Raw genomic sequence first — 125,001 nt, 5'->3', positions numbered from 1 at the left:
GTAAAAAATAACTTTTGAAACCTTGATGGCTCCTGAAAGAATATCGTGTCTCTTTGATTACTTGTAACTTTTGCCAGATCCAGCTGAGCAGGTACACCCAGGAAGCTCTCTAAGGGCCTGGGCCCACTAACGCAGTTGTGTCCGCTTCTGTCTGCTTTTCAGCATCTGTAACATTGATGTGTAATTGAAAAGCGGACACAGCTGCATCAGTGGGCTCTGGTGCTAAGGCCTTGTTCACATTATAAATCGCCAGCGCTATCACAAGCGCTGAGCGATTTACTGAGCTTTTTTAAAAGTGCTTTTCCCTGCATTTTGTGCTTATAAAAGCGCTTTTGCTGAGCGATTTGTTTTTTTTTATTTCCTGATGTCAGTCAGGAAGTGAACTCTTTGACTCAGAAATTAATAAATTAAATGTATTTTTTCATAAAAGCACTCGGGAAATTGCTATACATTGAGTCAAAGTGCTCAGAAAATGGCACATGTAGCGCGTTTGCAATCTCAAAGAAATCGAAATGCTCACACGTGAACACTCTCATAGAAAAAAACATTGCACTAGTGCTTTTAGGGCAATTTCTATAATCGCTCATAGGGCTCGATTCACTAAAGTGTGATAACTGCTATCATATCAGTTGTCACGCGAGCTGCCGCGCACAAAGCCTAGCATTACTTCATGTGATAAGCAAAGGTTTGTGCGTGATCACGTGTGCTTTTTATGTGAAAAGAACACGTGATCGCAGGCAAACCTCCACTTATCACGCGAAGTAATGCTGTTTGCGCGCGGCAGCTCACGTGATAACTGATATGATGGCAGTTATCACACTTTAGTGCATCGAGCCCATAGTGTGAACAAGCCCTTAGGCCTCTTTCTATCTGTGAACCTTGTTGCATTGTGGAAAATAGCTGTTTACAGCTGTTTCAAACTGCCAAAAACCATGCAGCAGCTACATCACCTGCCAACACTAAAATGTTCACTGGAGTTCCTATATAAGTATGAAAGGTGCCATAGGAAAACCTGTGCATTACTTTGAAAATCAGTTTTCTTTCCGTTTTAGCTGAGAGCAACTGATTAAGTGTAAAAGGGTCCTTAATGTTGCATTTGAAAACTGCCATGAACCTGGCATTGTTTCTGGGCCAAGGCTGCTGCAGTGGTGTTGTGAACACTTGTGCACACCATTTCCTTTCATCCATGAGCAGGCTTCCTAACCCATATGCCTAGTCCAGCAGCATGCCCAGTGATGGAAGGAGCATGAGATCATGAGAAGGTGAATGGCCTCTGAGGTAATGCACTCTTTTGAACTAGTCTTAATTGCAAATGTTAGCTTACCTACTCCAGCAGGGCTCATAACCTTTGGCACTTCCCAATAGGATAGTGAGTTGCCGGAGTCCCCTGCCTGTGTAACTTCATTCTTGCCTTTGCAGTAGGATGTGCCAGCTTTTTCACATTGTGGTAGTAAAGGGACACCAAGGGAATGGCACTGCTTAGATTGCAGCTTGAAGATCCATACACACATCCAATTTTTATCTGCCAAAGACTGGCCAATTTCACCACTTCCATTTAGTATGAGAACATGCCTAAACAGTCTGTTCATAGTATTAAAAATTTGTTGGCCCTCATAGTACATGGCAATGGTAAAATTAGCCAGTAATATGCATAATTAAAATTGAAAGTATGTACAGAGCCTTAAAGGGAATGTCTAAGGAAGACAAAAAAAAATCTACTTACCCAGGGCTTCCTCCAGCCTGTCAGCCGCAGCTCCGCTTCCTGCTGGTGGCCCGGGGTTCCCTCAGGTGCAAGATGCCGACCTCGGCAGGTCGGCATCCACTGTGCCTGCGTGAGAGCCGCTGGCGGTGGTGCTGACGTCATCTGGATTGTACTGCGCAGGTGCAGAACTACTGCACAGTACACTACAGATGATATCAGCGCCACCACGATCGACTCTCACGCAGGCACAGTGGATGCAGACCTGCTGAGGTTGGCATCTTGCACCGGAGGGGACGCCGGACCACTGGCAGGATACCTTAACCCAAAAGCAGATTTAATACCGGGGCAGCAGGCATGTGTAGTGGGCTTTCCTGATGCCCACCGCCCCCCACACACGCAATCTCCATTATCTGTATCGACCATCTGAAGCTACTTCCTAGTTGGGAGGGACGGTGAAGACTGCTCAGTCGCTGCCTGGCGACACACGTCCTAGATCACGTGCCCGCAGCTGGGAGTGCTCTGCGCATGTGCATTGCTTTCGTAGAGTCAATACAGGGTAATTTGTATTTGTAATAAAAGTATCCTTTGGCTAGTCATAATTAAAAGTGTGTGCTAGACTTAATCACTGATCGATTTCACCATCACCATGTAGTATCAGCAGTTACCTACGCTATATGCCCATGTGGTAAATATCTGTTGACCCTCATGCTACAGGGAGGTGGTAAAATTGGTCAGTGATTGGCCAATCATAATTAAAATTTACACTTATTTTCCTCGTAAACCCAAAATCAAGTCCACATTTAAACTGAAGGTAATTTCAGGTCATGACAGTACATGTCAAAAGTATAATTCATTACTTTAGAGCAGTCTGTGAAACCACACAAATCACCATTTATATCCTGGGAGGCCAAGCAAGTATCCTCCATTATTCTGTGATGGACAATGAACCTGTGCACAGTAAAGCAAAAAACAAAAACGCATATTCTTCAATGAACTTGCACACAAGAAAACTTTTTAGAAAAAAAAAATCTTTTATTTAACATCGAGGCTGAAAATATTATTTATGAGGCAATATAAATATAAAGAATGTTATAGTTTCCCTGCAAATATCCAGTGAGTCTTCTAAATCTTACTTGTCACATAGCAGTACAAAATTCAAGGTTTACTTGTGCTGTTTTTAAACAAATAGCATGTATACAAAATCACTAAAGTAATAAAAAATAATCTTGTAACATCAATAGCAAACACTGGATGAAAATACAATAAGGCACACAGCATCCTGAAACATGTTCAGTCCTTGTTCATAAATATATTCTGCCAGTACAGTTTTATGGATTATATGAGGCTTAAAATATGTACACACACTAAAATTTTATTGCCGAGATGATTGTTCATGATTGTCTTAGGTGAAAATTAGGTGTGTCCAATGTCACTTACCATGTCATTAGTGATACAGCACATTGGATCTCTTTTCTAAAAGCTATTCAGACCAATCCAATTCTCTTTTTCTTTTAAGTTTTCTCTCTGGTGATATTTTAACATCTTTTCAAGAAAATGCAGTTTAAGCCACCAGCAAGCAAGAAAATACTCAAAATAATTTTGACGGTACAATTTCACCTACTTTTTGTACCGTTTCAATTTCAGAGTGCTGAAAAGTATTTTAAACATAAGATTAAAAATTATCTTCTAGGAGAAAACGTGGGATACAAAGTTAATTGGATCGGGTCCATTGTTGCTGTGTAGTCACCACAGTGGATGCCTGCCACCACTCTCCACAGAACAGAATAGGCTGCTTGACAGATAGCTCGGCAGTAGTCATTCCTAAATTGTCAAAAGGATCACAGTCAATCGTTTCAAGCAACATAAATAAGTATCCATATGATGCTTTAGGGGCCAGTTTCTAAAAGGCTAGATGATGGTTTTATAGAACATGCATTATTAAATCAGATTTAGATTTTAGCCTGGCATACCTCAATGAATGTGTCATTGAGCAAAAACAATAAAACAGTTAACGCTTAAAAAGTAGATTTAAACGTAAAATAAAACTGGGGAATAACTTAAAAAGTCATTTTTAGGAGACGTAGGATAGATACAATCGTTTATTTTATTAGTTTATTTTCGCCTCGGGTGTCCTTTAAGCCTGGTGCACACCTTCAATTTTGATTGGCCGATTACCACCTCCATGTACAAGGAGGGCCAACAGATTTTGAATACTGTGGCCCATATGCAATTCCCTTTTTCTCCTGAGTTTTCTCCTAGGTGACATTTTCACAACTTGTCATAAAATGCCTTTTAAGCCATCAGCATGCAAAAAAAAAATACTCAAAATAAATTTAATAGCACTTTTTCACTAACTTTGGGGTTCTTTTTTCATTGTAAAATGCTAAAAATGTAGTTTAACGAGAAGATGAAAATCCTCTCCAAGGAGATAACACAGGTGAAAAAGTTAATTGCATATGGGCCTATGAGCAGATTGTGTAAGTAAACTCTCTTACCACCTGGAGGTGGTAAAAATGGTCAGTGATTGGCCAATCGAAATAGAAAGGTGTATACCAAGCTTTACAACTGTACAACGGATGTCACCGGTACAATAATCACGTAAACAATCAAACCTGACAGTTTTTACTGTTGCATGCTGTTGTCACTGTAAGGTACACAGATAACAGTTCATCCACCCATTGTGGATACCAACAGCAAAAAAAAATATGAAAAGATTTTCTAACTCTATCCCATTCAAAACTAAAATCTCTGTGTAGAGCCGTACTTTAGCTGAAACGCCTCCTTTTATAACTGGGTCAGAAACATGATACATGAAGCCTGCTAGGTCCATGGTGGACTAAAATGGTGTGGCTACACAGACAGATGTGACAAAAATGCTGAAATTTACAAAATGTTGTCATTTCATTGGACCTAAAATACAAAAATATACACACAAACAGTACATTTTGTTCCTTAACAGTCAGTGAATAATTCTTAATGCTGGTAAATAAGTTAGAACATGTTGTGGACAGCGCATGGTTCAGAAAGGCGGATCAGTACCAACATGTATGAGCACCATAATATGTGAGATAATGTTTTTATATTTTGTTACACCTCTGAGCTGTCACTGCTGCTGTGTCCAGTGGTTACAGTTTCACGACTGTTGCTGTGACTGTTAGAGTCGGACTTTTTCTCCGCATGTAAGCGTCCTCTGTGCTTCATAAGCACAACAACTATGACTGTAGTGCAGATTAGGAGCAGTAGGGCAACTACCCCTCCTACAACTGGCAATGTGGTGCTCTGAGGATCCTGGCCCGAGATTTCCAAGGCTGGCTTGTCATACTGCCCACCTCCAGGTAAGTGCTCCCTCCCAGAGGCCCTACGAGAATGTCTGAGAGCAATGTGCTGAATGTTGGTCCCTCTGTTTTTATCAGTTCCAATGTCTTGGAAGGCTGCATCATCTCGATCTGCTCTTCGACTCCTCTTTAAAAGATGTTCATTATGAAGTAAAGTGTTACCATTCAGTGCATGGTGATACTCCACACTTCGTTTTCCAATGCCTCTGTTAGCATTTTCTCTAGAGCGCACCGTGTAGATGGTATGGATAAACCATTCACGTCCAGCAGACACCTAAACCAGAACAATACCATAGTTAACAAAAGAGCTCATTTTTGAATATTTGCTGTCATTGTTGACTGACCAGTGACTAACTATCTAATGTGTAAGACTCAAATTGAAATTAACTTAAAATGAGGCCCTGACCAATTAAGCAGTGTACTTGCATTTATTTTACATAATTTCTAAGATACAAGACAAAGACAAGACAAATAACATTTATATCGCGTTTTTCTCCTGGCGGACTCAAAGCGCCAGAGCTGCAGCCACTAGGACGCGCTCTATAGGCAGTAGCAGTGTTAGGGAGACTTGCCTAAGGTCCCCTACTGAATACAAGCATGTGAGGCCTTGTTCATATTATAGGCGTTTTAAGCGCGGGCGATTTTCAAAATCGACCTGAAAGCGCTTGTGCAATGATTGTCTATAGGCTAGTGCACACCAAAAACCGCTAGTAGATGCGCAAAACACTAGCGTTTTTTTAAGCGTTTTTTTCTTCTTCTTATGAAGCGTTTTGCTAGCGTTTTGCGGTTTTGTGTAGCTTTTTTTTATGTAGCAGATTACAGATATTGTTACAGTAAAGCTGTTACTGAACAGCTGCTGTAACAAAAATGCCTGGAAAACTGCTGATCTGGCATTTTATCAAGCGTTTTGCGTTTTCCCTATACTTAACATTGGAGGCAGAAACGCCTCCGAAATCCAAAAAATGCTGCAGCCCGGGAGTATGCATTTCTGCAAAATGCCTACCGCTCTGGTGTGCACCAGCCCATTGAAATACATTACCCAAGCGTTTCCACATTCCACATTCTAAAAACGCTACCAAAACCGCTCGGTGTGCACTAGGCCTAAGAGAGAGTTCATATCAGAGCGGCTTATTTGCGATCTGCTTTGAAAAGCGGTGCTTGAGCCATTTTTGAGGCGATTTGCCTCAATGGAAGGAATAGGGAAAACGCAAAACGCTCACAAAATCGCTTTGGCAAGCAATTGCATGATCGTTTAAAAAAAAAAAAATACATTGTATTTATTGTTTCTGGATTTTTTTCCAGAACAAAAGACAGAAGCTCTCTGCAAAAGCGCTTACAAAAACGCCCACAAAAAATGAGTAAACACGCAGAAAATTACGGAAAACACTCTAAAAAACGTGGAGAAAAAAGCCCACCACGGACGGACACGCAAGCCGAACGCAGTGTGAACAAGGCCTCAGTCTGTGATGAGCAGTAATCGCCATCACTTCAACAGCATTAATCACTTCCTGCAAATTCGGATCACACCTCTTGTGTTCTGTTGCGATGCAACTGTTCTTCAGTCACACTGCAACAGTTACAAAAAGTGGCATCTCTTCTTAATTGTGTGACACGAGTATACAGCGAGGCTTACATTACCATGACAGTAAGCCTCCCTTGTGATATGATGCAACGATGTAGGTGTGAAAGAAGCCTCAAAAATGCCCCATTTGTGCACCTTTATGGCTCTTTCACACTTCAAAACACATGCCTGAATGCGATGTTGTGCATCTGCTCCCAACAAACAGCAGGCACGCCATGGTGCATCATAGCGCAGATGTTGTTAGCTATAACACAATAAGATGGTGTTTTAGAGCAAAAGCAAAATCAGTAATGCAAATACATTACATTGCAGTGATCTGTGCCTCAACAGGTGTGTTTTAGCACCTCCTGCTGCAGTAACAATGATGTAGTCTTCCTAGACTGAGCTAAGCCATTCTCTTGTGTTTAAAGTGAACTCGAGGCAAGAGCGATATGGAGGCTGTCCTATTTATTTCCTTTTAAACGATACCAGTTGCCTGGCAGTCCTGTTGATCTTCTGTCACAGACCTGAAACAAGCATGTGGCGCATCCAATCCGACTTGAGTCAGAGCATCTGATCTGCATGCTTGTTCACAGTCTATGGCTAAAGTATTAGAGACACGGGATCAGGGGGACAGTTAGGCAACTTGTGTTGTTTAAAATGGAATAAATAAGGCAGCACATCACATCACACACTCATTTCTGAATAGGTGCCTTTTTTTCTCTGGCAAGATTCAGATAGCATAAGTCTGAAACGTGGCTAAAATCGCCAAGGAAAATTAAAGCTTTTGCAGCGGATAGATTTTGAAGAATAGTATTTATTTAAAAGGGTTGTTTCTTTTATGCGCAACACCGAATCCCATTACCCTTCACGGAGTTCTCCTTTAATACAGTGCAGCCCTTCTTAAAGTTGGCTTGTTAACCTGAATCCAACTTACACTGAACAGTAAGGCTGCATCTGAAAGGCCTTACTCTCTGTAAATCACCATGTCCCACGATTTCTACTTGTGAGAGTGCTGTTCCGTGACGCCATCTTTTCCCACCCTGACTCTCGGGCATGCATACCAGGCTGTTCCAGCATGTTCCACCTCACCCTCTGCACCAGTCAGAAGGGAGGAGTGTGAGGTACATGGGGAGTGATTGGACAGTGCCTGGTACCTAGGTCTTGGTGTCGAGTGACACTTCTGTACCATTTATACCATGGGATATATAATATATTGCAAAGTACTGTATATGTACTCAATGTGAACACCTGATTGGACCCATTTGTTGCAGGGCTCCATGACACATGACCTGCTTTGCCATAGTTAAATATTTAAGATATGTACATACATTAGATGACTACCATCTGATATGATGATTTATTGTCAGATCATGCAGCTATTTCATGTTTCTATCAGCCTCTGGTCTCAGGGACCAAATGTGCTCCAGAGAATACTGAGCCAATGGCTGTAATGATTTTTTTTTAGGCTGACCACTACTGTATCTATTCACAGCAAGGGATGCTCCGCCTCTCCTCCATGCATTTTCATCTGTGCAGAATCCCTTGTTTATATTCAGATCTTTGAAGATTGGTGCCCTGTACATCCTGCAATCATCCAATGTCTGTTCCAGGGCCGGTTCTCTCATGAAGCAAGGCGAAACATTTGCATCAGGTGCATAGATTACAGGGGAGCAGTTTTGTAACAGCATGCAGTCAGAGTAGGAGGAGAAGCGAGAGGAGAGCAGAGTGAAGAGGTAATTATTGGGGAAAAGCAGCTTATTGTGCTGTGTGAGGAGTCTGACAGTGAGTGAAAGGGGGGGGGGGGGGGAGGCAGGAGCAGCATTGTTTAATTTCACTTGCACAGCAGAAGGGAGGAGGTAGCACTGTTGTCCTGAATGAGGAGGCCCCCTCAGACAGCAAAAAGTCTAGTACCGGCCCTGGTCTGTTCACAGCCTTAGTTTGAACTTAGTAGCACGCCAAATTATTTCTTGCAATCCTTCCATAATATTCCATAAATTCTAGGCTACATACCTGAAACAGCGCATCTGAGGAAAGGTGGAAGCCATCTGATCCCGGCTGTTTCACCAGTGGCAGAGCTTCTGGACTGTCAGCTGCTAGATTGGCATGAAATGGAACGTTCCCAAACAATCTAGCCTGAGTTTCTGGCTGAGCTTTGTCCTTTGTCATAGAAAAAAACAAACATTAGGATCACTTAAATTCTTTTAATAGTTTTACATCAAAGTTCAGAATAAAATAATTGAGTACGGTATATATTATTCCTAATAACATTTAGACTAGGAGCACATTGGTTTGAACTGTGTGTGTGTCTTGCCATGCACACGGCAAATCGGGCATGATTCCATTGGCCATTGAAGTGAAAGGCCCACTGGGAAACCCCACATCATATTGTATGTGTTCATTTGTGTTTTTTTCGTTTTTGGTTTCTTTTAGCAATTGCCTAACATTTTTCTTATTGCCATCAATTTCTCAATTACATACATTGCACCGCCACCTGAACAATCGTGAACATTAGTGGCCATTAAAGTCAATGAGACATGACACCCTGGCTGCAGTGCAACGCCATGTGATAGAAGTGCTCCGGGTGCTGCAGAAGTAACACACAAGCATTACCGTGCAACTTCCGCAGTAATCCTGGAAATGCACCAGAAGTCGCATGTTAATTTTTTTTCCTCCTTTGGACGCTCCAAGGTTATAATGTGCGGTGCGACTTTTTGGCTGCAGTGCGATTGTTCTAAATGCACCGCACCAATACAGAAGGGGCCTTAAAGTGAACCCGAGGTGAGAGTGATATGGAGGCTGTTAAATGTATTTACTTTTAAATGCAAAACTGGTTACCTGGAAGTCCTGTTGATCTTCTGACATCAGTAGTGTCTATGTCACAACCCTGAAATAAGCATGCAGCTAATCCAGTTAGGCTAGAGTCAGAACACCTGATCTGCATGCTTGTTCAGGGTCTATGCCTAAAAGTATTAGAGACTTGCATTGTTTAAAAAGAAATAAATATGGCAGCCTCCATATCCCTCTCACCTCAAGTTCCCTTTAACTATGCTGAAGGGGTAAACTCTGCATTGTGCTCAAAGCGTGTGCAGCAGTGCATTGTGACAACACACTGCTGTGCAGGACATCAGTGTTTCCATCAGGTTGTGCTTCTGTGCACTGTCTGATGTACTCGCATATAGCATGTCAAACTAGATTGCTGAAATCCAATAAGCAAAGAGGCAGTGTGCTCAGGCTCCTAGAGCAGTGATCTGCAAACTTGGCTCTCCAGCTGTTAAGGAACTACAAATCCCACAATTCATTTCAGGAGTCTGACAGCTACAGACATGGTTCATAAAGGCAAATGCATTGTGGGACTTGTAGTTCCTTAACAGCTAGAGAGCCGGGTTTGCAGATCACTGTCCTAGAGCATCAAAAACCTGCATGGCTTTCATACAAGTATAACATGTAAACACAATGCAAATATTCTGTAACCTAAACAAGCGTCAAAGTGGAATAGTGAGTATAAATACGGTACTCAAACAAATACATGAACTGTGATCCCAAAGAAACTCCAGTCTGTAATTGTCCACAATATGTCTAATAACTAGGTGAATCCATCATCCCAAATAAAATCTGAATAGGTACATGTCTGTAATAGCAATATAAATACAATATAAAGCCAAAGCATCACCCTATATTCCAGTGCTAAGAGTGCAGCGGGGGCTTGAATTCAGCCCTCTATAGGTTTATTCATTTAATTTCCATAAAACAATGTGGCATCCTTAAAGGGAATGTCCGAGGATTCATTAAAAAAAATATCTACTGATCTGGAGCTTCCTCCAGCCCCTGGCAGCAGTCCTTTGCCCTCGCCGCAGCTCCGATTCCAGCTGGTGGCCAAGGGTCCTGTTCTGCACCTGTGGAGAATGCTCCAGACCACGTGAGTGCGATCACCAGCGGCGCTCGCGCAGGTGCAGTAGATACTAACCTGACACCTGCACCGAAGGGGACCCTGGGCCACAGTCTGGAAGCAGAGCTGCGATGAGGGCACAGGACGGCTGCCACGGGCTGGAGGAAGCCCCAGGTAAGTAGATCTTTTTTTTTTTTTTTTTTTATGAATCCTCAAATGTTTCCTTTAAGCTCCACATTTCCCAGTTTATTATCAGTACAGGTACCCAGCATAGTTTCTTTTTTGTCACAGTGAGATCTGATGTGTTTTCAATGTTTTCCTTTAATTTTATCGAGTGTAATAAAGATATTTTGAGATAGGTTTTAAATAACATACCAGTATTTTAAATCTATATAGCAGGGTAGGGGAGTCTGCAAGGCATCCATATTCCCTGTTGTCTGGGTTGTATTTAGGTACATAGCCATCGGCGCCAGTGCATAAAAAGACCTTCTCAATGTTGCAAATGAAAGAGTCTCCAAGGTTTTGAACAGGATCCACCATGACTCTGCCATAAATGTTAGACCCTGTAGAGTAAATATAAGCAATTCTGATTAACTTAGCATTACAATTTAAGACAACACAGACTTTACCACTATACTGAAGGAGGACAAAAGGCACCTAATACCGCTATATTGTGGGGAGGGGGTTGGCTGCATGGCACCTACTGCTATATTAGGGGGTTAGTAGGGCCCCATGAGAATCTTCGCCTAGGGCCCCATTATATCTAGAACCAGCCCTCACGCCACTGCCTCACCCATACTCTGACCCCTCACACACATATCATATTTTCTCACCTTCAGTAAAGGCAACATCTGTTCCTTCACCGAATCCCATTGAGCCATCTGATAACCAAAGCTCCTTCTTGGACAATAAGTACATTTGAGTGTTCAGGCTGAATTCTGCTGATACTGGGTCGCTCACCTACAATGCATAAGTAGTTTTGGTTTCTAGGCACATAAAGTCATATAAATGTCTCTGACAAAGAAGAGAATCAGTGTTTCTTACCTGCTGAAACCTAATATCAATGTCAAATGTGATTGGTTCACGAGGATTGCATATGGGTGGCACTGTGTACTCCTGGTTAGGTGGTGCGCCACATGGGATAAGCTTTACTGTGTAAGTACCAGAGTAATCACGTACCTGGGAAAATATACAGTATACATATAAGCTTACATCCAGGCATAAAAAATACATCTACAGATGGAATGAAAAGTTTGGCATAATGGATAAAATATAATGGGTATAGAAATGAAGTCATGATTTTATGGTACTTATGAAATTGAAAAATAGCAATAACTATAGTAAGGAACATTAAAAGTACTGCAACCCAAATACACAGATTTAACCCATTATCCCCTTTGCCCAGTTGGCATCTCAATATAATCTTCCTGCACCATGTGCAACTTAGTCATGCTCTTAATACCCAATTTCCCTCCATCCCTACCTGAATGAATCCTCTATACTTAATTTAATTACAGGTCCATCATCCAAACAACTAATATCTGCGCTATACAACACCATCATCACTGAGGTCTCCTCGCGTAGAGCCTATGCGAAGAAATCTACCTGGGAACAGGACCCGGTTAAGCTCTGCAATGAAGATTGGGAAGAGACTCTCAAAGGTTCTTCCAAAGTCTTTCCCACATCCACAATAGACTCCTCAGTTTATATATACTTCATAGGGCTTAACTCACTCCTGTCCGCTGGCCTAGATTTCGTCAGGGTTATTCACCTCTATGCCCCAAGTGTGGCTATCCCCAGTTACCTTTTACTACATGATCTGGTCTTGTCTTGAGGTTAACATTTATTGGCAAAAAGCCATTACACTTCACATGACAAGATGGGTTGTACATTGGATATAGATCCTAAATTATGCTTGTTAAATATTGTACCTCCTGGTTCTCGTAGTAAGAAACTCTTCCTTACCCACTCTCTCCACTTTGCAAGAAAAGTGTTGACACTTCATTGGATTCAACCTACGGTATCCACCTTGCCCGATTGGATTAATACTGTAAATACCGCCCTCCCTTTCCATGAGGCCATTTACTAGAGGCGAGGAGCTGATAACAAATACACCGTTATCTGGGATGCCTGGGTTCAATCACCCCACACTTTGTATGCCCCCCCCCCCCCCCCCCCAATTTTCCCACTGTTATATGGTATTTTTACTAGACATACATCATTATCCATTCTATACTCTTTCTACATAATGGCCTGGGGGGCTTGGAGGTATTTTACACCCCATTACTCCTAGTTACTAGTTCCACGGATTATTTTAACAGTCTATTCTAGACAGCAAGCAACTTATCAGTTGCACATTTACCCTTGTCTTTTAGGATTTTACCTCATTGGACATTAGTCATTATATCATATGACATTGCCTAATTACACTGCCTATTGCTCTGTGCCTCTCCTGTCTGTGTGCAGTGCTGATTATTTCCTTACTTTTCCAATAAAGTTGACTTGGTGAGTCAAAAAAAAAAAAATAGAGACGTTATTTATCATCAAATTTTGAACATAAATTATAACTCAGCATCTGCTTCTTTCTTCAAGTAGTTGATGTAGTGATAGTAGATCTATGACCATTAGTCATTATGAATGTCTGGAAAAGAATGATTCACACAAAGCTTTGAACACTTACAGCGAAATCTGAGACAAAACTCCACTGCTGTACGGGCTGTCTGAAGCTCGGCTCGCTGCGTATAAGGCTCAATGTAAAGGTGAGCTCAGGGTGGTCAGCTGACATAACCATAGATGACAGAGAGGTACCTGAGGCAGAACAAAAAGTGTTATCATTCACTGAGGAAATCAGCTTTCATCTGAACTGTGATTAGCCATTCACAATAGCAGGCATGTATTTCCAGCAGCCTTATGTAACAGTAGTGTGTGTGTTAAATGATAATCTGTAAGAATAAAGGATCCTAACCTGAATCCCTTCCCGTATTCCTGCATTGGTACATAGGCCAGAGTATAACATTGGAGGGGGAGGGGCCTGTACTTCCACAGCTCGGGTGCATCGCAGAAATTAGAAAAGCTCAAGCTAATTGTAGAGTCATATTTTGCACCAAACACCATGGAATGGCAAGAAAAGCCTTCCGGAATGCAGCTTTTGGCTACATACATGCTATGAACGTTTGCCACCTGGAACGATCGTCAGGCAGCAGTTCAAGAGTGAACATTGTACAGACACGCAGCTCCGTCCTGAACAGCGGTTCTATGGGGGAAGATAAGCATTCTTTGCTCCACTGCAGCAACAATATTCATCAATTATTTGTGATCTGACATGATGGATCAGTGATGACCTTGTCAGCAATGTCTGGGACACCTGAACACACTCTAGAATTCTGTCTAAGGTGATCACAAATGATTGTTTGACTAAGGAACATCAAAAGTGTGAGGGCTCACCACTAGTGACAAATACTGCGTACATGACACTTATTGTGAATGGCTGGATAGTGTACTGGGCTTTGCCTCTGACACAGGAGACCAGGGTTCAAATCTTCCAATCTTGGCTCTTCGTGTTCAGTAAGCCAGCACCTATTCAGTAAGGAGACCTTGGGCATGACTCCCTAACACTGCTACTGCCTATTAAGTGCACCCTGTGGCTGAAGCTCTACTGCTTTTAGTCCTCCAGGAGAAAAAAATTGAATGTTCTTTGTCTTATATTGTCTTATTTCACTGACTCAATAATCTGCTGCCAAGGCGCAGTGTAAATTGTTTAGAAACAGATTTAAAAATATCATGTTATTGATTTCAGGGAAATCTGTCAACACTCAAAACTCTCAATGTGAAAAGCTGTTACTCCCAGGCTACATCCATGCATAGGTCACTCCCCTGACAGGACCTTAATAAATTCAGAGTGATTGCTCCACAGCCAGTATGCAGCCCAGAATGCCAGCTTCTACTGTAGCTAAGGCTTCTTCTCTGGTATGTAAGTTCATTTGGCCAAGGGTTAACATAGCTTGGTGTAGCCATATATATGTTTTCCTATACTACCGTTTTGTACATCATGATATGGCATCAGAAGATAAAAGATCAGCAGGCGTATGAATGGTTTTCATTGACTGCACTACCATTCATTTCCTCCGCTGCATCATAGAAAAACTCCATATTTGACCTTAGACACATGCATGTTATTTTTTCTTCTAGGCATTTTCATTAACTGTCATTTATTAACAAACAAAAGAAACACCTCACCAAAAATTCTTAAAATAAGAAAAACGCTGTGATCTTACCTGCATGAGACAGGACAAACTGTCCACGGAAACGGATATCAGTCTTAAAGTTCACAACTAGACGTCCCTCATCATTTATGCGCATGCTGGTTGGATACAGGGATCCTGAAAGGGACAGGATAATGCTGAGTAAATTGCAATTCATCTCCAAGCCTCACTATTAAGACTTTTAAACATAAAATGCAATGGGGTATTACGCCACTCCAAGAGCATTTCTTGTCCTAAGATTATATAACAGCAAATATAGTAAGAAAAGTGTTAAAGAGTAATGTTTGTCTCAATACTAAGGCAACTATTAACATGCTTGAAATTCAGGGCCACATGACTACTTAGCCCATAACACAGTTGTGTCCGCATCTGTCTGCTTTTCAGCATCTGTAAGTGTTGCTGAAGAGTGGACACAACTGTGGCAACAAGTGGCATACCTACAATAAGGTTGCAGGTGTTCACAGCACCGGATGTAGCCATGGCTAGGGGTACCGCCTTGGTGCTCAGCCACTGTGTTCTTCCACCTGGGACCGTTTTTCATAGTTTGGGCAACATTCGAGAAAATAGCAGCAGGCAGTGCAGAGGACTGTACTACCTCCTGCACTAGATGTAGCACCCCTCCCTCTTCCTGTCCCATGGGCCTTGTGTTTCCTTGCTCTCTACACACAGCTTGCAGTGAATAAATGTGCAGAACAGCAGGGTGAGTAGAGAGAATGATTGCTGTGCTGCAGCTGGGACATTAGCAGGGAGAGGTGCCAGGACGTGTTTAGTGCTTCAGAAGTTGCCTTTCTTTAGTAGCCATGTGCAACTGCATTGCGAAATATGTTGGCGCTTTATAAATACAATACATAAATAATAAATCTGCACTGGCTGTTGTAATACCAGAGTGCCCTAGACTATTGATTATTTATCCTGATCAGAGTAATTAATCAATATTGCAGGGCAGTCTACTGTTGCAGAAGCCAGTGATAAAGGTACTGACAGCTGACTTCTGTAGTGAGCAGAAAAGCAAGCTCCAGGCAATTTAGATTAACCTGATTGCAGTTAATCGTATCTCTTTTCCCAGCTCCCCCTCCCACCCTGTTGTCTTCCCCATGACCCTTTCCTCTTTTCAGATTTTAGTGGCTTCTTTTAACAGCATGCCCCTGCCAAACAGCACTGGTGATGTCTACAGTCCTGGTGAGAGGTCTTCCTGCCATTTCTCCTCTCCCACCAGGCTCTCTGTCTTGTGCCTCTACCTCTTTACCCCCTTCCACCTCATGAAAAATATTGGTAAAATTACAGATATTCTACTATTTACTGATATTTTACTATCAGAATTATCTCTGCCCAGAAGTAGAACATCAGTAATTTTACCGCTGTTCTACTAGCGGATATTATCGGCGCCCACTGTACGTCTCAAAAGAGCTCACAGTATCACTAAACCTAACCCCATTCTAACACAAGCCCTCCCTCCCACCAATGCCTAACCGACCCCCCACAATGCCTAGCACTAATCAACCCACCGTCTAATCCGAACTGACTTTCCGCTCTTAACCTTAACCCCCCACTAACCCTGCCAATATCTGCTCCACCTTTGCCGCTATATAGGATAAATATCATAAATATTGGACTTTTGAGGGACTGACATGAATTCATGAGATGTGTATGTAAGGCTGATGTCATACCTTGCAGCTCAGATTCTGGTGGGCTGCCTATCCCTTCATTCCATAGGATGGCCGTGTCATACACGAATGTCAACCTCAGCTCTGACTGAAGGTCAAAGTGCTGCCAGCCACCGACAGCAGCTGGTGAATGAAACACGTAGGACACATACAGAGGCACCCGCAGGGTCACATAGGACTGTACCAAGTTCAGTACCTGAAAACACAGAGTTGTATCTCAATAGTCTGATTTTTAGATAGAATTTGTGTGCTGAAATATGAAATAAAACTTTTTTATGTAGCTGCATGGTACAAACCACATGGTTAGTTAGGTGGAAAAAAGACAAGTTCATCAAGTTCACATAAACCAGGTACTGCTATGTGGAGATCTTATTAACATTTTCATCCATAAAATTACAGTTGTTGGGGAAATCTGAAAGTTTATGGGACAGCTCATGCAATATACAGTCTACAGTACATATATATATATATATATATATACCGTATGCACGCACGCACGCACGCACGCACACACACACACACACCACACACGCACGCACGCACGCACGCACGCACGCACGCACGCACGCACGCACGCACACACACACACACACACACACACACACACACACACACACACACACACACACACATATACACTAAAGGGGCACTATAGTGAAACATTTTAAAATTTCAAATATGTGCGTAAACAAAAAAGTATGTTTTTTCCCAATTAAAATGAGCCATAAATTACTTTTCTATGTTGCTGTCACTTACAGTAGGCAGTAGACATTTGACAGAAGCGACAGGTTTTGGACTAGTCCATCTCTTAATAGGGGTTTTAGATTTTCAGGGATTTATTTATTTTCAAAAGCACTTAGTAAATGGCAGTTGCTCTGTCCGACTGGCAAAAACTGTGTAGCGAGCAGGGAAGCTGGCCAGCATCATTGTTTAAATCCTTTTTAGGGAATATCTTCATAAAGAATAAAAGCCTTGCTGAGAATCCCCTATGAAGAGATGGACTAGTCCAAAACCTGTCACTTCTGTCAGATTTCTACTACCTACTGAAAGTGACAACATTATAAGAGAAAAGTAATTTGTGGCTCATTTTACTCTGGAAAAAAAACGTACTTCTTATTTGTCTATGTTTGCACATATTTTAAATTGTACAATTTTTGCCATGTTGCCCCTTTAAGTATGGATTCACAACTATTCACCTAATAACTTAGTCAGAAATGGATTTGAATATTTTACCGCCCAAGGCCCACTGTTACCAAAAGCCCCCCTCCCCCTTCCTGTGCTCCCCCTGTCCTGTGCTCCCTCCTCCTGTGCTCCCTCAGTCCAGTATATACAGTAGAGTATATGTGCTACAGTAGCTGTGCTTTTCTATCACCTCCTCTGGGCATTCACTGCCCATCCTCTCACCTCTTGCTCTTCTGCCTGGCATCTCCTCCTGTGTCGCTGGATTACATACAATGTGAGGAGATGGCGATGCCAGGCACTAGAGCATCATAGGAGCACCCGGAGGAGGAGATAGAAGCATGGCTGCCACTCTACCTACTACTCTCCATACTGGGCTGAGGAGGCACAAGACAGGGAGAGCGCTTCAGAGGGTGGGGGTGCTACTGCCGAGATGTACCCTGGGCAGCCACAGACCATGTGTATATGTCTGCTGCATTTTACATGTTTTGCAGTTTAACCCTCCTGGCGGTATGAAAAATTCCGCCAGGAGGCAGCGCAGCAGTTGTTTTTTTTTTAAATCATGTAGCGAGCCCAGGGCCTTTGGCGATCTCCGATCAGGAAATCCCGTTCAAAGAACGGGATTTCCTGGAGGGCTTCCCCCGTCGCCATGGCGACGGGGCGGGATCTCGTCACCGACGTCGGGACGTCATTGGGAGTCCCGATCCACCCCTCGGCGCTGCCTGGCACTGATTGGCCAGGCAGCGCACGGGGTCTGGGGGGGGGGCGCGTCGCAACGGATAGCGGCGATCGGGCGCGGGGCGCGGCGATCGGTGTGCTGGCGCAACTAGCAAAGTGCTAGCTGCGTCCAGCAAAAAAAAAATTATGTAAATCGGCCCAGCAGGGCCTGAGCGGCACCCTCCGGCGGCTTACCCCGTGTCACACACGGGGTTACCGCTAAGGAGGTTAACTGCCTAAGTGTGCCAGCCTGATGCCCGCCTATTGCTTCCTGGTACCCTAGGCCATGGCCTTTGTGGCCTTGCCATGAACTTAGTACTGAGTGAAATATAATTGTAATACTACACATGATTCTGAAACACAAATACTGTCCATGTTTGGTGAATATGGAAACCATAAACAGTGTAAACAGCAGAAAAGATGCTCCTGGGATTTAATAAAACTGTGTTAAAAGCAAAAAAGGAGAAAAAGGAGGTGGCTTACATCATGGATGACACAAAATTAATTAAAAAATTACCAATTTTTATTTGCACACAAGCCAGAGTGCAAATAAAAATGTTTTTTTTTTATTGATTTCATGTCATTCCTTAGGTAATCCACCTCCTTTTTGTCCTTTATTGCTTTTAACACAGTTTTATATAATCTGGGCATCTGTTTCCCGCTTTATATTGTCTACCCTCCCTTGGAGGGAGGCTTGCAGCTACACGCACCTGCACTGGTGGCCATTTTGTCATCCAACAGAGCGACCACAACAAGATGGGAGCTCTCCACTTGCCTAATTGGTTGGTTGCTAAGAAACCTAATTTAGTGAGAACCATTTACCTACTCTTGCTCCATTTCCAGTACACACTACACTATCTGGGATACCGATGTTTCTGTGTTTATTTTTCAAGGTACATCCTATCTCTCAAGTTGTCACCCTAAACAGTGGATGTTGCCCATAAAGACAGTACTTATCCAGAGTGATATTTTGAACAGCTCGCTTTCCATTGTATTTATATATAAATAAATGCTTACTTGTCCATCTGTTCCTATAGAGCCACTGCAGTCAGTCAGGAGCTCGGACATATCATAGTAGCTGTTGAACTCCCACAGACAGGCCTCCAGATTGAGATTACGGTAGAAGCGTAGTGTTTTTGCTGATCTCAGAGCAGAGCTATACTGATATGGGGAGGTTTCACCTATAACTTCATCATTCTTGGTGTTGTTTGTGATAAAACCATGCTTGGTAGGAATTTCATTGAAGTCCAAGAGGTTAGAACACTTGTGGTTGCCAACTCGAGTGCCGTCTGGACTAAGTGTCAGTTCAAAGTTGGACATGTGTCTGGTAGATATAACAGGAAGCATACCTGAAATGTAAAATATTGTACATTTACTATACATTTGTATACAGTATTGCCACAATATAGCACCTTTATGACAGTACCAAATAGGTAATTTTTTTTCCTCATGTCCATTTTTTACATCATTTTTTTCCTTAACATAATGAGACATGCATGTTTTCAGTCTAATTATGATGAGGTTAGGTATACAAAGATGATGCATATATCTTCTTATGACTCAGGATTCAGCATGAAAAATAGTTGTTTTACCGAAAGCATGCTTAATTGCAGAATGTTTGGTTGAAAAAAGACATCTGCCCATCAAATTCAACCAGAAAATATGGTACAACACCAACCTCCACCTTACATATCTCAGTTGATCCAAAGGACGGCAAAAAGACTCTTACAAGACTTGGAGACTTACAACCCTTACAAAACTCAAATTTCCTTTTTGTAGTGTGGTGTCTAGAATTGTATGTCTAATGTTGTTGGAGAAACTATAACTTTGGGAAGTGTCACATGACCAGCTCAGCAGCCACTGAAAACATTGAGGGACAAGGGGGTGGGACCTTTACACCAGAAAGTAAAAGCTGATTGGTGGATACTCATGGACAAATTACCTATAAATAGCTGCTGATTTTACGGTAAGTAAGAAGCACATTGATAGTATATTTTAAGCCTACAACACAGAGGCAGGTTATTATTAACTGGTGAGATTTACTGTAACTCAGAGAACATAAACATTCCTACCATCCATGTGTGGCATTGTCACTGTCAGCTTTATCAGATTTGGATAGTCAGGATCCTCTGGACCCGTGTAACGGATTTTTGCAGAAAAAGGCTCAGCACCCACCGTCCCTGGAACACGTGGTTGGCACAGACCTGAATGTAATAAAGCAATAATGTTACATAAAAACAGATCTATTTCCTAATAACAGTTTCTTAAGGGACCTTTGTCACGAAAATCTTAAAATGTAAAATATATGTAAACTTATACAATTAAGAAGTACATTTCTTCCATAGTAAAATGAGTCATAAATTACTTTGCTCCTATATTGCTGTCACTTACAGTAGGCAGTAGAAATCTGAGAAAACCGACAGGTTTTGGACTAGCCCATCTCCTCATGGAAGTTCACAGGAATTTCTATATTTTCAAAATGCACTTAGTGAATGGCAGTTGCTCCGTTCAACTGCCAAAAAAGTGTACAGTGAGCAGGGAGGCTGGTAAGCTTCTTTTTATAAATCTTTTTCAGGGAGTGTCTTTATAAAGAATAAAGGGCATGCTGAGAATCCCCTGTGAAGAGATGGACTAGCCCAAAACCTGTCGGAAATATCAGATTTCTACTACTTCCTGTAAGTGACAGCAACATAAGAGAGAAGTAATTTATGGCTGATTTTAGTCAGGAAGAAACGTACTTCTTACTTGTATGTGTTTTACATTTTAAGATTTTCACAACAGTTCCTCTTTAAGTAAAAGTGGATAAAACGATCTCAAACTTCTTTTGAAAAATGGCAATTGTAATTATTTTCTTTTAGTTTTAGCATTTAGTCGACCTGTAGAAAAGCGCGCAGTTAGTAGAATCGGAGTCACATCTGATCTACATAATAATTTTGGATTGATACAGAAAGTATTATAGAAAATGAATGACCTTAACAATCAGGCATGAATAACTTTTTAAGAATGTTATGTCAGCAATAGCAGCTCATGGTTTTCCAACTTCTGGTTGGCTTTAAACTAGTTCTAATATTATTTGCATAACGGCTCCCCTACTTCCTGCACATTGATATTTAGTGTTTGCCAACTGTAATTAATCTAAAACAAATGTTTCCTAGCGCAGCAGAATATTAGTAAAGTGAGTATTGGCCAGTGTTTTTTTTTAGCTCAGTGTATGCTGTGATAGGAGTTTTAGCAGAATGCAGATTGCCCCTCCTCTTCCTCAGGGTCCTATTATGTGGTACAACTCCATACCCCAGCTGCTGTATCAATCCACCTGTGTACCGTAAATGTTGCTTGATGAATCAGAGAAGGTGAAAAAAAAGCTCAACTCTTCACAAGGGGCTTCTGTATACACGCCCCAATACAATTATATAAGATATGGCTTTAATGTATACCCTGACCTACTCATTCAAAAATTATGATATAATCAGGTTTATTCCCTGATTAATTGACCGACAAACATGAACTGAATTATTTGAATAATTGTTTTGTTAAAGAAAACCTGAGACAAAGTATATAGAAAAATGTATACTTACCTGGGCTTCCTCCAACTCCATGAACTCCACTGGCTCCCTTGCCATCCTCCTGTGTGGGCCCTTTCATTGCAATCCTTCCCTTTAGGAAGGCTTCAGTCGCATCAGGTGGGCTGCACTGTGAATGCACATGCATGCCCACACACAAGATTATTTCGCTGGGAGCATTCTGTGCCTGCGTAGGCGCAGAACACTCCTGGCGAGTGTGATGAGAAGGTGTGCTCAGCCGTACAGAGCATGCACAGGGCAGCCCGACTGACGCCTTCCTAACAGGAAGAATTGCAGATAAACGGAACAGCCTGGGAGGATGGCGAGGGAGCCCACAAAGTTCATGGGGCTGGAGGAAGCCCCAGGTAAGTAAAAATTCTTCTATATACTTTGTCTCAGGTACACTTTAAGTGTGAAAAGTTTGAAACTCTTGCCTGTATCATAACAGATCATAGTGAGGATTATAAAAAGATCATAGTTTAGCTATCCTTGCTAAGATCTAAGGTACAAACTTAAAATTTATGTCAATAGCAGACAGTATGTAAAATAATCCCATTTGTGATACTGGATCGCACAGGCTCTCCACTGTTCTCCAGCCTATGTAGATCAATCAATCAGCCAGGCCTCACTGGAAGCTGAATGAGCTCTTTACTGTCTGTGACTATATCTGGAGCTTCCTAAATTACATTTACAGCAGGTGCTGCAGGTGATTGCAAATACATTGAAGAGAATGGACTATGGGAGGTGTAGTAATATTATATGAACAGTTGATGGCACTGCTCTGCAAATTTTGAATCCCTGTGGCTATTGGCGAGAGGAGAAGCTCTTTTGTTTCCTTGCCTGTTTAGGCTTTGTTATAGAGCACATCTTACTTCTGGGGTCCCCTATGATATAGGGCCCTATTTGTGAGTTTTCCTATTCTTTTATTCATTTTACTTTGGATGTATTTATGGTATATTAAACAGTCTACACTTAGATTGTTTTATTTACCCTTTATTAATGAACTGGATTGAATAACATCGATTGGGCTATTTTTATGGAACAATAATGATTTGGTTACCAGAGACTGCACTACAGAATCTGATTGATGACCGTGGACACCAGAGAAGAGGCTGGGATTGATCACAAAGCCATTTGTAGCCATGTAATGCGGGCTCTTATGGGCTGGTAAGCCTCTATTTTACTTGTTGATGGTGATTGGTTACTGAAGTTTTGATGACACCAGGGTGCCCTATCACTGCCTGATGAACTGTTTAAGCATTGATTGATTATTTGCTAATATTAAATGAACAGTTTATGGCACTACTCTGCAAATTTTGAAGCCTGTGGCCTTTAGAGAGAATCTGTAACTAAAAACAATGCCCTGGGGGGTACTCACCTCGGGTGGGGGAAGCCTCTAGACCCGATCAAGGCTTCCCCCGTCCTCCTGTGTCCCACGGCGGTCTTGCGGTGCCCCTCCGAACAGCGGGGATGTAAATATTTACCTTCTCGGCTCCAGCGCAGGCGTAGTAATCGCTCTCCGCTCGGAAATAGGCGGAAATAGCCAATCTCTGTTGGTCCGTTCTACTGCGCAGGTGCAAGTCTCCTGCGGACCTGACAGAGACCGGCTATTTCCGCCTATTTCCGAGCGGAGAGCCGCAACAGCACCCCCGCTGGAGCCAGAAAAGGTAAATATTGCACAGCCTGACAAATTGTTGGCTGTGTGTTCCGTGGGCTGCAGCGAGACCACTGTGGGACACAGGAGGTCGGGGGAAGTCTCGATAGGATCCAGAGGCTTCCTCCTACCAAGGTGAGTACCCCCAGGGGAACTTTTTTATTTACAGAGTCTCTTTAACAAGAATTGTCTGTTGGCATTAAGTGAAATGTGAAAATCTTGATAAAAATATTGAAGATTTTTTTACTGCTGTCTTCAATACTGAATTGACCGATGACTGATACACTGATGCATTTGTGTGTAAATGTGGACGTGGCATGCATGTTTTGTGTGTGAGACAGAGTACAATGCCTATTTATGTCTTATTTTAATCATTCATATTGTAGCCGAATAAACCAATGTTAAAGAGGAACCGTAACAACATATTATAGAATACAGTAAATTATTCAAAATACACACTTTTATGATAAATATCCTGGTTTCAGCATCAGGAACACTTGTTATAGCTACTGTATATATTCTGTATATTGGTATGTAGCACCACCCTTCCACTGAGGCTTAGCCTGGGCTGTTTATTATGGAAAATTCTCTCCCCACTCCCCTCAGGGCATTCTTGGAGACTAGAGATCTTTTTTACTGGCTTTAGAACGCTCAGCAAGCGAACATTCTGCAGACATCCCCTGCCACTACTAAAGATGTTGCTGGCTGTGGTAAATTTCGGAAAATAAATCAGGGAGAGGAAAGATTTTACAATGAGAAAACGCTTATGAATGAATATTGTGAAAAATAAGCAATATTATGTAAGATGTTATTTTAACTACAGTTCCTCTTTAACACCTTACAATAGTCTGCATTGCAGCAATTCATAAAAATGTAGCAACTGATTACTGAAGCTGAAAACAGTTAAGTGAACCTATTGCTATTTGCAGCTATCAACAAGGTGGTATGTTCTATTTTCCAGAAATATCATGAGACACTGACCTTCTTCTCTGCTGAGAGTGACTATCGGACTCATCAGTTCCAGGCCAGGATCCCCACTAGCAGTGACAGCCCTGGCAGCACATTGTACTCTAGAGCCAGCATGGAAGTAGATGGAATCTAAAGTGATGGATTTGGTATCAGTGAAGAATGTATTGGAGTCTACTTCTCGCATAGGGCTGGTCACCCCATCACTGCCACTAGGGGCGCTGACCAGCCAGCGGTACTGAGTGAGGGTGTCATTGATGTTCTCAGCTGAGCAGATGGATCCCGTTTTTTCAAACTCTGCATATTTGGGGTTGCATGCCTGAAAAACAGGACAATGTATCAATACAAGTCAATAGAAAATACAACTTTGCATTATTAGAGTACAGTCCACATAGCAAGATAAAAAAAATCTATAATTAGTGGTGCATATAAATGAAGTGTGACACAGTATTTACGCTTAAGGTGAATAACTATAGCAGTAAGTTTCTTACCGTCACACACACTACAGGGTAACCAGTCATAGGCTGGGGGTTCTCTTTGGATTTGGAAGTATCATCATACAACAACAGAGATACAACTTGGGGAATGGCTGGGAAGGTCACATCAGCAACACTGTCCATTTCTTCAATGTAAACAATCGCTTTGTTCATCTGAAGACATATATATATAAAAAGCATGTTATTATATATGCTCCTGTCTTTTAAACTGGTACATACTGTAGTATACTGCAGCTGAACTGTAAAGCAGGAACAACAAATCACATACTAAGGTATCTAGGCATGATAACCCAAGAACAAAATATATTATGTAATGTGCTTAAAGTGGACCTGAACTCTGTCACAGGACACGGGGAAAGTACAGAGAAATCCGCCCTGTTTGTGTTTAGAGAGAAGTGCTTGTCTAATTCCCCTTCATCTGCAAGTAATCACAAGTGTAATTTGAGCTCTCAGCTGTGTTAGCTCAGAAATTCGGTAGACGCAGCTATTATGTTAACATGGGAGGTTAACTCTTTCTCTGCTTCCATGAAAACAGGAAGTAGACACACTATTAAAGTTTTTCCAACCCATACAAAACCTTACTAAAGTTTTACTTTAAACCAGACATCCCCAGTTGTGTTCAGCACACCAGACCAGGAAGATACAAGATACTGCTGTTTTTTAGACAGGGCTATAAAATTTGCCGGTGTCATTGGATTTAAACTTTGCTGCTGATATAATTAATTTTCACTGATATTTAAAACTTAATTGTGATTACATTGCACAGTATAATTTCTTTGTTTACATAGATCATACCTGGGTTTCAGCTACCATGTTGTCATCAGGCTTCAGATGAACAGTGAATGCTTCACGCATTTCCCTTTTGCCATCATACAATATTTCTACTTCTACAAAGTGATCTGTATCTCCTTCTTTAAATTCAATATCTGTAAACGTAAAAAAAAAAAAAAGGTGTTTGAAGACATGGTATTGCATTAAAAAGAGAGTGAATTCCACTTTTACTGATAAAAATGCAATTAATCCAATAAGATTTGCACATAACAAGGATTAATGGGAAGCCTGATAATAGCTTGCTTACATTATTGTAATATTTCAGAATCAGAATTAATTTATTTTCGCCAAGTAAGTTTGCACCTACAAGGAATTTGTCTTGGCAGTTGCTTAACAAACACAAACAAAAACAATACAAGGACAGACAGTGTGAATATTACAAGTTAAGGACATTATAAGTATAGTGGCAGTAAGCAATGTGAGAATTGCTCATGTTTAGTTCTGTGCTGATTACTTTCCAGTCCTAGCAGCTCTAACGTGGTTCAGCATTAAGTATGGCTACCGCTTGAGGAAAAAAGCTGTTCCTGTGTCTGGAGGTTTTGGTAGCAAATGACCGGAATCTTACTCCTGAAGGCATGCACTGGAAGATGGAGTGAGCTGGGTGAGAGGGGTCATAGGCAATTTTGGTTGCTCTCTTTCTGCACCTGCTAGCGTAAAGATCCTGCAGGGAAGGTAAGCTACAGCCAATTATCCTTTCCGCTGATCGGATGATGCGCTGCAGCCTCCCCTTTTCTAATGCTGAGCAGGAGCCGAACCATACAGTCATAAATGATGTTATGGTGGATTCGATGATTGCAGTGTAGAACTGCACCATTAGATTTTGAGGTAGGCCAAACTTTTTCAGCTGCCGTAGATGGTACATTCTCTGTTGTGCTTTCTTGACAATAGTGGCAGTGTTGTTGTCCCATTTTAAGTTGTTTGAGATCGTGGACCCAAGAAACTTGAATGACTCTACTTGGGTTATTGTGGATCCATTTATGGTTAAGGGGAGGTGCTGGGGGGGAGATCTCCTAAAGTCTATTATCATCTCCATAGTTTTGAGAGCATTTAGTTCCAAGTTGTTGCTGCTGCACCAGGAGGAAAGCTGTCCCACCACATGCCTGTATGCAGACTCATCTCTGTTTTGTACGAGGCCAACAACTGTTGTGTCGTCTGCAAACTTCAGAAGCTTAACAGATGGATCTGTGGAGGTGCAGTCATTGGTGTAAAGTGAGTACAGCAGTGGGGAAAGCACACAGCCCTGGGGTGCACCAGTACTGACTGTCAGAGAGCTTGATGTGAGTTTACCAAGTCTAACACGCTGTCTTCTGTCGGTTAAGAAGTCGGTTATCCATTTGCAGATGGATTCAGGTATGTGTAGTTGGGAGAGCTTGCTGTGCAGCAGTGATGGAATTATGGTATTAAATGCAGAGCTGAAATCTATAAATAAAATCCTGGTGTAGGTTCCTGGGGTGTCTAGATCCTGTAGTACATAATGCATACACATGTTCACGGCGTCGTCTGCGGATCTATTAGGCCTGTAGGCAAATTGCAAAGAGTCCAGCAGGGGATCTGTGATAGATTTCAGATAAGTCATTATCAGTTTTTCAAATGCTTTCATGACCAGTGATGTTAGGGCAACGGGCCTGTAATCATTTAAACATGTAGGTTTTTTTTTTTTTTTGGAATTGGTACAATAGTTGAGCTTCACATGCATTCATACAGTGTTTGTTACAAAAACTAGCAGGCATGAGTGTCCAAAATTGTTGCCAATGATCAGATTAGAGCAGGTGTTGAAAATTGGGTTCTTCTCTGTGCAGCAGTTGGAGTTGTCAGCTTGGCAGATTGCTTTGGCTGAGCACAGAACGAGACCATTGTTCTCCCCACTTATCTGGCACCTGCGTGATGTCACTCCCCTCACTGCTGCTTCGGCCCTCCACCCGGAATGGCAACAGAACAAGTGGCTAGCCTACAGGTTAGCGATGAATCTGTAAAGCTTTGACCCTGCAATGTTACCACAGGGATCTGTTACCAAACCCCGCTGGGTGACATGCCTCGTACATGGCTGAGCATCTCTTTTGAATTCAATGTGCTGTTCAGTTTTGTCACTTGCTGATAAACTGTGTCAAGCTATGCTGCTCTAGAAATATCTCATTTAATTGTTTGTAAACACTCTGTTTACATTCCCCCAGTAAATCTGTTATGATAAAGCAACAAAAAAGGTTGTCCTTATAATTACAAGCTGATAACTCTGTGTGTTTAGGAATCAGTATAGAGGGTTGTTTTGAAAAGAGAAGGAAAACTAAACACAATTTTATCTTGTTTTAAAAAATGGATTTACCTCATAGTATGACGAAACGCGAGATTCACTTTAGCCCCCATTCAGAGATCTGATAGGAAACATAGGTGAATTTGAGAATGCTGTGCTTCATTAGAAGTAGGTAAGTAGAAGGGCTTCCACTATCATCATATATGTGCCAGGAAGAGGATACCAAGCAGTAAAGCAGACCTGTGACCTGCTGCTATTTATCTTACTTGAGTTGAAATTATTAGAGCTAGACTCTACACAGTTATTATGGGGCCTGTTCCAGGTTTCCTTAATCATTTTCAAGTATCAACTATATTATTGCCATTCAAACGAATCCACAGGACATTTAGTGACAGAAACACAAGCATACCATACCTTCCGAGAGTGGGTTGTAGTCCTCGCCAGACGTGGCGGAACCATCTTTAGTGTGGATCCTTACAATGGACACTTTAGAACTATCGCCCAGGCGCAGCACAGGAATCTTCACCATAGTGACCTCCCCAGCCTCCTGCGGCTCCTTCACGCTATATTTCACTTCCGAAAATCTGATGATCGGTTCTGTGGAAATAAGTGATGTCATGCAAACAATGTCATTATTGCTTATATTAGTGAACACACACAGCTTGCTATACTGTGCCTAATTACTTTGTTCATGAAAATTGTTTGTAATGTAAACACATTTTCAAATTTAAAGCAGTCAGTTGTTACATGGGTTGCCTTTTATTATCTGAATATACACAGATATGTGTGTGTGTGTATGTGTGCGTGTGTGTGTGTGTGTGTGTGTGTGTGTGTGTGTGTGTGTGTGTGTGTGTGTGTGTGTGTGTAATTAGATGTAGCACATATGATTTTAAACCCACCAACGTGAAACTAGTGGGAGACAGATATGCAAACTGTTGTAATTCCTGCACCGTTTACCTGATTTGGATGTAAATACCCTCAAATTAAAGCTGACAGCCTGCAGTTATAGCACATAGGGCTTGATTCACAAAGCGGTGCAAACTGTTTAGCATGGGTGTGCTAAACAGTTAGCACGTGAAGTGCCGTTCGCAGACTTTTGCGAAAAAGACAAAGTGCCGCAATAAATTGCGCGCGCAAAAGTCAGCGAACAGCACTTCACGTGCTAACTGTTTAGCACACCCATGCTAAACAGTTTGCACCGCTTTGTGAATCAAGCCCATAGTGTTTGTTTCATTTCAAATCCATTGTGGTTGTGTATAGAGCCAAAAATATTAGAATTGTCCCATTAATTATGGACATACAGTAATTAAAGCGGATCCGAGATGAAAAACTAACTATAACAAGTAACTTGTCTGTATATCTTATCTAAAGTTTAGATAGTTTACACAGCAAATCTAGCTGCAAACAGCTTCAAAAGTTTATGATTATTTATTCCTGTGATACAATGAGGGCAGCCATGTTCTGTTTGTCACAGGTTGAGGGCTGGAGATGCTATCAGCTTGCCTGTGTGTAAATTCAGTCCCCTCTCCTCCTCCCCTCTGCCTCTGAAATCAATGGCTAGTAACACCTCCCCCTCCTCCTACCCAGGCTGAGCACCCATAAGTCCTTGCTACAGTGCCAAGGCACTCTGAAAAGTTGTGGGCGAGGCTTGTTTAGTTTATAAGGAATTAGAGTATTAAAACAAAAACAAAAAAAGGATTTGGCTTGAGGAATGCCCTATAAACTATATGAAAGGAACACAATTATGCAATGAGTAAAAGTTTATTTTGGATCCACTTTAAGCATAAATAAGCAGAAGTCAGAGCCGGGCCGAGGCAGAGACTGGAGAGGCTCCAGCCTCAGGGCACAGTGTAGGAGGGGGTGCACAACTCACTCAGCTATCATTTCCCTATTGTGTTTGAAGCAGAAAGAAATAAGAAAAGGGGATAAATGACAGTGACTGCAAGCCAGATAACTAGAGATTAAGGTGTTGGGGAGGTTGGGTGCCCTGGGGCACCTATTAGTCTAATAGCAATCAGTGTGTGATGGCTTGGGTGGGAGGGATGGAGGGGCGCACTTTGCTGTCTCAGCCTTGGGTGCTGAAGGACCTTGTCCCGGCTCTGGCAAAAGTCCACTGTTATTGTCGCACACTGCCCCCTAGTGACAAGTGCCCATAAATACACATTACAGCAGTACTGTTTAGAAGGGAGAATGTACCAAATAAAAATAAAAAATGTGCTAAAATCAATTGTCCTGGAGCACTTGCAAGCCTCTAAATAAATTGTCTGCTAAAGAGTTAATAAGTAACCTGATGATTACACATTTTGGAAAGTGGTATATATTTACAGAACTGGTTAATATGACTATTTAGGTCTCCTTCATTAGCATATTTAGAACAAAGAACTGCAAACCCTTGCTTCATTTGTATCACCTTTCATATAATTACAAGGATACAAGACTGACCTTCATAGGTGAGACCTAGATGAGTTTTTAGAGCTGTCTTTGCTTCCATTCTGCTTCTGACCGACAGACAGTAATACAAACTCAAAGATGTTCTAGTGTTTCCTCGCTCTGCCACAAACTCAAATGTCCACTTTAAAGCATGTTTTGTATTAGGTAGTAGAATAATATTGTATTCCTATTACTCACTGTCTTCCAGATCCTTTATTTTCATAAGTGTTTCCTTCTGTTCTCCAATGGATGCTCCAAACCGTGAGTCGCTCTTTGGTGTCCCAAGAAGCAATCTGAATTCCTCTTCTTCCTCATAAATGGTATCATCCACTAGGACCACTACACAGGGCTTCTCAATCTCACCTGAAGTTACAAAACACGCTTATAACATATTCTCAATGGCAAATACATTATATTGCATACAAATGATACCTGCTCCATGGAACTCATTTCAGAACTACTTGAGATTTTAAGCCAGACAGAGTCATTTAATGATAACTTTATATGCTAAGTAACTTTATTATAATTTAAGCAGATTGCAGTGCGCAACATGGTAAAATGGTCATAAAATAGTGTTGTTAGCTGATTCTAACAACCTATAGACAGAAGAGATGATAACTGCCCTGGCCCATACACACCAGCTACAAATGTAGCTGGTGGCTAGCACACGGGAACGTGTGCGCAACAGTTCAGCGACAACTCGTCGCCAGGTCCCTCCGCATACACACTGCGGAAGAGGGACGAGTGATGTGACGGAAGCTGTCGCCGACGTTCCTCCCCCCCGCCGGAAGCTCCGTGTATCGGCTATGAGGTTGCTGTCGCTAGTCCGCATACACACGCGGACTAGCGACAGTTGCGGCGAAGTTGCGGCGGCACTGTCGCCAGGCGATTGACCGCGCCAATCGCCTGGCGACGGCAGCGACGAGCGACGGTTGGGGGCGCGCGCCCCATACTCACGGGCGACTTGTCGCCGCAACACGCGCGTGCCACGTGGTTGCGGCAACAATTGTAGCCCGTGAGTATGGGCCATTAGATGTGGGACATTGAAAGAGTTGCCAGTGGCTAGCAATGCTGTTTCTGTTATAGCAATATTAGGATCTTGGCTGAGGGGGAGGCTAGTTCCTGGACCTCTGAATTCCTCAGTGGGTGTGACTGCTGAGAAAGGATCATCACTAAGAAAGAAACATGACCTGGGGGAGAGGTCTGTACGTTTCTGGTGCATTACAGACTTGAAATGGAGGTTGCCCACTAACAACACTATACTCACGAATAAAGATTTACATTCTGGCCCGCAAAAATTGTTTAGTGAAACAGCCAGGGTAGAGGAGGCTGGAAGACTTGTAGATCCCATAAGAGAAAAATATGTTTTTGGAAGGAAGACTGTTAGTAAGGTAGATGCCTGCTTTACACCTTAATTCAGTAAGAAGGCCACAGCACACAACTTTGCATAATTTCCTAGAAGAGATTTTTCCCTGGCAGAAAATATGGTCAGGGGAGTATTAGAGGATAGAGATGGGCCGAACCTCCGATTTTAGTTTCGCGAACCGGGTTCGCGAACTTTCGCGTAACGTTTGGTTCGCGTTAAAGTTCGCGAACCGCAATAGACTTCAATGGGGATGCGAACTTTGAAAAAAAAAATAATTATGCTGGCCACAAAACTGATGGAAAAGATGTTTCAAGGGGTCTAACACCTGGAGGGGGGCATGGCGGAGTGGGATACATGCCAAAAGTCCCGGGGAAAAATCTGGATTTGACGCAAAGCAGCGTTTTAAGGGCAGAAATCACATTGAATGCTAAATGACAGGCCTAAAGTGCTTTAAAACATCTTGCATGTGTATACATCAATCAGGTAGTGTAATTAAGGTACTGCTTCACACTGACACACCAAACTCACCGTGTAACGCACCGCAAACAGCTGTTTGTGTAGTGATGGCCGTGCTGGACTGGTGCGCACCATGGCGAGAGTGCAGGTTTTGGTGGCTTTACAGCCCATATGGTCGCCTGGCTGATGTAGCTGAATGACAGAACAGTGACTGTCCAGCTGATCAAATTTGGTCTGACCACAATGAAGCAACGACCTTATTATCTTTTGTGTGCCCCCCGAGACACTCATCTAGGCGCCGGTCATTGCTTCATTGTGATACGCAAGCCCCTTCACCACGGCAAGGTAATGATCACGAAGGGGAATGGGCGCATGTACATGCCTTTTCTTTTGTTGTTGCAGCTGCCCGCAGTGCAGCCAGAAAAATTAGGCAGTCATGTACACGCACCAGAAAAATTATTACAGCGGCCGCTGCTAGCAGCGGCCTAAAAAATTCAGCAATCCGCCTGGAGTCCCGGACCCTGTTGGTGGTGGCGGAGAAGGTAGTCAAGCGGCCTGCAGGTAGACATGCTGTGTGGAGGGACTGGGAGCGACTTAGTCTTCTTGGGGCAGCCCAGGCAGCCAGTCACACGGCGTGCAGGCAGAGATGCTGTGTGTGCGGGGACTGACTTAGTCTTGGGGCAGGCAGCAGCCCTCCGGGATCCATGCCTCATTCATTTTGATAAAGGTGAGATACTTAACACTTTTGTGATTTAGGCGACTTCTCTTCTCTGTGACAATGCCTCCAGCTGCGCTGAAGGTCCTTTCTTGACAGGACGCTTGCGGCAGGGCAGGAGAGAAGTTGGATGGCAAATTGGGACAGCTCTGGCCACAGGTCAAGCCTGCGCACCCAGTAGTTCAAGGGTTCCTCATCGCTGTTCACAGCAGTGTCTACATCCACACTTAAGGCCAGGTAGTCGGCTACCTGCCGGTCGAGGCGTTGGTGGAGGGTGGATCCGGAAGGGCTACGGCGAGGCGTTGGACTAAAGAACGTCCGCATGTCCGACATCACCATGAGATCGCTGGAGCGTCCTGTCTTTGACTGCGTGGACACGGGAGGAGGATTAGTGGCAGTGGTACCTTGCTGGCGTTGTGCTGTCACATCACCCTTAAAGGCATTGTAAAGCATAGTTGACAGCTGGTTCTGCATGTGCTGCATCCTTTCCACCTTCCGGTGAGTTGGTAACAGGTCCGCCACTTTGTGCCTGTACCGAGGGTCTAGTAGTGTGGCCACCCAGTACAGCTCATTCCCCTTGAGGTTTTTTATACGGGGGTCCCTCAACAGGCAGGACAGCATAAAAGACGACATCTGCACAAAGTCGGATCCAGTACCCTCCATCTCCTCTTGCTCTTCCTCAGTGACGTCACGTAAGTCAACCTCCTCCCCCCAGCCGCGAACAATACCACGGGAAGGTTGAGCAGCACAAGCCCCCTGCGACGCCTGCTGCGGGTGTTCTCCTGCCGCCGTCCCCTCCTCCTCCTCCTCCTCCCCCAAAGAAACACCTTGCTCATCATCCTCTGAGTCTGACTCGTCTTCTGCACACGACTTCTCTTCTTCCTCCTCCTCCCCCCTCTGTGCTGCCGCAGGTGTTGAGGAAACAGCTGGGTCTGATGAAAATTGGTCCCATGCCTGTTCCTGCCGTAACGGTTCCTGGTCACGCTCATTCACAGCTTCATCCGCCACTCTACGCACAGCACGCTCCAAGAAGTAAGCGTAGGGAATTAAGTCGCTGATGGTGCCCTCACTGCGGCTCACCAGGTTGGTCACCTCCTCAAACGGCCGCATGAGCCTGCATGCATTTTTCATCAGTGTCCAGTTGTCGGGCCAGAACATCCCCATCTTCCCAGACGGTTTCATTCTACTGTAGTTGTAGAGGTAGTGGGTGACGGCTTTCTTCTGTTCTAGCAGGCGGGAGAACATGAGCAGGGTCGAATTCCAGCGAGTCGGGCTATCGCAAATGAGGCGTCTCACCGGCATGTTGTTTTTCCGCTGAATTTCTGCAAATCGTGCCATGGCTGTGTAAGACCGCCTCAAATGCCCACAGAACTTCCTGGCCTGCTTCAGGACATCCGCTAAGCCAGGGTACTTTGCCACAAATCTTTGAACAACTAGATTCATGACATGTGCCATGCAGGGTATGTGTGTCAGCTTCCCCATATGCAAAGCGGCAAGCAGATTGCTGCCGTTGTTGCACACCACGTTGCCTATCTCCAGGTGGTGCGGGGTCAGCCACTCATCCACCTGTTTCTTAAGAGCAGCCAGGAGAGCTGCTCCAGTGTGACTCTCCGCTTTGAGACAAGACATGTCTAAGATGGCGTGACAGCGTCGTACCTGGCATGCAGCATAGGCCCTGCAGAGCTGGGGCTGTGTAGCTGGAGAGGAGAACTGCCACTCAGCCAAGGAGGAGGAGGACAGCGAAGAGCATGTAGCAGGAGGAGAGGAGGTGGCAGGAGGCCTGCCTGCAAGCCGTGGAGGTGTCACAATTTGGTCCGCTGCGCCCTGCTTGCCATCGTTCACCACCAGGTTCACCCAATGGGCTGTGTACGTAATGTAGCGGCCCTGCCCGTGCTTGGCAGACCAGGCATCCGTGGTCAGGTGTACCCTTGACCCAACGCTCTTCGCAAGAGATGACACCACTTGCCTCTCAACTTCATGGTGCAGTTGGGGTATGGCCTTTCTCGAAAAATAAGTGCGGCCTGGCATCTTCCACTGCGGTGTTCCGATGGCCACAAATTTACGGAAGGCCTCAGAGTCCACCAGCTGGTATGGTAACAGCTGCCGAGCTAACAGTTCCGCCACGCCAGCTGTCAGACGCCGGGCAAGGGGGTGACTGGCCGAAATTGGCTTCTTCCGCTCAAACATTTCCTTCACGGACACCTGACTGCTGCTGTGGGCAGAGGAGCAGGAACCGCTCAAGGGCAGAGGCGGAGTGGAGGAGGGTGCCTGTGAAGGTGCAAGGGAGAAAGCGGCAGAAGCAGATGATGCACCTGAAGGAGGAAGAGGAGAAGGAGGGTGACTTTTCTTTTGTGTGCTGCTGCTGCTTTTGCTCAGGTGGCCATCCCATTGCTGTTTGTGCCTTTTCTCCAGGTGCTTTCGTAAGGCACTTGTCCCTACGTGAGTGTTGGCCTTTCCACGGCTCAATTTTTGTTGGCAGAGCGAACAGATGGCTTTGGTCCGATCTGAGGCACACACATTAAAAAATTTCCACACCGCTGAGCCACCCTGGGATGTGGGCACTATGGGGACCTCAGCAGCTGATGCTGAAGGGCAAGTTGGCTGGCTGTACATAGGTGGCGATACATGGTGTCGGACACTAAGTAAAAAATAGTCAAACCAGCTGCTCTAGGGTTTCCCACTTCATTTGTATACCTTTATTGAGTACAATCTCCAAAAATGCAAAAAGATCCCTGAACACATTAAAACCACTTAAAAACAGCCTGTGGAGCGCTCCTCACCCATGACCCAGCAAACTGTCACCCATTCACATCCACACTGGTACCGGTACCACACAATCCGGATTTTCTTCAGAGTGGTGGAGAGGGATTTAAACAATTGCTGTAGTCAATTAGATGGTACGCCGACATGACAATGCTGTTAGTCCCAGTTCAAGCAGACACAAGCAGCCAAAGCAAGCCTTGTAAGCACGGTTGGCAGCGCTGCCAGTCAAGTATCTCACCAGTCCCTGGGCGCCCAGTGCTATTCTTCCAGCTCTTGATCACGGCTGAGTCTCCAGACTGCTGTTTCCTCTCGCAGCGCTCAACCACGCTGTATCAGGCAGCGGGGAGCGGCGATTCAGCGTCCACTCGGTCCTCCCAGCCCTTGTCAGCTTGGTAGTGAGGTGCTCAGTACACAGGAAGGGACGTGACCCCGCCCATCAATACATGGTGTCGGACACTGCCACCAGCTGTTTCTGACGAAGAGCTGCCCCAGCTTCTTTCAGCAACTTCTCTCCTCCTACTACTCTCTGACTCCCCCTCTGAACTGTCCCCCTCTTCATCTCCTCTATTGGGAACATACAGAGGATCCCTATCATCGTCATCATCGTAATCATCCTGCCCAGCTTCGCTTGCCTCAGACAAATCCAAACATGCACCATCAGTAGGTCCTTCATCCTCCTTACACGTTACATCCATAGTGTTGCCGGTTAACTCAAATATATGAGCTGGTGAAAATTCATCTGGCTGTAACAACAATGGCTGTGCATCAGTGATTTCAACACTAAATAATTCTTGCGTCAAATGCAGCGGAAGTGTCAAATGCAGCGGAAGTGGTGCTAGTAGTAGCGCTGGTGGCTGAGCAAGATGAGGTGTTCTGTGTCGCTAAATACTCAACCACGTCCTGACAATCTTGGGAGGTGATGGGACGTGCCTTCTTCCGAGCACTGTACTGTGGGCCAGGTCCACACGAAATTACATTTACACGACCTCGCGCAGACCTGCCGGGTGGCCTTCCTCTGGCACTACCTCTTCCTCTACCTGTTTTGTCCATATCGGGTATGCACGGAGTGGTATATCACACTGCGTGCACTCACGTAGGTAGGTGGGTTCACTTAACTGCACAGGTATGCGCACTGATGCGGTGGGTTCACTGAACACAACAGGTATGCAGTGGCGGGTTCACTGGACACAACAGGTATACAGTGGCGGGTTCACTGAACACAACAGGTATGCAGTGGCGGGTTCACTGTACAGGTATACAGTGGCGGGTTCACTGAACAGAACAGGTATACAGTGGCGGGTTCACAGAACAGGTATGCAGTGGCAGGTTCACTGAACACAACAGGTATGCAGTGGCGGGTTCACTAAACAGGTATACAGTGGCGGGTCCACTGAACAGAACAGGTATGCAGTGGCGGGTTCACTGAACACAACAGGTATGCAGTGGCGGGTTCACTGAACACAACAGGTATGCAGTGGCGGGTTCACTGAACAGGTATGCAGTGGCGGGTTCACTGAACAGTACAGGTATACAGTGGCGGGTTCACTGAACACAACAGGTATGCAGTGGCGGGTTCACTGAACAGGTATACAGTGGCGGGTTCACTGAACAGAACAGGTATACAGTGGCGGGTTCACTGAACACAACAGGTATGCAGTGGCGGGTTCACTGAACAGGTATGCAGTGGCGGGTTCACTGAACAGTACAGGTATACAGTGGCGGGTTCACTGAACAGTACAGGTATACAGTGGCGGGTTCACTGAACACAACAGGTATGCAGTGGCGGGTTCACTGAACAGGTATACAGTGGCGGGTTCACTGAACACAACAGGTATGCAGTGGCGGGTTCACTGAACAGGTATGCAGTGGCGGGTTCACTGAACAGTACAGGTATACAGTGGCGGGTTCACTGAACACAACAGGTATGCAGTAGCGGGTTCACTGAACAGGTATACAGTGGCGGGTTCACTGAACAGAACAGGTATACAGTGGCGGGTTCACTGAACACAACAGGTATGCAGTGGCGGGTTCACTGAACAGGTATACAGTGGCGGGTTCACTGAACAGAACAGGTATACAGTGGCGGGTTCACTGAACACAACAGGTATGCAGTGGCGGGTTCACTGAACAGGTATGCAGTGGCGGGTTCACTGAACAGTACAGGTATACAGTGGCGGGTTCACTGAACACAACAGGTATGCAGTGGCGGGTTCACTGAACAGGTATACAGTGGCGGGTTCACTGAACAGAACAGGTATACAGTGGCGGGTTCACAGAACAGGTATGCAGTGGCAGGTTCACTGAACACAATTGGTATGCAGTGGCGGGTTCACTAAACAGGTATACAGTGGCGGGTCCACTGAACAGAACAGGTATGCAGTGGCGGGTTCACTGAACACAACAGGTATGCAGTGGCGGGTTCACTGAACACAACAGGTATGCAGTGGCGGGTTCACTGAACAGGTATACAGTGGCGGGTTCACTGAACAGAACAGGTATACAGTGGCGGGTTCACTGAACACAACAGGTATGCAGTGGCGGGTTCACTGAACAGGTATACAGTGGCGGGTTAACTGAACAGAACAGGTATACAGTGGCGGGTTCACTGAACACAACAGGTATGCAGTGGCGGGTTCACTGAACAGGTATGCAGTGGCGGGTTCACTGAACACAACAGGTATGCAGTAGCGGGTTCACTGAACAGGTATACAGTGGCGGGTTCACTGAACAGAACAGGTATACAGTGGCGGGTTCACTGAACACAACAGGTATGCAGTGGCGGGTTCACTGAACAGGTATACAGTGGCGGGTTAACTGAACAGAACAGGTATACAGTGGCGGGTTCACTGAACACAACAGGTATGCAGTGGTGGGTTCACTAAACAGGTATGCAGTGGCGGGTTCACTGAACAGTACAGGTATACAGTGGCGGGTTCACTGAACACAACAGGTATGCAGTGGCGGGTTCACTGAACAGGTATACAGTGGCAGGTTCACTGAACAGAACAGGTATACAGTGGCGGGTTCACAGAACAGGTATGCAGTGGTGAGTTCACAGCACAGGTATGCAGTGGCAGGTTCACTGAAAAGGTATGCAGTGATGGGTTCACAGCACAGGTATGCAGTGGCAGGTTCACTGAACAGGTATGCAGTGATGGGTTCACAGAACAGGTATGCAGTGGTGGGTTCACAGCACAGGTATGCAGTGGCAGGTTCACTGAACAGGTATGCAGTGATGGGTTCACAGAACAGGTATGCAGTGGCAGGTTCACTGAACAGGTATGCAGTGGTGGGTTCACAGTACAGGTATGCAGTGGTGGGTTCACAGAACAGGTATGCAGCCAGCCAGGAACAAGTTAAGCCTAACTAATCTTTCCCTGAGAGACAGTCTGCAGCAGCTCGCCCTACTCTCACTAACGCAGGCAGCACACGAGTGACCGTAATGGCCGCCGCTGCCTGCCTTATATAAGGGGGGGTGGGGCTCCAGGGGCTAGTGTAGCCTAATTGGCTACACTGGGCCTGCTGACTGTGATGTAGAGGGTCAAAGTTGACCCTCAAGGTGCATTATGGGGCAAACCGAACTTCCGCAAAGGTTCGCCAGCGGGACGCGAACGCGAACCACCGAAGTTCGCGTGGAACCGTTCGCCGGCGAACCGTTCGGCCCATCTCTATTAGAGGATGGACTAGGCCTTTACTCACACAGGGAATATGGATTTATGTCTCTGCTTGTAGTGCTGGTGAGTGTCAGTGCACATCTGATCACTGAAAAATGAAAAATCTTTTAGCCCCTACAATTGTCTGCAGCAGAGCAGTAGTCTATTAGTATTCAAACATATAATCTGGCCTTGGGAGTCTTTTTGGTATTTCTCCCATTCCTGAACATTGTGTGAGATAGAAGGTTGGATGGGAGTCGCAAACTGAAAGGAATCTAATAATCACTAATTATCTCTTAACTAGCTGACCCGCGGCGTAGCATACGCCGCATAAGAGGGTAGAGGGTAAAAAGGGGGTATTGGGCACAGCGGTGGGGAGGGGGGTTGTACCCCCCCCTCAACTGGGTCCCCCATGTGTGCTCTACCTCCAGCTTAAGCTCAGCAGGAACCCCCCTCACCTGTGTCCCCCATGTGCACTCCCCCTCCTGCTTAAGCACAGTAGAAGCCGCCACTATTAGTAAGAAGCAGCGGGGATGACTCACCTCCTCTGTGTTCCATCGTGCGTTCCACTGTCGTCACTTCCTGCAATGCCGCACACTGTATTGGTGTAATTTGACTTTTTAAAAAAAATCTGCAATAATTCATCTATAATGCACTGCTACTAAGTATGAAAATTACCCCTTTTCCCCCTTGATAAGCTAAGCAAGCATCCAGAGCTGCTGGTGTATAGCAAGCATACAGCTTTAAATTTTACACAGCCATATCAAACCCACATGTGATAGCCTGTTTACAGACTTTTGTTCCTCATCAGTACATGGCAGGGATTGAGACAGCTGTATGAGATAGGGCTTGGACCAGTACAACAGAGTAACCAAGCAGCTCAGGGTGACCCAAACCACTTGAAATGTATAGGTGGATAAAAAAATCAAAGCTTGGTGTAATTTGCCTTCTTAAAGGACTTCCGAGGCCAAAATCTGCCCCCAAATATTAAAAAAAGTTAACTACCTGCATGACTTTGTAAGGCAAGGAGGACGCCGTCCACGCTCTCCGTGCCATTCCGCCTGGTCCCCTCTGCTCAATAGCCCCCCGAAAGGCTGCGACCCCACGGTCTGGGTCGGTATCTGCAGCCTGCATAAAGATGGCCGCAGGAGCTGGCCACGGCTGCGCAGTCCGCATATCCGCTACTGCGGCTGCGCGGTCCGCATAGCCGCTACTGCGGCTGCGCAGCTCTAGGGCCAACCATCGATCCACGTAACAGGCAGCGTGGATTGGAGGGTTGGCCCTAGAGCTGCGCAGCCGTGGCCAGCTCCGGCAGCCATCTTTATGCAGGCTGCAGATACCGACCCGGACCGTGGGGTCACAGTCTTTCGGGGGGCTATTGAGCAGAGGGGACCAGGCGGAACAGCACGGAGGGTGCGGACGGCGTCCTCCATGCCTTCAAAAATTCATGCAGGTAGATAACTTTTTTTACATTTTGGGGGCAGATTTTAGCCTCGGAAGTCCTTTGAAACAGAAGATTCCACAATAATTCAGCTGTAAGTGAACATTTGTGATTACCCACAATGCACCACTACTAAATATGCAAACTGTTCTTTTTCACCCTTAGTAAGCCAAGCAAGCCTATAGCTTTAAGTCTTACACAGACATATCAAACCCACATGTGACAGCCTATTTCAGACCTTTGCTTCTCATCAGTAAATAGCAGGGATTGATATGGCTGTATGAGATTGGCCTTGGACCAGTACAACAGAGTACCCAAGCAGCTCAGGGTGACCAAAACTAATAAGAATGTATAGGTGGATAAAATAGACCAAAAATCCCTCCTACTAAAAAAAAAGCAAAGCTTGGTGTAATTTTCCTTCTTAAAACAGAAGCAAATCTGCAATAATTACGCTATAAGTGAACATTTGTGTTTACCCACAATGCACTGCTACTGAATATGCAAATTATCCCTCTTTGCCCTTGGTTTGATATGACCCTACTTCTTCTTCTTGCTTGGACCATCCCCTTCTTCTTGCTTGGACCGGCCCTGGGGGCAGGGCGCTACTTCTTCTTCTTGTTCTAAGGTTGAGGCACTTACTCTATTATATATATAGATGGCCAGAATGGGCGACATTATCTGAATGTTTATAGGTAGCTTCAGTTTACTCTCTATATTTAAGAGTGCCAACAAAAGAAAAACAAGTAGTACTCTGCAGTTGTAGCAAATAATGAAGTACATGCTTGTAATCCAAAGCACTCTTATATCAAAGCAAATTTCCCCGCAAGGATTATTGGAAACGCGGATGATTAGTTCCACAATCCAAAAACAGTTATCAACAAATGTTTAATGCAAAGTGCTGTACTGTATAAAGTAAAATCTAAAAAAAAAAATACTTTCACTATAACTAAAAGAATCATTGTTATCTGGTAGCTCACCACAACAGTTTTTTGTATGGCTTTAACAAGAACTTATCCAATGACAGTTGCTTTTGCCTACTTTTTAAAATGTCATTGAATTGTGACATTGTACAGTCTCTAAACTCTGCTTGTCTTGCAAAGTGCTCTTAAACCGAGTTACTTGCAATTCAAGGTTTTACTGTACATGTTCACATGTAATTCTGTCCCCAAGCAAAGCAACCAGAGCCAGCTCACTGGCTACAAACATTTTCAGTGATGATAATACCTGGCAGGAACACAACAGTGGCTTCATCAGTATTTGGTCTTTCTTCGTAATCCATGGTGACTTGTGCAGAGCCTTGGCGAGTGTAGCATCGCACTGTGGACTTATGGCTGACATCACCACTGCGGTATATCACTGCAGAAACATGCTTGTCCTTCTCATTCACAATGTACACAGGCTCCTTGAACTGCACCTTGGGTACTGCAAAAAAAAAAGAAAAGAGAGATTCACTAACAGAACCTTGAACATTACCTTTACTCACAGTTGTGAGTAATTATGTTCTTTTGTGACCAAAGTTATGATCTTCTAAGCACGTCATGAAATATTTGTGAAGACCCAGATCCATAGCTGTCTGTATGTACTGGAACTTGGTACTTGGAATTCTGGGGAACTCATTCATCACAACATTCTCCTTCTCAGACCTACATGTCAGATTGGCCACTGGACTTTTGTACTGCATTCTGTATAGTGTGATATTTGGTGACAGGATCACATGATGCAGACCTGGATACTGGTAATCAGTGAACATCAGTAAGAAAGGAGGTGTAAAGCAATTGCAAAACCTGCATGTAGGGCTGATGTTGCAATAATTCTAGATCTGTCCATAGCAGCCATTGTGGAGCTCAGTCTCTGCAGAGGCTGAACCAGATTGTGGTGCCTCTCAGTAAAGTAGAAATAGGGGATGCAGAAGTTTCCCCTGGACCAGAAGGGCCCAACAGGGCCCCTCCTTCAACTGCTTTATTAGCCCTTCATTAGTGTTATTATGGTAATGATCACATCTATCTGCATTGAATATTCATTATCAATAACAAACTATTCCATTCCAGTGCTTCCCACCTCTCTCTGACAGTGTGGCTTTCCTTAGCAGGTTTTGATGTTATATGTGAACAGTGTTTTAGTTTGGCCAATGTAAAGTTTGCTTTGAGGTCCATGGGCTTGATTCACAAAGCGGTGCAAAGTGTTTGCACGCCAGTGAAAAGCCCCTTATCACGCCTAAACTCACTTTAGGCGTGATAAGAAGAAACTCGCGCGAAGTTACCGCGCGTACGCGCGTACGCGCGTAAGTGCGCACGCAGCACCCGACACTTCGCGCGAAGCTCCCATTAAACCCTATGGGACTTTGCGCGCGCGCTCACGCGCGTACGCGCGGTAACTTCGCGCGAAGAGCAGGAAAAAGCGGTGATAACTCAGTGGTAAAAAAGGTCATCACGCCTAAAGTCTTTTAGGCGTGATAACTGGGTTATCACCGCTTTGTGAATCAAGCCCCATGGCTGTGGCACTGGTGCCCCTGCATTGATGGCAGCTATCTCCAGCTTAAAAGGAACTCACATACTAATGTTTAGTGGTCATGCTGAAGAATTCAAGTTGAATAAGTTAGACGAATCTCTATGTGTGAGCTTAGGCAATGGGAAAGTTGTATCAAGACACACACTCACTGCAGTGTTGGTCAGCCTATCTTGCAGCGGGGAACCCTCTCTCACTATGTACAACTAGCCCATTGTGAACGACCACCCTTTGCTACTGCTGAAGTCATCCCTTACAGAAAATGTGAGTTTAGACAGACATACACTTTCCTAGTAGGAATCTACATGTCTGCTTTGCAATAAACCTTCCCACCTTCTCCCCAGCTTCATGCTACAGGCACTCTTCATATAAGGCTCTGCTCACTGAACATTGTTGGGTTACCAACAGATTGTGTCTGGGGGTTCCTTCTGGGCATCTCTACTCAGCTGCTTACTTTTAAGCTATCCCCTCCCTCTTTCCTAACTTCTTTGTGTTTCCAGATTAGCCAAAATTAAAAGTATTATGCCTTCTGTTCTTGGGGTATGAAGTATACTTTTTGTTTGCCTTTAGAATGTTATACATCTTGTACAAAACAGTTTTAGGTGACTTACAGTCAGAGATGGTATCATTGATGGTAACAGTGGTTTTGCTTGGCTCTCCCAGAACAGCATTGACAGGCATACGAAGCACCAGTTCAAACTTTTCCAGACCCTCCAAAGCTGGTTGGCCCAAGTCATCAAGGATAGTCACTCGGAAGCTCTGCATATTCACCCCAGGAGCAAAATCCAGGTTTCTGCTAATTCCAACATAATCTGTGCCCGCTAGATGAAAGCAGAAATAAACAGCATTTAATAACTGGGAAAGAACTCTTTCTTCATGCCAAAATTTACCGAGTTTCTTAGCCTGAAATTGAACTTCAAGCAGACATTACAGAACTGGAATACCGTTACCTGCCAAACAAAGTACAGTACCATATAGCCTAACATGTGCTGCAGATAGTGCAAGAGAATAGCACAGATAGTATAAAAAGCTCTAGTCTCTCACCCTTCTTCCAGTTTTTGAACACATAATGGACTTCCCCAAGGTGGTCCCGTTTCTACCCACATCCCAAAAGCATACTGGTAGGTTATTGGGTTCCCTCTAGAGTTTGGTTGAGAAATTAGATTGCAAGTCCCCCCAGTATGAATGGGTCTAGGTACGTCATGTACTTTTTAGAACACTGTAAAATATGTAATTGTCTATAAATACTGGAAATAAATACCAAATTTTTTGCTTCATAAGACGCACACCCCGCAAATAAAAGTGTGTGGGGGGAGACTCCTCTCTTTTTATGGGCATGTGCATCTTATGGGCGTGAGTAATACATATTAGGGCCAGCACCAGGTCTCCCCCCAAGCTGTCTCTCTGCCACCCCCAAGCTTATAGCATGTGCGTCGCCAGATCAAAGTGAGGGGATGCCGGCGACAATGAAGATAGAACAAAAGACAGTGAGGAGTGCCAGCTGGAGAGGAGAGGACACTCCACTGACGTTACACTCTTAAAGGGCCGTAGGCTTGCCTATAGCTTGGAGGTGGTGGAGAGATAGCTTAGGAGAGGGCGATAGCTTTGGGGGAGACTCCCCTGCACCATGAAGACGCACAAGGTTTACAATATTTTTTTCCTGGTTTTCCTCTAAGCCGCATCCTATGGTCAAGTGTGTCTTATGATGTGAAAAATACAGTAACTCAATTTCTCATTGTGAGTATGACAACAGTATGTTCATTGCAGTACACTCTAACTAGCCCACATCCTTTCCCCAGGCTCTTAGTGCTGATATGCATAAATTATTGCACTTTTTTTTAACAAAAAAGAGGATATGCAACTTCTAATTGAGCACATTATTAGATTAAACAGTGAAATTGTTCATTTGTTCATGGAGTCTGGGTGCATAGGAGCCGGGCTTAGTGTTTCCTCACCATCGTATGCATTTCACACTTACCATCTGCAGACAGTGGTTCAGTTTTCCTGGAGCGGACTGTGACTGTGGCTGTTTTGGAGAGATCCGTCCCCGTTCTCCAAACCTGAACTTCCACATATCCGGCACTTTCATCCACTTGGTAGTCCATGCTGGCAAAGTAGAAGGCTGGCTCTGTAGACAACACAGGACAAACTCTCATACTTTAAAATGCACATTAGTTAATGTACACAAAGTATTTCTTACTTGATATATTAGAATTGAATCCACCTAATAGATTGTATCTCAGTGATTCTCAAACTTTATGTATGTTCCGGCCCCCCAACTGTCTGAAGTATGTTGACCCGGCCCTTGACCGAAAAAGTTTGGGGGCCCCTGCTGTATCCATTTAACGACCTTTCGTATTCAGCAAGAAAGAAGAACTAAAAATGATTTGAGAAAATAAATAATTATGTTAAAATGTACCCGTGGCGTATAAAAATAGGAAAAAATAGATACTTACCTAAGAAGTAAGTGGCCCCCACAAGAGCTTGTCTTGTTATGTCTTGCTTGTCTTGGCATGTTATTGTGGCCGCGCTCCTCTTCATGTCACTGCATGCCTGCGCAGTAAGCCAAAACCGCTCGTACATGAGTGGTTCTGTGCTACTGCGGAGGCGCAGCTATACTTGCACAGGTGCAGTATACTGAAAAATTGTGTGACTTTCATGCACTTAATTGGATTAAATTGGATCAGTATACACAAATTGACTATGAGAATGGCTTCATGGCCAAAAAAAACTTACTCCTTTTCTTCAAAATTAGCCAATAGATGGTCTCATCTTAATGCAAAACTGCATTCTTTACTTTAATTGGATTAAAAAGACTTTGGCCATTGATAACTATCTGAATCCCAACTCAAACTGTTATAGCAGTAATCATATTTTATTAGTGAGGAACAGCTGTTTCCCTTCATTTTGCCCATTTGCAATTAACCTTTTCGCCTGAGTTTTCTCCTACGTGATATTTTCACAACTTGTCATAAATGCCTTTCAAGTCACCAGCAAGCAAGCAAATACGCAAAATAAATTAGATAGCGCTTTTTTTTACCAACTTTTGGGTACTTTTTCAATTGTAAAATGTTGAGTTAGTTTTAAGGAGATTAATTGCATATGGGCCATTATGTTTTCATTCTTAAAATACAGAGGCCCATATGCAATTCACTTTTTCTCCTGAGTTTTCTCCTAGGTGATATTTTTAATCTTGTCAATAAAATGTTTTTTAAGCCAACCGAAAGCAAAAAAATACTCGGTGCTGGAAAGTTATTTTAGATCGGAAATGAAAAATTATCTCACAGGAGAATACTCAGGGGAAAAAGGGAATTGCATATGGCCCTGAGGCTCACATGCAATTAACTTTTTATCCCCCTTTTTCTCCTAGGAGATATTTTTCATTTTTTATTTAAAATAGCTTTTCAGCACTTTACAATTGAAAAAGTACCAAAAAGAAGATGAAAAAAGCACTGTCAAAATTATTTAGAGTATTTTTTGTTTGCTGTTGGTTTAAAATACATTTTATTAACAAGTTTGAAAGGCCCATATGCAATTCACTTTTTCTCCTGAGTGTTTTCCTAGGTGATAATTTCAGAACTTGTCAATGAAATGTCTTTTAAGCCACGAGCAAGCAAGAAAATACTCAAAATGATTATAATAGTATGTTTTCACCTACTTTTTGGTGCTCTTTCAATTGCAAAGTACTGAAAAAATGATTCTAAAGAGAACATGAAAAATTCTCTCCTAGGAGAAAACGCAGGAGAAAAAGTGAATTGCATTTCATCCATCCATGAGCTCTTCCTCTCTAAATCCCTCACCTTCCTCGCCCTCACAGAGACATGGCTCACCCCCTCTGACTGTACCGCAGCCGCTGCTCTCTCCTATGGGGGACTGCATCTCAGTCACACCCCCAGACCTGACAACAGGTCTGGAGGAGGAGTGGGTCTGCTTCTCTCCGCACCCTGCACCTTCCGGGTCCTATCACCGCCCCCTTCCCTGCACTTCTCATCCTTCGAGGCCCATGTAATCCGCCTGTACCAACCTCTCCCAGCCATCATTGCGGTCCTATATCACCCCCCCATCTGCTCCAACTTCACTCTTCCTGGACAACCTGGCCTCCTGGCTCCCCCACATCCTGTCATCTGACCTCCCCACCATCATACTCGGGGATTTCAACTTACCTATCGATGAGCCTATCTCCACTGCTGCCAAGCAGCTACTCTCCCTCACCAAATCCCTTGGTCTCTCTCAGCACACAAATTCCACCACCCACCGCGCTGGTCATACTCTTGACCTCATATTCTCAAAGTCCACCTCCCTCAGCAACCTGGACATCGCACCTTTCCCTATCTCTGACCATCACCTCCTCACCTTCACTATCTCCCCACCAACAACTTCTCTCCCCACCCCTCAGCCTGGTCGATGGCAGAGAGACCTACGTAATCTCAGCCCAAATGTCCTAGCAAGTCCCCTTCTCTCCCTCTCCTCCCACCTACCCACCCTAACATGCCCCAATGAAGCGGCTGCACAATATAACCTTGCCCTCTCATCTGCTTTAGATCAAGCTGCCCCCTCAATCTTCCGCCCTATCAAGCCCCCCAACCCCCAACCCTGGCACAACACCCACACACGTAACCTCAGGAAAGAAACTCGAGCAGCCGAACGGAAATGGAGGAAATCACATCTCAATGCTGACTTCCTAGATTACAAGGCCGAACTGTTACTCTTCCACACTGCCCTCTCTGAGGCTAAACAAAGGTACTTTGCAGCACTGATTGTAACCCAAGCTTCCAACCCTCGACAGCTTTTTGCTACCTTCAATTCCCTCCTCAACCCCACTCCTCCCCCTCCCAGCTCCTCCCTCTCAGCCAATGACCTTGCCAACCACTTCACCACTAAAATTGCAACAATACGCAATGAAATTTCCCTCCTCCATCCCTCCCTTACCAATGCGTCTCAGGTTGTCCCCTTGCCTTCCCTCCCAGCGGCTCCCTTGTCTCATCCACCCCTCGCCTCTTTTGCTCCTGCCACCATTGATGAAGTCAGCCTGCTGCTAGTGGCTTCCCCTCCCACATCCTCTCCCTGTGATCCGGTACCCGCGAATACTCTTCGTCCCCACTTCCCTGACCTGGCCCCAGTCCTCACCTCCTTGTTCAATCTCTCCCTTTCCACAGGCATCTTCCCCAAAGCATTCAAACAGGCCACTGTGCTTCCCCTGCTGAAAAAACCCTCACTCGACCCATCCCTACCCTCAAACTACCGCCCAATCTCCCTCCTTCCCTATGCTTCTAAACTCCTCGAACCCCTAGTCCACCAGCGCATTACCCAATACATCAACACCAATACCCTACTTGACCCCCTACAGTCTGGATTCCGACCTGCGCACTCAACTGAAACAGCCCTCGCCAAGGTGGTCAACGACCTTACCCTTGCCAAGGCCAAAGGCAGTTATTCTATCCTGCTCCTCCTTGACTTCTCTGCAGCATTTGACACTGTTGACCACTCCCTCCTCCTCCAATCACTACAGTCCATGGGCATCCATGGGCTTGCCTTGGCCTGGATCTCCTCCTACCTATCCAATCGCTCCTTCACCACTTCCTTCAATGGCTCCTCCTCAACTCCTGCCCCCCTTTCAGTTGGGGTCCCCCAGGGCTCTGTTCTAGGCCCCCTTCTTTTCTCCATATACACTTCCTCAATTGGCAAGCTTATCTCCTCCCTGGGCTTCAATTACCACCTTTATGCAGATGACACTCAGATTTACCTCCATACCCCCGATCTCTCAGCCACCACCATAAACAAGGTCTCCTCGTGTCTCTCAGCAATTTCCTCCTGGATGTCAGCTAGGTTCCTAAAGCTTAACCTAGACAAAACTGAGCTCCTGATCTTTCCACCCCATGCTGCTGCACCCATCCCAGGTTTCCACCTCACAATCGACAACACAACCATTCTCCCTACCTCCCAGGCCCGCTGCCTGGGTGTCACCTTGGACTCTGACCTCTCGTTCATCCCACACATCCAAAACATCACAAGAGCCTGCAATTTCCACCTCCGTAATATCTCCAAGATCCGCCCATTCTTAACCCCGGACACGACCAAACTGCTCATCCATGCCCTCATCATCTCCCGCCTTGATTACTGTAACTCACTCCTTTCTGGCCTCCCCCTGAAACGCACTGCACCCCTTCTATCAGTGATGAACGCGGCTGCAAGACTCATCCATTCTTCGCACCGCTCTGCATCCACATCTCCCCTTTGTGAATCCCTGCACTGGCTCCCTATCCGTCTCAGGATAAGTTTCAAGATTCTATGCCTGGCGTATAAATCTGTGCACAAAACATGCCCTACCTACATCTCGGAGCTTGTTCACAAGTATACACCAGGTCGCCCCCTCCGTTCCTCCAACGACCTTCGCCTCACCACCCCGCGCATTTCACACTCCCATGCCCGCCTGCAGGATTTCTCAAGAGCTGCCCCCACCCTCTGGAATGCCCTTCCACCACCCATCAGACTTGCTCCCTCTTTCAACACATTCAAGCAAGCCCTCAAAACCCACCTCTTTATGATGGCCTACCCACCTCCTACCACACAGTAACTCTCTAAGGAATATTTAACAGCCCCCCCTAGTGTTTCCACCCCTCCCTTTAGATTGTAAGCCTCTGGCAGGGTCCTCCACTCCCTAGTGTAATCTACAGGATCATGTGCTCCTGTCCTATGACAGCCTGTACTTGTATTACTGGGCCTACCTAACCAGCCCATATTGCATGATCATGTATTTTGTACAATTTGTATGTATAACTTTGTTCTATGTGTATAACCCTATGTATGTCATCCTTGTATCATTGTATATATTTATTGTCCAGCGCTGCGTAATATGTTGGCGCTTTATAAATACAATAAATAATAATAATAATAATTTGGGTCAGGGTGTCATGGCCCTCCTCACAATCGGCCATATGCCTGAGTTTTCTCCTAGGTGATATTCTTAAACTTCTCAATAAAATGCCTTTTAAAGAGAACCCGAGGTGGGTTTGAAGAATATTATCTGCATACAGAGGCTGGATCTGCCTATACAGCCCAGCCTCTGTTGCTTTCCCAAACCCCCCTAAGGTCCCCCTGCACTCTGCAATCCCTCATAAATCACAGCCACGCTGCTGACAAACAGCTTGTCAGAGCTGGCTGTGTTTATCTCTATAGTGTCAGGCTGCTGCTCTCCCCGCCTCCTGCAGAACTCCGGTCCCCGCCTGCATCCCTTCCCTCCCTGCTGATTGGAGGAAAGGGACAGGGGCAGGGACCGGAGCTATGCAGGAGGCGGGGGAGCAGCTGAGATTGACACTACAGATGTAAACACAGCCTCACAGCAATGCTGTGATTTATGAGGGATTGCAGAGTGCAGGGGGACCTTAGTGGGGTTTGGGATAGCAACAGAGGCTGGGCTGTATAGGCAGATCCAGCCTCTGTATGCAGATAACATTCTTTAAACACACCTCGGGTTCTCTTTAAGCCACCAGAAAGCAAGAAAATACTCAACATAATTTTTATAGTACTATTTCACCTACTTTTTGGTACATTTTTAGTTGAAAAGTGCTGAGAAGTTACTTTAAATTGGATGTGAAAAGTTATCTCCTGGGAGAAAAGTCAGGTAAAAAAGTGAATTGCATATGGCCCCGTGTATTGTATTGAGACTTGTCCTAATCAGCATTCATAAACCACATTTCAAAAATTCCCACTGAATGATACAATCTTGATTGTACCATCTTATCACTTCTATGTAATATGAGTGACTACCTAAAGTAGCCATTCAGAGCATACATGTCACCTTTCCATTCTGAGTACATATGTCACTTTCTCCAGTCACATTATACTTGGCTTAATGTGTGGGAAACCTCTGTGGTTGTAAATTTCTATGTCATTTGCAAGCTAGCATTGTAAAATGAAAGTTGGAAGCAGGACAAATAATTCAGGGAAACTAACAGTCCTTCTCACATACACTGAGGTACACAAATGTAGAGCACAGAGCCACTAAAAACATTAATTAAAAAAATGTACAGACCACTGATAAGAAAACAAATAGCAGACAGGTCCTTATTATACCTAATTTATTCATACATAATTTCAACTCATTAACGTATTTAACTCTCTCTTCTGGCAAGTAGTTAGTAGGTAGTTAACAGATCTGTAATTAGAAAGAGCTTCTCACTTCAAATATGGGAAAAGGTCATAGCAAGGTGCAGATCAGGGAAGGTCAGTCTTTGTTTTTTAAAAATCCATTATACCGGTAAATCACAAGACTGCTAGTCAAACATGCTAATTGCCATAAGGCATAGTATTAATGGTTTAAAAAAAATCAATAAAAAGAGCATTTACATAACAAATACAAAAAGTGTTCACATCTAGATTAGCTTTTTCTGGTATCTAATATAATAAAAGCTTGAAGAATAGATTATAGAAAATATAAAGGAATATCACTGCCTCTACGTTATATATTTTACTATAAAGGTTAATATTTCATTGGCACACCATGTGGTATTTCAGAGCAAAACCCATTCTGTTAAAGCAGATGGCCAGGATTCATCTTACGGGGCACTGCCTCAGGGTCCTGCCTCCCCAATAAATTCCTGCTCACTTTCCCTAAAATAATCCCTCAACTTACCTAACTGGTGGTGACCATCTAGTGATGATATCAGATCACATCTTCTGGTTAGGTTTCCTGCATCTTCTGGAAGCAGACTATAGTAGCCTGGCCTCCGGCAGTGACTTTGGGAAGGAAGGTGGAGAACATGGTACTAACCACCCAGTCACTTGCTATTCACTGTTCAATGATAGCCACTCACTCAGTCACTCACTAAAGGGGCATGACCAAGCCAAGGGTGATGGGGCAGAGGGAGGCACACCATTGAAGGATGTGGTGGGGGCTTTCTGGAATGTGGCATTGAGGTTGTGGGAGGGATGAGGCCTGCCTGCCACTCATCTTCCCTCCTGTTCATCTTTGGGAGAAAGGGTGGATCAGGGATGGAGGTGGTGTGCAGACACCCTAAAGCTAGCTCTGGTGTAGAAAGGAGCAGTGTGGTCCACTGGGATTGAAGATGAGGACTAGCCTTTGACATTGCTTATTGACTGTGTAGTGGTGAGTTACTTAGAGATGGGTTGCCATGGTTACATAAAACTACTCCAATGCTCAGCCAAAAATAATCCATTATGATGTCCAGGTCTGTGGCTGAGAAAGGTTTTTATTCTAATAAAAGAGATCTTTCGTATACCAGATGGTCAGTAGAGTTGGGCCGAACCTCCGATTTTAGGTTCGCGAACCGGGTTCGCGAACTTTCGTGGAAGGTTCGGTTCGCGTTAAAGTTCGCGAACCGCAATAGACTTCAATGGGGATGCGAACTTTGAAAAAAAAAAAAAATTATGCTGGCCACAAAAGTGATGGAAAAGATGTTTCAAGGGGTCTAACACCTGGAGGGGGGCATGGCGGAGTGGGATAGATGCCAAAAGTCCCCGGGAAAAATCTGGATTTGACGCAAAGCAGCGTTTTAAGGGCAGAAATCACATTGAATGCTAAATGACAGGCCTAAAGTGCTTTAAAACATCTTGCATGTGTATACATCAATCAGGTAGTGTAATTAAGGTACTGCTTCACACTGACACACCAAACTGTTCACTGAACAGAACAGGTATGCAGTGGCGGGTTCACTGAACAGGTATGCAGTGGCAGGATCAATGAACAGGTATGCAGTGGCAGGATCACTGAACAGGTACGCAGTGGCAGGATCACTGAACAGGTATGCAGTGGCAGGATCAATGAACAGGTATGCACTGGCAGGATCACTGAACAGGTATGCAGTGGCAGGATCAATGAACAGGTATGCAGTGGCAGGATCAATGAACAGGTATGCAGTGGCAGGATCAATGAACAGGTATGCACTGGCAGGATCACTGAACAGGTATGCAGTGGCAGGATCAATGAACAGGTATGCACTGGCAGGATCACTGAACAGGTATGCAGTGGCAGGATCAATGAACAGGTATGCACTGGCAGGATCACTGAACAGGTATGCAGTGGCAGGATCAATGAACAGGTATGCACTGGCAGGATCACTGAACAGGTATGCTGTGGCAGGATCACAGTACAGGTATGCAGTGGGCTGAGGGCTCACTGAACAGAACAGGTATGCAGCCAGGAAGAAGTTAAGCCTAACTAATCTTTCCCTATGAGAGACTGCAGCAGCTCGCCCTACTCTCACTAATGCAGGCACACGAGTGGCCATAACGGCCGCCCGCTGCCTGCCTTATATAAGGGGGGGTGGGGCTCCAGGGGCTAGTGTAGCCTAATTGGCTACACTGGGCCTGCTGACTGTGATGTAGAGGGTCAAAGTTGACCCTCAGGTGCATTATGGGGCGAACCGATTTTTTGCGAACTTTTGCCGCAAAACGTTCGCGTGCGACACCCGCACGCGAACCACCTAAGTTCGCGCGAACCACGTTCGCCGGCGAACCGTTCGGCCCAACTCTAATGGTCAGCAGAAAATGACAATATTTACTCTTCAGTCAACTTATCTGTCAAGTTTGTGTGTACCTTTACTAACACCGAACAGTTGATTAGAACAGTCGCAACATTTGTCTAAGATCTATGTCGTTAGATCTTTCTGGTATGATCAATGTTGGTTTTTGAAAGTGAAAACAAATAGAAAAGTTCTTCAATTATTAATAACAGCAGCGGCAAATACAAAAACACCTTATATAAAATAAAAATACTGTATGTTACATTTATCCAGCAGTTCAATAGTTAATCTTCAACTCAAAAACTCCTGGGCACTTCACACAAAGAGGAGGAAATTGCATTTCCCAATTATTGGTTCTATGTCCCACTTTCCTTTTTTCTTTCTGCCAATACACGCATCTAATAGCAATGCTCTTCTAGCCCTTACCTTGCTTTCACTGCTGTAATCTGTACTTATCCAAACAGCCAGCGCACATAAAAGCTTCTCTCATGAGGAAGGATCATTTTGTAAAGATAACAAAGAAGATGCACCTGCAAATGTGTTTCCTACACAAGAACCCACTATATTATCTCAGAGGGCTGCTATTTTCTATGTGGAACAGAAGAAAATGAAAGGAGGAAGGATTCCCGAGAAAAAATACATATGCTGGTGATTGAGTGACAAGCAGAGTAAGAATGCAAGTGGTTTCCTAGAAGATGTACAGTATAATAACACAAGTCTTATGGCCCATACACACTAAGTGATTTTCCCAAACAGTTTTACGCAACAAACTTTTTCTTTACCATATCGTGCAACACCATTTACAGAAAGTTTGTTAATCGATGTTCAGCAATGGCCAATTACGCATGATAATCGTTCACTCTGAACAACCGCTATGATGGATTCGATTGTGGGCTGTCCTTATGATCACCAGTGATCCCTTCGCTAATTATCCCAATCGTTCAACATCACATTTGTGCCCATCATATGTCGCTGCGGTACGCGATTGCAGAAGATGGATCGGCGAACGATCATTCGTCACATCGTTCAACGCCACATTTACCTTGATCTATCTTCCACTGTCTTTGTGGTGAGTATTTAGCCTAAGGGCTTTCAGTGCCTGATGTTAACAAAATAAAATAATTTTGAAGTGTTTTACAATGAACAGATTTTGGAGGGGATCTACAGCTTTGAGCCCATAATAACCTTCTCTTCTAAATCATCAATCTTTAGGTGAAGTATAGAAGGATAAATAGTGCACCAAATCTATGTATGTTTGAGATGGTTTCTGGTGCATAACTACGCTATATCAGAGAAAAGACCGAGGCCTTTTTCTTCAAGGGAACCCAGCTCAAAAAGGGCTCTGGTGAGCTCTATTGCTAACATGATATACCGAGGCCTCTTAACTTTACTTTATTAGCGTACCTATATGTTTCTTATTTTCACTGTATTAATTAAGTTGCAATTACATTTTTCAGGAAAATAAGTTTTACAAAAAGAATTGTAGGGGGATATGACATCATGCAAGCACCACACAAATACTATATACATCTACCAGACACTCAGTCCACACCCATCACCATCCACATGCTTCCTCCACACAGACATCATGTGCAGCTAAAATCTTCTGCCCTGAGCCCCTCCCCTCACACAAACATGCATAAACTGCTTTCTCTGTCATGTTTGTAGCAGCCATCATTAATGTTCTCCATTTTCTGGTGTGTGAAGTCCTATTCCCACCAGCCGCGCAGTATTCTTGTCAGCGCAGCAGCAGTATGGCATGTCAGTCATCATTGTTATCAGCTGCTGGCTGTTGTCTTTCCACACACTTACAGTAAATATCCAGACTTTAGGCCAGCTGGATACACTTTAAGTGCTGCAGGTGGTGGGAATGCTGTGGCAGGCAGCTGATAATGATGATAACCAATGCACCAAGCCCTGTGTACCACAAGGAACTTTTTTTTTACTTTTCTTATGTTGAACAAAGGCTTTATTAGAACATAACATATTTTTTGTATCTGGAAACAGCATACATTACACATCTTGTAAGGCACCTTAAAATGACAAACAATAATGACTGTGTATCAAAAGGAAAATATGAACTGACTGTGTCACACTTACCATTATTCAGTGTGATCTACCACAGCCTGCCCCTTGGAGTACATGTAAGAAAAGGCGTCGGAGATATAATGGCTAGTAAAGTATGGGTAAACTACTGATATTCTATTATGAAATTATGAATCAGTGGGTAATTCTTACAGATATTTTACTATGGCCTAACGCAGTGGTTCCCAACCCATGTGCCGCGACACATACATGTGTCGCGGCAGCTTCAGGTATGTGTCGCAGTGTCAGCTCTCGGAGGAGAGCAGTGCAGTGGAGGGAGAGCTGTGGGCAGTGGCGGAGAAGGGGGCCATCTCCCCCCCCTTCTCTCACCTTAGGGTGCTCTCCCTCCCTCGCTCTCTCCTCCGGAACTAACTGCGGTCAGGCGTTTGCAGCGGGCGGGACTTACCTTCCGTGTCGCTCCAAGCGCCGGAAGTTCTGGTGCCGCAGCCGCTGCTCTGGTCTGGATCAGACCAGAGTAGTGGCAAATCATCCCGCGCCTGCGACGACGAGACCAGATGGAGACACGGAAGGTAAGTTCCGCCCCTCTGCCAGCCACCGCACTTCGTTCCCGGAGGAGAGAGCGAGGGAGGGAGAGCACTCTGAGGTGCCGCTCTCCTTCCCTCGCTCTCTCCTCCTGGGGGGGGGGGGGGGGGGGCGCCTGGCTACATATACTGAGCACATATACCCCTGGCTACATTTACTGGGCACATATACCCCTGGCTACATATACTGTGCACATTACATTTACTGGGCACATATACCCCTGGCTACATATACTGTGCACATATACCCCTGGCTACATATACTGGGCACATATACCCCTGGCTACATATACTGGGCACATATACCCCTGGCTACATATACTGAGCACATATAACCCTGGCTACATATACTGGGCACATATACCCCTGGCTACATATACTGGGCACATATACCTCTGGCTACAAATACTGAGCACATATACCCCTGGCTACATATACTGGGCACATATACCCCTGGCTACATATACTGGGCACATATACCCCTGGCTACATATACTGGGTACATATACCCCTGGCTACATATACTGGGCACATATACACCTGACTACATATACTGGGCACATATACCCCTGGCTACATATACTGGGCACATATACCCCTGGCTACATATACTGGGCACATATACCTCTGGCTACATATACTGGGCACATATACTGGGCTCATATACACCTGCCTACATATACTGGCCACATATACACCTGCCTACATATACTGGGGACATATACCTCTGGCTACATATACTGGGCATATATATCCCTGGCTACATATACTGGGGACAACTGGCTGTTTGTCATTATGTGCATTTACTGGTGAAAAGCTGTCTCTTATTATGTGCATTTACTGGTGAAAAGCTGTCTCTTATTATGTGCATTTACTGGTGAAAAGCTGTCTCTTATGTACATTTACTGGTGAAAAGCTGTCTCTTATTATGTGCATTTACTGGTGAAAAGCTGTCTCTTATTATGTGCATTTACTGGTGAAAAGCTGTCTCTTATTATGTGCATTTACTGGTGAAAAGAGGTCTCTTATTATGTACATTTACTGGCGAAAAGCTGTCTTTTATTATGTGCATTTACTGGTGAAAAGCTGTCTCTTATTATGTGCATTTACTGGTGAAAAGCTGTCTCTTATTATGTGCATTTACTGATGAAAAGCTGTCTCTTATTATGTGCATTTACTGGGGAAACGCTGTTTCTCATTACGTGCATTTACTGGTGAAAGGCTGTCTGTCATTACCTGCATTTACTGGTGAAACGCTGTCTCTTATGTGCATTTAGTGGGAAAACGCTGTCTCTCATTACATGCATTTAGTCTACGTGTCACGGAGATCTGAACGTTTGGTTTGATGTGTCACGACTCCAAAAAGGTTGGGAACCACTGGCCTAACGTAAACTTACTCTCATCTGAGCCTTTCCTTTACCAATGCCTACCCCTAACCAACTCCCCTCCCCCCTGCGCACACTTCCCCGCTGATGCCTAGCCCTAACAGACCAGTCCCCCCCATGCCGATGCCTAACACTAACCTTGTCGTCCCCTCGGATGGCTGAGTGCCACCATAAGTGCCCATGTCTATAGCCATGATTTACCACTATTTGTAGCTATAGTTTGTATCACAGGCAGCCAAATTTCCTGCTATAGCCGTAAGTCATGGCTATAAACATTGGCAGCACCCAAACTTCCCTGGTGCCTTCGTCACCCACATTACCTGCTTTGGGTGTGATAGGCAGTTTTACTCATGAAAAACAAGTATTAATTTATATTTCCATTTTATGAGTATATCTTTTTTGTCTTCCTACCCTGCAAATTTTCACTTAAAACACACTTATTCTTGGAAAACATTTACCATAATATAATGCCTGATTCTGTCTATTTGCATTCATATTTCGGGATGGACTGTTGGACACTAGTTCCTTTGCAGTCAAATGTATGAGGTCAATTTTATCTCTCTCACTGTTGAATGAAGTGGACTATTTTATTTTCTTAATCTACCTCTGACTTATCCACCATCTACGCACGCTCTCGTTTTACCTTGTTGTTTCTGAAAAAGGGTCATTTACACTAATCCTCAAAGGAGTCTGTGAAAGAGGCCTAAGAAAGCTTACCTTTGTTGTCTGTCTACAGGGGATGCAAACCTTTTCTTTTTACCCTGCCCTTCAAGTAAGTCTTTGTACACTGATTGAGTGTGTGGTATACAGCATGAGCAGGAAATTTATGATTAGGCCCACAATTCATAAGATCATGTTCCCAGACACAGGTGCTTCTTACACTGCCTTTAAAGATATGAATAGGCTGAGACCTTGCATACCCCAAATATATAATAGTTGTGCTGCAGCAGTGTAACCCCCACCATAAAACTGTCATTTTACAAGAGGCCCATTCATGCAGAAATGGCAGAGTAGCTAAGTGCATTTTGGGTGAGTTGTTTTTAGACTACAAGGAATCACATTTAAGCCAATGTGACAAACTGCGTGTACACCACATTATTTCATTTTGAATCACTGACGAGAAAAGCTCATGAAACTAATGTGTTAAAATAAATAAGTTGCATGTAAAATATTCAACATTTCTAATCATGGCAAAGTTTGGTATTCTAGAGAGTTTGGCATTTCAAGAGAAACTATACTGGTTTTCCTTCAGTTTTCCATGATCTTTTAACATTTCAGTTCAGAGTGAGATCTTATTTTTCTATTACGGGTATTTGTGTTAATACTTCCTTAAGGCTCGTACACACGCTTGATAGTCTGGAACGACGGGTCCGTTGGACCCTCCCGCTGGGCGGGCATTCCAGCGATAGCAGAGCGTGAGCGTGACAGCTACTACTGCGAGTGAAATGTCTATGTACTCTGTAAAGCACTGTAGAGAATAAATACATAATAATGAGCTCTTCTGAGCACGGCCAGTGACATGACTATGTATTCTGTAAAGTGCTGCAGAAGATGTCAGAGCCATATAAATACATAATAATAATATGGTAGCACATTAGATTATGACTATATAAATACATAATAATAATATGGTAGGACATTAGACTAGGACTATGGTAGGATTAGATTGTGAGCTCCTCTGAGGACAGCCAGTGACAGGACTATACACTCTGTAAAGTGCTGCAGAAGATGTCAGTGCTATAAAAATAAATAATAACAATATGGTAGGACACGAAACTGTGGCTATGGTAGGTCTAGATTATGAGCTCCTCTGAGATGGGATGGGATCACTAGAGATGGGAAGTTCAGATCTTTTCAATGATCCGGATGATTCGAATCGGATCATTGAAAAGATCCGGATCTTTGATCCGAATCTCGGATCATTTTACAAGGGAAGCATTCGGAGTTGAAATGACTAGCAGGGCAGGAGAAGGGGAGGGGGGTGGACACACAGAGAAGGGGAGGGGGGTGGACACACAGAGAAGGGGAGAAGATGCACAGAGGGCAGGGAGTGGACAGAGAAGGGAGGAGGGACGAGCAGAGAGCAGAAATGTTTGCTTGCACAAAATACCCACATGCTGCAATCATATGCTTTACATATATTTCACCTACATGTTCATCTGTATACCTTGAATGGAAACGTCGCACAGTGAAAGAAAGCATTCCCCAAAGATAAGTGCAGCTGTGCCGAGTGCAGGAAGATCATATTACGCTGCAATCACAGTGCCTGCAAAGTTACTGAGCTGTGCTGAGCTGAGCCAAAAGTTTCCAATGTGTTCACTGTGCACAACTACGGAACAGACAGCCTGTAATGAGCAGCACGTTATAGCCAGTATGTGTGCTCTACTACACATATCTGGCAGTGGTACCCATGTCCCCTCTACCTGTCCCTGTGCAAGGCTGGCTCCCCTGAGTCCCCTCCAACAGAGCGATCCATCCCTGCTCTGCTTCCAGGACCCCGCTGCCCGCTGAGAGGGGGCGTGTCACTCATGGCCCCGCCCCTTTTGCGATCTGAATCACTCATTTTGATGATTCGGATGATTCGACTCACAAAATAGATTCGGATCAAAGATCCGAATCGTTCATGATCCGGACAACACTAGAGGGAAGGAGAAATGGAGTTGGCCTCTCCTCCCTGCGTCCTCAATACATTTCCGTGCAATCACTGGACTTCTGCCCGGGTGTCACCCCCTTCCCATGATGACACCCGGAGCGCCCTGCCCCCTGCGCCCGCCCCTAGAGACGCCACTCTAAGGAAAGTCCTGAGTAGAGATGGTCAATGAGATGACAATAATTTTGACTTTCATGCAATTTACTGTAAATTGTACACAGATTGCAACTGGTTTACATGCAGTTCCTGTTGATTTTGCCTGGCCCAGTTGCAAGTTATACAAGAAAAGGAACAGATCAGCGCTCCAATAGCATGACTCAGTTTTATGAAAAGTATAAATGCAATAAAATTACATTTACTAGTAGTGAACAGGAAACATTAGTGTCATTTTATTGCGTCTATCCTTTTGAATAGAGTCTGAAGTGTTGTTTTTTTCTCTCTCTTTTTATTAATCAGTCATCTTCAGCATTAAGTTACAAGTTGATTTGCAGCATCCCCGCGGCAGGACTGAAATACCAGGGCAAAATTCCACAACTTTTAAGTCGCAGATTTTGCTGCCCGGGAGAGGCAGAGCTGTGCGCAGTAGCTCTGCCTCTTATTCCAGTCAATCTCTACTGATCTCCGCCTCTCGGCGCCCTTCTCAGTGAAAGAAGACTGAGAGGGGCGGGGAGAGGCGGAGATCGGCGGAGATTGACTGGAGAGGAGGCAGAGCTACAGCACAAAGTTCTGCCTCTACCAGGAAGGGTATTACAGGAGGACAAATACCTTGTTCTGCCGCGGGATGCGGTGAATCAGCTTGTATCTTAAAGCTGAAGATGACAACTTAATAAAAAGAGAGATTAAAAAACACTCCAGACTCTCTTTAACCACTTGCCGACCGCACACTCATAACGTGCGTCGGCAAAGTGGCAGCTGCAGGACCAGCGACGCAGTACTGCGTCGCCAGCTGCAGCCTAATTAATCAGGAAGCAGCCGCTCGTACGAGCGGCTGCTTCCTGTCAAATCACGGCGGGGGGCTCCGTGAATAGCCTGCGGGCCGCCGATGGCGGCTCGCAGGCTAGATGTAAACACAAGCGGAAATAATCCGCTTTGTTTACATTTGTACGGCGCTGCTGCGCAGCAGCGCCGTAAGGCAGATCGGCGATCCCCGGCCAATCAGCGGCCGGGGATCGCCGCCATGTGACAGGAGACAGCCTGTCACTGGCTGCACAGGACGGATAGCGTCCTGTGCAGCCCGGCTTACCAAAGGGGGCCAGGTAGGAGAGGGAGGGGGAGCATTTCGCCGCGGAGGGGGGCTTTGAGGTGCCCCCCCCCGCCAGCCACTCGCAGGCAGCAGAGATCAGACCCCCCCAGCACATCATCCCCATAGGGGGGAAAAAAGGGGGGCAATCTGATCTCCCTGCCTGCACCCTGATCTGTGCTGGGGGCTGCAGAGCCCACCCAGCACAGATCAATCAAACCAGCGCTGGTCCTTAAGGGGGGGTAAAGGGTGGGTCCTCAAGTGGTTAATAAAGGCGTGGCCTGTTATTGGAGCGCTGCTCCATTCTTTTTTTTGTATACCATCTAAAAGCCACCTCACAGCCGGGTTGGAGGAGCTGCACAAGGAATGAAACATCATTCCAAGGCTTCTGCTGAATCAGCACAGGGCTCTTCCACTTCTCAGTTGCATACAATTTGTATTAAAGGGGAACTCTAACCAAGGATTGAACTTCCTTCCAATCAGTAGCTGATATACCCTTTCTCACAATAAATCTTTACCTTTTTTCAAATAGATCATCCCCCCCCTGAACTGTGTGACTGATATTGTGGTGAAACCCCTCCCACAGTGTGATGTCATGACCACGGTCCTGACAATTTACTGTCTTGGAACCTCATTGCATTGTGGGAAATGACAGCTTTTTCCAACTGCCAAACAAGCAATTTCTCCCTCTATGCGTAAAACTCTTAGCAATAAACATTCTGCACAATTCACCTGGCAGAACTAAAGATGTCACCGCCAGTGATACATTTCAGAATGTATATCAGGAAGAGGAAAGATTTTACAATGAGCAAACACTGACTAAATAATCTGTAAATGAATATTGTGAATAATAAGCAATTATATTGATTATTATTTTCACTACAGTTCCTCTATAAATATGCATTGCAAATTGGAATTGTTTGCATCTCACAGACCTTCTTCATCCCTGAGCCAGTCAGAAAAGTGGCAGCATTTTGTATTATAAGTATGTATATAGTGCTAACATATAAAGTTTTGTAACTTTTAAAAGGCTAGCAACGTCAGCCATTTCTCCAGCTTGCAGTGGATTGCTAACTCTAGATACTAGACTGATAAGCAAATAGAAGCTGCATGACTGCAAATGTATCATCAGCATCCTGTTTGGATTTGATGCTTGTAGCAATCACAATGCAGAATAGATAAACAGATTTCTAATAAAATGCAGCTCTGGGATGCACATCAGAGCACAGCGGTAATTCTGTGATCTCATTTCTCACAATAAATAACACAGAGGTGGACTGGCCATGGGAAGCTGACTCTGAAACAACTGATCTCCTAAGTGGATTTCTCATCTCAACTAGGTAACACAAAATCAAACTTAGGAGGAAAATGGTCCTTTTATCCTATTAAATCCTCTTTTATTCCTCTATCCTCCTACCTATCACAGGAGATCGCAAAGGCCGCCAACAGACCAGCCCAACTATTCCGCACAGTTGATAGACTATGTAATCCATCCTGTCTAAAACCCACTATAACTCCCTCAAAGGAGCTATGTGAGAAATTTGCCTGCTACTTTGCTGACAAAGTATCTTCTATTCGGTCTCTCATTCAGTCCACAGCACCCAAGACTCATGCAACTAATGGAAATAGCTGCAAAAACAACCTAACACCCTGGACTGATTTCAAAAGTATTAGTGAGGAAGAGATCTCAGACACCCTCTGTCGTCTCCACCAGACAACCTGCGACCTGGACCCTGGACCAACTAAACATATGCTGAAATGCCTTGACCTGCTTGGTCCAGCATTTCACAAAATAGTAAATTGCTCTCTGCAAGCAGGGAGGTTTCCTACCTCTCTAAAAGAAGGAATCATCAAGCCCCTTCTCAAAAAACCTTCCATGGATCCAGATGCTATGAGCAGCTACAGACCTGTCTCCAACCTCCCCTTCTTAGGTAAAGTTATTGAAAAGGCTGTCTATCTGCAACTTGAAACCAGGCTGTCAGTAAACAACATCCTGGACCCTCTACAATCTGGCTTTAAGAAACACCACAGCTGTGAAACAGCCCTCATCCAAGTCTGCAACGATCTGCTCATGGCAAGGGACAGAGGGGAATGCTCCATCCTAATCCTGTTGGATCTCTCAGCTGCTTTTGATACAGTTGACCATGAAATCCTGCTTAACAGACTGCAGGAGTACTGTGGCATCAGTGGATCAGTCCTCCAGTGGTTCAGATCATTCCTGACTGACAGAACACAGAGAGTATCCCTAGGACCTATAATGTCCAAACCTGCACCTCTACAATTCGGAGTGCCACAAGGATCAATCCTATCCCCTCTGCTGTTTGCAATCTACATGTTGCCACTCGGTACACTTATCCAACGACATGGCCTGACGTACCACTGCTACGCCGATGACACACAGCTATACCTGTCCTTCAAACCTGGTGGAACAGACCCTACCCCAAAAATAAACTCTTGCTTAGCTGAGCTTCAGGCATGGATGAATGATAACTGGTTGAAACTGAATGCTGACAAAACTGAGGTCCTGTTTGTCCAAAGCCAGCACTCGCCATCAAAACAGCTCTATCCTAAAGCAACACCAATCAGGATTGGGAATTCAGACATAAACAGCTCCAACCTTGTGCGCAGCCTTGGCGTACTAATCGATGGGGAATTGAGTTTCAGAAACCAAATTTCATCTGTAGTTAAATCTTCCTTCTTTCATCTGAAGAACATTGCAAAGATTAAACATCTGATTCCCCCAGAGGATCTTCAAACCCTAGTCCACGCCTTCATCACATCACGGCTGGACTACTGCAATGCCCTTTATGCTGGCCTCCCCAAAAAAGACTTGCGTCGCCTGCAATTAGTGCAGAATGCTGCTGCCAGATTGCTAACAAACCAGCCTCGCCACTGTCACATTACACCGATCCTTCGCTCACTGCACTGGCTACCAGTAGAATGGAGAATACTCTTCAAGATTGGACTGCTGACATTCAAATCCCTGCACAATCTGGGCCCTGGATACATGAAGGACTTGCTGAAGCTGCACCACACCTCTCACAACCTCAGATCAGCAAGTTCTATAAACTTGGTCACTCCCAGAGTGCACCTCAAAAAATCTGGAGACAGAGCCTTCTGTCATGCTGCCCCTACTCTTTGGAACTCCCTACCACACCCAGTAAAGACAGCACCATCCCTGGAGCTATTCAAATCCAGACTGAAAAGCCACCTGTTTAGCCTGGCATTTCCAGATTTATAAAATTCTTCCCCTGTACCACGATGGTCGGAGCCATGCTTATGCGCTTTGAGTCCCACGGGAGAAAAGCGCTTTACAAATGTTATTTGTTGTTGTTGTTGTTGTTTCCTGCTCTTCTTAGCTTCTTAGAACATTAGCTGCACGGAGAAGTATGTTTAATGAGGGGCTAGCTCTTCTCCAGTATAATACATTTCATTAGCTATTGAAAGATTCATGAGTTTGAGATATATATATATATATATATATATATATATATATATACTGTATATATAAATATAATCTCACAAAAGTGAGTATACCTCTCCATTTTTGTACATAAAAATTTGTGCTATGAGAAACAGCTTTATCAGTCCGCCTACAGCGCTTACACAAGCACTACTGTCGGCTGAACGTCCGCCCAGCGGGAGGGTCCGGCGGACCCGTCGTTGCTGGCGGTAGTGCATGTGTGTACGCACCTTTAACCACTTAAGGACCGCATGATTTATCTACTGTCTGTGCTGGGTGGGCTCTTCAGCCCCCAGCACAGATCAGATTTCAGGCAGGGTGACCAGACTTCCCCCTTTTTTCCCTACTAGGGGGATGTCCTGCTGGGGAGGTCTGATCGCCGCCGCGCTGTGTGGCCTAGCGGGGGGGGGGGCTCCTCAAAAAGCCCCCCTCCGCAGCGCTATTCTCCCGTCCCTCTCCTTCCCTCCCCTTCTCTGTATGGGCGGTACAGGACGGTGATCCGTCCTGTACCACCTCTGATAGGCTTCAGCCTATCAGACGGCGGCGATCCCCGGCCAATCAGAGGCCGGGGATCGCCGATCTCCTTTACGGCGCTGCTGCGACAGCAGCGCCGTACGAGGTAAACACCGGGATTTCTTCCCCGCGTGTTTACATTTCGCCTGCGAGCCGCGATCAGAGGCTCGCAGGCTGTTCACGGAGACTCCCTCTGTGAACTGACATGGAACGGCCGCTCGAACAAGAGCCCGTTTCCATGGAAACACCACTGCGACCAGCTGCCGTTGGCTGGTCGTTAAGTGGTTAAACACTATGCAGTCAAGCTAAATGACAACATGTCTGCATTCAGAAACAATAAAGTTGTTCAAAAGACTTGTAAACACGTCCTAACCTGCACAATACTTGGTCAGATTGATCCACCGGTTGGATCTGGCAAACAACCTGTTTTCAGTTGGTCATCTGGTTGTTTGTCGACTTATCTTCCAACATACAAGCTTGGCAGATAGTTGAAGAGATTGTTGGTGTGTATGAAACTTAATAGAGAAATGGACAACAACATGACTATTTATTGAAATCATTGGGCCCAATCTAATTCACTTTTTCTCATAAGTTTTCTCCTAGGTGATATTTTCACATCTTATCAATAAAATTATTTTTAAGCCACCTAGAAGAAAGAAAATACTCAGAATAATTTTGGCATTTCTTTTTCACCTACTTTTTGGTACTTTTCCGATTGCAGAGTGCTGAAAAGTTATTTTAAAAAGAAGATGAAAAATGATCTCCTAGGTGAAAACTGAATTGGATCAGGCCCCATGTGTGAAAGGTCTAGAATGTCAGGTTTTTATTGCGGTTTATAGTGTGGCTAAAGTCTACCTTGAATGAGAGAAAATTGTTACAGAGGAGCCACGGATAGCAGAAAAAAAGGTATCACCTCTAATCCTACCTAATAATTTCTACTACTTGCGCTCGTGTCAGCAACCGAGTGTGCAGGCGCGGAACCTCAGCCGTTGCCATGCGCTCGGGCAGACACTGGCGCACAGAAGCAGACATGGACTAGGCGTAGGGGTCCGCCCTTGCAGATGGAGGGGTCCGCACTTGCGGTATGCACATTTTAGCGCCCGTTTTTTAAATGGACTTAATTGCCTAATTTGAGTATAAGCTTAAGAGGGTCATAAGAAAAGAGAATCATTTTTATTAGGCCCATTTCACACTGGCATGGATGGAAAACTGATCCATGTAAAAATCTGATTCGCGTCTGCTAAACCTTCCATTTTTTTAGGTCACTGTGAAACAGGCCTAAAACTATCCTTCCTCTAACCATGAAATCCAGCTCTTCCAGGGAGTTTCTAAAGCCATCAAAAAAGTGTAATTAACTAGTGTCTGACAAGAGTGGCAATACATTGCAGAAAACTACCATGTGACATTTTTGTGTGATGCATCGACCATCTCAACAGGTAAGAAGATGGAGAAACTCTACTCCAAACTCTACCCCAAGAAGAACTACAACACTCTTCACCCATCATGAGTTAGTATACCTCATCTGAACACAAGTATGTGAAGTAAGCACAGAGGTAAGATGTATGTTAAAAGAGCCGGTATATACCTCTGTGTGCTGTCTATTGCTCTGCGAGCTCCATTCGGTGCCCGTAATCATTGCTGGCTTACAGCACAAGGTTGTCCTACTCATGCCCCCCTCCTGGCCCCATCTATGTCCCTTGACTACCCATTGTACATGCTTCCATATTTCCCCGTTCCCTACGCATGCTCAGTACAGCCTATCACTTGTGGACAAGTGTTCATATGTACACAGTACACAGAAGGCATGCTGACCCGAAACTGGGCACTGTTATAGAGCTAGTACTATAATATGCAAGGGTAATTCCAGGTTCCAGTGTAATTTTCCCTTGAACCCAAAATTGGGTTCACTTCAGGTCAGGTGTGCATTAATTGAGAAGCCTCGTTTCTCTAAGAACTCATCAACAAAGATGGACTGTAAACCATAAATTAATCCAAACACTCATATTAACAAAACCGTAAAGTAATGTGCTATGAATTGTCCATTGTTTACTTACCATCATCAGTATCTGCTAGAATAATTATCTTGGCACTGGAGAATTCAGACCCTATTTGGCCTCCCATAGGCATGCTTAAAGTCACATTGAACACCTCCTCCTCTTCATAAAGGGAGTCATCTATTATGATGATACGACAGAATTTCTCTGTTTCACCCTTGTCAAAGTTGATAATGCTGGTGTGGTCATCAGGGCGACTGATGTAGTCAGAATAAGACAGAACGGAGGTGGGGATGGTGCCAGTAGCTGAACCTGTGTGATAGAAAGTCAATATTATCTAAAATTATAGGGATACCTTTGAAATCGCAAATTAAATAAGGAGACTCAGTACTCAGCTTTTATAACAAATCCAATGCTGTTAGCTTGTGCAGAGGAATAATAAACCTTTATAGCTGTTTGGTGTCCAGTGGCTTGATGGTGTAATGGTTAAGGGCTTTGCCTCTGACGCAGGAGACCAGGGTTTGAATCTCGGCTCTGCCTGTTCAGTAAGCCAGCACCTATTCAGTAGGAGACCTTAGGCAAGTCTCCCTAACACTGCTACTGCCTATAGAGCGCGTCTTAGTAACTGCAGCTCTGGAGCTTTGAGTCCGCCAGGAGAAAAGCGCGATATAAATGTTATTTGTCTTGTCTACTGCAGAGTGACTCCATCACTATTTGTTCTATTTTTGATTGAGCTTAATTGATTGAGCTTTGGAATCTCTGCCATAGCTTTTATAAATAAAACAGACACAACCATGTACTGATGCGGTCCTTCAGATTCCTTACACGTTAAAAACATGGTAAAACTCACCTTTGGGAAACCATTAGGAAATTTACTGTTCCTCTGTGCCTGCTCACCTCTGAACATTGGCTGGGAATACTTTAGTCATTGGTACAAGTTTATATGAGGGCTTGGAAAATGCTTGGGAATTGCTATCTTATTATAATATATTTACATTACAGATTTATGTGACTAAAGCTGGACATACACTTAGATTGCCACCGAAAACAGCAAGGCGATCCATTCCTCTCTAAAAGGAATTGATTCAAGAGGAATTACAGTCAGGTCCATAAATATTGGGACATCTACACAATTCTAACATTTTTGGCTCTATACACAGCCACAATGGATTTGAAATGAAATGAACATGATGTGCTTTAACTGCAGACTGTCAGCTTTAATTTGAGTGTATTTACAACCAAATCACGTGAACGGTGTAGCAACAGTTTGCACATGTTCCTCCCACTTGTTAAGGGACCAAAAGTAATGGGACAGAATAAAAATCATAAACATAACTTTCACTTTTTAACTTGGTTGCAAATCCTTTGCAGTCCCATTACTTTTGGTCCCTTAACAAGTGACAGGCACATATGCAAACTGTTGTAATTCCTACACCGTCCACCTGATTTGGAAGTAAATACCCTCAAATTAAAGCTGACAGATTGCAGTTAAAGCACATCATATTCGTTTCATTTGAAATCCATTGTGGTTGTGTATAGGGCCAAAAATGTTAGAATTGTGTCAATGTCCCAATATTTACAGACATGACTGTATGCATGTACTGTATTGTACAAGAGCACGTAAATCAGTAATTCAAGTACGTGACATTTTGAATCAGAACAATCATGTATAAGTACAATAATATTTTAAGAACAGTCTCTGTTATCTTATTTACCGTAATGTTAGTTTTGGGGTAAGTGGCCATCGGGAAGACTAGATAAAGTTTAAAAAAAAAGTCCTGAGCTGAAGCTTTACATAAATGATGGGACACTACAGGCTTATTTTATCTCCTCAAATGGACAATGTATAAAATGCAATACATTTAAAATATCTTTGGTACTGATATGTGGATAGTATTAAAGTCTTCTATTGGCTAGGCTTGCACCATCTGTAAGCACCCTGACCTGGGTTGTTGCTAATGTTCCTAGCTGCAGAGCCCTAGATAGGTGGGTGAAGTCCCAGCCAGCTGACCGAATTAAGGTACATGCAAGCAGGAGTACCAGTGTAATCTTAATTTGTAACACATATGGGATCGGATTCAATAAACTTTTCTCCTGAGCAGAGCAGGGACAAGGTCCTCCAGCACCCAAGGCTGAGACACCAAAGTGCGCCCCTCCATCCCTCCCACCTCAGCTGTCACACACTGATTGCTATTAAACTAAGAGGGTCACAATGCCCACAACCTCCCCAACACCTTAATATCTAGTTATCTGGCTTGCAGTCACTGCTATGTATCCCCTTTTCTTATTTCTTTCTGCTTCATACACAATTAGGAATGACAGCTGAATGAATTGTGCGCCCCCTCCTACACTGCACCCTGAGGCTGGAGCCTCTCCAGCCTATGCCTCGGCCCGGCCCTGCTCCTGAGTTTTTAGGGGATATTTTCTATAATATTATCTACTGCTGAGGTCAGTGACTACAGAGGTGGACTGGATAACTAAATCCATTACTGCTTGTGCCTCCTGTGGCTTTATGGGCCTGGAAGTATGTGAACAAAAGCAGGGCCATTTTTACACATAGGCAAACCAAGCAGATGCCTGGGGTGGAACCTACATTTTTATACAAAACTGCTAGTTCCATTGGGATGGGTGGCCATTTTAACACCTGAGTATTGCAGATTATCATAACAAATTAGCCCTGAACATCTTAAAAATTATATGACAGGTGATATTAATGTGCTAATTAAGCTGTAATTGTTATAAATTATTGTAGAGTTGGTAAAAAGTCAGGCTGTACATAAAAAGTATAATGTTTTTATGAAGTAGCTACACACTGCTCATAACAATTATAGGACATTGTAAAGTTCAAAAGAAATTTACCGAAGTTCATTGTTTAAAATAAAGTGCTTCACTATCCATTTCAAGTGTGAGGAATGGTAGAGATTATTTACATTTTCCCCATGTCAGATAGGCTGGGGTCTCATTCTCTGTTTAATCCTTAATAAGACACTCTTGGAGGTATTTCCAGAATACACAGCTACAGCGAGTTCAGGAAGAGAACATTTGTAGAGCAATCTGATCTCTTATACTGTGGAATGGCCTTCATGAATGGGGTGTTAGGCTGTACAAGACATATTTAAACAGAAGCGTTATTTACTCAATAACATGAGCTGGTGAAGGTCTAGGGCAGCTGCTTGGTTGGTGTCAGTCAGCAGAAGACATCTTGGCATTCTGCAACATTTTACTTGTATTTAATACAAATGTTTACTAATAGATATACCTCAGTCCAGAGCATCTTGTTAAAATCTAATTCACCTTTTGCAGATTTCTGCTACTTTCTCTATTCCTGATAAGGAGATTTCCCTTATCTTCCCAATATTAAAGGAAATCCTACCTTTAAATGTTTATAAAAAAAATATATATATAAAAAAGGGGCGCTCTGAGACTCCCAGCAAAACAAGAAAACACTCCAGCAGGAGAGGTCTCACCTGGTTCTCCTGTGGCCGGCACAGCGTACACAGCCACGATGAGCTTGTGTCCCTCTATGCCTAGCCGGGGTCCGGGCTCTCTGCTGCGGCGTGGCGGACGTGACGTCACTTGTCTCGGCTCTCCTCCCAGGTGTTACTATGGGAACCAAGACGCTTCCACTAGCACACGCTGGGACTGCGTGGTAGGATGCGCCTATCTCTTCGTATGAGGAAATGTAGTGGAAATATAAAACCGCCGTAAATGCGGTATATGCAGGCCAGACTAAAAGGTCAAATCAATATAAAATGTATTTAAAATAGACAACGCGTTTCGCGGAGGAGCATCCTCCGCTTTTTCAAGTCATTGACGTCACTTCCGCCACGCCGCAGCAGAGAGCCCGGTCCCCGGCTAGGCATAGAGGGACACAAGCTCATCGTGGCTGTGTACGCTGTGCCGGCCACAGGAGAACCAGGTGAGACCTCTCCTGCTGGAGTGTTTTCTTGTTTTGCTGGGAGTCTCAGAGCGCCCCCTTTTTTTAAATATGTTTTTACAGTGAATATCTTCAGGGAGCAGCCGAGTGAATATTAGGTGGTCAGATCGCACCCTCTGCGGGGTTTCACTACCCCAAACGTTTCCTTTTACCTTTAAATGTTGGCACCGAAACAGCTGCCACGCCTAGTGTTTTATCCCCAGTTCCTATTTTGCTGTGGAAATTAAGAGACAACTGTAGCAAGAGTTATATGGAGGCTGCCATATTTATTTTCTTTTAAACAATACCAGTTGCCTGGCAGCCCTGCTGATCTCTTTGGCTGCAGTGGTGTCTGAATAACACCAGAAACAGGCATGCAGCCAATCTTGAAGTTGCAGATCTGACAATAATGTCAGAAACCCCTGATCTGCTGCATACTTGATCAGGGTCTATGGCTAAATGTATTAGACGCAGAGGATTAACTAGATAGCCAGGCAACTGGTATTGCTTAAAAGGAAATAAAAATGGCAGCCTCCACATACCTTTTGCTACAGTTGTCCTTTAAGATGAAGAATAGGAAATAATATTTTCCCTTACAGGGCTAATTGGTCCAAGCCTTGTAAGGAATTTTCCCCATCCTATGGATCAACTTCTGGTTGAACTCGATGGACGCATGTCTTTTTTTAACAATAATAACTATATAATGTGTGCCCCCATAGCCCGGGAAATTATGAAGTATGAACTTTCAAACCTCCCTAGTTCCTGGGTCACATGACCTTTTAGGTCTCTTAGCTCCAGGTAGCCTAACCTTGACCTCTGTCCTGACTATTACTCTCTGATGTTCTTTAACATTCTATGTTTAAATGTTACATTTTCACATTTCATTGTAAGCTAATATTGCTAGAGAGGTGCAATGTTACCATTTACAATAAAAAAAAGTATTTAAACTAAATGTTCCATTTTTAGTATAGCTATAAGTGAAAAAAGCACCATTTATTTACATTGTTTACAGATACAATGAATATTTTCCTGATCAAAAATAATTCTCGAAATATCAATCATCTTAACTTTACCTTGTGTAACCCTTTCCTCCACCAAATGCCTAACCCGAATTTATCCATCCACCTAAGCCTAATCAGTACAGATGAGACTATGAAATCTGTAAAATAGTTTTGCAGCGAGAGTGCATTTTTTCAGCAGCGGAAGAACATATTAGATTGAATTTATGTAAAATATAATCCTAACCCCACACCCCAACATTAACCTCCCCTCACCTTCTGCACCAAAAATATGACTAAGGCTTGGTTAACTGTTGTCAGAGTGGCAGTGTATCTGTATAGCAGGAATATGCTGTAACACACTGGTTTATACTGCATGTGGGAGTGGATGCATGATGAGTGGTAACATATTCACTAAGCAAAAAATCATGCATCATCTCTCAATCATTGCGTTCTCTAGGGAATCTCAGAGTTATACAAAATATGTTTCTAGAACTGCAGGCCACTGATTATGAAAAAAACAGAGCATTTAATGAGTGCTTAAACAAAAATCACACAATTTTGACAATGTACCTTGTTGAGTCGAACAAACAACCATAAGTTCTTGATTAACATCTCCAGATCTTTTAACAGGTATTAGTAATTCACCGATATCTTCTTCTATCTTGTACTCTGCCTGTGGAAGGTATACTGTAGATTCTGAAAAGAGTAGACATAAGTTTGTGTTAAGCAGTCATCAGATGCAGACGTTGGTAGTCATGTCACTTGTGACTTACAGTCCTGGGGATATGAAACTTTATGTACCACAGACATAGATGACACAGGCAAGATGTGAAGTATAATGGATGAAATGTAAGGTTTTTATGCCAACCTCCGCTGACCTATAAGGTCTCCTTATCCAGCACGTCATGTGATCAGAGGAATGTATCATTACAACAATATGAAACATGCTGGAGCAGCTATACTAGAATACTGTGATAATACAGTTTTCTATAGCATTTCAATCTATATAGCTCACATTTTACAAATAACACATGGCATTAAAATAATTACTATTCTGTGTTAAGATGTTTTCATTTATTAACAATATTTATATTTTTAATAATTATTGCAGGTACATTTTTCTTTATAATACAAAGTCATCGTGGCATTTGTACATACCGTCTCCAGGGTCCACAATCTCCACGGTTGCCTCATGTGGAGACTCCAGTGCAGCCATGACAGGCTCGGACAGAAGAATTTGGAAAGTTTCAGATTCCTCATATTCCTCATCTGCTATTATCCTGACCTTCCATGAGGCGGTTGTTTGCCCAGGGTTAAACTGCACTTGCTTCTGTGCCTTTCCTTTAAAGTCTTTATCTTTAATTGCTGCTCCATCCTTTGTACTGATACCTTAATGAGGAAAATGAAAGGGTCACCCTTTTTAAAAGAAACAAAGGATAAAGGCCTTTCTGTGTGGCCTCTCTGTGTGAAAGCATTTAGGATGTGTAACATTTGTAGCAGCCACTCAACAATCCAGCTTACCAGAAATGTAAAAAGGTACTCCTACTCTGCAGCTTATATATAAACACTGTTCCAGGTCTAAATGTGACTGAAAATGTTGTAATAGTTGATCCAGAAATAGTGCGAGAACGTATATTGGCTACAATAGGATTATCTAGAAGCTCTGTAAATAACATGTGATACCGAATCTTTGCTGTACAAAACAATGTTCTTTTTTGCTTTCCTGCTGTATGCTAACTGAGGGATGCAATGTACTTTCTGTATTTATTGGTGACCTCAATAAAGCTTTTTTGTTGAACAAAAAAGAAAATGTTGTAATAAAGTTATCAGTGATCAAAAGTGTTTAACAAAATGTACATAAAATAGAATTCATAAATTTAATGTAGTACCTCACATTACTAAAATTAATATTGCGAACATGAATGTAAATACATGTAGACGAAAAAAAACGCCTGTCCTTGCTGTAATGCTAATCCACTGGCTACAAGGACAGATTTCCTCTAATTCTTCTAGGCAAGAGCCTCTTGATGGCTCTGTTAGAGGCTCTTGTCCAGATCTGTGACTACTGGAATGCTGCGCATTTCTGTACCCTGTTAAAGTGTATATCCCATATTGAATTAATTCCTGGTGGCAACTTATGGCGCAACTGAACCAGTACTAGGAAATGTGCGATATGTCCAATGAGTTCCAGCAAAACTGCTGGAAAGAAAGAACATTGAGAGGACATCATGCTTTCTTGTACTAGCCCTACAGCAGTGTACTGACCTGATGAAGGGAGCTTGCACTCACAAAACAAATTGTCCTCTTTTGTGCAAATATTTTTGGTAATTTTCAGGTGTGACTTCATTGGAAGTATGCCAAGTATGCTCACCTCCAGTTTTAAATGGTTTTCAGTCCTTTTATTATGCCTTAAGTGCTTCTTAGAGCTATCCTTTACAATACCAGCCAAGTCAACTGTGATGAGCAGTGCACTTTCACAGCATCAGTTAAAAAGTTTCTGCCACTTTTAAGTTGTGGGTTGTTTGTATACTTAAAGGGCCCATACACTCAGCCAATTTTCTGGCCGACCGATCGATCAAAATCGATCGATTGCAAATCGGTTGGGCAATCGACCGATCGATGGCCGATTTCGATGGATTTCCATCGAACTGGCAGGGTGGAAAATCTAGGTCGATCTGATGAGATTGCTTATCATTTTGCATTGGCCCTAATGGAAATCTGATGGCAAAAAAATGCCATCAGATCGAATTTCAATAGATTTCAAACTGAAATCTATTGGAATTCTATCCTAGTAAAAAATGTTCAAAAAACACATTAGATAGATCATTAGATGGATTTCTTATCAATCTGCTGCTAATCTGACGAGTGTATGGGCACCTTAAGTCAGACATGGTACAAAATCTTATGTTTTTTTTTACTGCATTTAGCAATGCAAAGAAATGGTTCTGATCAAGTTCAATTAGATGTCACCAAAAGTGGTCAGATAGGACCTTTAGGGCCTGTACACACTGAAAAACGCAGGCAAAAACGCAAGCGCATGCGTTTTTAAAGTGCCTGTAGTTTTAAAAACGCATGCGCTTTTGCCTGCGTTTTTTGTGCGCTTGCGTTTTTCTTGTAATTGCTGATTGGCTAAAGAATCCTTTGTTTTTTTTCTAGTTTACATTTCAACAGGAATCAGGACATTGCAGAGTCTTCTGGGATACTGACTTCTGAAAAACGCAGGCAAAAACGCAAGCGCATGCATTTTTAATGCGTTTTTCATGCGCTGCGCTTAAAAAAGCGCAGCAGGCACTGCGTTTGCGTTTTTTTAAAAACGCATTGCACCAGTGTGTACAAGTCATCACGATTTTCATTCTTTTTCAAAAGACCTTGCGTTTTTAAAAACGCATGCGTTTTTAAAAACGCAACGCAAGCGCAGCAGTGTGTACAGGCCCTTAGTGGCAAAGCTTAAAGTGGATCCGAGATGAAAACTAACTATAACAAGTAACTTGTCTATATACCTTATCTAAAGTTTAGATAGTTTACACAGCAAATCTAGCTGCAAACAGCTTCAATAGAATAAAAACAGAAGTTGGAGGAGCACTCATCCATAGGAAGGAACTGTTGTGTGCCCAAGCCTTGGATCCCTGTATCCTCAGAATCCTCAGTAGTCAAGTGTAGAAAGGAGGCTGGCACCACCAGCCTAGACCAGTTACCTCTGAGCCACAATCCTCATCCAGTGATTTTTTCCCATCCTCCCGGGAGGTCTCACCGAATGGCTGAGGAGGAGGAGAAGGAGAGGGGGCAGGAGGTACAAGCAAAGTAGGCACCAAAGGCCAGATGACCCTCAGACAAAGAAAGGACCAGAAGGTCCCTCACTAGTAGTGAATATCTCCAGCCATGAATTATCTACCATTGAGGAACGAGTACTGAATTATGGACTCTCTTTTTGCCCGACTCATAAACCAGATTTTTTTGTGCTTGATCAGGAACTGTTTCGCTTCTTCCGTAACATCAAACTAAAGCATTTTTTTGGCACTAGACATGACTTTCCGGTGGAAAATAGAGAAAACATGGATGTGCTGTCACTGAGGAACACTGGACTTAGGAACAAGAGTCGTTTTACACCCCCTAGCCACCCAATGATTGATGTGTTCATGGAGAGAGTTAAGGAAGAGATTGGTGGGATAGAGTCAAGGGCCGGTACCTTTAGTGTGGACTTTAATTTGAGTAGGGAGGAGCATATAGCATTAGTTGGTCTAGGACAACGTACGGAGATAACAATACGTCCAGCAGATAAAGGAGGTGCAGTTGTAGTGTTAGATACATTGTATTATGAACAGGAGATCTTGGGACAATTAGCACAACAGGATGTATATGCTAAGGTGGAGGGGGACCCGACAAGAGCAGTGCAGCTGTGTATCAAATCTGTACTTGATGATGCGAAATCTTGTAATATTATTGATGATAATCTCTTTACTTTCCTCCAACAGGATTCACCCAAGATCCCAACTTTTTACACCCTTCCTAAAATACACAAGGACCCATGCCGGCCACCGGGGAGACCCATTGTGGCCGGCGTGGGTTCTGTATTTGTACCCCTTGCCCAATATGTAGATCGTCTACTCCAACCTATTGTTACCTCTCTTACATCCTATATTAGAGATACTGACATGTTTCTCACCAAATTGAGATCACTTGACATCTCTGGAGATGAGACTCTTCTCGTTACTCTTGATGTCGAGAGCCTCTACACCTCCATCCCTCATGATGGGGGTGTAGAGGCTGTAGAATGGTATTTGATGCAATATGCAGATATGTCTGAACCTCAGAGACAGTTCATTGTGAAGTTGTTGAATATTATTTTGAGACGTAATTATTTTTCTTTTCAGGATTCCTTTTATGTCCAGCGACGAGGTACTGCGATGGGGTCGAATGTGGCCCCGTCCTATGCGGGACTTTTTATGGGTCAGTATGAAGACAGTTTTGTATACACCCACCCACTTTTTCACCGGCACGCTAAGTGCTGGTGGAGATATATTGACGACATTTTTTGTTTGTGGGCGGGGCCACATTCGACCCTCGTTGACTTCGTTGCCTCCCTACATTCTTGTTGTCCAGCGATTAGACTAACTGTACATGCAGACAGCTGTGAGGCAACTTTTCTGGACACACGCATTATTAGGAAACAGGATAAATTAATTACCAATTTATATGTAAAACCCACCGATAGAAATTCATTGCTACACTACCAAAGCTTCCACCCTCCCCCAATAAAAAATGCCATTCCAACCGGCCAGTTAAAACGTGTTGAAAAAATAGTCTCTTGTGATGCTGAGGCAGTAACTCAGAAGAATATATTGAAACAAAAGTTTTTGGACAGGGGTTATCCTGATAGGACCCTGATTCCAAGAAATCATAAAACTCGACGTGATCTTAAGCAATTTCGTATGCCATTTGTCTCTACATACAACACGTGTAGCGAACTGGTTGGATGGGCAATTCGACACCATTGGCATCTGTTACAAGATGCGTTTCCCACGATACCTGAATTTAGGTACCCTCCATTAATGTCTTTCAGAAGGGCCCCTACTGTCAGAGACAAGGTCTTCCATCATCACCAGCCGAGGACACAGGTCACGCAAAACAGACATGGTACTTTTCCATGCCTCAGTTGCCATCTTTGTAGCCATATAGCTAAAGGTGGGTCTTTCACGCATCCCACCACAGGGGAAAGATTCACGGTTAGACACAGATATACCTGTGATTCTAGCTACGTAGTGTATTTAATTAAATGCCCCTGTGGATTGGGATACGTGGGTATGACCACTAATGCTTTGAAGGTCAGAATGTCTGGCCATAAGACAGCCATACGTGGCAAGGATATGACCCAGGCCGTGTCTAGCCACTTTGTTTCAGCTAGACATAATTTGTCCCAATTTAAAGTTCAGGTTATTGACAGTGTTCCGAGTAATTGGCGAGGGAGATTAAATAGACAGGATGAGTTGGCCAAAAGAGAGGCCTGGTGGATTAGAAGGTTACATGTGATGGGAAAGGGAGGACTTAAAGAGAACCCGAGGTGTGTTTAAAGAATGTTATCTGCATACAGAGGCTGGATCTGCCTATACAGCCCAGCCTCTGTTGCTATCCCAATCCCCACTAAGGTCCCCCTGCACTCTGCAATCCCTCATAAATCACAGCCATGCTGTGAGGCTGTGTTTACATCTGTAGTGTCAGTCTCAGCTGCTCCCCCACCTCCTGCATAGCTCCGGTCCCTGCCCCCGTCACTTCCCTCCAATAAGCAGGGAGGGAAGGGATGCAGGCGGGGACTGAATTTCTGCAGGAGGCGGGGAGAGCAGCAGACTGACACTATAGAGATAAACACAGCCAGCTCTGACAAGCTGTTTGTCAGCAGCGTGGCTGCGATTTATGAGGGATTGCAGAGTGCAGGGGGACCTTAGGGGGGTTTGGGATAGCAACAGAGGCTGGGCTGTATAGGCAGATCCAGCCTCTGTATGCAGATAATATTCTTCAAACCCACCTCGGGTTCTCTTTAATAGGGAATACGATCTAAGTTTTTGTGTTTAATTTTCCTGTTGAATCTGTAAATAGTGATGTGGGATATTTACTATGATAAGAGACAGCTATTATGCTGTGCTAGGGGGTGTGGAGTACTGGTTGGGAGCATTATAATATTTTTGAAAACTTTGATATCTTTTGCAGTGATGTGTTTTTTTCTTCTTTTCCTTTTTCTTTAGTCCCTGTGAGCTGATGGAGGGAAGAACTTTGTGGCCTGGTGAGAATTGTTCTCTCTAGTTATGCGATTTCCACGTGTATAATGTTGGGCATTAGTTCTAGGCGTGACTTGATTTGAGTCCCGCCATGATGCTATGCATTATATCCTCTTTTTGTGCATCCACTTTTTTTTTTGTGCCCTGAAGGCATTTTTGCGACGTTTTTTTCGCATTAATGTGGCATTTGGCATGAACAGTATGCGACTATGTTGCGTTCAGTACCACGCGTTATGCGTCTTTTTGTACGCGTCCATTATAGAGTTATGCGGCCAGGGGGCGTTTTTACGTCGGTTTGTACGCATTATTATTGCGTTGGCATCAGTAGCGGCATGCGGTTATCTAGCGTCCAGTATTACGCATTATGCGTCTTTTTGTACGCATTGTTTTTGAGAATGCGTTTGGATGGCGAGTTACGGCGGCTATTATGCATTGATATCGCGTCTATAGGACGCGTATTATGCGGACATTTGTACGCGTTTACCATGCCATATTAAGATGGATGGGCCATTGGAGCCTGTCCCTATTGGTGCATGTGAACTTTGTTTACAGTGCACTTCCTGCTTTTACATGTGGAACTTTCTCTGCCATGCTGCGATGGGCTGTCCTTGGTCAGCTGACTGGGAGGTATGTTTTGATGACATCACACACTGCCTGTTCCCCATCAGGTCCATCCACATGCCCTTGCACTCTGATTGGTGTTTCTGATTTTGAAATGATTGGCTAATTGATGCATAGACCAGTATATAAGGGTGTGGTCATTGTTGCTAACTTTGTATGGGCTGTTCGGCTTGAGAAAGAGCTATAGCAGCTCGAAACAGCGGGCTGTCGCCGCCAAAGCCTTATTTTTGACCATGCTGTCATTTTATGACTGATCAATAAAGAGCTAATTTTTACTTTTCTACTTCTGGTGGTGCCAGCCTCCTTTCTACACTTGGCTTCAATAGAATATGATTATTTCTTCCTGTGATACGACAGCAGCCATGTTGTTTGTAAACATTGCACACAGGCAAGCTTATCTGCATCTTCAGCACTCAGCCTGTGAAAAAAACCTAATCACCCCTCCTCCCCTCTGCCTCTGAAATCTCTGGCTAGTAATACCTCCCCCTCCTCCTGCCCAGACTGAGCTCCCATAAGCCCTTGCTACTGTCTGAAAATGCCAAGGTTCTCTGGTAAAGCTGTGGGTGAGGCTTGTTTAGTTTATAGGGAATTAGAGTATTAAAACAAAAATAAAAAGGTATTTGGCTTGATGAATGCTCTATAAACAATATGAAAGGAACACAATTATGCAATGAGTAAAAGTTAATCTCGGATCCACTTTAATTCCACTTATCAGATATAATTACATGGAAAACACCTTATTCAATAAACAGTCAAAAGCACAAAACATGTAATGCTAACAAATGCAAACCAATCAAAGAAAAGAATCATTACTTAAGGGGCCCATACACTCAGCCGATTTTCTGGCCGACCGATCGATCCCGATCGATCAATCGTTTGCAAATCGGTTGGCCAATCGACCGATCGATGGCCGATTTCGATGGATTTCCATCGAACTGGCAGGGCGAAAAATTTAGGTCGATCTGATGAGATTGCTTATCAGTTTGCATTAGCCTTAATGGAAATCTGATGGCAAAAAAATGCCATCAGGTTGAATTTCAATAGATTTCAAACTGAAATCTATTGGAATTCTATCCTGGTAAAAAATGTTCTAAAAATGCATCAGATAGATCATCAGATGCATTTCTTATCTATCTGCTGCCAATCTGACGAGTGTATGGGCACCCTTACAATGATGGTTCTTCTTTTAGTAACCCTAATCAATGGGTAGTCTTATGCTACAGTGCAGATATTTAGTTTGCTTTGTTTTGTTATTACCGTGTGTTACTCTATTTTTATTAGTGAACATTCTCTAGCTATGAATGTACTGTTTGTGTTTGATCACACTTATTGCAGCTAGCTTCTGTTCTAGCAGCCTTTAAGGTTATTAGCTGGATGTGTTTTAAATAACCATGTAAGCTTCCTTTAGTATTGGATTACTGTGAATTGTCTGGAAAAATAAAAGTGAGCAGTTTTCAAGACACAAGATCTTGACACCGGAGATTAGAAAACTCTTTAACTCCTTTTTTAAGCATACAAAAGGGGATTGTAAAATTTAATCTTTTGCTTGCTAATGTGAAAATAGAATACTTTAAACCAAGAAACATTTTAAGGATGGTATCCAGGTGGGAACAGAAGACATACATCTGATAGTAAAGACAAACAACAATCCAAAATATTAATTAACCTTTAGCAGTGCTGCTTGCAAATTTTTGCCAAAGTAATTTTTGCATCGAAAATGGTATTTTTGATTTAGAGAATATATTAACGAAAATACCTGTATTTTTCGTCTTATAAGACGCACTTTTTCACTCCCAAAAGTAGGGGGCAAAGTTCCTGCGTACGTGTTTACGCGATCGCAATGGGAAAATGCATAGAAAAGGGGCAGTTTTTGGTGTGTCTTATAAGGCAAAAAATATGCCACATTGTATTTTCGCAATATTGCCCAAGGAAATTATTTTTTTATTCTGATGCGAAACTTCGCAAAAATTCACTAATTTTAATGTAAAAAATCACAAAAGAAATCACACACTTATTAAAAAATAATTTTCAAAGGCGCTTTTGCAAAAAAGTCAAATTTTACATTATTCTCTTAAAAATTAATTTGAAAAGAATATCAGCATTTTCGTCATCACTGCCCTTCACCCTATAAAAATAATTAATTCCATAATAATTCATTCAGTAATAGTGTAGTCTTTAAAGTAGAACTTAGATGATAGCGTTACATACATGATTAGAGAGAATCGCTTTCGAGTTCAACCAAGATGAAAAAAATCAACACAAACCTCACTTCATTCAGGCAAAGATTAAATAAGACCTTGAAAAGCATTTGTTTTGAGAGGGGAAGAAATCCTTCTCAGCTCCCCATAACAATCACTCATTTGAATAGGGCTGAGTTAAAAAGGCAGCAATTAATGGTGAGTGGTGAGCATATTCTGGATCATAGAAGAAGACTGAGAAACTGAAACCTGCCAACCATCCATTAAAGAGGAGCTGTCAGCCATACTACCTCAGAAAAAAACACATATATAAGTAGATAAATATTTGCTCTACTTACATAACATATGTATTGCACTGTCCATGTTTTGATTTTAGTGATTGTTCTACAGTAAAAGAAGAGAAAATTCTTCTTAGCATTTCCTATATTAACTGTGGCTATCTATTTTGAAGCCAATTCTGATGTAATTTCCTCCCTTATTCTCCTCTGCCTGATTTGCCCGCCCTTCACTATAGAAAGTGCATTGTCTCAGCATGCGAAATATTGACCAATCAGAGAGGAACAGAGGCGTGGGAGAGGGAAACAGGAGAGAAAGAGGCTTCAGCCAATCAGGCTGCATTAGTTAAGTCTGAGGGAAAGTAGAGCAGCAAAAAAAGACAACCCAGCATGCACTGCAACTTCTTTTTTGTGTACCAAATTTTGTGTGTACCAAATAAGTCAGGTAAACTGGCGAATAATCAGTTATCAACAAGAAAAGTAATAGTGATTTTAACTTTTGGATTGCCTGGTTAACATCCCTATTACTTGTTTACCAGATAAAAATAAAGAATTTATTTTTGATTTTATGCCCAACAGTTACACTTTAACAAAATGAGCAGGTCCCCTTTACAGAGTTTATCTGACTGCATATTCAGATAAGCTGACCATCCAACACGGCTTTCCACATTGGAGCTGTACCTTGTAAATGAAGGGGTGCAAAACCTTTCCCCTCCTCCCCCCTTGCGCCATTGTTCAGGCACATGTACATCTTCCCCATCTCCGTGTTCCCCAACATTGAGAAAAATATTTCATAAATAAAACTCAAAAGTGCTTCTTCATCATAGCCCATGCCTAATTTCCCAGTATTTGTCTATCCATAAGTATAGACAGTGAGGTGTTGATTCAACCAAGAAGGAATATTTCAGATAAAGAACAGAAGAAGATTAGGAAAATTAAACGTGGACTAAAATGTTAGATTTAATAAAATGTACTGTATTTTAAAAGGTGGCATGCATGTTTTTATTAAACTATTAATACTTTACCAACGGTGAATAAGCAAGCTATATACAAAAACAAACAAACATGTTTTTACTTATTCACCTGGGCGGTGGTTGGCTATAAGGTTATCTCCTTATTAAAAGGTTGGCCAGTCAGCACCATATGCTTTCCTCCCATTCAACTAACCTCAATTGTTTTTTGGGGGGACATGGATGTGAGGAAGAGCCACTTACCCCTTAATATTGGCACAGAGTGGCTCTCCAAAGGGAAAAACTGATACAGATGGATGTTGTTATAACTCAGGGGGGCGGGGGGAGGGTCCGCATGCTTACTGGAATTATCCTCCTAGGGAAAGGAAATATGAAGCAATGTGCAATAATATCCGCTCATTTCAATGGAGCTCCTGATGTAGAGATAGTCACAGTAGTCTTCGGTTCTCTTCTCAAAGTGGTAACAGTGTGAGCCCTTCAGGATGTGACCGGCTACCATCTGGCAATTCTGTCTGCCAAAGGATTGCTTTTGGTGATTCTCATTCTTAGCAACTGTCTGTCTACATTTAACATAACATACCTTAAGCCCTAAGATGCCATAAAACATTTGAATATCCATTCAATTACTTACTAACAAAGGACGTTTCACCAAGGTACCCTCTTCTTTTCAATGTCACTTCTAGGAACTGGGCATCCTCATCTATAGTGTACTGATTTCTCTCCAATGAAATCCAGGCCCAGTTTAGACGGAATGGCTGACTTCTCAGTTTATTACCTCCTGTGATAGTAGAAATGTAAAAGGTTAATTGGGAAAATAGCACTCATTAACTCCTTTCTCTTCAAAGCCACTACAACAGCAATACCTATGTCTTAAAATGTAAATGATCATGCACAACATATAGTAGTGGCAAGGAGTTTAAGGCAGGGGTCACACTTGTCTGTTGTGCTTTTTCTGCACAATAGCCTTTTTCACCAATGTTTTTTGCATTGAAGGTTTGTTGCAAAACAACTATTTAAAGTATACAGCATAGCTCTACATAATAATTTATTTAAAATAGCCCAAAACATAATTTTCATGGTTACTTAAAGAGGATGTGTCGCGAAAATCTTACAATTTAAAACATGTACAAATAAGAAGTACATTTCTCCCAGAGTAAAATGAGCCATAAATGACTTCTCTCCTATGTTGCTGTCACTTACAGTAAGTAGTAGAAATCTGACATTACCGACAGGTTTTGGGCTAGTCCTTCTCTCCATAGGTCATTCTCAGCATGGTCTTTGTTCTTTATAAAGACATTCCCTGAAAAAGATTTACATAAAGGTGCTTGCCAGTCTCCCTGTTCACTGCACACTATTTTGGCAGTTGGACGGAACAACTGCCATTCACTAAGTGCTTTTAAAAATAAAGAAAACCCTGAGAACCCCCCTATGAGAAGATGGGCTAGTCCAAAATCTGTCAGTAATGTCAGATTTCTACTACTTACTGTAAGTGACAGCAACATAGGAGAAAAGTAATTTATGGCTCATTTTACTCTGGGGGAAATGTACTTATTTGTATGTGTTTTAAATTTTAGGATTTTTGCGACAGTTCCTCTTTAAATAAAAAGCATACAAGAAACTATATAAGAGTTGCGGTTGTTTCTTTGAATACATATATCACAAGGGTATTGTGAGGATAACGATATTCATCTACACACAAATAACTTCCTGTTTAGTAATACCATAAAAAGCATTATGGAATTTGGAAATATGTTGTGAACATTCTTAGCATTCATTGTTACCTTGTGAATGTCAATAAAGCAGCTGTAGTAGCATAGATCCATCATAAAATGCGCCCTTACCTCACTTTCCCTCAGTCTGCAGTTGTCAGCATCAGTCGATATGCTAGTTACATCACTGAAGGCCACCCATGCTAAGGCTGACAGATGATAAGTTAGCTCTTGAGTGATACACTGTTTGGTATTAATGGCATAGAAAAGGGAATCTTTGTAGGAATGCTTAGCACTGGTTGGAAATGTCACAGCCCAGCCTGCTTCTTGCCCCTTGTTGCTCTGCAGAATGCTAACACAATGTAAGTTTAAACAAGCAGCAAGCAGAGTCTTGTAAGGTAGACCTTATAGTAGGATGGCTGACAGATTCTAAAGTCATGTAATACACTACTGAAAATTGATGGGCAATGGAGGTGTAGAATCTACTCTGACTGAACTGACTGAAAGTCTAATTCAGTGGCAAGTATAAAAACTATGCACGAGCAGTACATAAATAAAAAACACCTTTTTATCATCAATATCTAAAGTACCTGCAGCACTGAATTACATGTGCTGGCTGCTGATCTCTTAATCAACAATTTACCACAGGGAGCATACTTGCAATTCCCCGCAGGCTGTCAGGACCACGCCACTCATATTCTGCGGGAACACAGTTATGTGACCAAAGTTGTGAAGGTTGGGGGTGGGACAGATCCAACCACTCTGCCCTATTGACTATCATAGCTATTTCTAGTGGAAAGGTGTGGCTGCAGCAAGCAAAGCAGTCAGACATAAGCCCTCTTTCCCTCTGTCTGGACTACATGGACTGCATCTCTCTGTTTCTCATCTGGTCAAAGGGGTGTGGTTCCAACTGCATGTGGGGATGGAGAACTAAGCAGCCTGCGGTATAGTACCAATGAGGATGCAAACAGAATCTGTAGATAGGTGCTGCAATTACTACTTTAGATTTATATGCTGCAAAAAATTTAACCTTTTTGTTTTTTCAATAGATATGATTTTTTTCCTATATTTTTTGGTCATTTTTTTACTAGGTGTAAACACCTAGTATGCAACACCCGCAACACTACCTGCAACACCATCCCTGCAACACTGGCACGGCCGCGAACCGAGCATGCATGTTCGCTACCCCCTGCAGATATGCCCATGACCATCCCTCCACCGCTGTCTGAAGTCCGTCTGCATGCCGCGCATGGGCGCCAGGCACGACACGCAGACACAGGAGAACGCAGGACAGGGAGATGATTATATTGGATTATAAAAAATAAAAATTTTATTAATTAAGTTATTTTAAGTACAGCTTTTCTTTTAGAGAAAACAATGTAATTCTTGCTACAGAGATGGTATTCCTAATGAACCTTTGGCTATTCTTACCTGCCTGCAGTTAGGTTAGTATAAGGGCCAACCTAAACATTGTATAAGAAATATTTAGTCCGGGTAGCCCTCACAGTAGCTGTTGATAAGATAGCCCAAAATATTGTTTGGTCATAATGTCCTATGCATGATCAGCATGACTGAGAGACACCTGCACACACTCAACCAAACCATCCAACTGACATTCACTAGTATGATTTACAGTCTATAAACTATGAACTATTATGACAGTAAATGCTGGTCGTCTTACATTGTCTTTTGACTGCGTCTTGAACAGGACAGACTGGCGGGCAGCACTTTCTATTTCGGCACAACATATGCTGCATTCTTTGTGTGACAGCTAGACTATTTCTATTACATGCAAAGCCTAGTAGTAAGAGCGTCAGGGTTTATTTGACACTAGCAATAATGTAGCTGTGAAAGTGACATTCCACCTTTGCTGAGAAACAGGCAATGCCATCAGTTCAGTTTCACACATTGTTAGGATTACCTATATTTGAGATGTTCAGCCAATCTTCACTGACTCATACAAACTTTGTCAAGAATGGAGGTGTTAAGGTGTCCATAAATCATGTATGGGCAGATTGAACAAGAGACAGAGCTCTCTCTGATTGAATCTGATCGGAAAGAAATCTGTTGGGCAGGGTAGAGCCAGGCCAAGGCAGAGAGGCTTCAGCCTCAGGGCGCAGTGTAGGAACGGGCGCACAACTCACTCAGCTATCATTCCCCTATTGTGTTTGAAGCAGAGAGAAATAAGAAAAGCGGATACATGGCAGTGACTGCAAGCCAGATAACTAGAAACTAAAGTGTTGGGGGGGGGGGGGGGGGGGCGGCAGGGGGGTATGAGGCCCATGGGCACCTCTTACTCTAATAGCAATCAGTGTGTGAGGGCTGGGATGGGAGGAATAGGGGGGCCGCACTTTGGTGTCTCAGCCTTGGGTGCTGGAGAACCTTGTCCTAGCTCTGCTGTTGGGTGCCATTAACCACATGCTGATTACCGATCGATTTCGGCCTGTGCCCCTATTGTAAAATGTGCCCCCCGCCTGTGCCCAGTGCATGAATACTGTACTTGTTGGTGTCTGCTGCTGGCTCCTCCTCCTCCTCATATACACGGGCCCCATGTGGTTGCTGATGTATTGCATGTGGGTGTGTGTGTGACTTCACACATACACCTACGTATAAGCCGTCAACCACAGAAGGGGTGTGGATGTGAGGAAGAGGATGGAGACAGCAGTGGACACTGACAGGTAAAGTATTCATGCACAGGGCACATTTACACTGGGGGGGGGGGGGGGGGGGGCAGCGCATGCATTCCCTCGGGGTTCGTCGCTCGTCCTGATCAAGCATGTCAGCCCAACATCTTGCAGCATGTCCGATCCATACATGCGACCAATTTCGGCCCGGATCAGGCATGCTCTTTGCGGCACTGATTATTATCTGATTTGATTATAATAATCAAATCGGATGGTTGACAAGCCGCCAAGTCGCCTGATGTATGGCTACCTTAAGGCTTCCCTATCAATCACTCAGTTTGTACAGTTGTAAAAAACAAGCAACAATTGTTCTTGAACTGTCAAACAAATTATTTATGGAGGATAGGGACAATAGATTAAACGGTCTATCTATACTGAAAACTAGTGCAATATTGTGTAAAGATGTCACATTAAAAAATAATGCAACCCAGGTTTACTATAAGTTTCATAAATTCATAGCCAGTTGCAGACTGAGATAGAAACATTAAATTATGAAAACACGGTGCAGAACTACTGTATTAGAAATTTTGATTTTAAAATGATACTTCATTCTTGCTAATAAACAATTCCTTCACTTTCAATTTATGCATCACAATGGATTTTTTCAAACACTAAAAGTCCCATTTGTTGGTCTGGTTTTATCTGCATACACAGCCACGCTCACAGCTTACCCTTACACATAGTACAGTAAAGGTGGCCATACACTGGTCGATTTGCCATCAGATTCGACCAACAGATAGATCCCTCTCTGATCGAATCTGATCAGAGAGGGATCGTATGGCTACCTTTACAGCAAACAGATTGTGAACCGATTTCAGCCTGAAACCGTTCACAATCTGTTGTGGTGGTGGTGCTGCTGCTGCCCCCGCCCAGCCCGCATACATTACCTGCTCCGCCGGCGCGACTGCAGTCTCCCGGTCACCGCTGCTCTGTCTGCGCTCTGGTCTCCAGGTCCGGCATGCCTCACTTCTTCTAGCCCGGCAGGAAGTTTAAACAGTAGAGGGCGCTCTACTGTTTAAACTTCCTGCCGGGCTAGAAGAAGTGAGGCATGCCGGACCTGGAGACCAGAGCGCAGACGGAGCAGCGGTGACCGGGAGACTGCAGTCGCGCCGGCGGAGCAGGTAATGTATGCGGGCTCTATTGCGTCGGTCGTCGGGCACTCGAACGCCGCTAGCGATGCGCTCTTTACCCGCGGGCGATCGACGGTTATTTTCCGCACGGCACGATCGACGGGATCGGACGAAATGGATCGAAATTCGGCGTGTAGCGTGAACGATTGGCAGCAGATTCGATCCCAGTGATCGAATCTGCTGTCGAAACGGGCGCAAATCGGGCCAGTGTATGGCCTGCTTAAGTATTAGGTGGATCAGTTTTTCAATTACAGAAGCGGTTATTCCTACAGAGTTTTAATACATTTTGCTGGTTAAGTGTCTTTGGGTGGGAGCATGTGTGAAACTCTGGAGCAGTGATGCTTGCTTAAGGCAGTGAGATAAGACATACTTAATCAGTATAATCCCGTGGCACTTAAAAAGTGGTTGCAGTGTATGACCCTCTAGCCCACCAACATACTTTTATATCTAGCCCATTGTTTGGCCATATCCAATTGTTGTGGACACACCCACTCTTCATAATGGTGCACTTTGCAATACCTGCCTTAAAGGGACACTTAAGTCAAACAAAAAAAGTGAGTTTTACTCACCTGGGGCTTCCAATAGCCCGCTGCAGCTGTCCGGTGCCCTCGCCATCTCCCTCCGATCCTCCTGGCCCCGCCGGCAGCCACTTCCTGATTTGGTGACAGGAGCTGACAGGCTGGGGACACGAGTGATTCTTCGCGTTCCTGGCCACAATAGTGCCATCTATGCTGCTATAGCATATATCATATACCATATAGCAGCATAGAGGGTGCTAATGTGTATGGGAACGCAAAGAATCACTCGCATCCCCAGCCTGTCAGCGCCTGTCACCGAAACAGGAAGTGGCTGCTGGCGGGGCCAGGAGGATCGGAGGGAGACAGCGAGGGCACTGGACAGCTGCAGGGGGCTATTGGAAGCCCTAGGTGATTAAAACTAATTTTTTTTGTTTGACTTAAGTGTCCCTTTAAAGAGGAACTGCAGTGAAAACAATGTAATAAAAAAGTGCTTCATTTTTACAATAATTATGCATAAATGATTTAGTCAGTGTTTGCCCATTGTAAAATATTTTAAATCCCTGATTTATAGTCTGTCATTTATCACATGGTGACATTTTTACTGCTGGCAAGTGATGTAGCTGCTGCTTGCTGTTTTGGCAGTTGGAAACAGCTGTAAACAGCTATTTCCCACAATGCAACAGGGTTCACAGACAGTAAACTGCCAAGAGTACGTACTCAGAATTTCTTTGTGGGAGGGTTTTCACCACAATATCAGCCATACTGCGCCCCCTGATGGTCTGTTTGTGAAAAGGAATATATTTGTTATGTAAAAGGGTGTATCAGCTACTGATTGGGATAAAGTTCAATTCTTGGTCAGTTTCTCTTTAAATATGCTCAAGTAATTGAGGATTCTAAGGTACCAACACCCCTGTCTGGTGAAGCACCTGCTATTTCACTATGGCAGATTCCCCTACTACCAGTAAGTCATCAACTATTTTATTTTCCAATTCAGAATGTAAGATTAAAAGACTTTTGGCATGCAAGAAAAAAAAAGAAAAGAAAAACATACAGCAGGCTTGATCCTTACTGGTTCAGTCCTGCTGCCTGGCTAGTTATCTTCAGCCTTTTTCATACTGTAGAGGTGAGAGTAGCCTCCTCCCTTCCTCAGTACCCATCACTAGTCGAGCCACGCCCGCTGCTTCCTACTGGTTATCTATGTGAGCTATGACTAATGGCCCATACTCACGGGCTACAATTGTCGCCTGTGAGTATGGGCCGTCGCACGAGTGCGCACCCCGAACTGTCGCTCGTCGCTGATGTCGCCAGGCAATTGAAAGTTTCAATCGCCTGGCGACAGTCACCGCCGCAACTCCTCAGCAACTGTCGCTAGTCCGCGTTAGTACGCGGACTAGCGACAGCAACCTCCATTGAGGTATACGGAGCTTCCGGCGGGGGGAGGAGGAACGTCGGCGACAGCTTCCGTCGCACCGCTGGTCCCTCTTCCGCGCGTGTACGCGGAGGGACCTGGCGAGGAGCTGTCGCCGGCCTGTCGCCCACACGCTCACGTGTGCTGGCGACAGGCCACTTTTGCTGCCCGTGAGTATAAGCCATAACAGGATCTAGGTAGCAGCAACACAGCTCTATCAGCCAGGGTAAGGATGGGCACCTGGAAGGGGAAGAAGCCACACACCCCACCGCATTACCAAAAGGAAGGTCGAGAGCTGCAAGACTTTACACTGGCATTCAAATTATTTGCTATATAAAACACAATTTTCTCTGAGAAAGCGCAACAGATAGAGCTACATTGTTGCAAAAGGAAAAGAAAACTTCAGCAATCTGAAAAAGGGGCCTATTTATATTAAGGGAGAGCATCAGAAAGTGGCAATTATTTCCACAGCACAAGTGATAATAAACATAAATGACCGCCACTTTTATAAGTGCTTGCCCATTTCCCATGAGCGGGTTTATTGCTGATAATTATTGGAAGTAACAATTGCCATGTTTATAAAGCGGTTATGAAGAATAATGAACACCATCGCCTCAATTCACTAAGCAGTTTAGACTAGTCTACAGATTGTTTTTAGTCTACTGATGGTTTGGTGTAATGTTTTAGACCTGTTTTTAGACCTGGTCTAACATTCAGTAATTACACAATTCACAAAGGCAAACAAGGAGTAGCCACGCCCATTTTTCTGACAGAGATTAGACCAGCTGATTTCTGTAGATAAAGTAATTCTGTGAGGTATTTTAGATCTGAGGATGGAACCTTTTGAATTAATTATGCAGGAGTTTAATTGTATGCAGAGGAGAGCTCATCAAAGGAGAAGGATGTCAGTCATAGCTACTCGTCTGTGAATTGCATCTTTTGATCATTTCCCCTGCTTTACCCACCTAATTAAAAACAAGTTTAGTTACCGACCAAGTCTAAAAAGAGGTCTAAAACATTTGGTAATAGTAAATTCCCCTTTGATGCAACTTACCAAACCATCAGTTGACTAAAAACCATCAGTAGACTAGTCTAAACTGCTTAGTGAATTGAGGCCCATATAGCATTTGTTGCGAGGGAAGTAAAGCACAATATTGACGTCCTTGAAGCTGAGTGGCGAGCAGGGATGTTTTTTTCAAATATCCACTTTAAAGAGCGAGTATTCATAGTTTCCAAACGGAAGTCCATAAGTGCCTCTTTATGGGGGAAATGGTCTGTTCACCAGATAAGTTGAGGTGTGAGTGGAATTGCAAACTGCCACTTCAGGGTAACTATGGTAGTGATCAAAGCACTGACTGGTACCATAAAGAGTTACACCCTGGGTAGTAGCAATAGCCCCTGCAAGGGATCCAGGCACAGGGGAGCCCGAGCCTGGTAGGGGGCCCACCCAGGACCGTTCTGAGCAGTGGGGGTGGGGGTGGGGGGGAGTGCAGCACAGAAGTGCACACAGTGGCAGGGAGGGGGGCCCAAGTACCCCCTCCCTCACCTCGGAACCCCACTTTAGCGCTCCCGACTCTCCCTCCAGAAATGATGGCAGCGGCCAGGCATAGCACCTCTTCCTCTTCTGCATTCCAGGCAGTGGCCCTCTGCGTGCCTCCCATCTTCTATGTCTCCAATGTTGCTGACTTCACTTCCTGTCATCAGTATACTTGGCTATACTGGGGGCACCTATCCTTGGCTACCTACAATGTAAGATTTTTCATATATATATATATATATATATATATATATATATATATATATATATATATATATATATATATATATATATCCTGCCTGGCATACCTTTTGAAAAGTTTTACAGGGGGCCCAGTGATTTCTAGTTATGCCCCTGTTTACACCACAATTACATGAGATCTCCTTCTTCATGCAATCAGCAGCTGTGTGTAATAATTCCATAAATATAGTGTTTGCAATGGTTGTACCAGCTTCAATGTTCTTTTCTTTAGAATATTTATCCCCCCCCCCGATCTTGAAAACAACTCAAGTAGATAGTTTAGTTAGACTCCCATATTTATTTCAGCTTCTGACTCAATGTACTGCTTTATGTTTAGAGCCAGTGAGTGTATGGATGGGGTTATGCTCACTGAACTGTAAAATCGTCTTTTGCCTCTATAGTCATGACTCACTTGTGTGTCTTATAACAACACAGGTATGTCATATATAACTGACAGCCACTTAAATTGTAAGGAATAATACACTTCTCATGTTTCATTCACACAAATGCTGTAACCGGAATGCAAAAAAAAAGAAAAATCCTGGGAGTGGATGATTTGTATTAGCTGTTTTGCCAGGTACATGAATTGTGTTATTATTATTTTTTTTCGGTTATTTAGTTCCCACACAGAAGAATGTTTGGATTCAAAAATTACACATTATCTATTTCATTAGATACATTTGTGGTTCCCCAGATTTATATTTTACTGTCAAGGGGAAATTACACTTCTGTTGTGGAAAGAAAAAACATTGCAAATATTCTTGAATATACTATAGTTGATAAGCAAGTAAGACTGCCATCAACTGATTTATGTAAACATTCCAGCAAGTAGTTGTTTCTGGGTAAAATTTACCATTGTATGGCGGAGTGTGTGAGGAAAAATGTTGGAGAATTCACATGGGAATTATCGGTTTTACTATGCTCAACTCCCAACAACACTTCACAACTCATTATATCTGGGCCTAATTAAGCCTGGGTTGTCAGTGCTGGGTGGCCAGCAGTGAAATAATCTTCTTAAACTTTATTTCAGTGTGGTGGGGTGTGGGATCAATTTGAAATGCTAATGAGATTGCAACCAAGTGTAATGGACTCATTGGAATGACAGGGAAATAATTCCTTTTCAAAATAATTACTGCAGAGCATGATATCCTGATGCATTGTACAGCAAGGGACAATATGATTTTACCCACTATTAAGTACCATTTTACCTTTATGTTTTCTACTCAATCATTATATATAGATAGATATATTAGGCAATCAAATTTCTTGATTTTTTATTACTATAAACCTCTCAAATACCAAATAACTTCAATTAATGAACACAATCTATCCATGCTGTGATCTCTGTTATTATTGATAACTAACAGTGGAATACAGAGGTGCTTCATTTGTTACAGTCACTCCTCGATTTTGCCTGATGAAGTGGGTTACACCTGTGAAACGCGTTGCATATTGGAGTATATAATAAAGTAATTTTTATTTGAAATCAACCAAGTCGAGTCATCTATGGGTACACCACTACCTCCCTTTTTAAACTGCTTTTTGTGTATAATAATCTTTTTGGCACCTCTGTTGTACTACTATTTCATCAGTAGAATTTGTATTATACATATTATATTATCTGTAACAATGTCCATCATCTCACTTGCCTTGAGGTAGCTGAAAATGTGTGAACTTAATATGTTATCATTTAGCTGACAGTCAAATATAGCTAGATGAGCACTGTAAATCAACCCAATATTATACCAGAATAAGTTAACATAAAAATGTGGTAGAGATTATAAATTCTTGGAGTCCTTTAGGCATTTGGTAAACAATGAGAGATGTTGATCGTTCGAGATACTTTAAGTCCTTTATGCATAGTAAGTTGGCAATATATAAATACAGTAAATCATTTTTTCCCTACAAATCTATCACATTGAATCTACCACACTGCTTCATTTTTAGACAATCAAGCTTTAAAGCATACCTCTGGTGAAACTAAAAAGTAATAGATATGCTAATACAGTAAAATTATAATGTCCTGGCACATTGTGTTAATAATAAAACTCAGAGACCCGTTTGAGCCACTTCCAAGGTGTAGCTCCGTCCCTGTTCAGAAAAAGGCTTTGACCTTTCTCTGTCTTCAGCGGTGGAGAAAGAGAAAATGCAGGGGCCTTTTTCTACGAGGAAGCAAATCTACACACAGGGACCCAGCTCAAACGGGGCTTTGCCTGGTATTGTTACAGCATTAGTGTACCTATTAGGTTTTAATTTTCACCTGGTACGCTTTCATTATTCCAAATATAGGCAGGCCCAAGAAAGTCATGCATATTTTACCATTTATGTACACAGATGTTTATGCTTTGTAAGTAAGGGTGCATTCACACTATGGGCTTGATTCACTAAGACAAATAGCATGCCTTATCAAAGTTAGCACACCTTATCAAAGGTATCAGGCTTTATCAGAGTAGCATAGCGAACTTATGCCTGATAATTGGCAATGACAAGAGCTCCACTCGTCCTGCCCTGAGCCCCTGAGGGTTCATAGCACTCGATATGCTACTCTGATAAGGTGTGCTAACTTTGATAAGGCGTGCTATTTGTCTTAGTGCAGAGGTGCCCACACTTTTTCGGCTTGTGAGCTACTTTTAAAAATTAGCAAGTCAATGTGATCTACCTATGTACAATTTTAGGAGCACACCTGTATATACAGAATGGAAAATGTAGTGGGGTCAGGATCTACCATGAAGGCCTTCGCGATCTACCGGTAGATCGCAATCTACCTAATGGGCACCCCTAGTGAATCAAGCCCTATGTGTGTTGTGGTGCGCTATAACATAACTGTGGGCAGAGTCATCACTTAAAGGAATACTATCGATTCACATATTTTTTTCAATTGACACAGGAATTGTTTGGGAAGTGCTGCTAAGTACTGGTGTATTCATTTTAGTAGCAACTTCTTTGTTTACTGTTAGCAAAATACTTTTAATCTTTACTAACGCCAAAACTGACGGCTGACTGAGCCATGAGGAGAGGGGAAATTCCCCTCACACTTGATCAGTTAACTCTATGTGTAGCTCTGTGTGTGACAGAGAGAGACAGGACACAGGAGCTGCAGCTGTTGGGAGCTCTGTTTCTGACTGAAGTGTCTGAAGAGAGCAGAGGAAATGTAACTAATTGTCACAGCTCTTCATAGGTACTGTTTTTGCTTTCAGAGTTTGATATGTTTGATATTTGCTTTCTGTAGTCTGATATGCAACTCTGGCTGTGCATTGAAAAAGACACCCCTTCTGCAATTGATTTGTTCCAATATAGCTAAATTCTACCCTCAATAAATTACAGTTTTTGCCTCTGATATTTAACATGAAAAGTAGGAAAATGTTTTTGCAGCTACTTATTTGCACACTGTCATTTTAGAACACTTGGGTATCGATAGTATTCCTTTAACTATTCCAGGGCCCCCCTCAAAATTTTGTTATGTGTGTGCGTGTTGCCCACCTCCCCCCAATGTGTGTGCTACTCACTAAATCTCTGTCTCCCACAGGTCTTACAGAGTAGCATGAATGCGGAGCTTTATACTATATCTTATTCTGGAGGTGGGAAAGGTCCTCTTCACTTCCTCTTCAGTATAGCTGCTGTCTAGCCAATAATAAAGTGGCTCCTGACACAGCAAGCAGCAAAGTGATAGGCCGCATGGTGCGTGCACTGAAGAGGAAGTGAAAAGGACCTGTTCTGCTGACGGAGGTACAGTATGAAGCTCCACTGCCACACTAATCGGCATCCCAGGACCAGGCTCCCTAAGCCCTGGGCACCCATCCGTCCAGAGGTTGCCAGGGCTAATGTTACATCCCTGACTGTGGGTGTTCTCCAGGATCTCAGATTTCTTCCCACATCTCAAAAAGCAAAATGGCCCTAGTAAGGATACTTTATTAACTGCAGTAGGGATTTTTGGATTGTGATGGCCAGTTAATGACTGAAATGCAACCACTTAATTCTATCTGGACGCGCATATACATCCAGTACGAGCCACTGTGAACCATTCGGGTCGTGTATACGCGTCCAGTGTTGCTGCAGCGGGTACAAACATGCGCTCGCTCCCGCCACTCATTCATGGCGTAATGTCAGCGATTGATGAAGGGGAACATGTATTCCCTGAGCCAATCAAAGTACCTTAGAATGAAAAAAACATGAAACATGCCTTGAATCAAGAGACATGTTAATTCATAAAAGTGAAACTAACAAATGTAGTTAAAAAAAGATGGAACATTTCCTGTTAACTTCCAGGATAGTGTATGGCATCCAGTGGTCAAAAAGTCAAATCTAGGTAAAAAATGAATAAAAATTGATACATTTCTTATCTATTAAAAACTGAAGTGGTTAATGTGCTCTCTAAAGCTCTGTGTAAACCTGGCAGCGCAATGTAAATGCATTATAATCCTCTATAATAAAATCCCCGTGTCCCTGCATGTGCTGTCTCTGTGTACCTGGTCCGTGCTTTTTGCTACTGTGCATGTGCGCAGCATGGACCCAGCCTCACAGAAAACAGGAGGACGGGGCCAGGGAGCCGGGCGGGCGTGTGAGCGGGTGGCCAGGTGTGCAGGCACGTGCGTAGTAACATGCGGCAGGCGGCGGCAAGAAACAGACCCTAGAGCCCGTTTTTAAACAGGCTTGTGTCTACTAGTGATAATATAATAGCCCCAATGGACAAAAGATACACAGAACCATCAGTCAATCACAGAACGCGGACTGGCTACATTTACATGAGAAATAAAATTCGATAAAATATATATCAACGTCAGGATTTTTCCTTTATCTAATTGCGCAAAGGAGCTGAAATGTCTTTTGGCTTTTGTTTTCACCTGGGAGAACTTTCCTTATTTCCTGTCCTGATGGGAAGTAGAGAAATTTCTCCAACAGGGAGAAAGACAGCTCAAATAAAACATTTTGTTGTACAGTTAGGAGGTATCTGAAGTTCTGTCAGGTTTTTTTGTTGTTGTTGTCTATCATCTCCTGTCACTGGGACCACCATGGTTGCTATAAAAAATGGTGTACATTCATGGAGATAGTGAGGAGAAGAAGTGAGGGAAAATGAGGACATACACAGCAGCAAGAAAAACGGATATAACCTCTTCCTGCACTATCCAAACCTATTTCTCCACAGAAGTACATACATTGCGCTTTTGTTGTTTCAGCAGCTGTTGTACTGCTGATTTTATGGCTACATTTGCTGCAATTGCAATTTAACCTATAAATATCACTCAATAAAATAAATGTATAGCTTTTTATTTTACTAGTGTTTATAGAGGAACATGAAATTACATACTTTAACATTTTATCAGTATGTCACGCTTTGCTTTTCATGTCTATGACATGTAATATATACAGCACTGACATAATCTGGGTGTTACATCGGAGGGATTAAAACATCCTTGCTGTGGATTAATTTTCAAAAGAAATGTGATGATTGCAATGATTTAAAACCAAGAAATATTTAAGTCCAGACAGTCAGTCTGCCTGCTGACACAAAGGCACGATTTTTGTATCTCACATAGAGGAATGTCATCAAGCTCACAGAAAACAAAGGCTCCTAAAGTCTCAAGTTCTCTACAGCATCAGATGGCCTTAGCAATGAAAAGCTCACTGAATGTTTAAGATGATCATCCTATGTGTTCTTACACAAGCAAAACTCATAATACAGGAGGATATAGGCACCAGAATTACAGGGCCTTAGATAATTATCGTTTATTTAGAGACAGCGTGAATGGTTAGAGATTCTGGGCACAAACTGCCAGCAAATTTGCTGAGCGCAGACAGGGGAACAGCACAATTAGCGCAACATGCATTACTAAGGTATTGTGTGCATTGCTATGGTAACATGTGGTAAGCATGGCAATGATTCCACTATGCAGTAAAAATGCATGTAGGTTAGGGTTGGGGGAAGGTTTTACTTTAGGTTGAGAGTAGTGATACTCTCTGCCAGATAAATTCACAATGGGCCAATAAGATAAGCAAGTAATCCTTCCCTAAATGAAATTAAGGCCCCCCTGCACACTGCAAATCCGATTTGCGATTCCGATTTTCCCTGGATGCCATCAAAACAAAAAGAAAAACGCAGAAAAAATGCAGCATGCAGTACTGATTCAAAATCGCCAATCAGAATGGCATGTAGTGTGCAAGTGGCCTAAATCAGATAGAGATCATTACCCTATCACCTTGTCCACAGTTAAAGCCCATATATACTATTGATTAAAGTCCACTGAGACTGCCAATAGCGACTGCCTCAGCCGATAATCCGGTGTGTGTACAACATCTCTGATCAACACCCGGACATTGTCCTGACAGATGGATTAACATGACCAAGCGATGGTTTATAGCTTTTTGCTCGCCGCTAGCCCCGCCCCCACATGCTGCGCTTCTCCGCCGGGCCTTGGCCCTTTTACCCACATTGCACCAGCTGTAGGCTGAGTATGCGTCTGTACAGCCTCGCCCCAGCAATGTCACCCGAGTCTGAGAGATTCGTTTCTGATCCCCATCGGGCTACATCTAGCGTGTGTATGGGCCTTTAGATTTTAGCAGGTATCTTATTAAGAATCTTTTGAACTATTTGCATTGTAATGCTTGATGCAGTACAGTGTTATGCAGCAATCTCCCACCTCTCCTCCACTGTCCTCTCTATGGCGATTAATCAACTTGTCCAATCGTTTATCTATAAACTACTCAAAATTCAACAGTTGATTGATCTGCTGGAAGCAATAGATCACTGCTCATTTTTAGGTACTTGGCAGGGAAATGGTTAAGATTAGGTTGAAGTTGAATTTCAGGTATATGGGAGGGAAGCAGTAATGAAAGAGTTAAGGCTTGGGATGGGTTTGGTTGGTTGGTTGGGATGAGGCATGGGTCACAGGGTGAGGTTAGGATTAGACATAGTAAGGAGGTTTAGAATACTTTCAGGATGACAGAGAAATTCTGAAAACTGAGCTTAAAAGAACTTCATTATCCTCAGCTCCTGTGTCCAAATTGCTGTGATACCAGCCTGCTCTGCATTAGACAACAATATACCGAGGGCGATATGCTTAAACGGAATACATCGGTGCAGATGCCTGCCTTGTGAAGACGCACAATTGTAGACGCACAACTAGAAGAGGATTCAAGTAACATTCATTCTGATGATGAATAAACACACGATTTAATCCGTGTGTTTATTCATCATAAGATGATGAATAAACACGAGGCAATAGTCACACTTGTTGAAGGAGCACACTGCAAAACTGCATGCAAAAACACAATGAATGCTCCCCAAGGGCAGGCTGCGCTTTCAGGAGCCATCTGTGATTCTGTATGATGTTTAAAAAAAGATACCACCTGCGCTACTTTTCCACACAATGCATGTGATTCTTCATTGGGATACACTAGCTACTGTAAAAAAGGGCCCGTGTTTTCATTCGCAGACAAATGTGCATATGGTGTGGATTTGTGGAAAAATGCGGCGATTAATCGTTTATGGTCCCCGCAGACACTAGCGTGATCCCGCCTTTACTGGCTGAAGCTATGGCATCAGCCTGCACAGGTCACGATGGGCTACTGTGAACTTCCAAAGAACAGCTAATAAGCCCAGCATCTGACTTGCCCTCTCTTCACTCACCTTTCATCTTATCCTAAGAGATTATGGGAAGAGCTGACTTTAAGACCACATTTTTCTGTGCCTGTGACATTCTAACAAATCCTGACTGACACTGTGATTATTCGGGAGACAGAGAGGTACATACACAGAAGCGATTAGTCCATCCCTTTACTCCTCACCTTAAGCCTTGTTGATGCTAAGTCAGAAGCATACAAGAGTTTCATGTGATGGTAATAGAAGATAGAGGCCCTCATGCAGGGCTGTTATCTGTCACATACGTACATCTTACCAGCATCTACTATATTCAATTCAGAAACAGCCATTACTACATAGTATAGATATATAACATCAATGCTATAACTCAGTTGGATGCTGTCTGTGCAGTTCCTGAAAACAGACATTTCGGTGCTAGTCTACTTTACGGGAACCAGCAGGAAGTGAGCAGTCCTCCAATCACAGCACACTCTACAGCATGAAGACTTGTGATTGGCTGAATAGTGTGGATGTAGTTTACTAGAGTTACAGGCTACCGAGCAAGCTCATGGTGAACCAGAACTCACTGAAGTGTGTAAGGGGCTACAATGGACCAAAAAAAGGAGGTGGTGAATAGTTTAGTATTTGACCAATAGTACTTAGCCTACCACAGCACATCACACCATTGCAGGCAGATTGGTCCCTGCGGCAGACTGCGCTGACAGGGAAATCTGACCCCGCCCCAGTGACGTATTTACTGAATGAAAGGAAGTACACCATGGCCATAAAGGTTGATAATAAAAAAAATTGGCTCAGATTCAAGGTCGTTCAGAAGATGATATTGTCTATAGATTCATGGCAATAAATATCAAGGAAGACAGATACCGAAGATTAATGCCAGAGACACCCTCCAGGTAAACTATAGCAAGTAAGGTATGGCCCGGTGTTAGTCGTGGAGTAGATATGCCAGCATCAAACCAAACCAACAAATGTTGAATAAGGTAACACCTTTCATAACTAACTGTACATCATTTTCTTGCAAGCTTTCAAAACTAAGTTTCTTCTTCATGTATGATACAGAACTGGATTGGAACCATACAGTTCCAATGCAGTTCTATATCATGCCTGCATGGTGGCATCACGTGGGGTAAAGGTTAGTGCTCTCGCCTTGCAGCACTGGGTCCCCGGTTTGAATCCCAACCAGGTCAACATCTGCAAGGAGTTTGTATGTTCTACCCGTGTCTGTGTCCGTTTCCTCAGGGCACTCTGCTTTCCTCCCACATGCCAAAAACATATAGATAAGTTAATTGGCTTCCCCCTAAATTGGCCCTAGACTAATTTCAGATACATGCACTACACGATACATACATAGACATATATCTATGGTAGAGACTAGATTGTGAGCCCCTCTGAGGGACAGTTAGTGACAAGACAATATACTCTGCACAGCGCTGCGTAATATGTATATAAATACTTACATAAATAAATGCCTGAAGAATAAACTTACATTTTTAGATTTTCACTGTATCTGAACAAACTTTGCTTGGTTTGATGTCAACTATACCTTGTTATACCTATAAAATTGTCATGTTTCATGAATCGCTAGTGCTTTGTTAATCTATGGCAGTGTTCTCAAAGCCGCGATTGGCACCAATTGCAGGCATTTTGCGATTAGCGCCAATCGCAAACATGTTACTTGCAGCATTTTCGGGGCGATTCGGAAGCAAATGTGGTACAGTGCTTAGAAAGAGCTGACCACGATTGCTCTGAAATCGCGGAAGTGTCCAGTGATTTTTACTGCGCTAATCGTGGTAAAATCACTTGCGCAAAACGGAAGCGCTTTTTGGTGTGAACGTAAGGTATAATACATACACTGCATTCCATACTAAACATACATAAAGCGGAAATAGTGAAAAGTGAACCAAATAATAGCAGAGTATAATAAAATACAGAGCTGGGATCATAGTGATTTGGGTATTACAATTTAGTCTGCAATCCACAGCGTGAAGGATTGTGTAAATTAGTCCTGAGAATGTCTGAAAGGTAAATCTCTTCAGGGCAGGGCTGCTGCAGATGTCAGAAGGGCAAAGGTTGTGTTAACTCCAAATAAAAGGTGAGGCCCTCTGGTTTTTGTCAGTTAACTTGATCTATATCATAGGCAATAGAAAAGCACTTGGCATGATGTGCTGACTGCTGGGTTTATTACACAAAAGAAAGACTTGAACACTAAAGAGATGATTTACTAAACAGGCAAACATTCTAAATGAGCTCAGCTATTTACTCTACGACCAGCCCAGTGAGGAAATTAAAAACAGAATGACATTTTTGCAAAACCATCACATGGATTTCCTTAGTATTTTCTTGGAGTACCTTAAAGGGAACCTGAACTGAGTAAAATTATTTAAAATAAACACGATGTACCTGCAAATGAATATTACATACTTACCTCGCTTTCAGTTCCTCTCAGAAGCTCACCATTATCTCCTAACAATGATCCCTTCCAGTTGGGACAAGATTTTGTCAGAACTGAAATATGTCAGTTGCTGTCAGTTATATATCAGTTGCTATCAGTTATAGCTGAGACTGAGGACATCTGATGAGCAATGTCCATGTTTCAATGTTTCCCTATGGCTCAAGTGGGCTATGTTACAGTTTAACAGTGGGCTGACCAGGATGCTGTTATGGGGTAATGGCCATTTTTTAAATGGAGGACGGAGAATTCCATTGATCACAGTGGACGAAAAGGACCCGGGAGAGAAGAAAGAAATTGAGTAGACTATGCGGGATGTAAGTATGACCTGTGTATGTTTATTTAGACTTTTAATTTTCATTTCAAGTTTGCTTTAAGGCTTGGTTCACACTTGAACCAGATCTGCAACAGCCAGCCGGATTGGACAGTGCAGTATCTGCTCCGGATGCCCTATATGTTCTCTGCTTAATCACTTCCCTACCACAGTTTTTTTCTTCTTCAAGACCAGAGCAATTTTCACATCATGTTCCTCTCATTCATTCGCCAATAACTTTATCGCTACTTATGACACTGAAACGATCTATACATTAACTAGGCTAACAAACTAGGCTTTCTTTGGGCCGTACTTTTTGCTAAGAATTATTTTATTTTATATGCAATTTATAGGGAAGGTGAAAACTGCAAAAATTCAACATTTTCTCAGCTTTCAGCCATTGTAGTTTAAAAATAAAATGTGCAGTTGTAGATAAAATAGAAAAGTATGCAGGTCGAGAGTTCTGCTGACTGCAATGGATCCGTTGTGAGCCATTATATGTGAACGAATGCTATTAATAACATAGGTTCTGTTGACATCTGCGTTTCCAATTGTAAAGAAATCAGTTTTGCGTTCTAGTGTGAACCAAACCTAAGGGCCTGTTTCCACTCCTCCGATGGGAGAACGCTTCCAAATTCCTTTTGGCGTACCATGCACACTATGGGGATGCACATGCAATTTTTTGCTGTCGATCTTCTATTTTATTATTCCCCACACAAGAATTCAGAGACAGACTATTGATTCATTGGCCTGTGTTTCCTTGTCGGAATTCACTTTCGGAGAAACACTGGGAATCGCCCCCCCCCCAGTGGAAACGAGGCATAACTCTTAGTAATTTGTTAGCAATTTAGAGTAGAGGTTTCTGCACATGAGAAATCGACTTGACCAGGCCATGTTCACAGTGGGATGTTGCATTGTGTTCCCTGTACAACAGGAATGCAATGCAACGGAACAAAAAAGTTAGACCGCATGTTATGGCCACTGTGTGTTGCATACAATGAAGTATACAGTCAATGAAAAGTATGCTTCCCTGTACCTGTTAACGTGCGCATTTAGCCATACCACAACCCATTTTACCGCAAAGGTAAAAACAAATGCAAAAAAACCATGGCTAAAACAAAGGCAAATAAAAATTCTACCGAATACAAAGCTTATTGAAAACCTATAGCTTTCCTGTTGGAAAAGGGTAAAACTACAGCATTTTATCAACTATTTTTATCATAAATAACTCTAGCCACAGGTTCCTTGCAGACTGATTGTTAGGGTGTATACAAGTGTTTCCTAGCTATTTTATGCCTAGGGATAATAGCCACTCTTATAAAGGTATGTGTAGGGCATTCTTCTGTTTACCTGTTCTCCCCAGCCATCTCTTTTAGTGAATGGAATACCTTGGCTTCTGTCAGAGTGTCTTCAACTAACAAACCTGAGATAACATCATGCAGGTGCCTACAATAACTTAGTGTAAATGAAATACAGGTCAAACTGAAACATCAATTGCATTTCTGTTCGTATGATTAAAATGACCTTAGGTGAGCTAAGTGTATTTATTCATTGTACAGTACATTAATACATTCTTACTGCACAGGACCAGACTGACACAAAAGTAAGTGTTGCTGCTAAAAGAGCAACTTAGTTGGAACGTTTCCAATTGACTTGCTGGGAATACACGATGCGTTTTTGCGTTCATTTTGCCGTCGTTTTCGCTTTCGATCAATTCTACTCTCGATTCACTGCTCGATTCTCCTCTCGATTCCTTATCTTTTCTTATCAATTACATTCACTTGAATGAGGAGAATCAAAACGAAAGTAGAATCGACCAGATCCAACAGGTTGGAATTTATCTATCGAACCCATCTATCTAAAGTAAAAACTTAACGTGTATTCCCAGCATTAGAGAAGGAATGAAGAGCGGCTAGCCCAACTATGACTCCTCCCATAAGCCCTGGAAGAGTGATGAAGAGTGGATAGCCCAGGTCATGCATCCTTCTGTCCTAGTGAAGACTGGGAGTCACTAGTCAAGGACACTCCTCCTCCATAAGATCTAGTGGATCCATAAGGAGGAAAGGAGGCTAGCCCAGCCCACGCCTCCTTCCAAGAAGTCTAAAAGACTGAGGATGAGTAGCTAGCCCAGTCATGCCTCCTCCCACAAGGCCCAGAGGTGTGAGGAAAGGTAGCTATCCCAGGTAAGGCCTAGAGGCAGAATTAGTGGCTAGCCTAGGTCACGCCCCACCCCCAATCAACCTAGACCTTCCATCCTGTCTGATAGTTTCTATCGATTTTTTGTCAAAATCAATTGCAATTTGACCAATCAGACATTTTGGTGGTATCTATTCCCAATAGATGAATGGCATTGGAAGGATATCAATATGCAAGGTATTTACATCAACCAGCACACCAACTGATTTATTTCCCCCAAATATCCAGTTTCCATCAACCTGGAAATAAAGCTTAATCAGTTGGCGTGCTGCCAGAAGTTAATACCCGCTACACAATAAAGGTCAGTTTTAATGAAACCATAAATTAGTTACTCACCACAGTGAGAATATTGACAGCAGTTACTTCCAGTGGAAATTCAAAACTTAGTATGATTTTACCATGAAGGAGTAGCTAGAACTGTATTAGGGAAGAAGTCTCTGATTTCTATGTGTACATGTGCACACATTACTTATTGCTGCCTCATTGAAATCAACAGAGCAGGATTATGCACCAGGCAACCTAGGCAAGTGCTTGGGGCCTAGTGGGTATCACGGGGCCCATCTGCCACCTTCTTTGTACTCTTGTCTCTTTAACTTACCAAAAGAAACACAAGGGGGGCCCAAATCTACTACCTTGCCTAGGGCCCCAGTACAGACAGACCCAACTCTAACTATAAACACCTGCTTACGTGAACTACAGCAATGGATGAATGACAACTGGCTGAAACTAAATGCAGACAAAACTGAAGTTCTTCTGATCGCATGAAAACAAAACAACTTAACTTGCAGTCTTCACTGCTGGGAATAGGAGGCACGGATCTACACAGCTCTGAGTATGTGCGTAGCCTGAGAGTTCTAATTGATGGGGATTTAAACTTCAGAACTCACATCTCTGCTGTGGTGAAATCATCCTATTTTCACCTTAAGAACATCGCAAAAATCAAGCACCTCATCCCTCCAGAAGATCTACCAACTTTAGTTCATGCCTTCATTACCTCCCGACTGGACTACTGCAATGCTCTCTACACTGGCCTTCCAAAAAAGGACTTGTACCGCCTAGAGCTGATACAGAATACTGCTGCCAGACTGCTAACCAACCCCATCACTGCCACACAACGCCAGTCCTGCACTCCCTTCACTGGCTACCGATAGAGTGGAGGGTCCTATTCAAGATCGGCCTACTGACATTTACATCACTGAATAATCTGGGCCCTGAATACATGAAAGAAATGTTGCAGCTGCGTAGCAATTCCCGCATTCTCAGATCCACAGGTTCTAATAATCTAGTCATACCCAGAGTCCACTTGGAAACTTTGGTCCCAGAGCCTTCTGTCATGCTGCCCCTACGTTTTGGAACTCCTTACCTCAACAGATCAGAACAGCTCCATCCCTGGACGTGTTTAAATCCAGACTGAAAACCCACCTGTTCAGTTTGGCCTTTGCAGAAATATAACTTTTGTTGTGTGAATACTTCATCCTACTAATTATTGAATCTGAGAGAGCCTAAGCGCTGAGTCCTATGGGAGAAAAGCGCTATAGAAATGTTATTGTATTGTATTGTATTGTATCTTAGTCCATCTCTGGAAAGCAATCATATATCTACAGTAAAAGAGTAAACTATTGAAAGACAGTATAGTAATGTTTTTGTCTTGAGTCATCTTTAACTGTACTGGATTAATCGATCTGTAAAATGTAGATATGTGCTTACATTTCTTATTTGTTTCGGGAATGTCACCCTTTTTTATATCGCAACTAACAATAAGTAATAAACTAATTATGAACCATATGATGCCTACAACTATTGTCTATGGTACCTGTCAAATATATGTGTCATCATCCTTTTAGCTATCCATAAACAGCTCATTGAGAGCAGTGCTGTCACTGGCCATGTGAACAAATGAGACCCTGCACTTGTTCAGGCCTGTAGCTTGCTGAAGTGCTGCAATTTAGAGCACATATTCCTGCCTTCTGTAATGAGTCTCCCTCCAATTTAACTGTCGGATGTAAATGGACACTTAGCAGATCACAGAGAGCAGTTCACTTCCACATATAACCTCTGTGACTCTTGTGCCTTGCAGTAAATCACCTAATCGCTTTCAGGCAAGGAAGTACAGCATGAGATATCCTAAGTTTATCAGGAAATGTAAAACAATCCCTTCTCTATTCAAGCTGCTCTGGATTTAATGCAAGAAGATTTCACTGCAGGTGTGGACCGTTCAGGACGGTTTTACACCTATTATTTGCATCGTGGTGGGATGCAATGCTCCTCCTGCGTCCCACTGCAGCACAAAAAAATGACTAACATACGACCCTGCAGCAGAGTGCGCCGACAGGGTCATATGCATAGCGCCGTCCCCCATTCTGCATACAATGCCCAGACTCTGTGTCCTTATAGTGTGCCCCCACTCTCCTCTGTGCTCTGCTGTCCCCCAATATAAAAACCTCCAGGCTAGCGACACACAGATTGTCGCTAGCTGGCTGTTTACCTTTAGGCTGCCATTCAGTGCCGCTCCCCCGCCTCCTCTATAGTGTGGCTCCCCGCCTGCATCCCTCCCCTCCCCGCCTCCTTAAGCTTCCTCCAATCGGCTTACAGAGGCGCTGAATGGCAGCCTAAAGGTAAACAGCCAGCTAGCAACAATCTGCGTGTCGCTAGCCTGGTGGTTTTTATATTGGGGGACAGCAGAGCACGGGGGGAGAGTGGGGCGCACTATAAGGACACAGAGGCTGGGCATTGTATGCAGAATGTGCCTTTGTGTCCTAATATTGATGGCAGAAACCCACCTCGGGTTCTCTTTAAGGACCAGAGGCTGCTGGTACGATAAAACTGCGCTTACCAACCAATCACCACAATGATCCGCCACTCCTGCCGCTCTGTCTTTACCGCAGGCCCCTCTCTCTGCTGTCCCTATGATGGCAGAGCTGTGTAAGGTAGTCAGGAGCCGCTTTCATTGGCTCCTGACGCTGTCCATCAATGTAAGCCAATAAGATTGGCTTACAACGATGAGAGGATCAGGAGCCAATGATGACAGGGTCATAAAATCGACTCCTCCTGACCAGCTCACACAGCTCTGCTGTCATACTGACGGCGATTGTGTTGCAGTGGGGACTGAGCGGCAAATTCAGGGGGAGTTGTGGGACCACGTGGCTACGATTGTTGAAATCTACGTCCTGTCAAAGCAGCGCAGCCACAAGTAGGACGTAGATTTCAACTGCGCTGGTCCAGAAGTGGTTAAATCTCAGTGGACATTCCTAGCTGCCAGAGATTGAGGGCCCTTTTCCGCAAGTGGCTGAACTTCGCCATCAGCAAGCAGTTACCAGGCAGCAGCAGACAGTTGTGAGAGTCCGACTGTCTTTTCGCTGCCTATCAACTGCTCATGGAAAAGTGCCCTTAGGGAATAATATCAGCCATCTCTTTCCCTTATGTCTATCAGTATATTTTACATAACTGGAGATAGTATCATGCACTCAGGTATAAATGCAAATCCAGCGCTGCCCACCTGGCATAGTCAGTACAGCTGGCAGAGTTCATATTTCATATACTGTACGTAGTTATATATTTATATATAGTTATATTTAAGTATTGAAATGTATTTTTAGAATATCATTATTGGCGTTTTTACACATTTTCAATTTATAAATGCAAGTTTAAGTTATTTTATGTATGTTTAGCTGCAATATATGTTAATGCGGGGCTCCAGATAAGAACCTTCCACCCCACCCCCAAATTGTTCTTCATGTCCTGTCTTGAATGACTAGTGGTAACTCAATAGGGAGTTACACTAAATCTATACAATAGGGACAAAGACAGTGATAACAGCGCTTATATGTAAAGTGTAGAATGTTTAAAAAGGCTATCAGATTTGTACTGCTGTATTTAAAGGACAACTGAGGTGACATGATGAGATAGATATGTGTATGTATAGTGCCAAGCACACAAATAACTAGGCTGTGTTACTTGTTTTCTTACTCTACCTGAAAGATTTAAAGAGACTCTGTAGTGTAAAAAAATCCCTCTGGGGGATACTTGCCTCGGGAGGGGGAAATCTCTGGATCCTAACGACGCTTCCCCCATCCTCCTCTGTCCCTCCGTTAAAGTGCCAGGGTCCCCCAAAGTGCGGCGAGGTAAATATTTACCTACCACGATCCTGCGCAGACACACTAGCCGCTCTTCATTAGGGTTAAGGCAATAATACCCAAACCCGATCGATCCACTCTACTGCGCAGGCGCAAGTTTTTTGCGCCTGTGCAGTAGAGCGGATACGATCGGGCTTGGCCTAGTCTAAACGAAGAGCCGCTACTGCGCCCACGCTGGATCCCGGAGAGGTAAATAAATCAAGCCTTGTCAAGTTTGTCGGGGGAGCCAGTGCTGGATTCTCAGAAGCTACAGGGGAGGGGGAAGCATCATTGACACCCAGAGGCTTTCCACTCCCGAGGTAAGTATCCCCCAGAGGTTTTTTTTTAAAGTACAGAATCTCTTTAAACATCAGGTATGCAAGTAACAGTTTCTATCCGGGTCGGGACCGAGTCAGACTAGTGCATAACTCTCACTGATAAGTAATTACAGCCATAAAATACTTTCCTGTCAGTAAATGGCTTCTGAGAGCAGGAAAGAGATAAAAGGATCAATAATTCATAACTCTAGCATACTTCAATGAAGGTGTTATTGGGCAGAACAATGAAACAGTAAAAACGTAAAAAACTAGATTTAAATATAAAATAAAACTAGGGGATATCTAATAAAAGTCAGATTAGGAGAAGGAGGATGGTTACAATTATTTTTCTCATCAGTTTATTTTCACCTCGGATGTCCTTTAACCTTCTGCCGACCGCGTCACACCAATGGGCGTGGCCGCGGCGGCAGCCCTAGGACCGCCTAACGCCGATTGGCGTAAAGTCCTGGGGCTCTGTTTTGCAGGAGATCGCGCGTAGGCTGCGCGCGCATCTCCTGCTTGGGGGGCGGAGCTATTGCCGCTCAGGAAACTGTTAGACGGCGTGATCGCCGTCTATTTATATGGTGCAGCGCTGCGACCAGCAGCAGCGCTGCGATCAGCAGCAGCGCTGCGCTGCACTGGGGACGGCCGTGTGACACGGCTGTCCCCCTGGGGGACAAGAGAGCGATCGGCTCTCATAGGCAGAAGCCTATGACAGCCGATCGCCATAATTGGCTGGCTGTGGGGAGGGAGGGAGGGAAGAAATTTAAAGAAACAGGGTTTTTTTTAAAAAAAAACAACAAACAACAATATTTATTATAAAAAAATAAACATGGGGGGAGCGATCAGACCCCACCAACAGAGAGCTCTGTTGGTGGGGAGAAAAGGGGGGGGGGTCACTTGTGTGCTGTGTTGTGCAGCCCTGCAGCTTAGCCTTAAAGCTGCAGTGGGCTATTTTACTAAAAATGGCCTGGTCACTAGGGGGGTTTAGCACTGCAGTCCTCAAGTGGTTAAAAATGCAGAGTTTTACTGCTGTTTATCTCTGATAAAGAATATCTTCTTCACTACTTGCCTGTGGTGCATAAGTTGACCTAATGTCAAAATCTTTCCCACAGAGGTAAAGATGGCAACAAAAACCTAACAGACATTTCTTTGCACTCTATACAAAGGTGATTTATGTATTTAGATGAGGTTCGAACGTAAGCTCTGTATACCATCTTGACCTGTATAATATGTGAGATTTAAATTAACTTGCAAATAACTTACCATTGTCTTCTATTGAGAAGTGAAAGAGATCACTGGTAGCATTCTCCCCATCCTTCAAGACATAGCAGACTTTCAGATCTTCAATATCAGCTAAATAAAAGAACAAACAAGTCAAACCCATGTTACAGCACATAGAAATGTTACAAGGCAAAATAAGTGAATGCAAACTATAAATATGCTGAATCTACCACCGTTTGCTTTATGAACACTCACACAATTAAATTGCCTGCCTTTTTTTTTTACCAGTGAAGAGTTCTGATAACCCCCCAGTTGCCAACTGCTTATATAAATGTATACCAGAATAGCAGTCTGTACATACACACCAAACACTGAAGTGGTGTTGCCAGTAGCCACACCATCCTTAAAGTGGATCCGAGATAAACTTTTACTCATTGCATAATTGTGTTCCTTACATATAGTTTATAGGGCATTCCTCAAGCCAAATACTTTGTTTTAATACTCTAATTCCCTATAAACGAAACAAGCCTCGCCCACAGCTTTTCACAGTGCCTTGGCACTGTAGCAAGGGCTTATGGGAGCTCAGTCTGGGCAGGAGGAGGTTACTAGCCTGAGATTTCAGAGGCAGAGGAGAGGGGAGTGAGCTGAGGGCTGGAGTTGCAGTTGCAGTTTGCCTGTGTGTAATGTGACAAACAAAACATGGCCGCTCTCATTGTATCACAGGAATAAATAAACATAAGACTGTTGAAGCTGTTTGCAGCTAGATTTGCTGTGTAAACTATCTAAACTTTAGATAAGATATGTAGACACGTTACTTGTCAAAGTTAGTTTTTCATCTCGGATCCGCGTTAAAGGATATCTGAAGTGAGAGGGATATGGAGGCTGCCTTACTTATTTCTTTTTTAACAATACCAGTTGTCTGGCATTCTGCTGGCCTATTATGCATCAGTAGTGTCTGAATCACGCACCTGAAACAAGCATCCACCAAATCCAGTCAGACTTCAGTCAGAAACATATAACCTGCATGCTTTTCCAGGGTCTATTGCTAAAAGTATTTGAGGCAGAATATCCGCAGGGCAGCCAGGCAATTTGCATTGTTTAAAAAGAAATAAAAATGGCAGCCTCCGTATCCCTCTCACTTTAGGTGTCCTTTAAATGTATTCTAACTGGTTGCTGTATATTACTGCACTTTGTTCATTTCTAGAAGCCTAAACTCTGACATATTAACCTAGCTATACATCAATATAATATGCATTATTAGTAATTTGAGCATAAGTTTGGTTTAGCATATGGACTGACTGACCTTGTGTGAATGTCCTCACAGTGTCATTGCCATGCGCCATGTTCATAATAACACCATGTTTTGGTCCATCTGTAATTCTGTACTTCAGTACTTTGTTAGGGCTGTCACGATCTTCTGCCTTTAATGACTTGCTGGTTATTAGAAAACCTAGATGGCCAGACTGGAGGTTTCTTAAAGTTGATGCCCCTTTGTTGACAATGATTTGGGGAATGCCATTATCTAGGGAATGGATTCTTATCTTCATCACCTGTGGTTTTCTTGTATCAAAAGAGGTTTCAGGGAATACGTAAAATTCTGTGTGGGTTCCATCAGTGACGGAGAAAGAAAAGCTGTCTTCAGTCGTCTCGCTTCCATCATGTTTGTAACTGATCAGATTTTCATTTAGGTCTTGCTTTGTGAACGCTGTTACTTGACGACTGTTGTTAAACCATATATGACCATGAACTGGTACTTGAGTGATGGTAAAATGCAGCAAGTGATCAGGGGTGTCCCTGTCGTCTGCTGTGAGCTCAAAGGGGGTAATAAGCTTGTTTTCTCCCTCATTTACCTGAAGATCGTGTATGGTAAGAACTGGTTTCTTGTTGTCCACATCAGTTATTGCAATTCTAAATGTTCTGAACACGGGATTGTAGCCATCTGTAACCTCAAACTCAAAGCTGTCCATCTTCATTTCATCTTCTGAAGTGTGAATGTAATAGATTTTATTCCCAGCCAGTTGGAGTTGGGTGAAAATTGTTACAGGAATTCCAGGTTGGTCTGTGCTCTCTAAGTGACCACGATTTGGTGCCCTTGTGATGCTGAATTTCAAATTCTCATCTGGACTGTTGATGTCACTGGTGCTCAGAAGGTCAGTAGTCAGTGTTACCCTTCCTCCTTCTTTCAATGTGACTCCTTTGTTAATAACATCTGGGAAGGCAATGTCGATACTTCCAATGGTAATGTAAAAATATCTGTCTATGAATGGGTTGGTGCCATCTGTGATGTCAAACTTGATAAGATCACGGATACCTTCTTGGCCTATGTGAGTGTACTGGATGAGATCACTGTCAATGTCATCCTGAGTAAAATTCATTCCTACAGTAATGTTGCTCACAATTGAACCTTCCGGATTAATTTGCTGCAGTAGGCCTTGACTGGGACCAAACTTAATCACATAGGTGAGGGATTTATCATCTGAATCTAGATCAGTGGCTTTTAGGACCTTATTAGTGATTACTTTAATTTCTCCAATTTCAACCTCTAGACCATTATTGATTGTTAGTCTTGGCGTTTCATCATCTACAGGTATTACCATTATGAGAATTTTCTTCTCGACACTGTGTTCTCCATCCGTTAAAAGTATAGTAAAACTGTCCTCTTTGGTCTCTGAATCATCATGTTCATAGACAATGCTAGAGCTCTCTTTTATATCTTCCAGTGTGAAGTTGAAGATGGGAAGTGTGGTTTGCTGCAACACTACACTGCCATGTTGAGGTGGGTGGGTGATAATAAAAAGAAGATCATCTGGAGGTTGATCTGCATCAGCTGCATTAAGGATTGGGGTGTCAATAACCAAACTCATGCCTTCCATAACAATGAACTCTCGTGTAAATATTTCTGGTTTTTCATCATTGGTTGGAATAATTACAATGGGGAAGAATAAGCGCTCAGAGAAGCTGACACCATCTGAACACCGGAAAGTGAACCTGTCTTCTACTGGCTCTACTTCCTGATGGATGCTTTGAACATAATATATATGTCCAAGACGAATATCTCTTATGCTGAAAGCACTGATAGGAGTTCCAGATCTTGATCTTTCAGAACCAGGGGCTGGTGATATATTTTCTACATACCCTGATGTAGGCTGAACAATAATAGTGCACAAAATCTCATCCTTTAGTGTATCAACATCTTTTGCGTCCAAGTGTTCTGGTGTAATCATGTTTTTACCTCCTTCTAATACCGAGAACTGTTCTCCTAATTGTACAGTGGGGGCTTCACTGTCTACTGGTAAAATAGTCACATGAACTGTCACGCCCTGTACTTTGTTGCCTCCAACTACCCACTCATCAGAAAGATCTGACATTGTTAAATTAAAGAAATCTTGCTGTTTTTGTAGGCCTATTTCTCCTGAGGTATGTACATACATAACATCACCATTAAGAAGATCCTGCTGAGTAAACCTCTCTGTAGGTAAACCATTAACCAGTATTTCTCCTCTTTTGGGAGGTTCTTCCACAATGAATGTGAGCATTAAATCATCTGTGTCTGGATCAGTGCCTTGAATGACATTTGTTGTGATCTCTGTTTGTCCCCTCTCCAAAACCTCTAAGGAGGATCCTAAAAGTCCACCAGGGAGCAAGAGAGTAGGGGCCTCGTCATCCACTGCTTTAACATGTATCCGTAAATTAATTGGAACTTCATGCACGCCATCACTGACCACAAATGAACAAGTGTCCCCACTGGATTCATCTCCATTGTGCACATAAGCCAAATGACCCTGCTGTATATCTGCTAAACCAAATGATTTGCCTGAAGTTAAAGGTTTACCATGAAATTGCAACTTCCCATGCAGTGGGGCTTGTGATAAAGTAAGCTTAATGTTTTTAGCATCTGTGTCTTGGTCTGATGCATCAAGTTCATTTTTTGTAATGGTAAAGGAACCTCTCTCTAACACAGTAAACCCAGTATTGGTAATTTCAGGTGGCTGGTTATCCACAGGCTGTAAAAATATGGTGAATGTTCCTTGTACTGAATTGCCTGCATCATCTTCCACTGTAAAGTTAAACTGCAGAATTCTGGGGGCTATTCCGAGCTCTTTCTCTGGGGGTCTGTAGGAAATTTTATGGTGGTTTACCTGGGCTTGAGTGAAAGTCGTAATTTGTACTTCAGGGAGGTCACTAAGAACTATGTGGCCAGTCAGGACAGGGTGGTTGAGGTCAGTATCTCTGGGATGACTGTGTATAGTATATTTGAGATTTCTATCATCTGTATCCATATCTGTGTAGCGCAGATGCTTCCTTTTGAATGGTGTCAGCTCATATTCCTTAACAGTCATATGTAAAGTTGTCCCTTCGAATAGCTCTGGTGGGATGTCATCTACAGGTTCTATTCGTGCAGTGAACACCTGTTGAGCAGACTCATTAGGGGGGTCATTATCATCTAGTACCATGAACAGTACCTTATCTAATACAGCCTCAGTATTGTGAGGGCCCACATGCCTATAAAACAGTTTTCCGTCCATAATATCTTTTTGGTACCATTCGATCACCACTCTCTCATACACCCCTTCTTCAGGAAGGTATTTCCAACCTTCTTCTTCACCAGGTTCTTCTAACTGTCTAAGGAGGAGTTCTCCTAGCTGGCTGTGGGGTTTATGAAGCACAAAGAGAATAGTAGAATCTTCTGAATCAATGTCTGTAGCACTAAGCATGAATGGTGAAATAAGGGCTACACTTTTTTCTGGCATTGTTAAACCAGTATTTGCATTGAGCACTGGGGGCTCATCGTCAGTAGGGGACACAGTGATGGGGTATAAAAGTTCCACCCGATGCTTTCCATCATCCATCCTGAGAATGAGATTATCACTGTATGTGTCAGTGCCATCATGTTGGTAGATAACAAGTCCAGAGTGCAGCTCTTGAGGAGTGAAGGTAAAGCCATTGCTAATACTAGCAGTTGTCCCATGAGCCAAAACAAGTTGTCCATGTCTGAGACCACCCACCACACTCAGTTTCACTTCATCTAGATTGTCTTCATCACTGATGACCAGATTGTTTAATCCAGAGCCTGGTCCAGATAGTGGTCTAGACTGTCCCTCCATCAGCCAGAGCCCAGCATTACGTGTAGCCAGAGGAGCTAAAGTGTTCATAGGTTTAACCACAATCATGAAGGCAAATGTGTCAGAGGAGGCACCTTCTGTATCGATCACCTGCATCTCCAGCTGCAGGATTCTCTCCAGCCACGATTCACTGGATGGGGGTTGGTATGCAATCTTTAGCTCAGTTACATCTCGCTGAAAAAAGGAAGTGATTGGTTGATTCTGGTCATCTGTGCTGACTAGATAACCAGAAGTCTCTGGATCTAATGAACTTGTTAAATTAAAAATCAAATCCCCAGGGTCAGATTCCACATCCTCAGCTGCTAGCATCTCTGGTGTCAAGGCAGTCAATACAAACTGGTCCACTTCCATCATAAGCATGGAAACAAAACTGGGACGAGGCGGGGTGTTCTCAACACCTTCCTTAATCCGAACAGTCAAATGGAAGTGCTCCTGTTTAGGTGGATCACTGCCACTGGTCAGTTCCACCAGCATGGGAATATAGTCTCTGTTGGGTGAGTTGTGAGGGGCAGTATGCTGGTAACGAAACCCTGAACTAGTAAACCTGTGACAGTCCAGACCCTGTTGGGGAGGTGAAGTAAAGTTCACAAGTTGTCCATACCTGGGTAAAAAGCCTGCTCCAACAAGAGGGGTTATCTTGCAGGACTCCTTGGCAGGGTCATAGAAGAAACCCAGGACCTTCTTGTCAATAGGAACACTGAGCCCATGTATCTTTTCCACCACCAATGGCAAATTGCGAGTGACAATTTCCAGCTGCTGAAATATCACCTCCACTTCCACAACGAAAGGGATGATCAGAGTCTCGGTAGGAGAGTCATATTTAAGTTGCAGCCTTACTTTGTCCCGAGGAGGACTGCGGGAACCCAGATGGGTGTACTTGACTTCGTCAGGTCCAAAGTCACAGGGGAACCTCTTAGGTGACAAATATCCGGGAATCTGGGATAAGGGGTCGTTCTCCAGCACGGTCAGCATGCACTTGTCTCCGGGGTGCACTTGGATGAGCAGGTCCTGCACGGGGTCCAGGGATGCAGATCTGCCGAACGGAACACGTATTCCCCGGTTCACTTCAATGATGTGTTCTGGCTTGAGTGATCGGGAGTCCAGCTGCGCCTGTACACAGTTCAGCAGAGCCAGCACCGCAGAGATGAGGCAGGTGACAGACGCAAGTCCTTTATGGGTGTCCTGGCTTGTTAGCCCCCACCACGCCATGCTGGTGCCCTGCATAGGGCTGCGATGTCTCAGGACCGCGGGGAGGGTATACACAGAGAATGAATGGTGTCCTGTGGCTGCAGGTGATGTCAGGACACGGGATGGAGTGCAGCTAGCATGTGTGCGAGGTGGGATAGGGTGAACTCCAGGTATAAGTATGGGAGGGAGGGACTGGGTGACATGCATAGGATCTCAGCTCTCCCCCCCCCCCCATGCTCCACAGTCCGCGCCCACCAGTAATGTACAGCCCTCCCGATAGGACACGGGCAGAAGTAAAGCAACCCAATTCAGTTTTATCATATGTCCATCCCAGATTCTTGAAAAGGCTAGAATGAATGCCAAGAACAAACTGTAGTCTGTACCGCTTTATCTGTATACAAAACTTACTTTTATTCGTTTACATTTTGTTTTTAGATAAAACTCTGGCAGGTGTCTATTGCTATATGGTCACGTTTCTGTCTGTTAACAAAGTTGAAAACTGACAGCACAAAGGTACTACCATACATTGGAGTAGTTTGTTTTTGATGCTGGAAATAACAGAAATAAAAACTTTGGATAAAGCAAAGGTTTTGCTGCAGTTTACCTGGGTATGAATTGCTCCTTAAGTAATTAACATTTATGTTTTCTATTCTGGTAATGAAGTATGGCAAGTATCTGGGAGGCACTTCATCTCAGGACCACTGTGGTTCTTTTAAAGGGTGCACTTTGGGGGCTATTGGCATATGCTAATAGGGCTATATTGCAACTAATCCAGTGTGGCTTCCTCTCTATAAGTAGCAAGTCTCAAGAACATAACTTCTCCAGCTCAGCCTCCCTTAGACAATGGTGATTAAACAACGGTCTGGAGAGGGGGAGCTTGGAAGGTTGCATCAGGAATTGCATCTCAGGGAGTAGGGATTGCCAAGCGAGTTACAGTGCAGCCTGGCAGTCCTTATCAAAGCCCTTAAATCTTGAAGCGCTGTCAGGGTTTCACCCACCTTGGGCAGCAGTCACAAGTTGCCTCTCAGTCCCTGTTAGCATTCATATTTGGCTACGTATAGACCAGTAAGCATGGATGTGCTCCCAATATCTGCTAGCAGTTATAGGTGGCCCCGACTATCTATCAGCAGTCATAGGTGGCCCACAATATCTGCCAACAGTCATAGGTGGCCCCCACTTTCTGCCAGCAGTCATAGGTGGCCCTCAATATCTACCAGCAGTCATAGGTGGCCCCAGGGCCGGCCCGTCACTTTTTGCCGCCTGAGGCAAATTTGGCAGAGCTGCTGCCGCCGCCCCCCCCCCCCCCGTCCAGGGGGGGGGGGCGGCCGCCGAGGAAGTCACGTCACTTCCTGCATCGCCGTCCACTTACAATACAGTGGGCGGCGATGCAGGAAGTGACGTCAGTGGCGCGCTCGCTGGAACGCGGAAAAGGTGAGTCCTCCCCGCCCGTGCCTCTTACGATCTGGCAGCAGCTTACTAATTACAGGCTGGAGGGGAGCGCAGATCGGGGGACCCAGGCGAGGGAGGGGGGGGTCCGACCCCCCTCCCCACCGCTAGGCACAATACCCCCGACCTGCCCGCTACCCCTCCGGCTCGGCGGCCGGCCCCCCCGGGCGGGTGCCGCCCTTTGAAGTTTGCCGCCTGAGGCAAATGTTTCACCCCGCCTCATGAGCGGGCCAGCCCTGGGTGGCCCCCACTATCTGCCAGCTGTCATAGGTGGCCCTCAATATCTACCAGCAGTCATAGGTGGCCCCCATTATCTGCCAGCACCATAGGTGGCACCAACATCAGACAGCAGTCATAGGTGGCCCCCAATATTTGCCAGCAGTCATAGGTGCCCCCCAGTGTCTGCCAGCAGTCATAGGTGGCACCCAATATCTGCCAGCAGTCACAGGTGGCTCCTAATATCTTCCAGTAGTCATAGGTGGCCCCCAATATTTGCCAGCAGTCATAGGTGGTCCCCAGTATCTGCCAGCAGTCATAGGTGGCACCCAATATCAGACAGCAGTCATAGGTGGCTCCTAATATCTTCCAGCAGTCATAGGTGGCACCAATATCTTCCAGCAGTCATAGGTGGCACCAATATAAGACAGCACAGGTGGCCTCTGATATTTTTCAGCAGTCACAGCTGACTCCCAGCAGTCATATTACACCATGTAAGTATTTATTTATCAAAGGTTAAATTGTTTCAAATTTTCACAATTAGTTTACTGCTTCAAAATATTTGGTATGTGATCACTATCAAGAAAAATCATATATAAGTTTATCTGTCATGGTTGACTTGCTGGCTATAATGGGTTTGCTCACTGAAATTGGTTTGCTTATTTGGAACTGGTTTGCTGGCTGGAACTGGTCTAGCACTGATGTGGACTTGTTGGCTACAATGGGGTTACCCACTGAAACCGGCTTGCTGACTAGAACTGGTTTGGCACTGGTACTGTCCTTTGGGCTACAAAGGTTTAGCCTTCTGAAACTGACTTGCCTGTTAGAGTGGACACTCATTAGGCTTGCAGAAATTGTCTTGCTGACCAGGTTCGCTGATGGCTACTTATATGCTGCACACCGCTCAGTATCTCTCCTCTTCAAGTGCCATATTTACTCCATTATAAACTGAGATTTCAAGATCCCAAATTAACCTTTTACAAATTTTGGTTAATATTTGTGCCAGTAATATAAACTAGGATGTGACATAAAATGTACTTTTGGAGGCTTAAAGCGCATCCGAGATGAAAAACTAACTATAACAAGTAACTTGTATATATTCCTTTAGAAAGTTTAGATAGTTTACACAGCAAATCTAGCAAATCTAGCTGCAAACAGCTTTAATGGAAAATGATTATCTCTTCCTGTGATACAATGACAGCAGCCATGTTGTTTGTAAACATTACACAGAGGCAGGCTTATCTGTATCTTGAGCACTCAGCCTGTGAAAAAAACCTAATCCCCCCTCCTCCCTCATCCCCTCTGTCTCTGAAATCAATGGCTATTAACACCTCCTTCTCCTCCTGCCCAGACTAAGCTCCCATGAGCCCTTGTTATTGCCAAGGCTCTCTGAAAACCTGTGGGTGTGGTTTATTTAGTTTATAGGGAATTAGAGTATTAAAACAAAAACAAAAAAGTATTTGGCTTGAGGAATGCCCTATAAACAATAGGAAAGGAACACAATTATGCAATGAGTAAAAGTCCACCTCGGATCCACTTTAATACATTTACTTTCTTTCTTAATAAGGAAATACTGTGGTTTTCAGTGCTTTCAGTCCTGTAACCTGTTCAGCATGTAACCTATCTTCACGTATGTTCATTTTATTATTTGGACCAACCAACACACTGTCACTTTTATTTTTTGCTGCCTAGAGAAGCCCCAGATCTTCTTGGAACCTAGCAAACCTCAACAGGAAGCAAATCCAGTCCATACTTTGCACTAATGGCCAAAACAGACTCAAGCAGTTGCCTACAGGTTGGATTGACACACTCAAAAATTAAATGGTACAGGCGTGTTTAAAATGTATCTGAGATGAACTGATTATTATTTATTATTATTATTAATTGTATTTATAAAGCGCCAACATATTACGCAGCGCTGCACAATAGATAAATGGGTTAACATACAGGTAGAACATACGGAAACTCACAACAAAACAAGATCATGCAAATGATTTGATAACAATACAGTGTCATAGGTCAAGATAGAGACTGTTCGAGTCTACAAGAAGGGTGGTTGTGAGTAAGATTGCATAATCAAGACGGATACATTAGGGAGGATGGCCCTGCCAGAGGCTTACAATCTAAAGGGTGGGGTGGAGACAATAGGTGCGTCTTTTGAGAGGGGGTCTAACAGAACATATTATGATACTGGTGTAGGGGGGTATGCGAGCGTGAAGAGGTGAGTCTTGAGAGCTTGTTTGAAGGTATTAAAGGTGGGGGCGAGTCTGACGGCTGGTGGGAGAGAGTTCCAGAGAGTAGGGGCAGCCCTGGTGAAGTCCTGCAATCGTGCGTGTGACTGAGTTATGCGTGGTGCGACTAGGCGCAGGTCATTGGAGGATCGGAGGGGGCGGGCTGGTATGTGCCTGTGGACCAGATCAGAGATGTAGGTCGGGCAGGTCTTGTGCACTGATTTGTAGGCCAAGCACAGGATTTTGAAATTGATCCTAAAGCTGATGGGGAGCCAGTGTAGTGCTTTACAGAGCGGAGTTGTAGAGGCACTGCGGTGAGAAGAATGTATTAGTCTGGCTGCCGCATTCATTACCAATTTAAGTGGGTCAGTACGGTTAGAGGGGAGGCCAGATAAAAGAGAATTGCAGTAGTCTAGGCGGGAGATGACAAGGGCATGGATAAGGAGTTTAGTGGTGTCAAGTGACAGGTAGGAGCGGATCTTGGAGATGTTGCGGAGGTGGAAGTTGCAGGATCTGACAATACCTTGGATGTGGGCTGTAAAGGAAAGTTCAGAGTCCAGAGTAACGCCTAGACAGCGGGCTTGGGAGGTAGGGTGGATAGTAGTATTTTCAATAGTGACGTGCAGATCTGGGAGGGGTGCAGCTGTGCGGGGTGGGAATATTAGAAGCTCAGTCTTGTCCAAATTAAGCTTCAGGTACCTGGCAGCCATCCAGGAGGAAATGGATGTGAGGCAGGCAGAGACTTTGTCCATGGTAGAGGAGGAGATATCTGGGGTGTGGAGATATATCTGGGTGTCGTCGGCATACAGGTGATAATTGAAACCCATGGAGGAGATGATTTTACCAATTGAGGCAGTATAGAGTGAGAACAGGAGTGGTCCTAGGACGGAACCTTGAGGAACACCAACTGAGAGGGGTGTAGGAGCGGATGAGGAGCCATTGAAAAATGTTGTGAAGGAGCGGTTGGAGAGGTAGGAGGAGATCCAGGCTAAGGCTAGGTCCTGAATGCCCATTAGCTGCAGGGAGTGGAGGAGGAGGGAGTGGTCGACAGTGTCAAATGCCGAGGAGAGGTCCAGGAGGAGCAGGATGGAGTATTTACCTTCGGCTTTGGCAAGGGCAAGGTCGTTTACCACTTTGGTGAGGGCTGTTTCTGTAGAATGGGCTGTGCGAAAACCAGACTGCAGGGGATCGAGAAGGGAGTTGGAGTCAAGGAAGTTGGTCAGGCGTTGTTGGGCCAGGCGTTCAAGAATTTTTGAGGCAAAAGGGAGGAGAGAGATTGGGCGGTAGTTGGATGGCAGAGCAGGGTCAAGTGAAGATTTCTTTAGCAGGGGAAGCACAGTGGCCTGTTTGAATATGGAGGGGAAGATGCCGGTGGAGAAGGAGAGGTTGAACAGATGGGTGAGGACAGGGGCCAGATCAGAAAAATGTGGGCGCAGAGAATCAGATGGGACCGGATCTAGGGGGCAGGAAGTGGCAGGTGAAGTTGCCAGCAGCTGGTTGACTTCCTCCACCGTGACAGGATTGAAGGAGGTAAGGGAGGAGAAAGAGGCAGGAGTCGGATGTGGTGGGGAGGCGGGGGCGATAGAGTGGAGGAGAGAAATATCCCTCCGGATTGTTGTAATTTTGTTGATAAAGTAGTTTGATAGGTCAGTGGCTGAGAGGGTGGAGGTTGGGGGGGGAGGTGTGGGGTTAAGTAGGGCATTGAAGGTGGCAAAAAGACGACGTGGGTTGGAGGCTTGGGTAGCGATCAAGTGAGTGAAGTATATCTGTTTACTATCAGCGAGGGCAGTATGGTACGTCTGCAACTTGGTCTTGTATCCCAGGAAATCATTGTTGTGGTGGGATTTCCTCCATTTGCGTTCTGCAGCTCGTGTCTCATTTTGTAGTTTTTTTGTGAGGGCAGTGTGCCAAGGTTGGGGGTTGGGGCGACTGTTGGTACGAAAGGTCAGGGGAGCCGCATGGTCTAAGGCTGCGGAGAGGTTACTGTTGTATTGAGCTGCTGCTTCGTTGGGGCAGGTTAGGCTGGGGAGGGAGGAGGAGAGAGAGTGGAGGGGTGTGGCTAGTACATTGGGGTCAAGGTTGCGTAGATCTCTCTGCCAACATCCAGTTTGGGGAGGGAGACAGGGGGTGCTGGATGGAGTGAGGGTGAAGGTGATGAGGTGGTGGTCGGAGATGGGGAATGGTGTAATGTCCAGGTTGGTAAGTGCGATGGCTTTGGAGAAAATTAGGTCCAAAGTATTACCAGCACTGTGGGTTGTGGCATTAGTATGCTGAGTGAGGCCAAGGGAGTTGGTGAGTGAGAGAAGCTGAGTGGCAGCAGAGGTGGTAGGCTCATCAATTGGAATGTTAAAGTCTCCGAGGATGATTGTTGGGAGGTCGGAGGACAGGATGTGTGGGAGCCAGGAGGCAAGGTTTTCTAGGAAGTGCGATATTGTACTGGAGGGGGGGCGGTATAGGACTGCAATAATGGCTGGGAGGGGATGATAGAGGCGGATAACATGGGCCTCAAAGGAGGTAAAGTAAAGAGACGGGGGAGGGGTAAGGACACGGAAGGTGCAGGATGGGGAGAGGAGTAGGCCCACCCCTCCCCCAGGCCTGTTATCTGGTCTTGGGGTATGGCTGATGATGATGAAAAGGATTTTTACTACCAGCCCCCGTAGTCTGTCTGCTCCCTTGCCATCCTTCCGCTCCCCTCAGTTGTTCCGCTGTTAGCCTGCGACTTGGCTCAGTCAAAGACTACCGATCATGCGCAGTCCCGGCTACACACCCCACCCCTGGTTGCATTACCTCCGCTGGGACCATTCTGCGTGCACAGTTTGCCAAGACTCTAACTGCACTTGCGCAGAGTGCTCCTGGCAATGGGAGTGCGATGGAGGAGGCATGTAGCCTGGAACAGCTCATGTACAGTGGCCCGCAACCCAGCTGGATCCCAGACTTTACAAGTGCTCACTGGATCGGATCAGAGGGACATTCAGGGAGCTGACGGACTACAGGAGGCTGGTGGAAGCCCCAGGTAAGTAGAAATCCTTTTCATCAGTTCATCTCAGGGTTCCATTAAAGCAACAGCTCTGAATGGCTGACTTACAAACCACATAAAGGAGTGCTGAAGAACCTGCATGCCAGATCTATAGATGATGTTAGGGACTCCTGTACACATACTAGTTTCTTGGCCTAGACATTACTTAGCGGCATCCTACGACAAGTTTCGTCTAGCTTATGTACTTAGGACCATAAGGGATGATTCACAAAACTTGTCTTATTATCTCTCCTCATTTGTTTGTCTCATTATCTCTTATTATAGCGGAGGTGAAAAATAAAAGGCGCGTTCACTTTCACAATTACTGTCATCCACAGGAATCAAGACTTGAATCCTATCCCTTATGCAACAGTTCAGGGCAAAATATAATACAGACCCATCGCTAGCCAACAGACTAGTGACACCTTCTGTTGCTATGTGGTTGGAGGAGAACAATAGGCTCGCCACTCCAGATCTCTTGGTGATATATCAGGGAGGATTGGTGCCGCCATACACATTTTAGATGTTCTGCAGAGACTGGCCCGACCAGCCGAGAACCATCTAGCCTCTGTGTGACATTTAATAAAGGGGCAATAATTCATGAGGTAAGCTTTGTGATTCAGACCCATTAGGATAAATCTTATTACCTTTACTCCTGAGATTTCTGCAAGGAGATCATTTTTCATCTTATCTAAAAAATAACTTTTCAGCACTCTGCAATTGAAAAAGTATTAAAATGTAGGTAAACAGGTAACATCAACTTTGTTTTGAGTATTTTCTTGCCTGGTAGGAGCGGTAAAAGTATGTTATTGATAAGGTTTGAAAATACCTCCTTGGAGAAAACGCAG

The 125,001-nt window shown here is 43.8% G+C and overlaps 1 protein-coding gene across 1 annotated transcript; it reads right to left on the bottom strand.

The window, feature by feature from the left end:
• Nucleotides 1-4,137: 4,137 nt before the first annotated feature.
• Nucleotides 4,138-117,265, bottom strand: FREM3 (FRAS1 related extracellular matrix 3). The gene is made up of 24 exons (XM_068278448.1): nt 112,237-117,265; nt 110,976-111,065; nt 84,131-84,277; nt 73,823-74,053; nt 73,235-73,360; nt 67,808-68,059; nt 45,373-45,522; nt 44,006-44,215; nt 42,114-42,311; nt 30,694-30,858; nt 28,480-28,662; nt 25,782-25,912; nt 24,981-25,139; nt 24,505-24,808; nt 20,382-20,513; nt 19,327-19,658; nt 16,417-16,609; nt 14,762-14,866; nt 13,168-13,295; nt 11,532-11,666; nt 11,321-11,447; nt 10,863-11,050; nt 8,612-8,758; nt 4,138-5,311 (listed from the first exon to the last, which is right to left on the bottom strand). The coding sequence occupies exons 1-24, from the start codon at nt 117,263-117,265 to the stop codon at nt 4,790-4,792; spliced, it is 9,384 nt and encodes a 3,127-aa protein (XP_068134549.1). The 3' UTR covers nt 4,138-4,789.
• Nucleotides 117,266-125,001: the final 7,736 nt, after the last annotated feature.

The sequence above is a fragment of the Hyperolius riggenbachi genome, chromosome 1 (genome assembly GCF_040937935.1).
Source record: "Hyperolius riggenbachi isolate aHypRig1 chromosome 1, aHypRig1.pri, whole genome shotgun sequence".
Taxonomy (NCBI): Eukaryota; Metazoa; Chordata; class Amphibia; order Anura; family Hyperoliidae; genus Hyperolius; species Hyperolius riggenbachi.
The sequence above is the reverse complement of the archived record's forward strand: the minus strand, read 5'-3'. Positions and strand labels throughout refer to the sequence as shown.

Coding starts and splice junctions, on each gene's coding strand:
- FREM3 (XM_068278448.1), bottom strand. CDS start 117,265: ATGGCGTGGTGGGGGCTAACAAGCCAGGACACCCATAAAGGACTTGCG. Junction 19,659..20,381: donor GACAATGCCACACATGGATG/GTAGGAATGTTT, acceptor TTTACATTTCAG/GTATGCTTCCTGTTATATCT. Junction 11,667..13,167: donor GTTTTGTCTCAGATTTCGCT/GTAAGTGTTCAA, acceptor ATATTTTCCCAG/GTACGTGATTACTCTGGTAC.